Source organism: Eumetopias jubatus, unplaced genomic scaffold, assembly GCF_037043125.1.
Source record: "Eumetopias jubatus isolate StellerSeaLion01/CBP00866 unplaced genomic scaffold, mEumJub1_p1.0 scaffold_3, whole genome shotgun sequence".
In the NCBI taxonomy this organism is placed as follows: domain Eukaryota; kingdom Metazoa; phylum Chordata; class Mammalia; order Carnivora; family Otariidae; genus Eumetopias; species Eumetopias jubatus.
The window spans coordinates 35,357,264-35,468,401 of record NW_028274809.1 but is presented as its reverse complement, the minus strand read 5'-3'; the positions used below and the strand labels follow the sequence as shown (position 1 = coordinate 35,468,401).

General features: G+C 42.2%; 2 protein-coding genes across 2 annotated transcripts; one reads left to right on the top strand and one right to left on the bottom strand.

The window, feature by feature from the left end:
* The first annotated feature begins 37,194 nt into the window (after positions 1-37,194).
* AOX1 (aldehyde oxidase 1) lies at positions 37,195-94,635 on the top strand. The gene is made up of 27 exons (XM_028121698.2): positions 37,195-37,339; positions 38,213-38,305; positions 39,320-39,471; positions 39,665-39,758; positions 41,077-41,186; positions 42,183-42,367; positions 43,363-43,525; positions 44,981-45,073; positions 50,884-51,053; positions 51,706-51,832; positions 54,643-54,765; positions 58,124-58,220; positions 64,696-64,820; positions 66,477-66,610; positions 67,780-67,867; positions 71,898-71,984; positions 72,792-72,983; positions 74,683-74,910; positions 80,112-80,207; positions 82,542-82,670; positions 83,385-83,459; positions 84,889-84,941; positions 86,159-86,273; positions 89,405-89,470; positions 91,250-91,438; positions 92,142-92,309; positions 93,271-94,635. Exons 1-27 carry the CDS (start codon positions 37,198-37,200, stop codon positions 93,319-93,321), a joined length of 3,345 nt encoding a protein of 1,114 aa, XP_027977499.2. The 5' UTR covers positions 37,195-37,197; the 3' UTR covers positions 93,322-94,635.
* On the bottom strand, positions 48,050-49,728 carry LOC114223905 (nuclear speckle splicing regulatory protein 1-like). The gene is given in 2 exon segments (XM_088022075.1): positions 48,050-49,476; positions 49,479-49,728. Coding segments are annotated over 2 exon segments (1,674 nt in total). The 5' UTR covers positions 49,726-49,728.
* Positions 94,636-111,138: the final 16,503 nt, after the last annotated feature.

The window sequence follows — 111,138 nt, the reverse complement described above, 5'->3', positions numbered from 1 at the left end:
TAGTAGAAAGTAATAAATCCTATTGATGTTTGAGATCTATGAACATAGTTTACTGTATTCAAATGACAAGTCAAATTCTATTCTGCCTAGATGGAAAAGCTTACTTAGAGGATATCTGACATATAAAATGGTGAACTCAGTGTTTTTAACAAACACTTAAGATCATTCTGGGGCAGACTGTCCTAGGACCAAACTTTGAGGAATTGCTGTAGGAATACAGAGTCCCACGGAACTTACTCATAATATCAACAATGTGGGTTGAATGGAGGCCTTATTAAAGGAACAGTTTACACAAAGATTAAGAGCCTGGCACCCTGACAATCTTTGTTCTCTTTCCTATACACCTATTACTTGGAGACTGTGGACCTGCTAGAAGCAGTTTTCAGTATTATATTTTTGTCCCTATTGCTTATTTCTATTTTTCCTCCTTTCTATGAGATTTTTCTTTTTTTCCCTTGCCATGTAAATTATTTTTTAGTTTATGTAGTCAAATTTATCAACCTTTTATTGCTGGTGGAATTTGGTCACAGTAAGAAAGAGTTTTCCTACTTCCAGATTATAAAGACAGTTACCCATGGTTTCATTTTGTTTTACATTTAAATTTCTGATTCATGTGGAATTTTTTCTATTAATGAGATATGAATGCAACTTCAACCTTTTTCCAAATGACTCCCCCATTAATGAGAAGGTCCATGATTTGAAATGCTACCCTTTTTTATGTTGTGTTTCCATGTGCACTTAAATTTATTTCTCAATTTTCTCTTGTATTGGTCTGTGTGTCTGTTTATGCCCCACTACCGTACTCTATAGACTTTAGGGGGAGTATCGAAGTTTCTCTCTCCTAGAGCTTTTACACATTTCTTAATAAATTTATGCCTAGGAATTTAATTTTTTTCTTGGTAATATAAATAGGATCTTCCCTTTGAGTCTCTCCTAATTATTTGCATATATATGTTCATTATTGATTTCTGTATGTTAATTACTGAACATTTGTTGTTTGTAGTATTTTCCAGACATATGTCCTGAAAACTAAGTTAACTTTACCTCTTTTTTTTCCCCTTCCAAATCTTATGCATCTCATTGCTTTCTTTTGTCTAATTAATTGTATGTCTGCTACCTTAAGTAAAATGTAAAATTGTAGCGAGAATAGGTATCCTTGTATTGTTCCTGATTTTCATGGGAATGCCTCTGGTTTTACCCTAATAAGTAAGATGCTGGGTTTTAAGCTGGTTATGTATAATTTATAATCACATTAAAGTATTGTCTATCAATTATTTTATTGAGTGCTTCTTAAAAAAATCATGAATAAGTGTTGAATTTTTGTCAAGTGACTTTTGACATTGATAGAGACTGTATGAGTTAGGGTCCAGCCAAGAGACAGAAACCACAATTATTTTATGAATTGTTAGCCATATAGTACAGAACTAAACAAGAACTGAAAAGGCAAAAGGGACCCCTGGAGTGTCCTAGAGGAGGTAACTATGGGAAGTACTCTGGGGCTGGGGATGCAAAGAAAAAAGAATGGAATTATTGAAACCTAAAGGCTTGGAGGAAGAGTTCCAGGACTCTAGGGAAGGTGTGCAACGAGTTAGTGCTGTTTCCCTGATGGGCTGTGACAAGACTGGTCTGATAGTGTGGAAAAGCTGCAGACTGGAACCATCTGTTGCTTCTGAAGTCCGTTGTTCCCGCCAGGGTGAGCCATTTGACAGGAACAAGTAGCAAACAGGAAGGAGCAAATTTCTTTTTCCTCCTCCATACTTGCAGTTTGCTTCTATCTCCTGTTGCCAGAGACTGAAAGGGAGCCTGCAAAGGAAAAAATGGGGTTTTGCAAAGGCCTGGCCTTAACGAAGTGGAGTGAAACATGTGGATTTGAAGCTGAAACATAATAGCTTAATAGCACAAAGGGATATGATTATTCTCCTTAGGTATGTTCATAAAACTATATTCACTGATTTGTTGATACTGAAATATTCTTACTTTCATGGAATAAATTCCACTTTTTCGTATGTGCCAGCCATTTTCTCTCACCTCCAAGCCCACCTCTTTACAATTTGCTATCTGATTCTGGAACTCCACAAATCACTTTTTTTTTTCTTTGCTAGCTGACTTTTTAAGCTTCTGTCAACAAGGGGTGATAGAGACAAAATCAGAAAGGACAAAAGACTTGTTCCTTTTTTGCTTGTGTTTCCTGTCAACATCCCCTCAGCAATGGTGATTTCCTCGGGGGCAGCAGTTGGTTTGTCACCAGTTGGTTTAGCATTCCTAGAACCGGCCTCGTGATGTTCCCATGGAGGTATCAGCACTACTTGGGCTGTGCCCCTCACAGGCCTCAGGCCTAGCTCCTCAGGGAGCCTCCTGCAAGCTCCTGAGGTGTCCCAGCCATCTGTGCCACAAGCCCTCTTTGAGATCTGCGTTCTGACTCCTAGAAGCCCTTTCCTAGCTCCTGAGGTATTAAACAGTGGCTGAGCAGGACCCTCTCCTCAGTCACCAAGGTTCTAGGTTCTAATAATCCCAGCCTCTTCCTTTTTATTACCCAGCTGATTCCTATGGTACATTGATGGAGGGAATGCAAAATGATACAAACTTTATAGAAAAGATTTTGATAATATCCAGCAAAATTACATAGGCATATGCAATCATACAACCCAGTAGTCTCACTTTTAGGAAACTATAGTGAAAATTCTCTTGAAAAAATACAAAAATTTCAGGGGCACCTGGGTGGCTCAGTGGGTTGAGCATCTGACTCTTGATTTGGGGTCAGGTCATGATCTCAGGGTCATGAGATCAAGCCCCGTGTCAGGGTCCGTGCTCAGCGGGAAGTCTGCTTGGGATTCTCTCTCCCACTCCCTCTGCCCCTCCTCCCACTTTTTCTCTCTCTAAAATAAATAAATAAATATGTTTTTAAAAAATTTCACTATAGTATGGTTTGTAACAGCAAAAATGGAAAAAAGGAACAACCTAAGTAACATCACTAGAGGACAGCTAACTTGAAAACCAACTAAAATGAATGAAAATAACTATCAAGTTGGTGACAGAGATACTCAATCTTACAAAAGGTATTTTGAATTTGTATCTTTATTAGGATATACTCTAAGGGTAAAAAGAACTATAACAAAATTTTAAGCTTTCATTTACTAGTCTCATTGCTGCTATAATGTTGATGTGGCTATTATGAAATAGATCTAAGGACAAATTAAAGAAATTAGATTTCAGAAACTTCAGAATCTTTGGTTGCAGAATCAAACTCTGCAATCGTAAATTTTAATTAGAAATATTAGTGTGAACTCATGCTTTTTTGCACTTTTAAAAAAGTTATGTATTTTCTAGCTCTGTCCACTAAAAATGTTTAGAAACAATGATGACTGACTAGCAATGAGTACTTCTAGCATCTAGATTGTGGTTTCTAAATACTATTTCCCATCACAGAGACCAGGGCTCTTTGGAGAAATGGCTGATTCCAAGTTTGGGGCAGTATATAAACAAGGTGAGCCTGGGATGTCTTGTACCAGAAAACAAGGACATTATTAAAAATGAATGTGACCACATCAAAAGGACACAAGTTCCAATTTGAAGGTGCTTCCATTGGCCTAAGATGGGACAAACTCAACATTGGTATGAAAGATTATAACGTTAAAACATGTTATACAAAAAGTCACAAATTCATAATAATTAAAAAAAAGAGAAACAAAAACATCGGATGCTCTGAAAATTCGTAAGAGGAAATAATAAAGATGTATTTTGCCTTTCTGATATTAATTCTATCTGTGCATAGTCAATAGCTCTAAAAATAGTGATAGTTCTGTTCAAAAGAATCTCAGCTGAAGAATGCTGAAGGAATGTTAGAGTTAGGAAAATTACCATTTTGCAACCTCCTAATAAAATAACTGCTTCAGACAGTGGTCAGCAATGTATGGTGAAACCATGAGGTGAGATGTTGATGGAGAAATTCATTATGAAGAGATAACCCATTGAACCCACTGACCAATCTTAGCATCATTAAGAATGAGACAACCAAACATCATAAGCCTCCTGATGTGCTGCAATGTCAAGTGTACGGCACCACCTATGAAGTCTTCTCATTACCTCCCCCAACCCCAAAATTGAATTGGAATTTAATCAAGGCTTTGGAGCGATAGGCATGATGTGATTTGAAGTTTGGGTCAAGTAGCCAATGACCAGGAAAGAATTCTTGAGATGTTTTTAATACAAAGGTGATTTTATTATAGCACAGGAACAGGACTCGTGGGCAGAGAGAGCTGCACCTGTGAGTGTGAGGAGTGACTGACTATATACTTTTAAGTTTGTGGAGGGAGGGGAGGGAGAGATAACATTGTTTTTAAGGAATTTCTATATGCTGAAAGCAAGGTCTTACAGAACCTTGAAGATTTAGCTACTGTCAAGATAAAGTTGCTTTTAGTCTTTAATAAAACATAAACATTGAGGCATTAAGGCGGCCATGATTCCTTGAGGAATGTCAGGCTCTGAGTGTTTCAGGTATCAGTGTGCTGCAAGCTGTAAGGAGATTTCATTTAGGCTACATTTCTCTTTGTTTTCCTCACCATTTTTCCCCTGAACAGTTTTGACCCTTCAATCTTTAAGATTGTTGAGGGTAAAAGGTATTACCTTTTGTAACTCCTTCCTGCTGAATCGGGGCATAGAGATGTCCCTACCTATGAGTCAGCATCAGTTGAGGATGTAGGAGTTATGAAAGGTAGAGGCAGTCGAATCCAAGGTAGACAGCATATATGAATCTCCCTGAGTAAAAAGGATCATCTGTTGATGTGCAGTTACTGTAGTGATGGAGTCTTGGCACCAAGCGAAAAAACACTGAAGAAGACAATGTGTTAGAATTAAAATGGCTATAAGAATGAGAAGTCCAACAAAGAGACCCTTAATAGTTGACCATAATCCCCCTCCAAACCAGGAACTTAACCAAAATTGTTGAAAGAGGGAAGGAGTCTTGTAGAACCTCAATTTAAATACTCATATCTTCTAGTAGTCCTGTGACATTTTAATGACAATCTGGGATGTATACACAGCATTCTGTTTTAATAATGGCGCATGTACCTCCTTGTGCTGTTACTAGGATATCTAAAGCCATTCTATTTTGTAGAACTGCTTTGAGCATTTGTGTGACCTCATTAAGTAAGGAGATGCTGTTTTGTGAATCATTGAGTGCTTTTATGGTGTATTTATTAGGAGCTTCCATATGCCAAATTACGCTTTCCAGCCCTACAGATGGAATAAAAATGGATGCCAGATGGTCATACCAGTGAAAACCAGATCATGTCCACCTCTGTCTTAAATTGGGAAGAGAAGCTGGGGTAGTGATGGTTTTGTAACGCACCCATGAGTCCAGGCAAAATCTAAGGTGCAACGACCTATCCACCCTAGAGGAAGCCAGGGCCATAGGTTAGTTCCACATAACCAGTGGGTTCCGTTTGGGGCTAACCATCTGATTCCAGGTCACCTTATCTAATCAGCAAAACCAGTCGGTAGCGTGGAGTACAATGGTTTGAGAACATGTTTCTAATGATAGCCATCCTAAATGGCATGTGCTATTTGCCCAGGTTATCATCTGTATGATTTTTTTTGCTCCCAGCATAAAATTGCCTTTTGACTGAGCTGTCTAATGGTGGGTGTGAGCCATAAGTATGTATCCCAAATTTGATATATAACATCCTCAGTATAGCATAAGTAGGGTTTTGTAACAGGCGCTCACTGGTGGGGATCAGTTTGTGGGCTTGTAAAGTCAGTTAATATTTTAATAGTTTGAGGGTATGAAAAAGTCTGGTTATGTCCTGGTAAATTCCATGTCATATTGATCATGGGCCAAGAAGAAACATTCTGATTAGTGATAGATTTATCACAAAACAGGGTATCATTATATATTATTTCTGAAGTGTAAGTATATAGAGTGCCAACCCGTGCCTTGTAAAGGAAAAACCCACTAGGGAAACCCAGATGTATTTGACATGGACAAAACCCCACATATCCAACAAGCTGTTTGATTTTGTAGCTCAGCATAATGCTCTGCCCATTGTAGAAAGGAATTGTCCGTTAAGATAGGTGAACAGAGGGACACACCTGGGTGGCTCAGTCAGTTAAGCATCTCCCTTCAGCTCAGGTCATGATCCCAGGGTCCTGGATCAAGTCCCACATCGGGCTCCCTGCTCAGCGGGAAGCCTGCTTCTCCCTCTCCCTCTGTTGCTCCCTCTGCTTGTGCGCTCTCTCTCTCTCTCTCTCTGATTAATAATAAAATCTTTTTTTTTAAGATAATTGAACATAAAACCTTCATCGTCATTTGAATAGGAGTTTGAGATCTTCTACAGGTTTACAGGAGTAAGAAGGCACATTAATTTGCTCATGGGTTTCCTCTGAAGGAGGTATAGGTTTTATTCTAGATATGTGAGCCCATGAAGAGTGTCCTAATTTTACTGTAATGGGAGTACATAATAATGACCTGATATGGACCTTTCCGTTTTGGATTTAAGTCCCCCGCTGTATATGACTTCCAATCTTTTAAATGAACCATGTCTCCACAACTTATATGGGGTAGACTTTCAGTTATAGTTAAATCAGGTTTGAGGAGCATGTGATCAGTATATTCATTAAGTACCTTACAAATTAAACCAGCCTTGAGTGAATAATTTAATAGAGCATTATAATCTTCATCTAATAACAGGTCCACTGTAAGAAATGGCTTTCCATATAATAAAAGAGCTAAGTCGTAGAGGTTGTTTGGGAGCAGTTCTCTTTCTGAGAAGTCCTATTGGTCAGAGAGTAACCCAATGTTCCTGGCGCTCTAAACTAAGTTTAGTACAGTGCCACTTTGAAGTATGATTAGCTTTTTCCACCTTTCCAGAGGATTGTGGATGCCAGGCTGAATGCAGAAAATATTTAATTTTTTAAAGTTTGTGCTATTTGTTGGGTTATTTGTGCAGGGAAAGAAGGGCGATTATCACTCTGAAGGAATTGTGGAAGGCCAAATCTAGGAATAATTTCTCACAACAAAACTTTGGTTACTTCCGTGGCCCTTTCAGTTTTATAGAAAAAGGCCTCGACCCATCCAGTGAAAGTATCAACAAACACTAGTAGGAATTTATAGCCTTTGCAAGGAAGCATTTGTGTGCAATCAAGCTGCCAGTCCTCTCCTGGATATGTTCCATGCCTTTGGACTGGTTTTAAAAGTGGGGGGAGGGCGCACCTTCCAGATTTACTTGTGCACCAACAATACAGGATGGGCAAACCTGTTTCGTTGTAGCTGTTAAGTTCATTCCAGCAAATATATTTTAAATTAAATGTCCTAAAGCACTTTTGCCCAAATGAGTCTCCTGGTGAAAACCCTGTATTACCTTCCATTGGTTATTTTTGTGTATAAAGATTTTCCCCTCATCATTAACAAGCCAGTCCTGCATATTTTTTGAATGTCCTCATTCCGGGCTATGTGAATTTCTTGGTCTCAATAAACAGGAGTTATGGGCTTTATTGGAGTTAAGACTGGTATAAGACTTCATATTTGTTTATTTTGTGCTGCTTGCTTGGCTACATGGTCTGCCAAATAATCTCCTTTAGATTCTAAAGTCATATCTTTTTGGTGTCCTCTGTGAATTACGGCTACCTCCTTACGTAGGTGTACAGCCTCATTCCAGGCCCATATTTGGGGAGTTATGACTTGATAATAATCCCCTTTCCTTCCAAATTGGGCAGGTAGCACCAAGAAAGCATATTTGGAGTCAGTATAAATATTAATTTTTAGGCCTTTTGCCAGTTGAAGAGCACAGGTAAGTGCCATTTAATTCAGCCTTTTGAGCATTTGTTGGAAGGACTTTTGCCTCAGTGGTCTTAATTAAGCTAACTATAGCACGTCCAGCTTTTCTTTCTCCCTTATCCAGGAAAGTACTGCCATCAGCAAACCAACTGTCCTCTGCATTTTCAAAAGGGAAATCTTTTAAATCTGGTCCGCTAGAATGAACAAGATCAATAATCTCTGAGCAGTCATATTCTAACGTAGAAGTATGATGCTTAGGTCCAGGCATAGGGGTAGCTGGGGTTCAAGTTTGACAGGCTGGAGCTATTATCTCAGGTCTGTCTAAAAGTATAGCCTGGTATCTGGTAAGTGGGCCTCCCATCACCCGTTGGTGGCCCTTGGGCTCTTTGGACCTGATGTGGGGTCATCACTGTCAAGGCCTGTCCCAGAGTGAGTTGTGAGGCTTCTTTCACCACGAGGGCTGTTGCAGCCACCGCCTGAAGACAAGCCAGCCTTGTGTTACATTATCAAGTGACTTTGGTCTGGTTTCATTTCCTCATTTCTGGATAAGAACTCCCAAAGCTTGTCCCTATTTTTTTGCAACATATGAAGTGAAAGGTTTTTCCGAATTTGGTAAAGCCAAAGCTGGCGCTGACAAAAGCTTAGTTTTTAATGTTTGAAGGACTTGTCTGCTGGGCTTTAGTTCTGAGTAAAGTTCCTCATCAGGGCCTTTAATTGAATCATACAATGGTTTGGCTAAGAGCCCAAATCCAGGAATCCACAGGTGGCAAAAACCTGCCACACCTAGGAAAGTACAGAGTTGTTTTTTTTGTAGGTGGGTGTCCAAGCCTTTTTTTCTGTCAGTAGACAGGGTACGATGACCTGGTGTTAGCTCATATCCCAAATATTATACTTTCTGTTTAGATATTTGCACCTTTTTAGGGGAGACACAATACCCTCTGTCTGCCAAGAAGTTAAGTAAAGTTATAGAATTACTATCAGACGTTTGTTTTGTGGAACTACAGATTAAAATGTCACCCACATCTTGGATTATAGTCTCTTGAGGCATGGAGAGATCACAGAGGTCTTTACTAAGGGCAGCCCCGAGCAAGTGAGGACTGTCTCTAAACCCCGGTGGCAAGACTGTCCAAGTTCATTGAGCAGCCTGTGAGCTTGAAGTTGAAGCTCATTCAAAGGCAAATAGTGGCTGTGTTTCCTCACATAGAGGGATGCAAAAGAAGGTGTCTTTTTTTTAGACTGGAAAATTAAACTGCTGGAGCAGAGAGTGTGGATCCTCAGCCAGCTCCTTGGCACACCTCCTCAAGAAGGTGTCTTTTAAATCAAGTACTGAAAAACAGCTGGTATCACCAGGGACCTGTGTGAGAATAGTGTATGGATTTGGCACTATGGGATGAGTAATAGCTCTTAAATCTTTACCATCTGATATTCCCCGTTTGGCTTGTTTACTGGTAAAATTGGAGTGTTATAAGGAGATTGACAAGGCTTTAAAATACCATGTTTGAGAAACTTAGCAATAAGTGGTTGTAACCCAGCTTTTGCCACAGGTTTTAAGGGATATTGGTTTTTCTGAGGTCTAATGGCTGGGCCCTTCAAGGTCACTTTCACTGGCCGGGCTTTACGAGCCAGTCGTGGGATATCGCCATCCCAGACCTGTGCGTTTACTTTCTTCCAGATATTAGGAGGGATATCAGGGTAAGGTGTTAGTTCTCCAGGTGTTAAAGAAAACAAGCCATCTTCTTCTTTAGTAAGAGCAAACATGCTTCCCAGTTTATACATTACATCTTGTCCACGTAATGGAGTGGGACCAGACAGAAGGACCAGAAAAAACATGAGTAACCAACTGACTTTTGTATTCACAGGTTAAAGGCATTGCCTGGAGGCATGTTTTAGGTTTCCTTCTATGCTAACAATTTTATGGCTAGAAAGACAAGTTGGGCCAGAGTGCTGAATAAAAACAGAGTAAGTGGCTCCTGTAGGGATACGAAAATTGACAGACTTACCTTCCACATCCAGGATAACCCGGGGCTCGGTCATCTTGATGTCATAGGGAGCCGGACCAGCCTCAGGGGCCTGTCACACGAGATCCTCTGGTTCCTGCTCTCGGGCGGGGAAGCGAGTTCCTGTCTTCCTCTCTCTCTGGAGATGAGGACGGTCTCTCTTCCAATCTTACCCCCCACCCCTTTTTTTACAGACAGGACATGGCCCTGGGGGAGAGCCTTTGTTTGGACATTCTTTGCTCCAATGTCCAGTCTGGTCACATCCATAGCACGGGGTCCTACCTGGTCCTTTGTCTGATATCGGGTTTTCCTTTGGCCCCAGGTTCATCTGGTGTTGTGGGGGTTCTGCAATAGTGCCAGCCAATATTTGAGCCTGTATCTTACCCTGCAATTTAGCTCTCTGGTCCTTTTCTTGCTTTAAGGACACATCTCTATTAACAAAGACTCCAGTAGCTACCTCTAGTAGGTGCTGGGTGGGAGTTTGAGGGCCTAAAGCCATTCTAGTCAGTTTTCGGCAGGTGTCAGGTACTGACTGACTTATAAAATGCGTGTTTAATACAGTTGTTCCCTCAGGTGAGGTTGGGTCCAGGTTTGTGTATTTATGGATGGCTTCTATTAAATGACCCTGAAATAGAGCTGGGTTTTCAGCAGCTCCTTGAGTCACTTCCTGAATTTGATCAAAGTTTACAGATTTAGAGAATCCTTTTTTCATTCCTTCTATTAATCAAGTGATCATATGGTCACCTCTCTCCTTCCCAGTCTATTCTCTTGCTAATTCCAGTGTGGCTCGGTATTTGGGACAACATCCCCATCCCCCTACCCCCCCCCAATCAGATATCATTCCCTATCTCTTGTTGCCAGTTCATCAGCAAACTCTCCAGCCCACATACAGTTCTCTTCCTTAGGAGTGGAACGTGTTAATATGATGTATCCATCCTGCCAGGTCAAACATAATAATAGAGAATTGTTGCCCTCAATAAACTGAGAAGGGTTTTCAGAATATCATCCTAATTGTTTTATCTGAGCCAGGTCTGCCATGGGGAATGGGATGTGGACTCTAATTGTGCCCATTTCTCTATTAGCAACTTCCTTAAGAGGATGCATTCCAGATTTGGGTGGAACTCCTGGAAGATAGGGAATTCTGCTCCTGGTATGTCCGTCTGGGCTGGGAGGAGTGGGGTCTTGGGGTTTATAAGGAGGAGGGATAGTAACAGAGCCAATGTCCTTTTTGTTTGGACTAGCCCGTGATTTCTCCAGTAGCACAGGTTTATTAGGAAGAATGGGCCTACTGAGATCATCATCCGATATGTCCAGAGGGGGTTTATTAACCTGGTTGGTGGTTAAACACATTCTGAAAGAAGCCCTTGGGTCAGGATCCTGATTTAGGGCCATGAAGGCCTGAATATAGGGTACCTCAGTTCATTTGCCCTGTTTCTTGCAGAAGAGATCTAACTGATAGATCATATTGAAGCTTAATGTCCCATTAATGGGCCATTTTTCCTCATCTCTGAAGGAGTACTGAAGCCATATAATGTTGCAGAAGATGATCAGTTTTTTCTTTCTTAGATCTTGCAATCCAACTTGATTCCAATGGGTTAAAAGGCATCCCAAGGGAGAACACTTGGGGACTGAAGAAGATCCCATGTTCCTAGAAAAGTAAAGAAGGTCCATTACCAAAAATCCCCCTGACTCCCATGCAGGATATGTTAGAGGTTCCTGCTCTCAAAGCAACCAGAGGCCTCCCTTGAACAAAATCACTATTGATCACCACCCTGCCATAAAGGCCTCATAAGAGGGATTGCCGGCATCCCCCCGCCACCCCACACTTCCCCATTGCATTCTAGGCTATAAATGTGTGCCAGTGAATGGACCAAAATACCGTGCCATGCCTTGCCATGAAGACCCCCCCATTTTTAACCCATGGAAAACACTGGAAATGTTTTACAAGGGGAAATGACCCAATGTTGTAACTTAAGTAGTTAGTAGGGGACAGTGATGAAAAATAGTAAAGATAGAAATCCACATGATCTAAGCGACATTCCAACACATATAGTCCTTACAGCCAACTTCCCTAGGAAACGGTCCCTGGTTGGATTTTAATTCAATTGGGTACTGGTTTCGGCCGGCTCCACGCAGAGGTCTGGAAGCCAGAAGATATGAAGGGGATCACATTAGACTATTGAGGAGCCATCCTAGCGACTTAGGTGGCTGTCCTGTGCCCAAAAGACAATTCTTTGTAAGAATAAGAATAAGGGTGCCTGGGTGGCTCAGTTGGTTAAGTGGCTGACTCTTGGTTTTGGCTCAGGTCATGATTTCAGGGTCGTGAGATCGAGTCCTGCTTCTGGCTCCCCGCTCAGCAGGGAGTGTGCTTGAGGGTCTTTCTCTCCCTTTCCCTCTGCCCCACCCCCTCAAATAAATAATTTTTTTTAAAGAATAGGGATAAAGAGAGGGCATCAAGTTTCTGGGTCTTTTTTTTTAAAGATGTTATTTATGTGACAAGAGAGAGACACAGCAAGAGAGGGAACACAAGCAGGGGGAGTGGGAGAGGGAGAAGCAGGCTTCCCGCTGAGCAGGGAGCCCCACGCGGGGCTTGATCCCAGGACCCTGCGATCATGACCTGAGCCGAAGGCAGATGCCTAACAACTAAGCCACCTAGGCACCCCAAGTTTCTGGGTCTTATTACCATTCCAGCCATTTGCCTGGAAGCCAAAAGGCAGGCAGGCCTCTGTTCCTCCCTGTAGAGTAGCTATGGGCTAGACGAATATAGCCCAAGTAACTGACGTGGAAGTGTTCCAATAAGACCATACTTTGAAAAGTCCCTGAAATGAAAGTAAAGGGAGAGGAGAGGAAGTACTCACCAAGATTGCACCAAGGCTTGGAATCCCGATGAGAAGATTTGAGCCCCACATTGGGTGCCAAAATGATGTGATTTGAAATTTGGGTCAAGTAGCCAATGACCAGGAAAGAATTCTTGAGATGTTTTTAATACAAAGAGGTGATTTTATTATAGCACAGGAACAGGACCCGTGGGCAGAGAGAGCTGCACCTGTGAGTGTAAGGAGTGACTAACTATATACTTTTAAGTTTGTGGGGGGGGGGGAGATATAACGTTAAGTTTTTAAGGAATTTCTGTATGCTGAAAGCAAGGTCTTACAGAACCTTGAAGATTTAGCTACTGTCAAGATAAGGTTGCTTTTAGTCTTTAATAAAACATAAACATTGAAGCATTAAGGCGGCCATGATTCCTTGAGGAATGTCAGGCTCTGAATGTTTCAGGTATCAGTATGCTGCAAGCTGTAAGGAGATTTCATTTAGGTTACATTTCTCTTGCCTTTGTTTTCCTCATCAGGCACAGTATATAGGTAGTAAGTAGGGTGGAAGAACAAAGAACACAGAAGAAGCCATCAGTCATTATAAAATGTGGTGCATTCTATAGGACAACTGACTGGACATGTTAAGAGCATAAAAAGGGGGAGTGGGTGAAGGGACTGTTGTAGATTAAAACAGACTGAAGAGACAACAAAAAATACATTGAATAGACTTTCTTTGATTCAAAGAAATCGAATGTAAAAGGACTTTTTTGGATGCTGGGAAATTTTCAGGATATTAAGAAAATATTTTGTGAGGTGTGAACATGGCATTTTGAGTAAAGAAATGTCTTTTTAAAAAATGTATACTAAAGTACTTAGGGATAAATTAACATTCCTGAGATTGGCTTTAAAATACTCCAGAAGGGGCGTCTGGGTGGCTCAGATGGTTAAGCATCTGTCTTGGCTCAGGTCATGATCCCAGGTCTCGCTGCTCAGCAGGGAGACTGCTTCTCCCTCTCCTTCTACTGCTCTTCCTACTTGTGCTCTCTCACTCTTTGTAAAATAAATAAAATCTTAAAAAAAAAAATACTCCAGAAAAAGCTAAGTGAATATGGTAAAATGTTGACCATTGTCAGAGCTCAATGAGGTATATGGCGACGTTAGTTGTACTCCTCACTTTTATGTACTAACTGGAAATTTTCACAAAATTTTGTGTTCACATAAACAAAATGACAGAGGAAAGTGTTCTAGGTATATTTTTTAAAAGATGTTTTATAATTACTTGAGAGAGAGAGAGAGAGAGAGCGAGCGAGCAAGTGGGGGGAGGAGCAGAGAGAGAGAGACAAGTGGACTCTGTGCTGAGGGCCAGCCGGACCAGGGGCTCCATCTCATGACCTGAGATCATGAGGAGAGCTGAAATCAAGAAGTGGAAGCTTAACCAACTGAGCCACCCAGGTGCCCCAGTGTTCTAGGTATATTAAATGAAAACAAGTCTGGAAAATAACTAGTTTGGTTCTATTTGAGTTTTTAAAAGGAGTTACAGGCAGATTTCAAAAATGTAAAGATAGACCCCAAAATTAATACTGGCAAATTCTAAGTTGTAGGCTTACAAATAATTTTTGTATTTATGCTTTTCAGTATTTTCCAAGTTGCCTTTAAAAAAAAGTTTTCCAAGATTTTTATATCTCTGTTCATATTTACCAGATAAACTGTTGTTGTTTACTGGATAGACTGTGAATAGTGATAAAGCTTAAAAAAAAAAAAGGTTTATCTCTATATCAAGGTAGCTCTTGATTTTAAAAAATAAATTTGGATAGTTCTAAAACTGTAAGATAAAGTTGTAAAACCACCGGTTGTCCTTAAGCTCCTTTCCTGCAAAGTTGGAATGAATGGGATTGTTTTATGAGGACTGCACCAGGTGTGGTGGGAGCGTGGTGGGAGCAGTGGCACAAAAAACGGCTTATTCCCGTCGTGCACATCTGGCTGGAAAGCCACTTAAAACCTGCACCAATGAAAGACGCCCAAAGAGACGCCGCAGGACCTGCTGCACTTGCCGAGAGGCGGAGAGCGCGGCGCGGACGCGGGGAGTCGGCGCGAGGAGTGGAAGGTCCTGCCAATGATCTCGGAGTCCGGAGCGCTCGCGTGACGTCCTGGGAACCGGGCAGGATTTCCCCGCCAGGCGCACGGAATTTTGGGTCTTCAGCGGGACTCTCTCCCTGGGGCTTGGCTGCCGGGTAGGCTCTGCCGGCAGCGCAGTCGGCGACCCCGGGGCCCGGTGCGGGGCCGTGCCCCGCCAGTATGGACCGGGCGGCGGAGCTGCTCTTCTACGTGAACGGCCGCAAGGTGAGCGCGCTCGCGGCGGCTCCAGGCGTCGGAGCCGCTGTGCCCCCGCGCGCACCTCCGCCCCCACCCGGCAGGTGCAGGGTGTGCTTTCCCTTCGGGCCCCACTCGCCGGGCTTCCTTTTCCTTCTCCTTCCGAGACCCGCTGACCACCGACCCCACCCGCCCCACCCCGCAAACAGGAGGAGAAATGGCTACTCTTCCTCGTCGGGGTCAGCGCTGCCCAACCTTCCCCCTCAAACCCGGAACGTCCCCGTAGACGGGGAGCAGTCTATAGACGGCTGAGCCTGGGCTCTCGGCTCTCCCGTGTGTCTGGATGAGCAGAGAGCGGTTTAGACCAGAAGGACGAAGGAATTCAAACGACTCTTAGCGTTTCTCAGGTGAGGCAGTTGTGACTTGTTCAACTCACAGCAAGTTCCTGGCAGAGCTGAACCCAGAGCCGCGTTCTGGGGACTTGGAGGTCCTCCCTGCGTCCGCTGTGATGCGGCGTCTGTGCTCTCAGAAACCGGGCTGGCTCTGCAGAGCCTCCGCGAGAGTTCAGGCAAGTGCTCCACCTTGGAGGGCAGCAAAGCCCCTGGGCATCCTTGAAAACACCCCTCACCCCCGATGTGGCCATAAACTGCGTTCACTCAACGCTGTCGCAGCCTATTGGCACCACTTTGCTAGGGAGAAACTGAGGCAGGAAGGAAAAAGGGCTTCCTTAAGAGATGACAACCAAGCAGGGGCCGAGCTACCTGCCTTCCACAGTGCCAACACCTTCAGAGCCACCGGTGAGCCCCGCTTCTGGGTCTAGGGAGCCAAACACTTTGCCCGACTGACTGGCGCCAGGGACGCACCAAGAAGCTGAGGTCTCACTGGAGGCCTGTTCTAAGGCCCTGATGGTTTTTTTTGCACTTGTGGTTTTGTAGTATTTTTCTTAAAGAGGACCCCTCCCCCAAATTGTACAAGTTCTAGGCCCCACAAAACCTTCCTCTGACCCTGTTGCCTGGGTTCCACACTGGATAACATGAGCTTGTTATTCCTGATCTGTAATGGGGTCTCTTAGGATCCCCTCAGAGGACTACTGTGAGGGTAAAAATTGGCAGTGGGATGAAGTGTTAGCATTATGTCATTCTTTCTTTGCATGACTGAATGGCATAGCAAACAAAACTCTGGCCTTTTTATTTAGACAAACAAGGGTTCAATTCCAGCTCTCTTACTGTGATGCCCTAAACTTTTAGAACCCCAAGTCCTCTGTTAAAAGGGGATACTGCTACTTAGATCAAGTGATAATGCATTATTTAATTTGTTTGTTAAGGGTCTACTCTAGAAGGCAGTGTTCCAATGTTCTCAGGGGATGCAACAGAATACAGAAATGACAAAGTCCCTGCTTGCATGGAGCTTACATTGTGCTAGGGAGGCAGACAACAAGCACATAAGCAAGTGGAAATGTATAATGTCAGGCAGTGATAAGTGCTAGGACAGAGCATAGAGCAGAGTGAACAGGAGCTGATATTTTAAGTGGGATGATGTTTAGGGCTCTCTGGAAGAGTGACATTTGAGCAATGATAAATATGAAGTGAGGAGCAGACATCTGAGGGAAGAATCCCCAGTGGAGGGAATGGGGGTGCAAAGATCCTGAGACATGGGGATTTCTGCATGCTAAGGGATAGCAAAGAGGGTGGTGGGGCTGGAGATACGGCCAGGGGCCAGATTGCTAGGGCTTTGTAGGTGATGGTAAGGATTCTGGTTAAACGAGGAAACTGGTTTTTGAGTCTAGCTTCTTCCTCATCCTCCGTTCCCTGCCCTCAAACAAACTCTAGTTGGATTTTTAACATAGTGGCTAACAACAGTTTGTGCTCTATTGATTTTTAAAAATAGATAAACTGGTTCTTATCTATGGGCTCATTTTTATCTATGGGTCAATGTCCTGTGATCATTTGGAAAGTACACTCTAAAGATATCGATTCAAAAGATATCGATTCAATTTTTGCAGTTACCCTTTTAAAAGAAATCATGCCACTCTTCCCCTCTCCTCCTCCTCCCCCTCCTCCCTTCCAGATTGTTAGGTATGTGTGTCAGTCCTGGCAAGCAATCCTGATTGCCACATAGAATTAGAATAAAGTTTCTGGTTCAGACGATGAGGGGCTGTTGAGAAAAGTGAGAGAGAGAAACCACCAGGGCAGAGGGCTCTTAAGGTCAAACATGACCTCTGGGATTAAAAACTTGCCTCTGAGGCCCTCTGCCCATTGTTTAGTTGAATTATTTGGGTTCTTTTGGTGTTGAGTTGTATTAAGTTCTTTATATATTTTGGATAGCAACCCCTTATCAGATATACCATTTGCAGATACCTTCTCTCATTCACTCGGTCGCCTTTGTGTTTTGTTGATGGTTTCCTTTGCTGTGCAAAAGGTTTTTTTTGTTTTGTTTTGTTTTGTTTTGGTGTAGTCTCAGTAGTTTATTTTTGCTTTTATTTTCCTTACCTGAAGAGACATATCTAGAAAAATGCTGCTGAGGCAGATGTCCAAGAGATTACAGCCTGTGTCTTCTTCTAGGAGTTTTATGGTTTCAGGTTTTGCATTAAGATATTTTATCCATTTTGAATTTCTGTTTGTGTATGGTGTAACGAGTGGTCCAGTTTCATTCTTTTGCATGTAGCTGTCCAGTTTCCCCAATACCATTTATTGAAAAGACTGTCTTTTCCCCATTGTATACTCTTGCCCACTTTCTCCTAGCTTCATTGATCATGCAAGCATGAGTTTATTTCTGGGCTCTATTCTGTTCTATTTATCTATGTGTCTATTTAGTGCCAGTACCTTATATTTGATTGCTACACCTTTGTGGTATATCAGGAAATCTTGGATTGTGATATCTCTAGCTTTGTTTTTTTCTTCTCAAGATTGCTTTGGCTATTTTGAAATAAGTCATATAGAGAAAGACAAATACCATGTGGAATCTTTAAAAAAAAAAAGCAAGCAAACAAAAACAGAAACAGAATCATAAGGTAGAGAACAAACTGGTGGTTGCCTGAGGGGAAGGGGCTGGAGGGATGGGCAAAATAGGTGAGGAAAATTAAGTATAAACTTCCAGTTAAGAAATAAATAAGTTACAGAGATGAAAAGCACAGCATGGGCAATATAGTGAGTGATATTGTAATAACATTATATGATGACAGATGGTGACCACACTCATTTGGTGAGCACTGAGTAACGTATAGAATTGTATAGAAGCCAGTTAGGAGACTCTAGGTGGTGTGATTAGCCTCCAGTCTGTGCTTTTTTGCAAAATCCCCTCAGGTCACCAAAAGGTGTCATCAGGCAGGGTCTGAGGCCATCGGGAGGGAAGGCCAGTGCATATTGGTCAGACAGCTAGTTGCAGAGAGATTTTGGAAATTTTACTTGCTCCACCAGGGGCCCCCAGAACAGGTGACCAACTTAACATAGAGTATGAGGGAGGAAGAAGCCATAAATAAGTTATACCCGGGATGAACTCTGTAACACAGCTCAGGAACTAAAGCACGTTATTCTACAGGGCAGTGAGGTGTAGAAAACAAAGGTATGAACTTTTGGAACTAGTTTGTTTTGGGTTTGAGTCCTGTGCTCTCTGCTCTGCCACTTGGCAACTCTGTGGCCTCAGGCAACTTGCTTAATATCTCTGAGCCAGCTTTCCCCTTGGCAAAATGGGGCTAATAACAGTAACTTCTCTCATGGAATTGAGATAAAGATTAAATTCCACGGAGAGCGGTTAGCAAGGTGCTTGGCACGCAGCAAGTACTCAATGTGTAGAAATGATTATTAATATCTGCACCAGAAAATAATCTGCTTCATGTGCAGAGCCAGATCTGCCTGGAAGTGCCAAGGGGGCTGAAAAGTAGTCACTGAGCATTATTTGCTCAAAAAAATGTAGGGTCTTGATACTAGTATAGAAACTGCGATGAGCTGTCCATTAGCTAGTCTTTCTTTGGGTTCTTGGTCTGCAGAGCTGAAAAAGGAAATTTCTGGGGTGGTTATAATGATTCAGAGACAAGTGGAGGGGGTTGGAGGTGGCTTAGGCAGGGAGAACCCACAGTTAAGATGAATCTTAAAGCCACCGGAAGCTCAGTCAGAAGTGTCCGCCTCTGTTGTAAGGATGCTGGGGGTTATTGCTCTTCTCTACTGGGTCCCACAAATACATCTCTTTCTTTCCTCTCCTGGTCCTTTCACACATATCTCATTCCCTTTCTTAGTTTCCATTCTTTTACCACTTCCTTGCACCTCCTCATCTCCCTTCTCTTTCTTCTTTCTGCCTCTGTCTTGGATATGGTGAAGACCCCTCAGGTACAAGTCACTGGCCTGGCACAGAGGAAAGTGATTTCTCAATCTTGTGCAGTATGAACTTGAAATCTCACAGAGGGCTGGCAGAGATATAGAAGGACAGATCCTTACAGCACTCAAGGCTGTACTGAGCCAGGAACATGTCATGACCCTGATCCAAGAACTGGCATCATCTTCCCAAACCAGAGTCAGTGAGAGTAACTCTGTTCCTCATTCCCTTCCCAGCCCCCAGCCGCCAGCTTGGCCCTGATCTCACTGTTTCACTCCAAGACCTGCCAGCACAGGGCGCATGCCATATCTCTGCTCCTACCTCCCCCTCCAAATAGGTCATCCACCAACTAAGAAAAATAAACACATTGCAAGCCAGGGGCACTTTGAACCAGACTCTAATCTCTTGAGACATCTCTTAGAACAAGTACCCAAACAAGCAAGGCCTGCTTCCATTAATTCCTTCCAAAAATATACAAATATCCCTCAAGCCTAAATGCTCTTCTTTACTATCTAAGCTACTCAGATCCTGTTTCATCATTAAAATTGGGCTTCTGTAAAATTTACCATCGTATGTATTAACTAGGATTACTTTCAGCAGTGAATGGCACAAACTCAAAAAACAGTGATTCCAACAAGATACAAATCATTTTTACTTTACATAAAAGGATATCTTGGGGCTGGTCCGGAAGCTTCCTGATGTCATCTGAGACCCAGATTTCTTCTTTTTCCTCTACAGCTGTTAAAATATTGCCTTATGGTCTAGGATAGCTGCTGGAGTCCTAGCCATTTCATCCGTTTTTCAGGCAGCAGGAAGGAAGAAAGGGAAATGCATGCTGGGATCCACAACAAGCAGGTTCTGCCATCATTCTTGGCACTTCTCTGTTTTTCTTTCTTTTCTTCTGTTCAGATGCCCCAAGACTGTGAGAAATCCTTCCTCGCTCCTCAGTGTTCTCATGATTATTTATTAAAGTTAATTAACATTTATTATGTCCCTATGATATATCCCCAGCACCTAGCTCAGTGGTTGACATAAAGAAGAATAACAGAAGGTGGTGATCCTCTCCCAGGATCAAGAGAGGCTTATACACACACAAATAAAATTATGATGCAGGGTACAGTGCTGCCACTCACTCCCAATGTGTGGGTGGTTTTTCCCCACACCACCAAGCAATTCCCTGACTCCTGAGTGTTTTACAATTCAGCTCAATTCTTACCCTATCTACCCAGAGATAGCATCAGGCTCCATTAAAGGCTCAGTCCCACAAGAAGGCTCCTCCCTGCCCTCAAATGCCAATCATAAGTTCAGGTTGTTACCTAGACTTCTGACTGACTGACTATAAACCGATTTCCACAACTCCCTCCTTATGTTTGATTAATTTGATTAATTAATCACTCACTTGCTTCCTGGTTTATTACAAAGGGCATTAAAGGCTATGAATCAACAGCCAGATGGAGATATAGAATGAGGTCCAGAACAAGGCAGCTTCTGACCCCATGGAATTGGGATATGGCACAGGTAGCATATGGATGTGTTCTGGTTCACCAACTTGGAAGCTCTCTAAGCCCATCCTTTTGGGCTTTTATGGAGGCTTCATTATACAGGCATGACTTATTAAATCATTGGCCGTTGGCAACTGATTTAACTTGCAGTCCCTCTCCCCTTCTAGGGGACAGGACCGAAAGTTCCAGCCCTTTAATCACATGGTTGGTCTTCTGGCAACCTAACCATTAGGTTAATTCCAGAAGTTATCCATTAACATAACAAAGACACCTTGATCACACTCAGCACAAGAAATTCCAGGGATTTTAGGAGCTATGTACCAGGAACAATGGCTGAAGATAAAATATGTATTCCTAATTATAAGTCACCATGTCACATGGAGTCCAAAGTTCCCTGACAGATGTGTGGACATTGGCCATGGGAGCACAGAGGAAGCTGGTTACCTGGAGCAGAGGATGGAAAGGTATATTAGATGGCAGCACCCCACAGAAGAGAACACTTGAGCAGGACTTTGAATGATGTATGAAATTCTGCCAAGTAAAGAAGTTAGGAAGGACTTTCAGAAGGAATCCTATATCCAAAATGTAGTGAAGGGTAAAAGTCCTGCCAGCCCAGCCCGTTCTCCCATGTGACCAGTGTTCAAGATACATGGGCTGAGTGGCAGGAGAAGGTGGGCAGTCTGTCAAAAAGGCCTTGTAGGCTATGCCAAGGAGTTTGAATTTCTTCTTGTATTCCAGGAACTCTAGAATATAAATTTCCCTAAGACACATTCATTGTGCTCATTAATGATGCACCTTTTCTTGTTCTTTCTCCCAGAAATTCTGATTCCATAGGGATGTCATTTTAACAGGCACCCTGAATGATTCAGGAATTCCCAGCATGGTGGTTTGGCAGTCAGGAGGCAGTGTTGAATTAAAGCAGATGCAGATGATGATCAGGCTTGGATTTTAGAGAGGTCCTTCCAGTAGTGGTATAAAGAGTGGTATTGTGGGTGCCAAGAATGGAGGCAGAGGCACGTTAGGCAGCTCTGATAATTGTTCCGGCAAGAGGTAGTGAGTGTTGATCCTGAGGAGTGACAGTAGAAGTGCAGGGTGTTTAGAGAATCATTTTGAAAGTATGAGTGACAGGACTTGGTGACACTGATTGTGGTGGATTGAAAGAAATAAAAAGTTGAAAACAGCTCAGGTTTTTAAGCTGGGATGACTTAGCAGAGGGTGAGGCTATTAAACAAGTTAGTGAAAAGAAGGGAAAGAGTAAGTTTGGGAAATAAAATAGTTTCATTTGAGAGCCTATTAAGTTTGGGATGCCCGGAGGGGCACTTCATTTTTTTTTCTTTTTTGTATTACAGTATGGGTATGTGTACCCCCCTGAAACACACACAGACAATCACACCTCTCACTATATTGCAGACTCCTCTAGGGCACAGATCTGACCTTGGAAATTGGCATATGTTTCACTTTCCCTGGCATATGGCCACTTAGAATTGAGGGTGAGGAGGCATCCATAGAATAAGCATATGTCCCCTACTCACCTACTTCTTAAAAGGGTAGCAGAATAACACAGTGAAAGATGAACTCTACTTCTGAGATTGTGAAGCAAATCATAGTTCTCTTTGTTCTGTGACTAAAAGAAATACGGAGTTTTAATCAAAAAAGAGAAGACACGATCACTTTGGGAAACATAACCAATCATGACATTTCAGTCATGCCATCCATTGGGTGTTGCTGTCCCATTGCTGTGCTGCTAGGCTGCCCACACACACTCGCTTCTTAAGTGTATCCTTTCTTGCACACCTTTGGATTACTTGGCATATACATTTTATCTTCTCTTGTGTTTCTTTGATCTGGGGGTCATGGTTGGTTGTGTTCTCTTTCTGAAAACTGTAATTCGAGGTGCCTGGGTAGCTCAGTCGTTAAGTGTCTGTCTTTGGCTCAGGTCATGATCCTGGGGTCCTGGGATTGAGCCCCGCATCGGGCTCCCTGCTCCGCGGGAAGCCTGCTTCTCCCTCTCCCACTCCCCCTGCTTGTACGTGCTCTCTCTCTCTGTCAAAAAATAAAATCTTTAAAAAAACTGTAATTCTTCAGCCATGATAAACACGATTTTTAAAAAAAATTATATCAGTATCTCAATATTCTATTCCAGCAGCCACCCCCTACCTCTTTCTTCCCTATTCTGTTCTACTAATACCTTTTCACTGACCTGTTTCAGACTTTTCTGGGCGAAGCTGGGCAGGCATCACTAGTGTTCCTGTTAGAAACAACCCCTGCATTAGAAAACAGTGACAATTCAGGACCAAGGACAGTGGCAAACTGGTGTTGGGGCTCAAGATTTCAACTTTACTCTTAAGAGAGATGATTTGTATATCACAGGTGTTCCATAAGCATTTAATCAAATTGAAGATATGAGTAGAAGAGTTCATTAATGTGCATTGCCATCAAATTAGCATGAGCTTGCCCATGTGAATATCACAGCAGCTCTCTCAACTTTGTGTACATAACTCTTCTTTTCCTTTTGGTACAGGTAATAGAAAAAAATGTTGATCCTGAAACAATGCTGTTACCATATCTGAGGAAGAAGCGTATCCTTTTCTTTGCTTTGAGTGTGTGTGTGTGTGTGTGTAGTGCCGATATCCTCATCAGGTGATGTTTCAAATATCTTTTTAGAGCCGCACTGAGTCCTATTCCCTACCATTATGGTTTTATGTTCTTCTTTAAGAAAGTCCTACGTTTTAGTTTTGTAGGCAGTGCACAGTTGTGGCTGTCAGAAGAACCAAATTCTTTCTAATCTCTGTTTTGGCAGTAAATATGTTGTATAAAATGGAGAAACTAGCAGTGGGAATTAAAGCAAATCTTAAAAGGGCTTAATTAAGCATCCTTTAGAATTAAGAGTCACAATATTGAATTCTATCTTCAAGAACTAATCATCATGCCCATTAGGAAAAAAAAAAGCACAGAAATCTCCTGAAATGAAAGTAAAAGAACCATGGAGAAATTAAACCTGAAAATGTTACCTTAGAAAAACTTTCTAAATTTAAGTCATGTAAAGAATGGATTCTTAGCCTGCTATGCATGAACTCCAGTAGGCTTCCTGATGTCTATAGACCCCACGAACTTATATGCAGAATTATGTGACAATGGGAATTTGTACATTTTTATTCCCTCTAGAGAGAGTGAGACTCCCCAAAGAGTACACAACTCAAAAGGCATCAATAACAATGTTCTGGAAGTCATTCAAGATCTTTGGACATAAAAACAATGGGCGCTGATTTCCTGGTTATCCATGGTACTAATGTGTAATATTTAAGATTTGGTTCGCTTGTGAGTTACAGAAAATCCCAAATCACAGTAAATAAGATAGAAGTTAAAAGTTTATTCCTTTCTCATTGTGTTAGTTTCAGTTCTCTTGGAAGCAGACACCAGAAATGGGATTAAATGTGCAAGGGTTGTATTAGGAGAGATGCCTGAGTGAAAGGAAATAGTGAGGGACCTAGAGAAGGCTCAGGGAGACATTAAACCACAATGCGAGTGCCACCTGTGAAGAAGAGTGGATGAGGAGGCTGAGTGGGAGGGTCCGAGGATGCTGTGCAGTCTCAGGCATATTCATCAAAGCCATTGGGGGTGGCTGACAAGGACTCCATGTCTCTGCATAGAACTAAATCATTGGTGGGGAGCAACCCATGGGAGTCATGACCTCAGTGAAAACTGGGGTGATAGAAATCAAAATGCAGCAGCTGGGTCTCTTGGTCATTTACCCTCCCATGTTGAAGGAGGTCTATGAAACACATTCTCATGGCTGTCATACTCACATAAAGGAATCCCCAAAGTAGGTGGCTTAGGGCTAGTAAAGCAGTGTCACAACCTTATTTGGGAGCCAAGCTCCTGAGTCTTGCTGCCCCACCCTTCTCAGTATGCACCTTTCTCCTTATGGTCAGAGATGACTAACTGAAGTGTAGCCATCATATCTGAACTCCAGAAAATAGGAGGTAAGGGATGAAGGGGGCACCCCTCTCCTTTTGAGGACATTTCGTTCTGGAAGTCATACACAGCACTATGTTACCTCCCATTGGCCAGCATTGTCATTAACCCCACCCAGCTGCAGAAGAGGCTGGGAAAATGTATTTTTTATTCTAGGCAACCACGTGTGTGACTAAAAATTGAAGTTTCTTTTTTTTAAGATTTTTTTAAGATTTTATTTATTTGACAGAGACAGCGAGAGAGGGAACACAAGCAGCGGGAGTGGGAGAGGGAGAAGCAGGCCTCATCCCCCCCCTTTTACAAAAAAAGAATGGGAGAACAGATATGAGCATACAAGTAAGAGTTTCTGCCACCAGGAAGCAGAGAAATACAGTCAACATGGATAATAACACACAAATATTCCAAGAATGATTTACAATTCTACATTTTTCTTTGTATGTCATCAAAGATGCAGATAAGGATGAAGACAAATGTGCAATGTACTCATGCTTTCAAATACTCAGGCCTTTATATGTACAGACTCTTTTTTAAAGTTTGGCCCTGTTTTGGCAATATGATGTCCGATGGTTTTGAGAGGGAGGAGACCAAATATAATATACCAATGGAAATCAGGAATCCACAAGATTCTAAATAATAGCAGCTAAGGCATCATTTGAACTTAATTATATATTCAGGAGTCTTTTTGACGGTGTTGTCCTCTAAGGTCAGAGCTATTCTAGAAAGAATTTTAGAAAACACATTATCTTTAACTATGGTCTTTCCAGTTCGACTCACAGGAACTAAGTATGGCTGTGGAACAGGAGGCTGTGGCGCCTGCACAGTGATGATATCGCGATATACCCCCACTACCAAGAGGATAAGGTAGCTCACTGCAGAATCCAGACATGGTTGTATTTTTGAAGTCTTGAACTTTGTTTTATTCCTTCACTTGAGAAATATGGAGGAGCACCTGCTATGCCACAAGAACTGTGCAGGTGCTGGGGTTACAATGACAAACAAGATAGACATGGTCCCCGGAATGTGAATGGGTTAGAAAAAAAATGTACCATCAATGAGGATAACATATAGTCAGAGAATCCCCTTTTGAAAGGCTATCTGACTCCCTGTGCTGTCTGGGAAGGAAAGGAAGGGCTGAAATAGCTGTGAAGAATAATGGCATCATCACACTTTTATAGTACTGTGACAGCCTAATAACTGACGTCCTTGCTCCCACCCTTGCCCCCCGCCCATGTGATGAATTCCATACGTCAGTCAGAAAGATCCCTTTCAAGTATACAACACTCTCCTACTTAAAAATCACCAGTGATTTCCCATTACATTTAACATCTTCTCTTTATGTTTGATACTTATCCTTCTTCAGGTTCACCAGTTTCTTGGATCTGTGGGCTGATGACTTACATCAGCTTTGGAAACTTCTCAAGCCATCGTCTCTTCAGATATTTACTCTTTCTTTCTCTTCCTCCCCTCCTCCCTCCCTCCTTCTCCCTCCCTTTATTCTCCTTCCCTTCCTTTGTCTTTCCTCTTCTCTCTCCTCTCTCCCCACTCTTCTCTCTTGGACCCCAACCATGCATATCTTAAACCATTTACATCATTCTGCAGCTCTCAGATGAGGGCTAAGGATCTGAGCAGTGGTAAGATTTCAGAGATCTGCCTGTATTCCACAGCCAGGTCACCTGCTTCCTGAACTCTGGGTGATCCCTCCCTGCCATACAGCCTGGCTGCCCACTTTCTAGTTCACCGGGAATTTCTCTTTGCTCTCCCATCTCACTTCCATGCTTTGGGAGATCTCTTGCAGCCATGCCTCCCTGTCTTTAGCCTCTAAAGGATGGCAACTGCCCTACACTCTGTGAAGCCTGAGTGCTTACAGCTCTGTTCTCCAGCTTTCCCCCCAACCTTCCTGATGTGCCTGGAGAGGTTTTTTTTTGTAGCACTCCTTCCCTACCCTTAGTTTTAGGTTATTACCCTCAGCACTCAGTGAAGTTTGGTGGGGAAGAGTTTGGGGAGAGTGCAGTCCAGCTTTGTATTTTAATTTGTTACATCAGCCCACATCAAAAATTTGTTGAAAATTGGTGTGGTTTCTCCCTACTCCTGTCTAAGGCAGATTCTTTCTCCTCCATCCATGTCAGAGATGAGGGACAGCTATATCTCATCTGTCTTATAAAGGGCTTGTACTTAATAGGGTTTAGGTCATTTAAGTTTCTTTACATACTCAGCATCTGATGAGTTTTTTAAAAACTATAATTATATAGCTTATATGGCTTGTTTTGGTTTTTAGAATGAGAGTGAAGGTCTCTTACAAGTTTCTAAATGAAGCCTTACAATTACCTACCTTGTGTGTCTCTCAACCTGGAATTCTACCATTTCTCCTATATTCACTATGCTCTAACCTCACTGGCCTTCTTTCTGTCCCTAAACACCCCAAGCTCATTCCTGCCTCAGGGCCTTTGCATGTGTTGTCCCTCTACCTGGAATGTTTGCTCCCAAAACCTTCATGTCTGGCTCCTTCAAATTATTCATGTTCCAGCAAAAATGTTACATTATCAGCCCTCTTTCATCACCTTATAAATAGCAATGCCCACCTCACCTCTGCAACTCCTTATTCCCTTTGCCTGTGTCAATTTATTCATAGCACTTCTTACTATCTCAGTTTATATATGTATGTATGGTCTATGTGTATATGTATTGTCTATCTTCCCTCAACTAAAATATATACTCTACAAGGGTCGGAATTTTATCTGTCTTGTTGACCAGTGAATCTTAGTGCCTCAAACTTCGCCTGGCACATAGTAGACACTTAATAAATATTTATGTTTAATTATAAATGAATAATATTCTTCCAGTCTTTCTTTCGTGTGTGTATATGTATATATGGATGCAATACTGTTTAGAAACCTGTATATTTTGCTTCTAAAATATGTGCATGAGCTGAGGACAGGATGTATTTGCAAAGCCTGAGGCATCATACAAAACCTGCCATATTGGAAGTGCTGGGTGAATGCTCAGTCCTGTTTCCCACTGGGTACAGTGTACTTTGTGCTTCTCTTTTGCATTCTGAAGCCATCATGCCACCAATGCCTGTCTGACCCCCATCTGTTCTCTGCACGGGGCTGCCGTCACCACAGTAGAAGGCATAGGAAGCACCAAGACCAGGATTCATCCTGTTCAGGTGAGGCTGTGCTTCTTCCTCATAGGGTTTCTGAGCTTCAGAAAGCATGACAAGCCACAGAGGTTAATGCAGTAGAACAGTCTGAGCCCTGCTGCTTGGTCACTGCCCGTACATGAAACCGAGCTTGAGCCTGGGAGTGACACCTGGTGTGGGTGTATTTTATAACTGATTGCTTAGAAATATGCCTTTGGAAGACTAGAAGACTTTTTCTTTTGAAAGAAAACCCTGATGTTGCTGTGTTTGGGTTTTTTTGTTCTAATTGGATGGGACCTATCTGTCTTTCATCTTCCAAATTCAAAAAACAAGAGCTATATGCATTGAGGGTTATAATTTTTTTTTTTTACAAAGTGGAAAATAACCTGATTTTAAAGCTGGATGAAGATCTCAGCTCCCAAAAAGATGTGTTAAATAGAGGACTTGTTCAGAAGACAGATAATAGGAGTTTTCATAAATCTGGAGGCTTTTCTCCTTAAGGCAATACCTTGTTAGAACTTTACCTCAAATGAAAGGGCATCTCAGACTCCTGGCTCTTTAAATTATTTATATGTTGCCCATAAAAATGCTGTTGCTACTTGTTTTTATCTAGGTTAATGAAGGTCACTTATGAGGAGAGGATAGAAGAGAAAAAAGATAGAGGCAACATAGAGAATACCCAAACTTCACATTCCCTGGACTTGAAGGAATGTCGGGGACTGTTCATGTCCCGTGAAACCTCATTACCTAGAGGAAATGAATTCTGCCTGGACGCTCTTGTGGCATATGACTGTTCCCAGCTGTGACACATACTTTCATTTAGTGGCTGCTGCTGAGCTCCTGGTGTTGCAATGTGGCCAGCAGACAGCTTCCAAAATGGGGTTGCACCTTTGAGGTTAGACTCCAAAGAGAAAATGCTGGGAAGGAAAATGTTTGGTAGAGAAAGAGGCAATGTTTCCTTCTTGACTGTTTTCTGGATTAATGGTTGCACTTTGTAAACAAACTTCTATGTGCTGAAGTGATAGGGCCAACGTGGGCAGCTAGGCTTGGTTTGGTTTGGTTTTTTCAACATGCACACACTTGGCTTCACTTCTCAGAGGGACCTAAAGGGGGTAGCTTTATTTCAGTGATTCCCATTCTGGACTACATACTGAAACCACCGGGGAATCCAAAAAATATATGTGTGTGCTCTTGGTGTGGGCTGCTTCTTGGGCTTTGGAAATTTTAAGGTTCCCCTGATGATTCCAAAGGCTGAGAACCTTTAATGAAAGGTGAGGACCAGTAATCACAGCCACCCAGTCTGAGAAAAGGAGACACCTAGATGAGAAGGATTTTCCAGGGCCTCTTCTCCAATTTTATTGTACAAACAAGTTGCGTGGGGATCTTGTCAAAGTGCAGGTTCTGATTTGGTGGGTCTGGGATAGGACCCAAGATTCTGCATTTCTAAACTTGCTGTGCTTCCAGGAGAGGATCGCCAAGTGTCATGGCACGCAGTGTGGCTTCTGCACCCCTGGGATGGTGATGTCCATCTACACATTGCTGAGGAACCATCCAGAGCCCTCTCTGGAGCAGTTAACTGAGGCCCTTGGTGGTAGGTTATATGTATGTGTGCTTTTGTTTTTAAATAATGGTGACAGTAAGAGGTGATGTTAGACCCTCACTGTGTGCCACATGCTGTAGTAATGCTGTATAAAGGTTGTCTCATTTACTCTTTACTATACCTGTGTAACATAGGCATTGTTACTATACCCATGTTGTAGATGGAGGAACTGAGGTTTAGAGAGAATAACTTAAAAGTTGTACCAGCAATAAGTGGAAGAGTTACTTTGTTCAAATTAGGATTCAGACAAGATCCACACATTGCACTTGGCTGATATATTCCTTTGTGTCTCTTAATTTATAAAAGTCTCCTCCCTGCCTGGGTGGCTCAGTCCATCTTCCCTGTCCCCCAGCTCGTGCTCTCTCTGACGGTCTCGCTCTTTCTCGCAAATAAATAAATAAAATATTTTTTTAAAGAAAAATCTCCTTCCTTTTTTATTGTTTGCTTATTTTTTTAAGATTTTATTTATTTATTTGAGAGAGAGAGAGCACAAGCAGGGGGAGCAGCAGAGGGAGAAGGAGAAGCAGGCTCCCTGCTGAGCAGGGAGCCCAATGCAGGGCTCGATCCCAGGACCCTGGGATCATGACCTGAGCCTGAAGGCAGATGCTTAACTGACTGAGCCACCCAGGAGCCCCTACTTGCTTATTTTTACAAACATTACAAAGCCAGCTTATTCACTTACTCTTGGAAAAGGTCCAGTTTTCTCCACATGCCTCTCTCTCCCATCACTCTCTCCTATGGAGTGAGTGCTCTCAGAATCATATTAGCTATCAGAGGACTCATCATGAATTCAACATGAGATAAAAGAGATTGAGATCTTCTGGTGATACTCATTTCAAATAACCATCTTTCTCCAGTCTAGAGTGATTTTATCAAGTTCAGAAGCTCAGTGTGTGTGTGTGTGGATGGAGGAGGTCTTCATTAATAAGATTCTAAACAATTTTTTAAAATAATTTCACCAAATCCTGGTGAAACTCTCCATGGCTCTGTCTGTCTGTCTCCTGCCTCCCAAGGACCCTATTTCCCTGCCAGAGAACATGAGGTTAAAGCTCATGTGTCTAAGCTCTTCCACACACATGGAAGACCAGAGCAAATGGGAAAATAAAGGAGAGATGCAGCACATAAACTGTCTCTTGCCTGCTTTCCTTTAGATCCTGTTATGCATTTGATCTCATAGCTGTTTATAATGGGAACAAGGGGTTTTCAAATTTGCGGGGAATTTGTAAAGAGTGAGGATTCCTGGGATTAAACCCCAGATAGCTTGCTTCAGTGGCTTTGTTTTTTCAATAAGACCCCAGATTTGGAGGGAGGGGAGTGAATGTGGGCTATGGACCACTGGGAGAGAAACGCTGCCCTAATGATTTATTGTAAATAAATTGTGTGCCCAGTTGTTTCCAAAGTTAAATAATTGCCTTTGCTTCTATAAAATGTCTTTGGTCTATCAACTGAAACTTAGTTTTTGAATGTGCCTGTAGACCAAGTTTTTAGCTTGAAATCATTGTGTTCTTTGAGCACCTATCATAAGCAGAAGATGTAAAACTGCTTAGAGAGAGAAAACACAAATAACTGAGTTGTTCAGCTCTACTTCAGGACTCTCAACCTAATATCCCAAGTTGCTGATGAAAAAAATCAGACTTTTTAGATTATGTAGACTGAAATGTCAAACAGGGCTTTCTTCTTGGATGGAGTCCTTACTTCCATCATGCATTTGGCAGACTGTGCCTCTTTCTACGTTACTTGAGTAATACAGTTGAGTTTTTCTCCTTCAGGTAACCTATGCCGTTGCACTGGATATAGGCCCATAATTGATGCATGCAAGACTTTCTGTAAAGTAAGTAGAAAGGAATACATTTTTTAAAGATTTTATTTATTTATTTATTTGAGAGAGAGAGAGAGAGAGATTGAATGCGGCAGTGGGGAGGGACAGAGGGAGAGGCAGAGAGAATCTTAAGCAGACTCTGCACTGAGTGTGGAGCCCTGTGCGGGGCTTAGTCCCACAACCCTGAGATCACGACCTGAGCCGAAATCAAGAGGTGGATCCTTAACCAGCTGAGCCACCCAGGCGTCCGGAAAGGAACACGTTATTGAGTGTATTTTTTTCTAGTGAAACAAAACGGTAGGGAGTACCAGATGTGATTAAGGGAACAACCATTGTTACGAATACAAGGCCCCTTCTTATCTCAGGCTCTGTGATTGCTGTTTGTTATTTGGTCTTGGGCAGGTGCTTACTCTCATCTCAACATTGAGCTTGCCCTGATAGTCACATAATGAGCACATAAGCACTTTGATATTGGCTGTGGGACATTGTTTCGAGGGTTTTTTCCTGATCTGTTTGGGTCAGGTGCCCTGCCCCCTGCAGCCCTTTGTGCATGCCCCTGTCACAGCAGTGGTTACACCATGGTTTCACTCCCATTTGCTGTCCCATCTCTCCATCAGACAGTGGGCTGCTTGACAGTGGAGGCTGTGCTTCTCCAGGGCTGGTCACCATGCACCGATTGAGTAGCCACTCAGTCACTGTGTGTTGCATGAATAAATGAACAAACAACCTGGGAATGAGGGACAGAAGATTGCCCTTTGGACATTAAATTATGAAATCAATATGTCATAAATAAGAACTGAGTGGTAGTCATAGTAATTGTGAATATATATCATTAGTAATATATTAAATATTATTAATATTGTTAATATTTATAGCTGAGTGCCAGACTTTGTTATAAGATTTTTACATATTTTAACTTGTTGAATAATCACAACTATTCAAATTTTCTCATGAGCTTAGATTTTTTTATTAGAAGTTAGTATGGATATGTTTATATACACTTGGTTCTTTTTCATAACACTTAGCAATATTGATTATACATTATGTTTCAACTGGTAGTCACCTGTTTTATTTAATAGTTAGTAGAGGGGACTTTGCTTCCTGCCTGGAATTTGCATTTCATCTCCAACTTCAGCAACTCACCTCAGAAGACCAGTCCTTCCTGGGCTGGACCAGCTGCTTTTCCACCTAGGTGAGGACCAGTACCAGGCTAGACTCAATAGAGGAGTGACATCAGCAAGATGGTGAAATGGGAGTTTTCTACTCTCTTCTTCCCAAAGAACACCAATTTTGACAATCACTCCTGTGTAAGAGTGACTTATGGAAGTCGAGGAGTCCAGTGGAGAAATCTCATTATACCAGTGGAACAACAAGAACAATAAATCCAAGATTGTAAGCATTGAAGAGAGTGAAAGGAACAGTTTCACTTTATGTGCATCATCCTTCCCCCAAGGTGGCACAGTTCAGTGCCAAGTCAGACCTTCTTGGCTCATGATTTATCCCATGGGGGAATGTGAGAGTATGTGAGTGGGTATCTGGCTTCCCCAGCTGTGTGGACACTGCCAGAGAGGCCCACTTCTTTCTCACCCCATCCAGAATACTGAGGAGTGCTGGGGGCAGGAAAAGGTGGGAGAAGAGCAGCCAGGGCTCTGAGAGGGCATCAAGAGAACATGGATCCTACTAACCATGAGCAACAAGAAAACACGGGAAGATAATTCAGCAAGATCAGGAAAACAATATATGAGCTAAATGAGAAGTTTAACAGAGAGATAGAAATAATAAAAAAGAGGCAAACAGAAATTCTGGAACTGAAGAATACAATAAATGGAATTAGGAACAAGACAAGGATGCCCACTCTCACCACTTCTGTTCAACATAGTACCAGAAGTCCTAGCCAAACAATTAGGCAAAAAAAAGAAATAAAAGGCTCCAAATTGGGGAAAAAGAAGTAAAATTGTGCACATGACATGATTTTATGTATAGAAAACCCTGAAGACTCCACCAAAAAAATTGTTAAAACTAATCAATGAATTCAGTGAGGTTGCAAGATATAAAATCAACATACAAAACTCAGTTGTGTTGCTGTATACTAACAAGCTATCAGAAAGATTAAGAAAACAAATCCTATTTATAATAGCATTGAAAACAATAAAATACTTAGGAATAAACTTAACCAAGGAAGTGGAAGATCTATACACTGAAAACTATAAGACATTGTTGAAAGAAATTGAGGAAGACAGAAATAAATGGAAAGATATCCCATGATCATGGATTGGAAGAAATAATATTATTAAAATGTCCATACTACCAAAACAACCTACAGATTCAATGCAATCCCTAACAAAATTCCATTAGCATTTTTCACATAAATAGAAAAAAAATCCTAAAATTTGCATGTAACCAAAAAAGACCCTAAACAGGTAATACAATTTTGAGAAAAAACAAACTGGATATATCACACATCCTGATTTCAAACTGTTTCACAAAGCTATAACAATTGAAACAATATGGCACCGGCATAAAACAGACCCACAGACCAATGGAACAGAATTGAAAGCCCAGATATAAACTCATGCATATATGGTCAACTGATGTTGACAGGAGTCCAAGAACACAATCGGGAAAGGATAGTCTCTTCAATAAATGGCTTGGGGAAACCTGAATGAATTGTACCCCTACTTTACACCACTCACAAATGAACTCAAAATGTATTAAAGACTTAAATGTAAGACCTGAAACCATAAAACTCCTAGAATAAAACATAGGGGAAAAATTCCTTGACATTGGTCTTGGCAATGATTTTTTGGATATGAAACCAAAAGCACAGGCAACAAAAGGAAAAATAAACAAGTGGTATTATCTCAAACTAAAAATCTTCTGCACAATGAAGGAAACAATAAAATGAAAAGGTGACCTACAAAATGGGAGAAGATATTTGCAAACCATTAAACATAGGGAGTTAACATCCAATTATATAAGGAACTAATGTATCTCAATAGCAAAAAAAAAAGTAATTTGATTAAAAATGGGCAAAGGATCTGAATAGACTTTTTTTAAAAAAGGCATACAGATGGTCAACAGGTACTTGAAGAGTACCCGACAACACTAGTCATCAGGGAATTGCAAATCAAAACCACAGTGAGATACCTCACACCTGTTAGGATGGCTGTTATCAAAATGTCAAAAGTTAAATGTTGGCAAGGATATGAAGAAAAGGGTATCCTTGTATACTGTTCATGGGAATGTAAATTGGTGCAACCACTATGGAAAACAGTATGGAATTTCCTCAAAAAATTAAACATAGAACCACCATAGGATCCAGCAATCCCACTTCTGGGTATATATCTGAAGGAAATGAGATTAGTACCTCTAAGAGATATCTGAACTCCCGTATTCATTGCAACATTATTCACTATGTGGAAATAACCTAAGTTATTCAATAGGTTATAACTTATATATAACTTATAACCTAAGTTATACCATCAACAGATGAATGTACACACACACACACACACACACACACACACACACACACACACAGAGGAATATTATTCAGCCATGAAAAAGTAGGAAATCCTGCCATTTGCAACAGGATGGGTGAATCTGGAGGACATTATGCTAAGTGAAATTAGCCAGATAGAGGAAGACAAATACTGTATGATCTCACTTATACGCAGAAGGTAAAAAAGAAAAAAAGTTGGACTCATAGAAACAGAGTGTAATGGTGGTTGCCAGGGGCAGGGACTGGGAGAATGAGAGATGCTGGTTAAAGGGCACAGGACTTTGGTTATAAGATGAATAAGCTCTGGGTATCTAATTTACAGCACGGTGACTATAGTTAATAACATTGTGTTGTGTACTTGAAATTTGCTGAGAGAGTAGACCTTAATTGTTCTCACAACACACACACACAAGGATGGTAACTATGTGAGATGATGGATGTGTTCCTTAACCTGATTGTGGTAATCATTTAACAAAGTATGCATATATAAAACAATCACATTGTGGGGCGCCTGGGTGGCTCAGTCGTTAAGCGTCTGCCTTCGGCTCAGGTCATGATCCCAGGGTCCTGGGATCGAGTCCTACATCGGGCTCCCTGCTCGGCAGGAAGCCTGCTTCTCCCTCTCCCACTCCCCCTGCTTGTGTTCCTGCTCTCGCTATCTCTCTTTCTCGGTCAAATAAATAAATACAATGTTTAAAAAAAACCAATCATATTGTGCACTTTTTTTTTAAAGATTGTATTTATTTGTAAGAGAGAGAGAGAGCACGAGCAGGGGGAGCGGCAGGCAGAGGGAGAAGCAGGCTTCCCACTGAGCAGGGAGCCCGATGTGGGGCTCAATCCCAGGACTCTGGGATCATGACCTGAGCCGAAGGCAGATGCTTAACTGACTGAGCCACCCAGGAGTCCCCATATTGTGTGCTTTAAATATATAATTTTATTTGTCAGCTATACCTCAAGAAAGCTGAAAAAATACTTAGTAGAATCAGCAACAAATTCTCGATTATTTGTTTTTTCACCCACTAGACTTCTGGCTGCTGTCAAAGTAAAGAAAATGGGGTTTGCTGTCTGGATCAGGGAATAAATGAATTACCAGAACTTGAAGAAGTAGATAAGGTCAGTGAAATGTAAATTTTTTATAAGGCTTTCTCAGGACATGAACAGAACCAACTTACTTTCAGGAAGAATAAATGGCTGCCTAACTTGACTCATTTGATGGATTTCAACATGTACCCCCCCGTTCTCAATCTTCATCCCCCCCCAAAAAAAAATCTGTCTTAACAACTTTATTCTTCATTCCAGATATTATTCTGGTCAAGTACAACTATCCATAGGAGAGAAAACACATTGATCCCTTAATGTCTCTTAGTTTTGTTTTGTTTTGTTTTTTTAAAAAAAAGCTTTTCAAGTCTTTTTTCAAGAGCTAGAAGCAAAGTGAAGACGTTAGGGAAATGGAAGAACTGGCAGAGGGAGAAGTGATAGGTGGCAATTTGGGGAAACACTCTTGTTCTCAGCTGCTGGTGCCTCCTCTGTTTTCCCAGACTGCAAAGAAAATGTTTGCTCAGGAAGTTGAGCTTTGGAGGACCATTGGCATCTGCACTGAGTTGCTAGTAACCAGGTCTGTGTTAGAGCCCTTGACTTAGAACCCAGAGAGTGTGGCTGGCCAGTTGGCTTTTTTTCTGTCTGCTGTATGTCTTTCTTCTTCTGACCTCATTCCACAAAGATTTTAAAGTAGTTAGAGTTGTCTGATGATAATAACTCCTGTTACTTTCTTTTTTTTTTTTTTTAAAGACAAGTGCAAAACTCTTCTCAGAAGAGGAGTTTCTGCCATTGGATCCAACTCAAGAATTGATATTTCCTCCAGAGCTAATGGTAAGGCAAAGTTGAGCTCATTATAGAGGAATTCGTGGTGAGATGTTTAGGAAGGGTATTGTTTATGGATCCTTTCAGAAGGTGATTGATTGGCAAATGCCATCTGCCATTCTTAACCCAAGGTCTAAATAGTATGGGACTAAGGCAGAGATGAGTGAATGAGGGTAGAGCCATCATGAGGGGATAGTTGACTGTTAAAGCAAGAAATTGTATCTATAAGAAAATGTCATCACAACATTTATAAATGTAGATATGTTTTCTACTTCCAGCTTTCTTGAAGTTTATTCTTCCATAGAATGGTTTGACAAAAGTAAGCATATTAAGATATTTTTAAATATTGAAATAAATTCCTTTGAGATATAAAAGCAGCAAAGGTAGATATAGGAGAACAGTCTCCAGAAGGAATAAAATATTTTTATATGTTTAATCTGAACTCTGAGTCCTTAGTAAAGTTTTACTTTTAGGTCACTTTTATTTTATTTTTTAAAAAGATCTCCATTTCCTTTCTCTGTTTCCTATCAAAATGGGGCAGAAACAGGTGAAAATGCTGTCATGAGATGATCTTGAATCCCTCTTGCTGTTTTAACAGATAATGGCTGAGAAACAACCACAAAGGACCAGGATTTTTAGTGGTGATAGAATGACATGGATTTCTCCAACGACCCTGACGGCACTTCTAGAAGCTAAATTCAACTATCCTCAGGCCCCTCTTGTCATGGGGAACACCTCTGTAGGTACGTAGAACCCCAGGGACCTCTTATGAGGGAACTGAGGAAAGGGACTTTGGAGGAAAGAACCTCATATATACATGTTCTCAGGAAAAATAGTCTGAAAAAGCACTTTTAATTGTTTAGACTTGACTTCCTCGGGGTTGCTCAAGAGACTTTCACAACTTCCATGACATAAGTAAATTCCTCTTGCCCAGAATCAGAGCAGTGCATAGAGTTGCGCCCAGGAGATCTGCTTCATAACAACTCAGAAGTAGCAGTTCCAGTGACAGCTGTCTTTTCTTTCCATGTGGCGATTGATCTTGGGCTCATATTTGAAGTTACTCTTTGTTTCCTTTTTCGGTGGTATCTTGATAGATATGAAATGGTTTTCTTACACTGCAGTTACTGGGTCTCTCTATTATGTCTGTTGTGAACTCAGTTTGACTGCCTACTTCTTTGAGGAATCTCCCAGTGTCCTCCCAAAGAGAATTTTGAGTATGCCACAAGTCCTCTCATACTAGTCAGCCAAGACTTCAAGCTGACGAGTTCAAAGTATCCTCCGAGTTCAGTGGAAGTCCATCTGGCTTGTCTCTGGGTGATTTGGCAATGAGCAGACCAATGGAAAGATCTGTAATTTTTATGTATTTAAAGATAATCACTTTTTTTGAGAGAGAGAGAGAGACTGTGTGTGCAGGGGAGGAGGGGCAGAGGGAGAGAGAGAATCTTAAGCAGACTCCACGCCCAGCACGGAGTCCCACCCTGGGCTCAATCTCACAACCCTGAGATCGTGACCTGAACCAAAGCCAAGAGTCAGACACTTAACTGATTGAGCCACCCAGGCACCCAAAGATAATTGCTTTTAATCACAACTTCAAAAATTTTTTTTCTAATCCTTAGGGCCTGATATGAAATTTAAGGGTGTCTTTCACCCAGTTATAATTTCTCCTGATGGAATTGAAGAACTGAATTTTGCAAACTGTTCACATAATGGTGAGTTCTTATGGTCCCTGTTTTCTTAGTTCACATTCATTAATCAATTTATGCCCTTTGTCCAGCAGACAAGCAGAAAAAGAATTATTCCTAATTATAATATACAGAGATTCTCTCCTTATAAAAATGGTAACATTCTGGAGGAGACCCAGGGAAGAATTCTCTATAGTTACATGAAATACTAATTGTCTGAATAGTCTGCTGAAAAACGTTCTATGTCTGCCTTATCAGAGAAATGTAGCAACTGTTCAATGAAGGGTATTGTGCTAAGTCCTGGATAGATGATAAAGATAAATAGAACACAGTCTTTGCTCTCCAGAAGCACAATAGTTAAGAGAGCAGGTTTATGTATTGAGCAGTTTACAGACTGGCTCATCTCTTCCCACAAAGGAAATTGATTTAATGACAATGATGAGAAGTAATATAAATGTGGGTTTGGAGTCTTGCTCTGGAGTCTAATTCTTGACTATTTCGCATATTAGCTGTGAGAACTTAGTTGAGTTCTGAATCTCAGTTTCTTCATCAGTGAAATGGGGCTATTCTCTCAAAGATTTCTTAAGCTTCAAGGAGATTCTGTGAAGCATTCAGCATAGTAAAAACATTTAGCCTACATCACCTTCATCACTACCACCACCTCTGCCTTCATCGCCAGCATCACCAGCATCACCTCCATTAACACTACCACCAGCACCACCTCCATCATCACCTCCATCACCTCTACACCTTCATCACCAACTCCATCACAACCACCACCACCATCACTTCCACCTCCATCACCACCACCATCATCACCAGCCCCATCACCTCCATCACCATCTCCATCACCTCCATCACCACCACCACCATCACCTCCATAATCTCCACCACTGCCTCCATCACCACCACCACCACTACCATCAATAAGCAGAGCAGCAAGTATCCAGGAAAAAGATCCCATGTCTGTAACTTTGGTCTAATGACATTAACAGGTCAGCAGTGATCACACTGCATTAATTATAAATGATTTCACTTCAGAGCTGACCTTAGGTGCTGGCCTCAGCCTGACTCAGGTGAAGTACATCTTGGGTGAAGTAATCCAGAACCTCCCAGAGGAGAAGACACAGATGTACCGAGCTCTCTTGAAGCATTTGGGAACTCTGGCTGGATCTCAGATCAGGAACATGGCTGTATGTGTTTGATGATGGTAAACTCTGGCATACATGTCTTACGTGACTCTCTCTGACAAATCATGACATTCTTTGTTCTTTTAGAACAGACAAAAAATAATAATTCTCCAAAACCTTGCTTAATACTTACTTTATCAATTGTGTTTTTATAATTATATAAAAGGTATTGAAAATAACTCATTATTTTAAAAAGTCTTTAGGGGGCCATATCGTGAGCAGGCACCTAGATTCAGATCTGAATCCCCTCCTGGCCGTGGGCAACTGTACCCTCAACTTGCTATCAAAAAGTAAGTGACAATTCCTTCTTGGAGATTATTAAACCTGTTCCTCTTATCCGTTTTTCCCTCTGGGGAGGCAGGAGGTCCAGTTTTGAAAATGACTATTCTTTGTAATATTAATAATTTTCTCCACCTTTCTGGATGCTGGAAATTTGCCCAGTCTGTTCCTAATTCCATACACTTCCAATGTCTTCATCGCTTTCTTTTGAGGCCGTGTGCTAGGTATTTTCCTGTACTGGTCACCCAACATTGGCCATGCTTTGTTGGTTAGTGTCCTGCTGTGACCTGAGTAGTAGAGAGAACTAAAGTCTGTCGAGAACTACAGAGCCCCTTTGTTGAAGACTTTCTCCAGGTGGTACAGGAGGGTTGTGGCACCCCTGTCATGTTGTGCGCTCATACTTAATTGTTCACGGATGGAAGCCTACAGACCTTTTTTTGTTGAAAATGGTTGGGCTCCATTCTGTGTTTATATGAGTTTTGTTTTTGAACAAAGTCCAGGGCTTTTAATATATTTCTGTTATTCCAACTTGGTTAATAGTTACTGCTAATTGGTCCCTTATAAATCTGTTTTTATTTTCATTTAAAAATATGGACTAGCCTTCTATTACCTGCATTGTTAAATACCTACTCTTCATATCACCTGAACCACAAAATTATCTTAAGGAGGAAGGTTAGTATTTAGAGTTGTATGTTCAAGTAACATCCCTTTAAAACAATCATATGATGAGAAACATATCTTGTGTTGTGAATGTAAACATCAAAAGCTTATTAGCTTTCATCCTAAAGTCATACTACATTATAGCTTTAAGTGGTTCCTCCCCCAATGTATTGACTGGAGAACAGAAATTCTTTAGGTGCTGGAGAAAGATATAAAAAAAATAAGTCAGCACTTCACTAGTATACATTTATTAAAGGCAATTTATTTATTCATTACTGAACGTAGTAGGGTTCCTGGTTATAAACAATACATGTTTGTTGAGTGACTTGATCAGAATATCAAGAGGGATATTATTATCTACTGCCTGCTTACAAAGCTCAGAATGAATTTTGCTGTTTGGGAAGAGGACTGTTCATGTCCTGTTCTATGTGATCTCTGGACTACTCTGCTAGATAGTTTTACTTATAAGCAAGCAAAGAAGCAAACAATAACAACAACACAGTTGGGACCTAGCCACAAGATGCCATTGTAGGGGGAAAGATTTGCTAAGTATAGAAAGAACACTTCTTTTCCCAGACAACCAGTTTCATCAGATATTTGGTAGAATTGTTTCCAAAGTTTTATTGTTTAACAGAACAGATTCCAGGAAAGTGTCATTTCTTTCCACAGAAGGAAAACGACAGGTTCCTTTAAACGAGGAGTTTCTCAGAAGGTGCCCCAGCACAGATCTGAAGCCTGAAGAGGTCTTAATCTCAGTGAACGTACCCCACTCGAGGAAGGTGAGAATGTCCTTTCAGTCTCGTGCTTTTACTGTGAGTCTGAAGCTTGTTAATTCCAACACATGGTGAGTTAAGAAAAGGTGTTGACTATTTATAGGGGAGATTACAGTATTTGTGAGTACTTTTTACTTGTGTTATGCGTTCCCTGATCATTCCTAGAATCAAGAGACCTTTGTCTCAACCATTCTCTGTCTGCCTCTCTGTCTCTGTTTCTGTCTCTACCTAACCCAAACTCTGAAGTTACTTCCCTATAGATGTTTATAAATTCTTTGACCCATAAGGCTTTTCCCTAAAGAAGACTTGAAAATATTCTCTGCCTATATCTTGGGGTTTGAAAGAGGCTTAAAAAAAATGCACTTCCAATAGAACTTAGGGAAAGGAAGGACTTTGGACTCAAAGTGAATTCAGACTCAAGACTGAATCCTGGTTTCAGGATCTGTGACCTGAACTTACTACCAAAGCACTCTGAGGCTTAAATTCCTCATCTATAAAATGGGAATAATCAAGCCTGCCTTGAAGGGTGTAGTAGTTTGCTAGGGCTGCCATCGTAAGGAACCATAGGCTGAGTGGCTTAAACAACAGAACTTTATTTTCTCACAATTCGGAAGGCTAGAAGCCTGATATCAACATGTCAGCAAGATCAGTTTCTTTAAAGGCTTCTCTCCTTGGCTCATAGATGAGCATGTTCTCCCGTGTCTTCCCATGGTTTTCCCTGCTTATGTCCAAATTAACGCTTGTGAGGACACCATCCTGTTAGATGAGAGCCCACCGTAATTACCTCATTTTAATGTAAATACCTCTTTAAAGACAGAGTCTCCAATTACAGTCCCGTTCTGGAGTACTGGGGGTTAGGACTTTAACATAGCAATTTTAGGGGACACGGTGCAGCCCATAACAGAGTGTGACAAGGGCCTGAGAGGCAGTGTACATAAACTGTTTTGTGCGTCGTGGTCACTCACTGTATTTCTGCACATGCCACCTAACTTTCGCCTTTAGTGGGAATTTGTGTCAGGCTTCCGACAAGCCCAGCGGCAACAGAATGCTCTCGCCATCGTCAATTCGGGAATGAGAGTCTTTTTTGGAGAAGGGGGTGGCATCATCAGAGAGTTATCCATCTCCTATGGAGGCGTCGGTCCGACCACTGTCTGTGCCAAGAATTCCTGTCAGGAACTCGCCGGAAGGTACGGCATCCTGTCCTCAGACTCCAAGTACTGCAGCAGCTCTGTGTGTGGTAGCACACAGTTACAAGAAGAAAAAGCCTCACTACCTTCCTATTTAATGGCATGGGATTCCAGTACAATCTCATGATGATTTCCATGTGTCTTGATGAGAGTGAATTCTGAAGTGGGCATCACGTAGTCTGTGTGCGTGCGCGTGCGTGTGTGCGTGCGTGTGCGCGCGTGCGCGCCCGTGCGTGTGTGTGTGCGCGTGTGCGTGTGTGTGACAGAGAGGGCAGAGGGACGGAGAAGGAAAGAGGGAGAGACCCCATCTCCCAATTGTACAGTAGACACAGTAAGCAAAATAAGAAAATACGCATTTTCTACCATGAGAGAATAATTTACCACGATAAAAAATAGACTGTGGGAGTTTGTTTTATAATAAATGGCTAAAGTCATTGCTTACATGACTTTTGTTTCTATAGATAATACTAATAGCTGATATTTCTGGAGCATTTACTGGGTTATCAGTTACCATTTCAAAGGTAAACAAAGGGGAATGGTTAAAAGTATGAACTCAGTCAACCCCAATTAACTATGTGATTGCAGTCAGCTTACTTAACCTTACAGAGCCTTTCCTTCTCTGTCAAAGGGCGATAATCATCCCCACCTCATAGGATTAAATGAGTGAATATATACAAGGTGCTTACAACAGGACCAGGCATGCGGTAAATATTCTAGTGATATAGGGGTCAGTTACTGCTGGGGTAACGACTTAACACAAGTTGTCATTTCTTTCTCATGACATTCCAGGAGGTAAGTTCTACTCTCATTCTACTTTTACTGATGAGGAAGTGGTGGGCCTGGGCCAGACACCTTGAGAGTCAAGGACTGTGATTTGAACGTGGGTTGCCCAGCTGTGGAGCTTTTATTCTTATTCCCTGCATTCCACTGTCATTATTTGTCTCACACACGAGCTGAGCCTGTGAGGTAATGAGTCTTCTCTTTGATTCCCATAGGCCCTGGAATGAAGAGATGCTGGATGCAGCTTGCAGGCTGGTTCTGGACGAAGTTACCCTTCCAGGCTCAGCTCCGGGCGGGAGGGTGGAATTCAAGAGGACTCTCATCATCAGCTTCCTCTTCAAGTTCTACCTGGAAGTGTCACAGATTCTGAAGAGGATGGTAAATGGAACGACCACATTCATGATTTGAACATACTTTCAGTAGAACATCTCTCCCACTTGTTGGGTCACCTTCACGCATTTGACTCTCTTCTCTGGATTCAGCTTCATTTCTCTCACCTATAAGATGATGATGGCAGCCACTCCACAGGTTATTGTGAAATGGATCATCACAGGAAAAGGGCTCAGTAGGTCCCTAGTGCTTCAGAGGTACATGGGAAGACTGCCTTGTAGTCGTCGCCTTGTAGTCGTCTTGGTGATAGTAGTGATCACCCAGGCATTCTTTTACTGGTCTCCCTCGTGCCAAACAGTTACAAGATTGTTGGCTAGGGAGGACACAGCTAAAAGGGTTTCTCTGAATAAATTTTCTGGACCCAAAGGGAACTTGAAGCATACTGGCCTCATTAATCCCATGCTACAACCAGCTGACCAAACTAGACTAGAAGCCAAGAACGGTCTTCATGTGGTATAGAAATATAGAAATGTGGTATAGAAATTAAAGCGGTATGACCCCTTTAATAAAAGTCACAAAGTTTTCTCTTAATATTGCTTCTGAGGGTATTTTTTTATTATAGATGGAGTCAACTAAGAACCAAAAGGGTTATATCCAGTTTCTGAGAATGGAAGATTGACAGTGTATAAGTGACATACTCTCACCAGGCACTCAAAGGAGGAAAAATAAAGTCAACTGTAGACTCTTCAAATTAATAGCAAACTAATACAATTTCTTGGGTAAATCAAGTGATACCACTTAAAGCTTCTACCTTGTAGTCTTTTGCCTTCCATTCAACCTCCTCTAGTCAATATTGCTCTATTAAAAATAGTAGCCTTTGTTGGCTTTAATTTTTATACTAAAATTTTTTAATTGTAAAAAATAATCATTACGTATACTGTTGAAAGTCTTGTATAAAGACCCAGTGATCCATTTCTCTCAGTTCCCAAAAGTGTTCCTCCTAGGGCCCTGGGCAGCTTCCTTCTGTGGAGTTGTGGCAGGCATATAGCCCTCTGCATTTTCCTTCCTCCCCTGTTGACCAGGTGGTGCAACACAGTTTCACATTCCTTCGCAGTGATGTGTTTTGGCTCTCACTTTTTCCGGCTTGAAGATTCTCTTCCTTTCCATTTTATTTACTTAGCTCCTATCTTCCTGTTTTATTAGTTTGTAAGTCCTCAAATCATTTAGGAAAGCATATGAGAGGATCATAAGAAACATAAAGATGTTGCAAGTCAGTGATCTGTATTCAGTTGGTGCTTCATAATGTGTGGTATTAGGTATGGGCCTTCCAGAGCATGTGTCCTGATGGTCAGGGAGCTGTTGCTACCCCCAGGGTTCTGCGCAGAGCAAGTACCTGCTAAATGTTAGACTTCCAAGTAGAGTTCCTTGTTAAGAACCATGGTAGCCTCCCTACCAAGACCATTCGGGCCTATTTTAAATATCTACAACGGTTCTACCTTTCAGGACCCTGTTCACCATCCTAGCCTTGCAGACAAGTATGAGAGTGCTTTAGAAGATCTTCATTCCAGACATCATTGCAGTACATTCAAGTACCAGGTGAGTGGCATTTTTTTTTAATTCAAAGGGCCTGGCCTATAACTCCTTCACCTGGACACTCCACTAACCTCACAGTGATTCTCAAGCTTTCTAAGCTCTAGCTCCCCTTCTGGTGAACTCAGCCTTCCATAGTGTTAATTACAATTTCAAACTTAATGAAAAATTATGAAAAATAAAACTAGCAATGGCAGTTTTTAAAAAAATGTCTTCTTTGATCTTGAAGTTCGTCTGTTTGACTCTGTGGCCTTGTACCACTGACAGGCATGAGCTGGCTAGCCTGCCATACACTTTCTGCCCTTGGCATTGTGGAAGCCAGAGCACAACCAAAGTCACATTCTGTGTCAAGGCTGGGGGGCTGCTTTGATTTCATTTATAGAGGAGCAGGAAACACAGCCCTTGGAGGTTGGTGAAAATGCAGTAATGGTTTTTTAAAAGAGCTACTGATTTACTTTTTTTTTTGAATAAACAATTCTATATGCAGTGGATACATTGTTGAACACTACATCTGAGACTAATGATGTACTGTATGTTGGTTAATTGAATTTAAATTAAAAAACAAGTTTGCTTCCCCAGTCTCTATTCTCCAGGTATCTTTTCTGTGAGTTACATTTAGAGTTTGAATCACACTAAGGTCTAAGAGCTATTCAAGCGCTCCTAATGAAAGCTATTAGAACAGAATTCCTCATGACTTTCAAATGGAGTTTTCCACCACAACATCATAAAAATGCCTCCTGAAGTCATCCTGTTGGTAAACTGGATAAGATTTGATGTGTTTTTCCTTGAAATTATTATCAAGAAGCTTTACCTTGAGAGTTTTATTCAGTCAAGAACATGAGGAGGCTTTTGAAAGCATCAGTTCATTGAATCTATTGCTGGATTTAGTTGTAAAAGCTGGGGACGGTATGTCATAATGAACGTTGCAGTTGGTATATATCTCTTGAGGTTTTAGGTTCAGGATGTTCAAAAATTTAAGGACACCAAACTCCATTGAAAGTGATGATATTGAAAGTTTTAAAAAGCTGCAATCTTTCCTGGTATTCTGCAAAATATGGAAGCTGCAACCTTCAGCTTATGAATACCCTAACCTTACCTTCACGATGGAATAAACCTCTGAAAGGAACAACAACAACAAATTAATGGGCATTCAAATCATCCATAGAAAAGTGACAATCTTCACACAGTAGATAGTCAAAAAAGGGAGCTTGTTATTATAGAGTGCAAGGCCGAATTTTGGAAGCAGTTTATCTCCCACAGAGATGAGTTTTCTTTTTGTTTTCCTGTGGTTTTTTTACACACACACAAATATCTGCATTGCTAGAGCATCTTCAGCTCTCATGACAAACATTTCTCCCCAAATCAGTTCATTTCCTTTGAAAGTATTTTGACACCGTTTCAGGAGATCACCATTTTGAAGAGACAAATTCATTCCTCTGTGGTCCCTTCAGCCACATAACAAGCAGAAATAAGGAGTCGGGTACAGCCTCTTTCACTGGTAGATTCACCCCAACTAACTACCAAAAAAAAAAAAAAGTATATCTTCAGCTAAAATAATCAGCTGCATTTTTTATTATAGACTAGTAAAAAGATATATTTTGGGATTTTTCTTCAATCTTTTCTCAGGCCTCACCTAGCAGGATTTCAAAAGGCCTTTTTTTTCAATGCTATGTTGTGTTTCATTATTGACAATAAAAAGTATTATGTTGTAGAAAACTCCCAGAGCCTTCACAGGTACTTAAGGATGTGTTTCCTTAATGTTTAAGCTTATGAATTACCTGGAATTTTGCTCTTCAGGATGGAAAAAAAATCCCTTAGGATTAAAAAAAAAAAAATGTGGGTGATTTTTTACTCAAATGTTCAAGTTGCAAGCCCGCCACAGAACCCTAGCATGACACGTTGTGGGTATTTACAGAGGGAGTTGATCCTCACCATCTGGAACACAAAAAACCATACTTGATGGAGCACTCATAACATTTTTTTTTCTCTTGATCACCATCTCAGCTTCTCAAAGGAGAGAGACCAAAGGCCTGCTGAGAGCATTTGGTCCTGAGGACAGAGCAATGAGCTGTGTCACTGGGGCTGGTGTATGTGGGAGCTGCTTCAGATCCCCTTCCATCCCCATATGTAAAATTTCCTCTCAGTTTCCCTCTTTGCCTACATTCATGGCCTAATGTCTATCTTTATTTAACGGTGTCTGGGTCAAGTCCTAAATTATTTTTCTTCATAATCTTCTGCTTTCTAGTTGTGCATTATGTTCTAGTAACTAAAAAATTGAAGTTTACGTTTAAATGAAACAAATATGGACACTAAAAGTATGCCTATGGGTAAGTGTATATTTTACTGTAAAACAGTAAATTTTGTGTGAGAAAGGAGTAAGTTCATAGCATCCACACATGTGTCGTGTACCAAGTTAATTTTAGAAATCACTCTACTTTCTGCATATAGTTGTCAGTCAACATTTGGCTGATATTTTTATTTTATTTATTTTTTTTAATTAAAAGATTTTATTTATTTATTTGACAGAGAGAGACAGTGAGAGAGGGAACACAAGTAGGGGGAGTGGGAGAGGGAGAAGCAGGCTTCCCGCGGAGCAGAGAGCCCGATGAGGGGCTTGATCCGACCACCCTGGGATCATGACCCGAGCCGAAGGCAGACGCTTAAAGACTGAGCCACCCAGGAGCCCCTCAAATCCATATTTTTATCTAGAATACAGTATTTATAAGCCTAACACCTCCCTGCAACAAAACCAACATTATTAGGGGAGTTGTTTGAATTATTTTTTAATGGCTACAGTGGAGCCCATTTTCCTCATTAAAAGAAAAAAGGACTTATTTTTTACTTAAACCAAAAATGAATTCTGAAAATATATTAAAAAACACCCTCCCAACCACTGTTAACACACTCCTTTGTGCCTTCACACAGCATGGTCAAGGAGTTACAATTTTTGTGCTTCCACAGGTCTTTCTATTTGGGCAGTTATCAGTCGTCTTCTTTCTCAATATATGTCTTTGCATTAACCCGTGCCATTTGCCTGGCCAGGTACCTGTCTCTAGCCGACATTACAGTCTCTTCATTGCTTCGCTTTGCGAACTTGTTCCCCACCTCACGTGGTCTCTCTTGTTCTCTGCCCATCTCTTGGCCTCCCTCCGTGAGTATGTGTTTTGCTCCCAGGGATGTTTCAGAACTGGTGGGTTTTTCTGGGTTTCTTTCTTTGTCCTTTTCCATATTTCTCATTTTATTGGATCTTTCCCAGTCAAGAAACCTATCCTTTGCCCTAGAATTTGGGCTGCTTTCTTTTTTGTCTCGGCTTCTTTCCGAAGACTGAACACTTATTTCTCGTTCTCGATCTCTGTACTTACCACTGTTTTCATTTCTTTCTTTCCTTGCTTTCATACGCTCTTCCTTTTCTTTGCTTTTCTCTTCCTTCTCTCCTCCTTTCTCACTGTGTCGGTCATGATCATTCCGTGGTCTATCTCTTTCTTGTTCTCTTGGGGAGTATTTCTCCCTGTCTTTCTCCCTTTTCCAATCTCTGTCATTTCTTTCTCTTTGGTCTCTTCCCCTCAGTTTATCTTCGTGTTCATGCCTCTTCCAGTGAGAAGCTCTGTGACTGACCTCTCTGTGCCTCTGAGAATCCTTCTTTTCTTTTCGGAAACCACGGTCAGTGTAATAGTTCTCATGATCCCTGGATTGTCTCCCTTGGTGCTGATCTTCCCTTTTCTCCTGAACTCCTGACTTGGACCTTTTTGTGTGGCATTTGGTACCATGCTCTCTTTCTTCACTAGAAGACCGTGAGTGTGCTTGATTTCTCTGATGCTTGGAGTCACTCTCGGAGGTCTCTGTGACCTTTTTCATTCTGCAGTTCACTTTATTATTTTCTTCCATTTCATCATCCTCACTATGAGCATAAAAGTCACAGTCTGCATCTGGGTTTTCCTCTGCTTGCACGACAGTTTGGAGACTGCATTTCTCACGTGGTATTCTGTTCTCCGAACTTACTTCACCAGAATAACCCCTTGATTTCTCTTCCTTTATCCCAGACCTGGCTTCACGAAAGCTGCATGTAGGTACTTCCTCTTCACCAACTGCTTGATTTAATAGGTGTCTATAAAATCCACTGAGATCTTTCTGCTTGGTTATGTCCAAACGTGCTTCGAGTGCAGCAGCCCTTTTTTCTCTTTCTTCCTCTTCAGCTCTCTCTTGCAGTTTTTTCTTATAGGCAGATGTTACAAATGCCTCCTTATCATCAAATTCTCCCTTCTCCATTTCTCTTTCTCTCTGTATTTTTTTTTCCATTCTCTTTTCCTGTTCCTTTTTTCTGATCTCAACTGCTTTTAGTAGGTTTTGAATATACTTGGGCTTTTGGTCTTTTCCCAAAAGCAATTTGGGATTATTTTCCTCCTTTTTTTCTGCATTTCATCATAAATACTGTCATATTCATATACAGTGGAATCTTCTGCCAGGGCCTTCTGGATTTCTAGTTTGGTCTGTTTCATTGCTTGCTTCTTAGCAGCTTCCCTCTGAAGGCTTTCACTCACGGAGGTCTCATCATCATCATCAGAATCATTCCCAAACACTGATGGTTTTTGCAAAACAGGGTGCAACTGCTGTGCTTTCTTTGGCAAAATAAGCCCATACTGCCTGCCCGGAATCGCCATCTTGCTCCCATCTCCTGGCTGATATTTTACTGTCATTTATATTATGAAGACAGTAGGTTTTTATTTTTTCCCAATAACCAGTAAAAATGCTGAACATGTTTTCAAATACATGTGCCACTCTCCTTTGCCATCTTGATGCTCTAGGCCTGCCCCCTGCCTGGACAGCCTCTGGTCTCTCAAGCCAAAGATTTATTTTTTGAGTCCTTCAAGTAGGTTGGCAGTGAACCAGGACCACTCTTCTTGAGTCCCATGAGCAGCAGAGGGCATCGGAGAAGTATTTCAGTTATCTTCATCCTGGAATTTCCACCACCCACACTCTCATCACCAGCCCCCTTAGCAGCCATAGCCTTCATGCTGGGCTCCAAGCTTGGTCTCTGTCCTATCCCTTAACCCCTCTTTCTTCATACGTCCAGGTCTTCTCCCAATAACCAGCCAACTAGGAAAGCTAACAACTCTCATATTTGAAATACTGGGGAAGACATCATGTTTCTTAATGTCCGCTTTGGTTAATGAAACATATTTAAGGTATTTAAAGAACCAGTAGCAAGACATTTTATTCCATGGGTCTCTAAGAAAGAGTAACATTAGTAAATCATTCCTCAAAATGCAGGTCCGTTTGTCTTCATTCTTTATCAGATTGTCTAAGTTACGAGTTTTACCAATTATTTCTTAACTTCCTCACTTGGAATAGAGCATGACAGCATGCCCTCAATATTTTATAAAACATAGTCATGATATCATCATGCTCTTCTGAAAAACGTTATATATGCCATTGCTTAGATACAATGGTAAAATAATTTTGATAATAAAATTGAAAGAAATATGGGAGCATTAACAAGATATAATTTTACATTTTTAGGAAGAAATATTTATATTCATTTACTTACATAAATGGAATTTGCATTAGAGATATTTGTGTTCTATATTTAGAAAAAGGAGGAAAAAAGTAAGAACAATATCATGACTATACATCCCAGTTTGCCTACTCTATTACTGAAATAGGCTTATTGTCCTGGTGTTATTATTAAACAGTGACTATTTTCAGTTTCAAAAGTGTTCTGGCTTGGATGTAAATTGCATAGCTACCTTCTTATGGGAGATGTGCATAATATTACAAAAATGATTATAAAAATGATATGTTGGTTACTGATTAAACAGAGTCCAGACTCAAAGCAGCTTCCTCAAGACCCAATTGGCCATCCTATCATGCATCTGTCTGGTATTAAACATGCCACGGGTGAAGCCATCTACTGTGATGACATGCCTACAGTGGACCGGGAACTTTTCTTGTCTTTTGTAACAAGTTCAAGAGCTCATGCTAAGATTGTGTAAGTGATGAAGTTCCTAATTAGATATTAATTATTGCCTTTTCGTCCAACTCACATAAGTGATAAGTAATGGTACAAAGAGGATAGGCTATTTGTTGGCAATATCCATTGCAGATTAGAAGGGAAATTAGATCAAAATGTAGGATTTACTACAATTTGTCCCTCCAGATACAGTTGGCCCTTGAACAACACGGGTTTGAACTGTGCAGGTCTGCTTGTGTGTGGGTTTTTTTTTTTTTAATGGTAGTACTATGAAAACATTTTCTTTTTTCCAGATTATTGTAAAAAAAATACAGTATATAAGACATATAACATGTAAAATAGGTGTTCATTCACTGTTGATGTTATTAATAAGGCTTCTGGTCAATAGTAGGCTATTAGTAGTTACATTTTGGAGGAATAAAGGTTGTATGCAGATTTTCAACTGTGTAGGGGATCAGTATCCCTAACCCCTGCATTGCTCAAAGTCAGCTTCATTCAAGTTCAAGTAATAGCTTCATTGTCCCAGGAATTTGTTACCATGGTCTGGCAAGAACTATTAGAGCTGGGTGTATCTTACCACTCGAATATCTTATTCTCCAATTAAGCATGTTCTCCATGGTCTTCAGGCTGGGGGCTTCTCTGAGGACCTGCTCTGTGTGTTCTCATCTAGGTCTATTGATTTGTCAGAAGCTCTCAGCCTACCTGGCGTGGTGGACATTGTGACTGAGGAACATCTTCATGGCGTAAACTCCTTCTGCATTTTAACCAAACAGGAGGAACTTCTGAGGACAGAGGAGGTACGGCATTTTTGCTTTCTGTTTCAAAAATAATTTCCTCAGTTAATGGCATTGCCTGTTTTCTTAAAGATGGCTTCAAGTTTGGCACATCATAAAGGATTCCAATAATTCTTTGAAACACCATATTCTAATGGTGAATGAACTCAAATATATTCATTTTCCACATAAGAAAAGAAGTTGACTAGCTCTATAAAAGATGCTTGGTGTTTTCCTATTTTCTAGTAGTAATCTTACTACTAGAGAGGAAGGGGCAGAGGGAGAGAGAAAAGAGAGGAATCTTAAGCAGACTCCACACCCAGCACGGAGCTCAATGTGGGGCTCAATCTCATGACCCTGAGATCAGGACCTGAGCCGAAACCAAGAGTTGGAAGCTTAACTGACTGAGCCACCCAGGCGCCCCTTTTCTTATCCTTTAATACGAGAATTCTGTCTCCCTTTCTGAACTTGGTCTGACTCATTCGTGTATACTGCCTGGTATTCAAGAGGCATTTTTAAGTGAGCATCTAATGTGGCTGGCCACCATAGCTGAATAAGACCCAGGTGGTCCTTACCCTTACAGAGCTTAAAGTCCAGAGGAGGTGAAGCGGACCTTTAATGCACTTCAACTTTGTATTAAGCTTACTTATTTATTCCTTTGTCTTATGTATCTCCCCTACCTAATAAAAGTCCTTGAGTGAGACCCTATGTTTGATTCATTTGCATAGTCCTCACACTGCTTCCCCTGTAGCAGGGTAGAGGAACAGTGATAGCACTGTGGCCATTTAAAAGTTGCAGATGATTCAAAATGATTTGGCTATTGTGACTTAAGTTTTCAGAAAATGCAACAAGGGCAGTGTTCAGCAGGTTTTCTGCCTAACTCAGGCTTCTCAGTTCAGTGTTGACACCAAAGAGCTTCCTCCTGTAACAGAGTCCCTACTTCTGGCTCTTGCTGGCTGATATAGTTGATAAAAATGAAATCTTGATGACTGAGGCAGGGCTGTGTGGGGCTTGCGGAAGACAGTGAGAATTTGCCAAATGTTAATTAAACAAGCAAAACCTTTCTGAGCTGCACGATAGTACTTCCGCTGGGAGGTGTGCCGATGTTGATGATGAGCATCTCAGGGGCACATCTGTGTGCCAGGTCACTGGGGCAAACCCAGACATCTTGCAGAGTGGAGCGTGGAACCATCGTGAATGCCTTTGTTAGTTTAATTCCTTTTTAAAGTTAGGCCTTTAAAAAAATCTTTTCACTATAGGGTGGCTCAGTCATTAAGCGTCTGCCTTCAGCCCTGGTCATGATCCCAGGGTCCTGGGATTGAGCCCCGTGTGGGGCTCCCTGCTCAGCGGGAAGCCTGCTTCTCACTCTCCCACTCCCCCTGCTTGTGTTCCCTCTCTCGCTGTGTCTCTCTCTGTCAAATAAATAAATAAAATCTTTTTAAAAAATCTTTCACTGTAGAACTTTTAAACATACATAAAAATAGAGAATAGTACGATGAATCCCCATAGACCCATCCCCCAGCTTCAACAATTGTCAACATTTCAGCTTTCCTCTTCACTTATCTCCCCACTGTCCCCACCCATCCACACCCAGCAAACATACTTTTGTGTGTGGGTGTGGGTGTGCGTGCCCGCACGTATGCTAGATTTAACTTTTTTACTACCACAGTTTTTTCTGATGACAAAACTATGTGCTCATCGTAGAAAAGATTTAATAGTTTAAAGTCAGTTTTAAAATGAGTGATTAAATTTGAATTGTGATCATGGTTTAAGGTGAGAGAGAACGGAGCAGTCATGGTGAATTCTTCCAGTCCTATTTTCCCTTTCTGGAGCCTTATTTTTTGTTCCCATCAATTTTCTGCCTGTGTGAACTCCTTAGGCCCCTGCGCCCCCTGCAGGTGAAACGATGAAGCGGATGCTCTCTGCTTGCTTATGTCTTGGCTAGTTACAGGCTCAGTGTCTTCAGGACGAGCCTGTGCGCCACCAAGGTTTGGGACAGAGATTTGCTCACTAACAGTGTTGTGTTTTCCTTTTCTCCCTCCGTCGTGTCTGATGAGATGGGCTATGACCTTCAGGTCCTCCCTTTCCAGAAGCTTCCTCCCAGGATGGCCCTGATCCTGGTGGCAGCCACAGGTCAAGCCAAGTGACTGGCTCTCCTCGGGCCCCGCCCCCACCCTCGGGCCCCAGTGCGTTGGCCTGGAGCCTGAGTCTGCTGTGTAACAGTCACTCCTGCCCCTCGTCAGCCACTTCTGCCAGGGAAGGCAGCACAAAGACCTGAGCTCCCCTGGAGCCTGGGTGTTGGTGCCCACCCACACAGGGCGAAAAGAAACCGCTCAAAGAGGCGGACCCCTCCAGATTGGTAGGGAGTGGTTTGGATAAGAAAGGGAACTTCTGAGGCTTATCTTAGGCAGCCACAAGACTAGTAGATCTCTGCACCCATCTGCCAGTTTGTATGTGTGGGGGCCTTAACTGGGCCATCCAGATGGTCTGTACCACACCTTACTCTAAGGCTCCATCCTTGAAACAGTTCCTAGTGTGGAAACCGTACAGTCTTAAGGACAGGGAAGGAGTGAGGAGCCTCCATTTGCCTGCATCAAGCTCAAGGGTCAGCCAGGGATCACGTCTTGTCAGTGGCCTCCTCCAGCACTAGGGTCAGCAGGGCAGCTCTGACAAATGTGCTTTCTCACCAGGGCCTTTGTAACAGCTGCACTGCACATGTGAAGGGGCTCTGTACTGTATGTCTGGCTCTGTGCTAGCGGGGAGGAGGAAAAGGAATGAAAGGCGGGGGCCTGGCACCTGCGCTCCCTGAGCACAGAAGTCTGTCTGTGTTGTAGGTGTCCTGTGTGGGCCAGCTCATCTGCGCCGTGATCGCAGAGTCCGAGCTTCAGGCAAAGCGAGCGGCTCAGCGAGTGAAGGTTGTCTACCAAGATTTGCAGCCACTGATCCTGACAATCGAGGTAATGAGTGCAAGGGTGGGGTCAGAAGAGCACATTTCCCCAGGGGAGCCGTTAAAATGCTTTTCGCCTACAGTGACAGGAAAGAAAATCTGACTCCAAGTGATGTGCAATACTTAGGGGCTTTGTTGGCCCTGGACTGTATCAGTGTTGGCAAAGAACCTGGTTTTGTGCCTCTCCTCTCTGCTGCCCACAGTCCACGCCTTAGCCCCTGCAGTCACAAGATGGCAGCCAGGAGCTTCTTGTCCATGTCCAGGGAGGAGAGAGCAGCATTGTCCCAGCATTCCAGGCTCCAGTCCTGAGATCCAGCCTTATCAGGCCACTGAGGTCACACACCCATCTCTGAATGAATGATTAGCCAGAGGAATGGCGGACCTGTTGGTTATTGCCGGGGGGCGGGGGTTAGATTTCTTTTGAAGTGTATGGGCCACAGTGGGGTAGGAGGGGATGGAGACGTAAAAAGAAATCTGATCCCTGAAGGGGACTGGTGAGAGGAGTGCTGCATGGGCAGGCAGCAGTGTCCGGGACCCTGGGTTCACCGGCACCCGGACTTTGTTGGGGGCGTGCAGGAATCAGCAAGATGCTCTGTGCAGCAAATACTAGAGACACTCTTTAGATTCTTCAGTGCATATCTTAAGTGAGTATGAGGAATAGAATCCTGTGATGCCTGTCGGTATTTTGACCACTTACACCAATTGGAGAATTGCATTTTCTATCCTGTTTTTTTAGAAAGAAGTTAGAGATTTATAGAGATTATAAGACTCATCTCCATGAAATGATAGGTGTTCTTCTGCATCCATTTCATTGGTTCTTATAATTTACTAAATAATGAAAGCATGCACGTTGGGAAAGCAGCATGAATAGATTAGATTCAGCACAGACAGACTCCATGGACTCTGGGAATACATTACCTTCACAACAAAATGAATCAGCTGTTCTCTAGGTGACTAGCGTGCCCTCTGGCAGAGAATGAGAAACTGACTTGGCTCAGACTAGTGTCTCCAGAAGAACTTGGCTTTGGTGTGTTTCCTATCATGCTGCTTTATTCCTAGAAACATAGCATTTGTTTCTGGACAGTGTTCTCAGTGTTTTAAAAGTAAAATAAAATCATGTCAAGAAGACAAACATACAGAAATTAAGCTGGAGTCAAGGAGTGATAAAGCTTCCCCAATTTTCCTGGCCGGTTTCAGATTCCAATGTTCTCTTCCCTTTTTAGTCAGATGTTGCCTGCTGCATTTGCCTGCTTTATACACTCAGTCCCCAGCATTCTGTTTTAGAGGTGCTTCTAACTAAGAAATAATTCCTTAATTACTTTTCATAAGAAAGTATTTACATGATACTTCATCAAAATTTTGTTTACAGTCCTTTGCCCAGTACTGGTGGCTAAGTGTCTTCTCTTCCCTGCCCCCACCTGCCAGCCAAATGAATTTCCAAACAAGTAAACAGATGCCACCGTTCTCCTCACCTGCCCTCACTCCACCTGGCAGATCCTCAGTTGTTTGCCAGAAAATACCAGCCTCAAACACCGAACTTTGACACGTGGAGGAGAGCTACCTCACATTTTTCATCAGAGTTCAAGCTCTCCAAGGTCAGTCAACTGGATCAGAGTAGATTTAATCAAAATCTTTAGCAGGGAAATGTGCCCAGCTCTGTACACATTACAGTTTTTTTAATCACTTTTTTGACCAAGAAATATTTGGGAAATTGTCTCAAAGTTACTCAAAAAGTAAGCAGCAAGTGAAGTGGAAAACGATTAAACTTTAAAAAATAGGATTTATAAATCTTAACTTCTGTTTTCAACCTGGAATATCTGAATCTTAGATTAATAAGAAAGGCATATAAGTTCATTCTAGAAGGAACTGTGTTATCAATCTAAATAGGATAAAAATAAATGTATCTCTGTCACTAGCACTGAGGTTTAACCAAGCTAATGCTTTCTAGAATGTTTAACAGTTTGAATGGGGAAACTCCATCAAAACTCTTGGCTCAAGGGATCAGGCTGATGACCATGGTGAGACAAATATGCTCCTGACCATAATCTCCCATCAGTCATCATGATCAACAGCATGACCATAGCTAACACTTACACAGAGTTCACTACAGGTCAAAGCAGGTTTTAGACATTAACTCACTAAACACTCACAACAGTCCTGTGAGGAAAAACTGTTACTGTCTTTATTCTGATGAGGAAAGAAGAAGACGGGTCAGACAGTCACACAGCTAGTCAGAAATAGAAGCAAACAACAAACCCTCCATCAAGGAACCTGGGTCCGCTGGTGCTAAAAACAAATGAACCCACTCTTGGAGTGGGGGAAATGGCAGGATCACAATACAACAGTCCTGTAAGGTATGCTGGTAGGTCTGAACATCTCCTTGTGGCCAGAGGGAACCAGAGTTAGGATAATTCCTAACTGCCAGTAGGCTGGACTTTCATGGATGGCCAGTAATCCACAGTAGGTAATGGTGGCAGGAGCTGGGATGGCACATTTGCCAGGGGACACAGGGATTACAGCAAGATAAATTCCTTGAATAGCTAAGGAAACCAGCCTATATGATTGTAGCTACCTCCCTGATGACGTGTACCCACACGGTCTCCCTTCACTAGGCACCCAGAGGAAGCCAATAGGACCAGTGTGTAAGTGGATTTGACATACCCAGACTGGGCGTGTAATGGAATCTCACCTCCGGGGTGGAGTCCCAGCTGCCCTACTGCCCTGCTCAAACGCTGTGCATGTCCTCCCAAATGAGGGGCGTGGGCTGGCTGGCAGGTCCACCATGATCCTTATCATTGGAATGTCTTCGGCTAGCACTTAGTGAGCATTTATTATATGCCATGTAAGCCTTTTACATGTCTCATTTCATTTTATCCACACCACAATGCTCTTGGAGCTGTGTGCACAGCTGTATCTCCCGTTTACGGATGAGGCTCGGCGAGAAGAAATAATAGGCCCCCCGTCAAACAGGTAGTAAATGGAGAGAATGAACATAATTCTGACTGGGTCCAGAGTCCAAGCTCTAAACCCCTGTGCTGTGTGGCCTTAGCTTCATACAGTGGGTTGTGGAATGAACAGTACAGTCTTCCTGGAAAAATACTAGTTCCATTCCAGGACTACCTTACATGCTGGGGTTTTTCCTGGGCATACTCTCTTTTGACTCGACAGGCACATTTGTATTGGCTCTGTGAGGAGTCTCTCTGAAGGCTGGTTCTTAGCTCTTCCCTGGGATTGTGCTGAATGGAAGAGCATGGGATTCCAGAGCAGGAGCAATGTTGGCCCGACTCAGATGATGCCCCACTGAGGGTGGCTACGGCCAGAGGGCTGCATCTCTAGCCTACAGAGCCTCACTTTTCTGTTCTGTCCAGGAAGCCATACAGCACAGCTCCTTCTTTGAACCAGAGAGGAAACTGGAATATGGAAATGTGGATGAAGCATTTAAAGTGGTTGATCACATTCTAGAAGGTAAAGCTATCTGAAAAAAGTGAGGAGGGGGAAGCAGCCCGGAAGGCTTATGCGCTTGTCTAGTTTAATGCTACCTTTGCCTTTCAGAAATCACCTAGAAATCAGCTGAGAACAGGCACTTCATTCACACATGCATTTCCCTCTGTGTCTGTGTGTCTGTCTGTGTCTGGGGTGTGTGTGTGTGTCTGTGTGTGTGTGTGTGTCTGTGTGTGTCTGTCTGTGTCTGGGTGTGTGTGTGTGTGTGTGTGTGTCTGGGGTGTGTGTGTCTGTGTCTGGGGTGTGTGTGTCTGTGTGTGTCTGTGTGTGTCTGTGTCTGTGTCTGGGGTGTGTGTGTGTGTGTGTGTCTCTGTGTCTGTGTGTGTGTGTGTCTGTGTGTCTGTGTCTGTCGGGTGTGTGTGTGTGTGTCTGTGTCTGTGTCTGGGGTGTGTGTGTGTGTGTCTGTGTGTGTGTGTCTGTGTCTGGGGTGTGTGTGTGTCTGTGTCTGTATCTGGGGTGTGTGTGTGTGTGTCTGTGTGTGTGTGTCTGTGTCTGGGGTGTGTGTGTGTGTGTGTGTGTGTGTGTGTGTAGAGCACAGCAGGGAGGTGAAGTGGGAGGCCCAGCCCCCTATACTGTGCACTGACCACCTGCCCCATCATGGCCGCAGTTTTTATACGATGTTATCTCTTTTCCTGCTCATAACCACCCTGCAGATTGGGAAACTGAGGCTCAGAGTGCTTGCAGAGCTTGAACAGTCATACAACAGCTACTAAGTGATAAAGCTGGTCATCGAATTGATAGCTTTTCTTAGCATTTCCAAAGCCCATGTTTCTTTCTCTTCCATCCTTTCTCTGACTTCTCCCTCCCTTCCTTCCAGACTTCCTTCCATCATGTATATGTGTAATTAAAATGAAATTTCTCTCTTAGAAAATAGTTGATTTGAATTTTCCAATAAAATTTTTGTAACTTTTTATTTTGAGATAATTTAAATTTACAGAAAATTTGCAGAAACATTAAAGAAACTCCCAGGTACTCTTAATTCAGATTCCCCGATTATTAACACTTTACTACACTTGCTTAATCATTCTCTCTTTCTGTACACACACACACATTTCTTCTGAACCATTTGGGAGTAAGTTACATGTTGGTTTACCCCTGAATACTGGTGTGTATTTCCTTAGAGCAAGAACATTATCTTACTTAAAGAGTTATCAAAATCAGAACGTTCACATCGACACAATACAATTACTTAATCAACAGACCTTATTCAGGTTTTGCCACTTGTCTCAGTCATGTCCTTTATAGCAGAAAAAAAATGTACCATGGGTCTTAAATAACACATACTTTCCCCACTCTGCTCTGCTCTCATCCATGCTAGAGAGCCATCCTTAACGCCCGCCATGCAAGGTCTACTTTACCCAGATGTGTTGCTGGGTGGGCATGGGCTTTCTGTCCCACATCTCAGGGCAGAGACTATCTCGTTTGGCATTGTCTGTCTTTAAGTGAATTTCCAGGGTATTGGCGTCTAGTGCGTGTTTGAAGCTATCATCACTCTAAGTTTTCTCTCCAACCCTGATCCCAAGCTCAGAAGAGTCCTAAGGCATACCATCCCCGAGCGTACAGCCAGAGGTCTGTCAGGTATAACAGCCCAGCTACTTGAGGTCAAAGCCCATCATGTTTCTTAACTCCACAGCTGTGTTAAACCAGAACATGGTCACAGGCTGCCTGGATGACGTCACCTGGAAGCTGTAGAAAAGACACCTTGCGCCATCGCCCTTCCAGTATTCTCTTGGCATGCCGTCTTATCAGTGTGTGACTTGGCAGGGCCCGTCCCCCTGCTTTAAAATTATTATGAATAAAATAATCCTGATCTCAGAGATCCATTGTGAAGATTCTAAGAGATAACATAAGTGTGCTTGGCATAGAGCTTGGCCCGTAGTAGGGAGACCTATAAGTGTGAGCAGTAATTACTCCTAGGCTGAGATGTTTCTGTTGTTCTCTAGGCAGGATTTTACAGTCTACTACTGAGCTAACCCCTGGCAGGTGCTTGTTTAGCACACCCAGTGTTTCCCGGCGCCTCCCAGTGGGAGCCATTTATGAGACCTGCCTGGGGATTCCTGGAGCTGCCTCCTTTCTGGAATTCTGGAATTGGGGGACCCAGGGTAGCACAGGAATGTGCTTTTGATGAGTTTTCACAGGGCTCCAGGTGGTTCTTAGGACTAGTGAAATGGGGCAAACACTCGAAGGATGGGGCTGTTTTCCGGGAGACAAAGAGGGAGCATTTTTAGTATAAGAGATGATGGTGTGAGCATCTTGGAAATATCCATTTTTAAGGGGGTTCCTCCACTTGGACCATAGTATGTTCTTGCCTCTGTTCTTGCCATGTGTGTTTTTGTGTGAGTTCAATTGTTTTTCTTTCCCTTGACATCTTCTTTAATCATTTAATTCAGTTAAGGAATTTATTCAGTCTCTCTCTTACTTGAATTTTAATTTGTATCCTGCCCCTTACCCTACTGATAAATATGAAAGTGATACAGGATGCTTTAAAAGGGACATTTATACCACTTTTAAGTTTTCATCTTCTTGACTCACTAGTGTGAGGTATTTTTTTTTTCTTACAATGCAGTTGTCATTTGAGTTAAGAATTTTTGGCCACTTATTTCAGCGGGAGGTAACTGGAGGTGATAGTTATAACAGCACTTTGTCCCTCAGGAATATAGCTGCTTTAAGAAAAACAAATATTTAAAAGATAAACTATGTGGAGCACTAATGACATCAAGTCTAAGACTGTGTTCTTGAAGGGAGTGAGATTATTGTTTGTTTTTATTCTCTGTGAAAATATATTTGGTCCCTTCCTAGCCCTGATGTCAAAGCACTGGGAGGGCATTAAAAGCCCCCATTCACAAATAAGCCAGCCGAGGCTGGGAGGCGTGTGATTGAGCAGGAATCAGACTGATCTAATTTTCCAACACTGAGGTGAACGTCTCTCTCTACGTGATGCCACTTCTCATTTCTCTCCTTAAAAATTCCGTTAGCCAGAACGGGCTTCACGCTGGAGAGCACAGAAGGCAATCTGTGCAGCAGGATTTGCAAGAGATCTAGGAGCCCTGAAACCAAGATTATCTTCCCACATCCTGTCCCACTGGGCTTAATACAGATAGACTCCTGCATACCCTAATGGTTTTTCAGTCTTGAAGGGCTTCTTATTAAAATGGAAATGTGCCCGGAGGAATCGCTTCTAAACCCATAGTGGAATAACATTTTATCTCGGGGATTAACTGATCAAATTAGTTGAGAGCAATACCCTGAGAGGAAGAGAGGGAGGGCCCTGTTGGGGGGAGGGCTGCAGGATGGACGGCGCAACGTAACAGGGTTCTAAAACTTGGCCTGCTTTCCAGGTGTGAGCAGAGAGAGCTCTAATAGGTTGTAGCTTTTCATGTTTTAAGTGAAGTAGGTATTTAACAAAATAAATTCTGAGTGGATCGGTGGGAACACTGATATGGTAAACCATGAATTTGAGCCCACTGACAAGTGGATTTTCCAATGTGCGGTCTTTGATAAAACCCTACATTAAAATTGAGATTTGAGGGGCCCTGGGGTGGCTCAGTCAGTTAAGCATCTGCCTTCAGCTCCGGTCATGATCCCAGAGTCCTGGGATTGAGCCCCACATCAGGCTCCCTGCTCTGCAGGGAGTCTGCTTCTCTCTCTCTGTCTCTCTCTCTCTCTCTGCCCCTTACCCACTCGTGCTCTCTCTCTCTCTCTCACTCTCTCAAATAAATAAAATCTTTAAAAACATAAAATTGAGATTTGAGTTTTGACATTTTAATTTTTATATTTTATAAATGAAACATAATCTCATTTTTCTATATTTTTTTCTTTATTCAGATTTTGGGTAAGATAGGAAATCCAGACTCCAATACAAAAGATTTCTTTGGGAATCTCCCTTAAACCATCTGAAAATCACTGTTATTGGATACATTCTTAATTTGTTAAAGTTCTGCCTTTCACCTAACATAATGGCTGGTCATAATTGTATTCTGTTTTTTTTCTCTGTTTAATTTTTTCCTCCTATCTTCCAATGACTTAGTTGAACATTTTTCAGCACTCCATTTTGATCTATCTGTAGTATTTTCAAGTCTATCTCTTTGTCTAGTTTTTCTGCTGGTAGTTCTAGGTGTATTTTACATATATATAATATATAATGTATGTATTACAATATATCTGGTAGCAACATTTTATCAGTTTGCACATAGAAATCTTGCCTTTCTTCACATCCTTTTACTCTCTCATTTGTAATAGTCTTAAAAAATTTCCTCTTTATACTCTTGAGTACTACATGAAACAATGTTGTAATTTTGCTTTCAATGCAATTTGTAAAATTCAAGAGGAGAAGGAAAGTCTGTGGTGTTTACCTGTATTTGTAGTCTTTCCATTGTTCTCTCTCCTTCCTGAGGTTCCAAGATTCCTTTAAAAAAAATCATTTCTTGTCTGTTTCAAAAACTGTCTTTAGCCATTATTTTAGGATAGGTCTGTTTAAGACAAATTCTTAGTTTCTTTCATCTAAAAGTGTCTTGATTTCTTTTTCATTCTTGAAGAATATTTTTGCTGGATATAGATTTCTGAGTTTATAGGTCATTTAACAGTTGAAGAAAGATGTTTTACCTTTCCTCTAGTCTCCATGGTTTCTGATGAGAACTCTGCCTTGTGAAGAATCTTCCCCCCCTGTAGGTGAGGTAGTGTTTTCCTCTGTCTGCTTCCAAGATATTTTCTTATTTTTACTTTTCCGAAGTTTGACTCTGGGGCGCCTGGGTGGCTCAGTTGGTTAAGCAACTGCCTTCGGCTCAGGTCATGATCCTGGGGTCCCGGGATAGAGTCCGGCATCACGCTCCCTGCTCGGCAGGGAGTCTGCTTCTCCCTCTGGCCCTCCCCCCTCTCATGTGCTCTCTCTCTCTCTCTCATTCTTTCTCTCAAATAAATAAATAAAATCTTTAAAAAAAAAGTTTGACTCTGATGTGGCTTGGCATGGATTTCTATGGATTTATCATATTTTCAAATATTCACTCAGGTTCTCGAATCTGTCGGTTTATGTCTTTTGCCAAGTTTAAGAAATTTTCGGCTGTTATTCCTTCAAGTATTTGATGTCAGTGACTCAGATGTTCAGTCTTTTTATAGTCACACAGGTCCTAAAGTTCTCATTGTCTTTTCAGTCTCTTTTTTTCTGATGTTCAGGTTAGGCAATTTCTGTTGTTCTGTGTTCTAGATTACTATTTATTTCTTCTGTTGTCTCTATTCTGTTGTTGAGCTTTTTCCATTGAGCCTCTTAAATTTTGGTTGTTGTATTTCTTAGTTCTAAAATTTCCATTTGGCTCTTTTTTTATCTTCTGTTTCTTTGCTGAAATTTTCTATTCCATTTGTTTTAAGTGTTTATGTAAATGCTCACTGAAGTATTTTTATGATGGCCGCTTTAAAAACCCTTGCTAGAGAATTCCAGCATCTGTGTCATCTTGGTGTTGACATCTGTTGATTGTCTTTTCTCATTCAAGTTGAGTTCTTGGTATAATGAGTGATTTTCAATTGTATCCTGGTCATTTGACTATTCTGTTTTAAGACTCTGGATCTTATTTAAATCTTCTGTTTTACCAGAACTCGTCTGACCCCATGTTCGTGGGGAAAAGGGGTTTCTTCCTTCTTATTGCTAGGTGAAGGGTGGAAGTCCAAGTTGCTCGTGTGGTTTCCAGTGATACCACCACAACGCAAGGTTTAGGGCATCTCATTATAGCCTGACAAGGGTGGAAGTCTAGATTTTTCCATCCAACTTTTGCAGATAGGGATGGGGCCACAGTTTTTTCACTGGAGTAGAGTGGTTATTTTATAAAAGTTTTCTTGCTAAGCTTCCCATCTCTTGGTCCTTTGGCTGGAGAAAGTAGGCTTTTCTTGGGGCCTTTCTTTCTGTCTTTTCCTATTGATATTTTGGGATTGCTGGCTTCTCTGGTACCAAGTCTGGGATATATGAAGCAAACAGCAACAACAAAGAACATAACTCACTAAACTCACCATGTGTGTTTCCTTGGATCCCAAACTTCCTAGCTGGTCTGCCTTCTCTCTACCTTTCAGAGTCGTCTTATATTTCTTTTGCATGTAAATAAATAAAGTTGTGTGCTGTATTTAGTAGAAGGAAACAAGAGAAGTGCATTACTCCATCTCATCTTGGACCAGAAATCTCCTTGGCATAGTGTTTTGACTGACTGTAGAATGTCACACATCTTTTCCTAGAACTTTGTGACCTACCATATTGGGAGACCTGACAGATACCCATACAGAACTCTGCTTCAAATCTGCAGATATAATGAAAGCTAAGTGTTTGTGGCCCTTAACTGTATAGCTTGCTGACCTAGCAATAGCACTGTTGGTGGAATTTCTCCATAATGGGATAAGAGCTGGTGAATTCTACCTGTTCTATCTGAAAGCCTCCTTGACTCTGTGTACTTTCCTATAACAGGTGAAATACATATGGGAGGTCAAGAACATTTTTATATGGAAACCCAAAGCATGCTTGTTGTTCCCAAAGGAGAGGATCAAGAAATCGATGTCTATGTTTCTACACAGTTTCCCAAATATGTACAGGTAACATGGGGCCTTTGCAGAAGAGAGGTGGCTAAATGGTTTCTGCTGGCAAAATATACCAAGAGCAATTAGAGACAAAAATGTCACTGCAGGAACTGAAGGAATTTGGAGTACTAACAGCCCTATCCATTTGGGTATTAATAGCTATACAATTTCAAAGCTTTTAAGAGAATGTTATGAAAGTAGGCACCTTTTGTTTGTGGATACATAACTTCAGAACCAGTTATGGAGTCCGCAGATCTCTTTTGCTGTACTCTTGGCATTGTTAAGAATATGAAAGGAAAAAGAGGAAAGCCTGCCCTCCAAAGATTATAAGTACCTAACTCTCATGAAGCAGTTAGGAAATGGTATTGGACAGAATGGAACTCAATGCTTAATCAGCTAAGTCAGAATTTACACAGATGGAAGAATTAAGAGAAAGGAGGGTTTGCTGAGGGCTAGAATCACCCAGAAAGTCCATGAAGATGAAGTCTTCAGTTTGGATTTGTAGGGAGAATGAGGTTTGTCTAGATGGTGAGAAGAGAGGCCATTTCTAGGCAATTCCACACCAAGATCAAATGCCACTCATTCATCATTCATTCATTCACTCATTCCTTCTGTAAACATATAGGCCTCTGTGCTGTATGCCAGGCAGCATGCATGTGAGAAAGGAGGACGGGCACTGCCCAAGCTGGCATCAGGGATGCATTTAGGAATGGCTAGTTGAAACAGGGTGAAAGCAAGGGGAACAAAACAAAGGGGTTGATTCAGTAGGTCATACAAGCCGATGCTATTACCAGAGAAGGTAGAAATGTGGGAATGTGTGGACTGAGGCCTTTTAGAAGCTGGAACATTAAGAAGGGTCAGGTGAGTCCCATTCCAGTCCTGTCTGCTCCTCACTCCCTATGTGATTTGGGGCCCATTGCTTCATCCCCCTGCGGCTCCACATCCAGAAACATGACTTGTTAAGATTTAATGACCTCCAAACATTAGGATGGCAAGGAAGAGCAAGACCTGCATCCAGGGAGGACCCATAGGCCAACTCAGCAATAATCCAGATGGGAGGTGAGAAATGTCTCCAGTGGAGACAGCAGAATGTGGGAAAAAGATCCAGTCTGAGACACGTGTGCAAGGCCTCAAAATCTCACTGCTTCAGGAAATGTATCCCAAGGGATTAGTATGTAAAGGATACTTTGGTTATGGTTCATAGGGGAATTTTCCAAAAATTTATTAGCACAGGGACGCCTGGGTGGCTCAGTCGGTTAATGCATCCAACTCTTGATTTTGGGTCAGGTCGTGATCTCAGGGTTGTGGGATTGAGTCTTACATTGGGTTCCGTGCTGGCTGTGGAGCCTGCTTAAGATTCTCTCTCTCCCTCTGCTCCTCCCACCCCCACACCCCTCTCATGCGCTCTCTCAAAAAAAAATTATTAGCACAAAAATATCCCATTGATACTAAAAGGACCACTTAATGATAGTTCTTACAATGTCATAATAGCTAAATGCCACTGAGATCAGTTGTGAATGTATGCTTAGGTTATTGGCAACTGTCCTGTTATTTAGTATAACTACACAGTTTCTGTATTGTATACAACATTTTGGAATCCAAATGTGTAAAGGCTTCCCCACTCCCTTGCTGCAGATGGATCAGATTAATGGGAACTATTATCATTCGCAGGACATAGTTGCTTCGACCCTGAAGCTCCCAGCTAACAAGGTCATGTGTCATGTAAAGCGAATTGGTGGGGCTTTCGGGGGGAAGGCTTTCAAAACCGGCATCCTGGCAGCCATCACCGCATTTGCCGCCAACAAGTAAGTGGAGAAAATCTGCTAAGTAGACTAAAAATAAAATGAAGTCATGCTGTGCATTCTCAGTATTGGGGTTCAGGAGAAAGAATTTGGGTTAAGATTATTTAAAATCACCTATCGTATACAAATACACAAAGCTGCCATTTTATTACAACTTTTTAATCTTATATTGTCATACCAGATACTAAGAACCAAAGTGAGACTCAATTACTGAAAAGAATGAAAGCCACAGTAAAAATACCTAAAGAGTGGACAGAAACAAGTCCCAAATAGATGGTCGTTACTTGTCCTTAGCACCTATATGTGTATATAAGTCAGTTCAATGGTTTGAAAAAAGTTCAATCTTTTATAAATATATATAACACACACATATATAAAATCCTTTATGTGTATTTATATATAATATATATATTTATATATAATAACATATATGCTATATAATATAGATAGTAAATATATCTATATTTTAAATGTGTTCATACATAAAATCCTTTATGTGTATTTATATATAATATATATTTATATATAATAACATATGCTATATAATATAGATATTAAATATATCTATATTTATAAATGTGTTCATACATATATTTTCTTGATTTAAATGGAGATTTTTGCTTTTGTGATGCTTACCTTTATTTACATTGCCATTTCCCTTTAAGGATCTCAAAACATTACCATAGGAAATTGTCTTTGGAGCAGACACATTGTAGGCTTTAATTTCTTTGCTGAATAATATAAGTCAGTTCCGGTATTCCATGAAGCAAAATGACCTTCATTCAAGATCTGTCCTTTCAGGGAGCACTTGGTAATCAGAAACCACCTGAGTTCCTCCATTTGTAACCAGTCCATAATGTGGCCTTGGGACCACTTCCCTATAGCAGAGGTTGTTATCACAATGGGAAATACTCCCAAAGCAATACTCTAGAGCCCCTGACACCCAAGACCCTCCCTTGCATAAGTAGCGAATGCCAGGCATTGTACCCTGACCCAAGGGGAGGGGAGGCCACCGTGCTTGCCTGAGATCAGGACAGCCCCAGGGCAGTAGTTCTGTTGTCTTGTAATGTATGTGGATTGGATACTGTATACCAAAGAGCTACTATCTGGGAATCCCCAGATCTACTATCTTTGGTATACAGTTTACCACTCTTTCTTTTTTTCTGCTTTAGACATGGTCGTGCAGTCCGCTGCGTTCTGGAGCGAGGAGAAGACATGTTAATCACTGGAGGCCGCCACCCTTACCTTGGAAAGTACAAAGTGAGTAGAAGAAGAGTGGGGATGGAAAGGATTTATGTTATCAAGATAACATTGCATGGTTGCAGAGGGCAGCGTTGGGCTGCCTCTCCTGGGGACTAACAATGAGCAAATCACCAGACCCTGCTTCTGTTTAACTTTCTATTCCTTGTGTTCACTGATTATCGCCTGGTTCACATCTGCTTTACTCAAAGATGTCAGTTTGTGAAAAAGTCCTAAACTGGATTTGGCTGGTACAGAGTGAATGAGTGGAAAACATGTGAGTATATATACATCTATGAAAGTAGATCTGATAACCAGACTACTTCCACATTTTCTAAAAATAGAATAATTCCCAATAGTGTTCTGTGAAATTGCAATTATTTGCCAACGGTTTCCTCATTTTTCAATAAATGTTATTTCTATAAAACTCTGTCCCAGAAATTCCTAGAAAAATTTCCACAGCAGAAAATAATTATTCTTTTGCTTTATAAGAAATAAATTAACTTGTCAGAATGGATTAATTGCCAAAATAAACAACTAAAAACTCTCAGGGGCTTAAACCTGTATTGTGTTATTTCTTGCTCAAGTAACAGCTCAGTATAATCAGCAGGGGTTGTGGAGAAGGGGAGAGGAGAGGACTGTGCTCCAAAAAATTATTCAGAGACTTAAACTTTTTCCATCCAGTAGTGCCACCATCATCCCCTTAGACTCCATCATGTGGTATGGAAGTCACAAGGCTCATATGGCTATTCACGTGTAAATTTAAATTAACTAAATTAAATAAAACAAAATTCAGTTCCACAGTTGTGTTAGCTGTATTTCAAGTGCTCAGTAACTACATGTGGCCAGTGGCTGCCATATTGGACATGTAGATATAGAACATTGCTATCATCTCGGAAAGTTCTATTGCAGAGCACACCTTAGGGACTCTGAGTCCTTTACTGAGTCTTCTGCAGAGGACAGAACACAAGGGAAGAGCGAGAACATGGAGTGTTGTGTGTGGAATGTTTTAGGCACCAGGTGTGTTAAATGTGGGCCTTGCTTCTGTTCACATGTGTTGAGCCAGGACTTTGTCACCTAACTACGAGGGTGGCTGGGCAACGTAGTCTTCTGTGTGCCCAGGATGAAAGATAACAACATTTGTTGAACACAGCATCATCTTCCCCACAACTGGTGTACCTGCATACATATTTTTAGGAGATAATGGATGTATTTATTTCAACTCACGTTCACTCTGAGCTATGTTTTGAATTTGGTTTAGTTTAACAAAGATTTATCAGAGTGAACTTTGTTCTGACAGAGATTACATTTTAGGGAATGAGGGGAAATAAAACTTACACATATGAAGTCATCATGAAAACATAATGTCAGGTTAAAAGATGAGATGCACATAGTAAACCTATGAGGAGAGAGGAATATGAGTTGCAGTATGTTCATGAGACATCCTAGAGAAGGTGAAACATGGCCTTCAAGAACAGATGCGCAGAAAGAAGACATATGGGTGGTGGGAATAGGAAGAGCAAAAACACAGAGGAGGGATCAACATGGTATGTTTGATGGGGGTGGGGGCATAAGGAGAGAGGGCGAATTAGAATACACAGTAATTACTGAGGGGTGGTGGAAAATAAGGTTGGTTAGGTTAAGTGATGCCAGACTGAGAGATGCCTAGAGTTTCAGGATGGGTAGATCCTTGATCAGTCAAGTCATAACCAAACACAGGTGCATTGGGGAAGGTAATATGATGGCATTGGGCAGGATGGCCCAGGGAGGAGAGAGGGTGGAGGCAGGCGGACCATCAGGCAGCAGCTGAATCATTCAGACATGAAGTATTTTGGGTCTGAGCTGTGACAGTAAGATGTAGAAGAAATGAGTCCAAGAGCCATGGTAGTATAAAATAAAATAGGAGTTGGTGTCAAACTTGGCAAAGAACAGGGGAGAATAAAACCAGAAACATGACTTGGAGGTTTCTAGGAGAAAGCACCAAGTTGGAAGGAGGAACCGGTCTGGAAGAACAATGATGGATCTTGTTCCTTCACCAGTATGGTTCCTTGTACTTCACCAATATGGAACCTTATTAAAAGGACTTGTTACAATTACAGAAGCCTTAAGCATAGTGGTGATTATAATTATGAGAAAATGATGTTTTCTGATGTAGTGTAAAGACAGGAGATGATATTAATAACACTTATAATAGTAATATTAATAATTTATATTTAGAACGCTTGCTGTGTTTCAGTCACTCACCTGTAATTTTCTATGCATTATTTTATTTATTGCCATTTCGCAGATAGGTTATAGAGCTTGCCTAAGATCACAGAACTAGTTAAGTGGCAGAGCCAGAACTCAAACTTCTGGAATTCATAGGCCGTGTCCTTGACTACGACTTTGGTTTGAATTTGGTTCCATTCAACAAAAATCACAAAGTGAACTCTAATAAGTTCAGAGATACTGAAGCAGAGTGCAGATGGAAAGCACGGATATTGGATACATATGAATCACAAAGAAGATATTTATGTAAAAGACCTCGGGCAGCGCCAAATGCTGCTGAGAGTTTTCAGCAAATTGGGCCCTTTGAGAAAAATGTGCTGAGTCCGTTCGAAGCAGGCCACCAGATTCGGAGATTAGAAGATGAGGTGGCCTCGGGGGAGAAAGTTCAGGTAGAAACGTGGAGCCAGAATTCAAGGACTTGTGACAAGAAAGGGAGGTTACGAACTATGCAGTTGATTTGCTTTCGGAGGAAAGAAAAGGGCTGGTAGAACAGTAGTGATGAATTTTCCAGGAGGGATTTTCGTTTATTTTGCTTTTATATCTTTCTCTACACTTACTTTCTCCTTTTTTTTTTTTTTATTATTTTCAGTTGTGGCAGAATACATACAACATAACATTTACTGTCTTAGCCGCATTTAAGTGTAGTTTGGTGGCGTTAAGCATGTTCACATTGTTGTGCAACCATCATCACCATCCATCTCTGGGATTCTTCTCATCTTGTAAAACTGAAACTTGGCACCCACTAAGCAATATGTCCCCATTTCTTCCACCCCAGCAGCCCCTCAGAAGCCACCATTCTTCTTGCTAGGAATCAGACTACACTAGGTGCCTGATATAAATGGAATCAAACAGTATTTATCCTTTTGTGACTGGCTTATTCCACTTAACATAAGGTCCTCAGAGTTCATCCATGTTATAGCAGGTGTCAGAATTTCCTTCCTTTTTAAGGCTGAATACTATTCCATTGTAGGTAACACATTTTTTTGATCCTTCATCCATTGATGGACATATGGGTTGCTTCTACCCCTTGGCTATTGGGAATAATGCTGCTGGGAACATAGCTGTACCAGTAGCTCTTCGGGACCCTGCTTTTAGTGCTTTCAGATAAATACTCAAAAGTGGGATTGCTGGATTATATTATATTGCTATTTTTAATTTTTTGAGGAATGGCCATACTGTTTTCCACAGTAGCTCCACCATTTCACATTTCTACCAACAGTGCGCAGGCAGTCCAATTTTTCCACATGCTCACCTACACTTACTATTTTCTGTTACTGTCTGGTTGCTTTTTTATAGTAGCCATTCTAATGGATGTGAGGTGGTATCTTGTGATTTTGATTGGCATTTCCCTAATGACTGGTGATGTTGAGCATCTTTTCATGTGCTGATTGGACATTTGAACACTGTCTTTGGAGAAATGTCTATTCAAATCCTCAGGTTGGGTTTTTTGTTGTTGTCAAGTTGTAGGAGTTCATATACATACTGGATATTAACCCCTTATTAAATATATGATTTGAAAATTTTTCTCCCGTTCTCTGGTTTGCCTTTTCACTCTGTTGATTATGTCCTTTGATATATGGAAGTTTTAAATTTTGCTGTAGTCCAGTTTATCTATTTTTGCTGTTGTTGCCTTTGCTTTTGGTGTCATATCCAAGAAATCATCGCCAAATCCAATGTCATGAAGCTTTTTATCCATGTGAGGAGGATTTCCAAAGTGACAAAGTAAAATGTAGAGAGACATCATCCCCCGCACCAGCATTAAAGATCAGTTCTCTTTTCCTAGGCTGGGTTCATGAACGATGGCAGAATCTTGGCCCTGGATATGGAGCATTATGGCAATGGAGGCGCCTCCCTGGATGAGTCATTACTTGTAAGTGCTTTAAGAAGCAAGTTCACATTCTGGAAAGTATTACATAAAATGATATAATTCAGAAGCTGTTCAATAGTTAAATAATATTTTAATAAATAAATAAAGATCCACATTGCAGGGATAGCCATGTGTTACTTACACATACAGAGATACTGGCTAAGTCTGTGTCTGTATGTTATCTCCATGTTTCCCGTACTTAGAGCTTTTTTCCCAAATGCAAGCATTAGACCTCAACCACGGCTCTATTGATATTCTGGCCTGGATCATTCTTTGTTGTGGGGCTGTCTTGTGCATGGTAGGATGTCAGGCAGCATTCTTGGCCTGTATGACTAGATGTCAGTGGCACAGTACCTTCTGGTCTCTGACAACCAAAAGTGTCTCTGGACATTACCAGGGAAGACAGAGGACAAAATCACCCCTGGTTGAGAACCAGTGCGTTAGACCAAATACCAAAACATTTTTTTTCATGCTCTGTAGGATATTTTATTCATTACATTCTGTAGACCCAGTGTTTAGAGCCTATGAATGCCTCACAGTCTTTGGCAGATGTCTGAAACCTGGGAAAAAAATACATTAGCCCTAAAATATGAAAATAAAAAATGATGATTTCAAAAAAATTATTCAAATCCTTAAAAATGTTTTTATAACAAAAATTCTTTTAATTTAAGACATGGGTCTATTCTAGCATGTTTGATGTGATGTAGAGAGGGTTGGTCATTTCCTGCCTGGTTTTGGTCCTAGGTCTCAGGAGGGCAAAATAGGTATGGAAGGATGAGAATCTGATCACACCAACTCTGGCTTTCCCAGGTGTTGGAAATGGGACTTCTGAAAATGGAAAATGCTTACAAGTTTCCCAACCTACGCTGCCGGGCGTGGATGTGCAGAACCAACCTTCCATCCAACACAGCTTTGCGTGGCTTTGGCTTTCCTCAGGCGGGGCTCATCACTGAGTCTTGTATCACCGAAGTGGCAGCCCAGTGTGGTTTGGCCCCTGAGAAGGTACGGCTAAACTAGTTTCTCACACACAAAACATCAGGCTCCAGAGCAGGGAGGACCATTGGGGGTCATTCAGGTTGAGGAGTTTGGATCCAGAGGGGCTAAATGATGTGCCCGAGGTAACCCAGCTAACTAGTTAAGACAGAGCCTGGACTCCAAAGTTCAGTGACCCTACTCAGGCTCTTTCCCAAAAATCCTGGAGACAGAGGATATTGAAGAGGGAGCTTTGGATTCCAGCTCATTCAGTGAGAACTCTCCTTCGGCCAGGGATATAATTGCTGCCACCGAGTCTGTCAAGCCCTTCTTTTTTCTGCTTCCTGAACGTCTCAGGCAGCTGTCAGAATGTTTCAGTCATTTCAGTTACTAAAATAGTTTCCTTTCTGTTCCTTAAGTCTCGGTCCCAGTTTCATTCATTAACAAGCTCTGTGCCCCCCACCCCACCCCCATGCCTCTTGCACTCAGAATCCTGGAGCCGAGTTAGGGTGGGGAGACACGGCGTGCGTCCCCCACCCCCCCTCCCGGCTCTGTGCCTTCTGCTTTGCTGTTGGGGCAGAGAGGGAGAGGAGGACCAGAGGAAACAGCCTCTGCCCAGCAAGCTCTCGGCCCCTCCTTGCTGAGATGTGGCCACTTTTCAAGTATGTTCCTGTGGGCTCCATTTGTGCTAGCTCTCTCACAAATGGACAGCCTCTGTGAGGGTGGGTTGCATTGCCAGCCGCCCTGAGCTGGCACCTCTGGCAGGTTTCCTCATGCCTCTGCCCCATGCTGCAGTGAACCTTGGAAAGCCTCAGTCCCCACTTCATCTGCCTTCTTCTTTCCATTCGATGTTAGAATCGGTGGCCCTAGGCGGGAGCCATTTCCTTTATGTTTCTTGAACTCCTGGGGGTCCCTGCTCTTCCCTTCTGGTCGTCTCAGCACAGCCTCCTTCCCAGATATGCTGGTGCCTTTGGTAGCATAGGGAGAATTAGATAATGACCTCCTTCCACCCCTGGGGAAGTTGGAGCAGAAAACAGCCACCCTTAAAAAAACACCGCCTTCCCTGGGGCACCTGATGGCTCAGCGGGTTAAGCATCTGACTCTTGGTTTCAGTTCAGGTCATGATCTCAGGGTTGAGCGATCGAGCCCCAAGTCAGGCTTCGTACTCAGCACAGAGTCTGCTTGAGATGCTCTCTCTCCCTCCCTCTGCCCATCCTGCTCGTGCTCGCTTGCTCGCTCACTGTCTCTTTCTCTCTCTCATAAATCTTAAAAAAAGAATCTTCATTTGTTCTTCATCCTAGTTATCTGTTTAAACATAACCGATAACTAGGATGAGCAGTCTTGTCTTGCCACAGCTGAACAATCCAAATTGTGTAGATCATGTAGCCTGGAAGTTAAATTCAGGATTACCTTTCAACAGATGTTCACAAATGCAACTAGAATTAGAGGAGTCTACAGTGTACCAGGACTATACTGAGTTATATAAGAAATATAATGAAAGGATGCCTCCCTTTGAACTTATACCAGAGCAGCATAGAAAGCCTGTTAAGTGCTAACATATTAGATAGAGGCTTCAGGTAGAGAAGGCTTCAGGAAGGGCTTCAACAAGGAGTAAGTGGAACTCAGTTTGGGCCTGATGGGATGAGCAGAACTTGACTAGGAAGACAGTGGATGGACAACACTACATCTGTTGCCTTGCCTCCCGTTTTGATCTCCTTTTCTTTTATAGGTCCGAATGATAAACATGTACAAGGAAATTGATCAGACACCCTACAAACAAGAGATTAATGCCAAGAACCTGATTCAGTGTTGGAAAGAATGTATGGCCATGTCTTCCTACTCCCTGAGGAAAGAGGTTGTGGAAAAATTCAACTCAGAGAATTATTGGAAGAAAAAAGGGTTGGCCATGGTACCCCTGAAGTTTCCTGTTGGCCTTGGCTCAGTTGCTATGGGTCAGGTCAGTTCTCCAAACAGACCAATCAGAAGGTGTTGGGGAGACTTTCTGTGAAGGTGAATTAGCCATAGGCTTGCAATGCCTGTTTGTAAGCCTTCCCCAGAGCTGTCCTCCATCAAGCTAGCTTTCTCCAGAGGAGATAAGAGCTCCTTTGCAGGAATCCCCAGGGTTAGTGACAAGCATTCTTGCTGGGAAATCGGGAGACATGGTATCTGCTTTTGGTCCTGGCATTAAGCAACTGAGTCAACTTGCTGTGGGCCCAGACCACTCAAGTTTGAAGTAAGATGGTGGGATGGATGCCTGCCAGCGCTCCTCTTGCAGCCCCTCTGTGCTGCAGTGTCACTGGACCATGAAATAGAGATGAGAAGCTGCACGGCATTTGGCTTCTGGAGGGTGGGATAAACTAAACCCAGAAGAGTAACTTAAATAATTTTTTAAAACAGAATTTTAGAAATTTGCTCACTTCTTAGCTGTTAAAAATGTGAAGAAATTTGTTCTTGTAGTTTCTTCCGTTGATCATTCCCTGCTTGTTTTTGTTTGCCACATCCCACTTGCTGCATGCATCTGCCCCCTCGTTCTTGACTGAGACGTACCCGAACAGCTGGTGGTCTGTGGGACCCTTGTAATCTGCGTTCCTACACGTACGTCTGCGTATGCGCACATGTATGTACAGAAGGCGGCGGAGCCCTCAAAACTGTGGCCACTCCCCTCTGCAGAATTCACACCTTTCCCTGAGCTATGAAGAAGGAATGGCAGGTGCTTTGAGTGATGACAGATGAGGGGCAAATGGGGGCGGAGCTGTGGGGAGTGCTAGTAAGTGCGCTGTGTGCAGAGGGAGGGGAGGGGGAGGCCAAAACAAAAGGGCAGGAAGCGTCTTCCTCCATCCCTGTGCTGACCCGTCCACCTGACCATCCTGGCTCAGCTTTGGCATGATCCTGAGAATATTCCACGCTCGGTTAGACCAGTGGTGGCTCCAAGGAACATCGTAACAATACCAGTCGTGGTCTCTTGTGCAGCCCTCCCATTCCTCGCCTGTTTGTGACAGCAGAAACGACACAGAGATGTTTAGTCCTCTGCACACAATTTACCCCTACGAGGGAGACAGTCAGGAGGCTGTGCGCGAGGAATAAAGATTGTTCAGAAGGAGGGGAGAGGACAAAACCACCATTAGGAGAGTGTTAGTGAGCAGTGAATCTTGGTTTGGGGGTTAGACTGATTAGTGAGCAGCTGACGAAGACGTGAGTCTGGTCAATCTGTCCCTGAGCAGACCAGCCAGGACCCCTGGGTAAAAGAATCCCTGTTGTTTACAGACCTACTGGCAACCCCAGGGCGTAACTGTGGTAGATGTGGTAGGGTGTCTCTATTTAACTGTTGCCCTTACCCAACATCTGGTCTCCACAGTAGACCAGACCTGGCCCATTTCCCGTATCAGAAATTTCTCAAAAATTTTTTATCTAAGAAATAATGATAATTACTGAGCACCCCTTTTAGATTTTGTCTCATTCAACCCCCAGGACAACCTATAAGATTTGTAGCATCATTTAGTGGTGAGGAAACCGAGGCTTCAAGAGCTAAAATAACTTGCCTAAAGCCCCACATCTAGAGCGTGGGGGGGGGGGGCGGCTAGGGCTGGAGATTTGTGTCTGAGAGGATCCAGGAGCAGTGTTTTCTCAGCTCCATCAAGCTGCCTCTCCGTGGCACCATTTGGAGGGAACTGAGGTGGGATTCAGCTCAGCTGGGAGGAAACCAGACCACAGCCAGCAGTACGACTTCATTCTCAGACCACCAGCCCTACCCATCTTCCCCGGAGACCAGTGGCCATGCTGGAAACACTGGTGTGGGGCCGGATCGAGGAGTCCGATCAGTCAAGCTGCTCCCTGGAAGCCATGTGCCAAAAGGTGATCCCGAAGCAAACCAAACAGAGGAGGGAAAGAACTAGGAAGGATATTAGAAGGCCCAAGGCTGGGGGATTCGTAATGCCCCACTTCACCTTCGTTGGGTAGGTATGATTCTGTTTTATAGAAGGAGAACCTGAAGCCCATAGGTATTCATTCTCTGGCCCAAGGACATCCAGCTATTAAGCCACAGAACATGAGGAGTGGACTTTGAGATGGTCTGGTCACATGTCTTCATCATCCCGTGCCATCTCCCTGAGCAGGGGCAGCCCTTGTGCCTTCGACAGCTGTGGGGCTCACGCATACCTCCCCTCCGATGTATTTAAGGACTAGCGCCGGGACATGGAAGAGCAGACAAGACCTAATTAAACTCTGCATCCCCAGTACCTTAGCATGGTGCCCGACACAGGGTGGAAACTCAAATGCTCCAGTGCCTGAGACATTTTGGGAATCTGTGGAACACAAGCAAACTGCTCACCAACCCTGGCAGCCCCTGCTGGATGATTTAGATTTCACAGACTAGGTCCCCGATTTGTGTCGGAGAACCATCTGTTCTCATGCTCCAGTCGTGCCGATTTCACAGATGAAGCTTTGCAGAATTTTGCTTTGTGGCAGTAACAATGGACCCTCCGGTGGTGCCACTTAACTGAACCAAATTTGATATTTTCAGTGCCCCGAGGGGATGGCAGCAGCACAGGGAACAAATTCCTCAGCAGTCCCACGCGGGCCGAGCCCCGTGGCCAGCAGGGTCACGCCATGGAGGAACTGCACAAGCCACTGTGATTGTGGCTCTGGTGCATGTGGCAGCTACAAATTCCCACAAGCAACTTCTGAATTGCTTGCAGAGCCAAGGAGGCCAATACAGACTTTAAAAGTTCAGAAACAGATCAAATCTTTATGCTGTTGTAAACTCGTTTATCAGACTTTTATTGGGCACTTACTATGTGTGAGATACTATGTTGCATTCCAAGGATGCCTTAGGACATGGCCCTTCCTTTCAGGGGGCTTCCATTCTAGCAGAGAGCAATAAAGTGGTGGAGAATGGAGCCCGGAGCAGCCCTTGCAGCCATCCCTGGGCATCTGATGAGCAGCTGGGGCAGCCAGCACTAGGCTCTCTGTAGGGGATGCCACTCCCTAGCTTTACTGTTTTGAGAACAAATGGTCGGGATCACAAGATGATATCTCCAGGAGTGATGAGTGAACAAACAGTAAAACACTCTGCTCCATCCTCCCAAGGATCTTGGGCATGATTATCATGGCAACAATGCCTTCCTCAAGGTTCTAAGATTCTCCTTCAGGCTGAGAAAGGTTATCCCTATGTCCCTATTTGACCAATACATCCCTAGGGTACACCTGCTGGGGGTAACTTGAGCCCATTTTCACTGTCAGTGTCTTAGAAGCTTCTGTTTCACTGGAGTCATGTAAACCTTTGGGTACCAGTAAAGAGGCAGTCCTCCAAGTGTGGCTCATGGCCCACAAGTGGCAATAAAGGTCCTTCTGGTCATCAGAGAATCAATCAAGGAATGTAGTTCATTCCTTGGGTGTATCTGGTAATTGTCATGTGATTTCATTGACTTTCGCTTATAACCAGGGTTGTTTATTGGTAATCTGAGTAATGAAAGTTTACTAAAATTTTCGCTTCGTTGTATACCTATTAGCTTGTTACTAGAATTTTCTGAAGACCCTGCCTTTACAAATCCTAGATTTTTGTGCCATGCTGCCTACAAGCTTAGATATTAAGAAACTAGCTGACAGAGCTTTAAGTCACCCCTTGCTGGCCCAGACCACACCTATGAGGTTGGCATTTCCCAGTTGAACAACTACAGAAGTGTGCCTTGCAGGGCTTCCTGAACCACAGTGGAATCACTGGGGCATTTTCGCTAGGACCACATGCTGTTAATACTACTCTTACACTGGAGACGCAAAGTGAAAAGGCCGTCCTTGTTTTCTGCAGCCTCCTGGGATATCTTCATCCCCCTTAGTCTAGCATGGACAAAATTGCAAGAAGGCACATTGGTGTTGATTATAAAACATTTTTAGCTAGAGTCTGGATGTTTCTGATTACAGCAGCCTTTAATTCTGTGTTAGCAGTTTAGTTCTTTCTGGGTCCCTGTGGGGAGCTATACAGTTAGATAAGATTACTTCCAGGTTCCCTTCCAACTAAAGCCCTATAATTCTGTGCCAGGATAATTTGGGGTAGGCTTGGCTCATTTTGCAGCAAACAATGTCTGTCTGTCCCATATTACTTGGGTTTTTGTTTTTGCCTCTCTCTGTCATACCTACAACTATGGGATTATGTGTTCATGTAAACAATTCTCCCCTGCCCCAACCTATCTGCACTTAACTTGGCATTTTACAACTGACCCCCCCCCCCACAAAAAACCAAACCCCAAACCTAGATTGTTGTTCCACTCTGGATTAGGAGATCCTCAAATGTCCTTATGAGGAAATAGCATTTAAGGAGGGTCGTCCTGCCCCAGCCTCAAAGCCCCAGCACTGACCTGGCTCTGCTCAGTGTTCTCAGGGCACTGGGAAAAGTATGCGTATTTCAGCAGGAGATGAAAAGGAAGGGGTCATTCCCAGGGAAAATATTTTGTTTTATTTATTTATTTATTTATTTATTTATTTATTTATTTATTTTCATCTGGTACTTTTTAATACCTTCTAGAATAGACTGACAGTGCAGCACATATTTGGTTTTTGAGGACAGTTTTTATGCTGACATCTGGTTAACATTAAACTACTAAAGTAAGGGTTGGCAAATGACAGAGTGGGTCAGGTTCTGTCCATGGCCTGTTCTGTATGTCTTTGAGCTTAGAAGAGTTTATTACATGTTTTTCATTTTAATTCCAGTATAATTAACATACAGTGTTATATTAGCTTCAGGTGTACCATATAGTGATTTGACAATTCTTTGTTTGTTTGTTTGTTTGTTTTTTAAAGATTTTATTTATTTGAGAGAGAGCGAGAGAGAACACGAGCAGGAAGGGAGGGGAGAACACGGGGAGAGGGAGAAGCAGCCTCCCCGCTAAGCAGGGAGCTAGACTAGGGCTGAATCCAAGGATCCTGGGATCATAACCTGAGCCGAAGGCAGACACTCAACTGACTGATCCACCCAGGCACCCCCACTCACTCACTTTTTTACTTCTTTGCTTATTTCTTCACCTACTTATTTAATTTTTTTTATTGTTATGTTAGTGATTTGACAATTCTATACATTACTCTCCAGAGAAAATGTTTTAATTGATGAGACATGTGATAATATCAGTCCAAATGATCATGGAAACACTTGTCATCTCTTCTGGATAGGCTGCTGCCTTGGTTCACATTTACCTGGATGGGTCTGTGCTGGTGACTCACGGTGGGATCGAAATGGGCCAGGGCGTCCACACTAAAATGATTCAGGTAAGTATGCAACTAGTTGGATTAAGTTGGATGTGTGCTTGTAGCTGTGTGTATGAGAGAGAAACCAAGCATGTGTATTTTCTGTTCCAAAATGAAAAAGATATGAGATTTTAGCTTTGACAGCTTAAACCGTTAAGCTGTTAACAGAAACTGGGTAAACCAGCCGGTTTTGTAACTGAATGTCCTAAAAGAACGTGGCAGAAGAGTCTCAGGTTGTCTTATTGCTATAGAAGATTGTGTCTTTATTTGTTGCTTTCCTTTGGGTAAGCAGGTCTCTCCCACCATCTGCAAACAGAGCATTGCTTTGAAACCTTTTGTAAACCAAAATGGCATAAAGCAAAGATGTAATTATCATTAATTTATATGAAAATAGGGGTGCCTGGGTGGCTCAGTCAGTTAAGCGTCTGCCTTCAGCTCAGGTCATGATCCCAGGGTCCTGGGATGGAGCCCTGAATCAGGCACCTTGCTCGGTGGGGAGCCTGCTTCTCCCTCTCCCTCTGCCTGCTGCTCTGCCTATCTGTGCTCTCTATCGAAAAAAAAATTTATATGAAAATATTTTTGAGTCTTTCCAGACCCCCCAAAATTACCTCTCAATATTTTCTGATTTGCTGATGGACGCACAACATAAATGGAGATAAAGCACAGATGGTGACAGATGCAGTTCACAGCTCTGGCAGCTTGATGCTGAGATGCTGAGTGTGGCCCCGGGCAGGAGCTTGGGGTTCTGCTCTCCCTGCTGGGGGTGAGCGCTGCTTCTGCAGCCCTCTGCTGCCAAGCAAACACTGAACGCTATCTTGGCTCTTCACCTTTTTATTAAAAGTGAAAATCCTCTTCAGATTTATTTCAGTGAGCAAAAACAAGTACCAATGTAGGTGTTTTGTAAAAACCAAGAGACTCTCAAACTTTCACAAAGAGGGGGACACCAGTATTAACAAGTGAGTTGTCTTTTTTAAACCTTTGCTGGCTAATAAGATGTGTAGATGCTGATGTATTGCATTTCTCGCCCTTTTTAGGACTCGGAGCAATTGATAATATTAATCACATTGGATATTTCTAATCAAAGTCTACCTGTTTTTTGACTCATTCCCTTTAGATTAATTTTTAGGTACTGTTTCTGTTTTGTGAAGAATAGTAATATTAAAGATTTTAAAACATTTGGAAGGGGCAAAAAAAATTGTTAAAAAGACTCTGAACAGTTTCACCAGTTAGCAATAAGCACTGTTTTGAGGTCTGTCTTTCTTTTTTCATAAATTGCTAACATGCTGTTTATATAATTTTTTGTATCCTGTTTTTTTGTGTGTGTTTTATTTAAATTTCAGTTAGTTAACATACAGTTATATCAGTTTGACATACAGGGTAATATTAGTTTCAAGTATACAATATAGTGATTCAACAATTCCATATAACACCCAGTGCTCATCAGGACAAGTGCATCCTTAATCCCTGTCATCTATTTAACCCATCCGCCCCCTCCCCTCTGATAACCATCAGTTCTCTATAGTTAAAAGTGTGTTTCTTGGTTTGTCTCTCTCTCTCTTTTTTTCCCCTGTGCTTGTTTCTGTTTTTTTTTTGTTTTTTGTTTTTTTTTTCCCACCTATCTATCTGATATAGAGTGAGCACTTCCTCCTGTGGTTAAGAATTCTTTGCAATCATGCTTTTTAATGGCTGCTTGTGGATGTATGTATAATTTATTTAACCATCCCCAGTTGTTGAATACTTCAGTTAATATGTTTGTATGTAAACCTGTCATCAAATTAATGACTATTTTCTTAAAATAGATTTCCCGAAATGGGATTCCTGGGTCATAGAGTGTATCTTAAATCACGGACACTTATTACCAAATTGTTTTCCAGAAAGTATGCATTTCATTACACCACTAACCAACTTTATCCGTTATGGCTTTTTTAAAAACCTTAGATAATTTAATAGCTGTGAAGGATAATATCTCATTATTGCCTTGATTTGCATTTTTCTGATTATAGAGCCTTTGCTAGAATTTTGCAGAGTGAGGTGGTAGGAAAGGCCTCAAGGTGTTGATTTCATGAAGATGTGAAGCATCTCCTTCTGTGTTGACTTGGGGCCTTGCCTCCTTTTCCTGATGCTATTGCACATAAGAAAGTCAAAGAAACAAGAATGTGTGCTTAAGGTTTAGGGTCCAGACTAGCTATACAGGGTCTTTAGAAAAGAACTTTTTGTGGCTGGAGGAATTCATGGTTCTACCCGCCTGTCCCTGTTGCATGTATGGGGGCTCACACATGGGCTACTGTGTGGGTATATGCACAGGTCTGTGACTAAACAAAGTAATGTGAAAAGAATCTCTCCTCTAAAATTCAGGTGGTTAGTCGTGAATTAAGGATGCCAATGTCTAATATCCACCTGCGTGGGACAAGCACAGAAACTGTCCCTAACACAAACATCTCTGGAGGTTCCGTGGTGGCCGATCTCAACGGGCTGGCAGTAAAGGTAAAAATCATTGCCATGGCATCCAAATCATTAGCCCCACCAGGCCAGGAACATGGGTGGAGCTCAGAAGATGTTGAGATTTAATCCAGTTCTTACCTCCTTCTCACACCCTCCTGGTGAAAACCGTGCTTTCCCCCAGCGTCAGGCTCAGTACATGGTACAATAACCAGCTGCTCTCCTGAGCTGGAAATCCATCTCCTTTCCTCCCTCACTCCTGACATCTCATGGATCCTTCCATTCCACTCAGAAATATCTCTGTGTCTTTCGACATCCACTTTCTGGGAGTATCGCTGCTTGGATTCAGACTCCCACCTCTTGCCAGGACCATTACAAGGCTCCGTCTCTCCACTGGAGTTTTATTGCCTTTCACTCTGGCTTCATGTTGACAGAGTGAGCTTTCCCACAAAATAAAACTGACCACGCTGTGTTTAAAAACAGCGGTCGGGGGTTTGCCATCAGTTTTTCTGTTAAGTCCTGACTTCTTAGCATGGATTATAGGCCCCCCAATTTAGACGGTTCATCGTCAAGACCAACTCACACTTCAACCCCACCCCTGGGAAACCTTTCACATCGCCTCTTAAAGGGTCGGTCTCTACCTTCTCTGTGTCCTGTGGGCCTCCTAAACAAACTCTGTAATGACACATATCTTACGGTTTTGAAATTAGTGTTTGCCTGAAATTATGATAATAATTTTAATTAAAAAATAATCCCTAGGATGCTTGTCAGACTCTTCTAAAACGCCTTGAACCCATCATCAGCAAGAATCCTCAAGGCACCTGGAAGGATTGGGTGAGAATCACTGTTACTTTTGTGTTTTATGTTGGGGAAAAAAGGAGGGAGGAAAAATGTGTGAATTAAATATCAGTTGAAATGGCACTTTAAAAGGTACTACAGGTACATAACGATAAGTAGAGGCCTTTTGGCTCTCTGCACGTGGAAACGTTTTCATAATATGGTAGAGGAACTCTTGCATCTGGGAAAATTCTCCATTAGAGAGAAAGATTGTTTTTCTACCCAAAGCCCTTGTTTTTAAGCCAGAATGAATTAATGTTTCTTCCGATGGATCCCAGGTATTTTCTAGATAATAGCTGTAAGTCTCTTTGTTCTCCTTTGGGTCCCACCGTTCCTAAACGGAAAGCCAACACTACAATCCTTCTATAAAAGTAAAAAAATCACATAAGCACTCATTTAGAAATAGGAAACCAAGCCACTGGATATGTATTCAACCAGTAGTAGGCACTAAATGCAGTGGAAATTTCAGCTGCTTCCTTCGATGTACTTACAACCCCGTTGGCAGAGAAAACGCACATTCTGCAGTCAACTAGCACACTTTTAAAGTAATAGGTTATAAAGTACCAGATGGTGTGGAATGGATGTCAGTAAAAGCTGAGAGTGTGTGTCAGGCTGACTGAGGATGTCACATTAAAAGCATCGGTCAGGGGAAATAGCATTTGGGGAATCCTCCTTAGAAATGGGTCCTGCTCTTCCACAGAGTTAGGACTCATTCTGTAATTCATATTTGTGGGAGCTCTCAGTCCTTTTGGGGCATCTTTATTTCTGCTCTCTGCCCTGTGCTCTCCGAGCCAATGAAAGGCAGAGAGAGCTTGACTGAAGAGAGAGAACGTGCAAGACAGCCAGGCGTCTGCCCGCAGAGATGCTACCATTCAGCGTGCTTTCTTCTGCTGCACTCCTCACCTTTTCCTTTCTCGGACTTGGGGACGTGGACCTAACCCCCATTTTTCTGTCTATTAGTCAACTACGTGCACTGCAGAGTCAGGAGAACTTACCATGTCAGTGGTACAATGTACCAAAATTATGCCATTTTCCCAAGACCAATGAATACCTGGTACTAAAACTAAACACCCAGCCACCTCATTGTCTCCTGAAACATTCCCGGTGGATAAGCTGTCTTTCCAGAAGACTGAGTGAGGTTCTTCATCAGGAGAACACCTGTGGGCCGCTCTAGTCCTGACTACGCAAGGCAGTACGTACCTGGGCAGTCACGGGACGTCACAGGCCCCGAACATGTGCTGTTACTCACGGCAGTGATGGCAAGTGCTCGTGAGGGCAGAGAATGCAGAAAGGAATACCTTAATCTTGGTTCTTCCTGGTTATTAGTATTTAGATGAATTTCACCTAGAGCGAAACGAAGATTGAAGCCACAAACGATTCTTTCTTGAAACATCATCATCGCATCATCTTTGCTCTTATTTCCCAGGCACAAGCTGCTTTTGATGAAAGCGTTAGTCTTTCAGCTACTGGATACTTCAGGTAAAGAGTCCTTTCAATCACATGCTATGAAAAATAGCAGCTGTTGCTTGAGGAAGAGTTTCACTTCCATTTGCAATTTTGGAAAGAAATTGATTTGGGTGACCTTCTATTAACACACTGTTATATACAACATTTAGCTTCTAGTTAATCCAAATGCCCAGAGAGGCTTCTGTTGGGAAAAATAGGCACATAAAATAAAATACGGCTTGAGCTGATGATTTGAATCCTACTGAGCGGTACTGGAGGGTTCTCTGAGATTAGTGCTTAGAACCCACAGCAGTGGCTGATGTTTTGTTGAAAACTTAGCGTATCCTTAAGTTAAGAGACGAAGGTAAGAGGATGCAAATTAAACCCATAATAAGATAAACACCATTTCACACCTTCTAGATTGGCAAAAAAGAAGAAACATGACAATAAGCACGTTGTCAAGACGCTGAACAGTTGTCACTCACCTACTTTGGAAAATGATTATCAGATTATTTTAATGGAAAATGAAAGCCATCAGAGAACAGGGTGAATCAGAAAGTCTCAACTGATTTGTCATGCTGCTAGTTCTCCAGGGAGTCTCAGGGCACTGGTCGGCTATCAGGAGTAAGTGTGAGAAGCGTTTTGAACGGCCACCTCCAGGCCTAGGGAAGCAGAGGAGAGAAGGGGAGAAAGTGCGGGCAAGCTGCTGGCCTGCGCGTCTCTTACACCCTGACATCCATTTGGTGTCCTTGAGGAAGAGTGAGGAACAGAGCAGGCGTGGAGACCAGAGAAGTAGCAAAGAATGAGAGCCAGGGGCCTGATCTTGCAAACAGAAGGCTGAATCCTGGAGCCGGAAGGAAGACAAACAGGCGAATGTGCACCCTTGAAATAGTGTTTGGTCTAAAATGCAGGTGAAATTCCCCAAACCTGATGACAGTAGGATGACATGATTCAATATTAACGAAAAGTAATAGATCGGGTAATCACAGAGTGAGCACCTAACTTCCAGGCATAAGGAGTCATTCATTGGTGAGGAGCAATTGAATGTTTTTATCAGACAAAGCAAATTTAATAAGAAAGAAGTATATATTCATTCAACAGATTTATCGCACACACTACATGCTGGCACATCATTGTACAAGTACATGCAAACTGAACACAGCCTCTCATGGATCTGTTTAATCATCAGCGTCTGCAGTTAGGGGACTGAGTCACTTAACAACGCTCCTCAAGAATTCTGTTTCTTCCAGGGGCTATGAGTCAAACATGAACTGGGAGACAGGCGAAGGCCATCCTTTTGAATATTTTGTTTATGGAGCTGCCTGTTCCGAGGTTGAAATAGACTGCCTGACAGGCGCTCATAAGGTCAGTACCAATTGGGAAGGTCTTCAAGTTGTACCTCAGATACACCTAAATTCCACACATGACATCTGTCTGAGCACCGTAGGAGCACCATGTATTTGGCTAAGGATAGTTTCTCTGTGTTACCAGAAAAAAATTAGAAGCTCAGCAATTGCCTTGGTATTGTGGTTGCTTCCATGGAAAATGTCCGGCGGCCTCTTGTCTTTATTTTCCTGGCCTTTTTAAATGGAATCGGGAAAGAAACCACTTCAAGGAAGAAACACAGCTTAAAGAGAGCTTTCATGTAGACTGTTGGTCTAACCAGCAGTCCTGAACTCTTACATAAAATGCCATCATATGACATTTTTGAAGGATTTTGTAAGCATCCATAACCTGCTAACAAGCACCAAGGACCAATCCAGGGAAGTTAGTGGCCAGCTTTTGATATCTTTTATCTAGCTAGATCCTGCTTTTTAGATAGTTTAAGGGCATCCCTATGCTTTTAAGGGATGCAGTGAGGAGATACGCACAGTTTCTCTTTCTCTCTCTCTCTCTCACACACACACAGACACATGCACTTCTGTTTCAAGGAGAGTTTCTCCTCTTTTATCTGGGTCCTTGTGGGGACCCAGCTACAGTGAAGCTACTTACTGGCCACTGTTTATAATAATAAATGATCATTAATACATTCAATGGGACTGTGATACCCTCACAACTGTCATGTGAGAATCTGTCCCAAAACCTACCCAGAAGCAAGCTCAAGGTCTTTGTATTTCCCAACATACTTTGTGACTATATCTTGGATTATGATAAGATGTAAGTTTTCATTTAATAGGTCTCTGGCATGTATGTTTTTTAAAACTATAGTCAGCCTAATCTTTGAAACCGTATATGCCTTTATTGGACCTGCCTGGTAAAGTATCTGGTTTGTTCAGATTCTAAGCCAGACCAGACCACTTTTGAGGAATCTTGGACTGGGACAAAACAGTGATCGTTCTAAGCGTGGTTTTTGTGCTAGAGTAGCTGTCCTCTTTTAGTTCAGTAGAAAGTTCTCTCAGGCTGACTAATTTCTACATCACCTTCTCCCTCAAAGAAAAATTTGGTGAAAACCTAATCACTTGGGTTTTCTTTATCTGTATATGCCTTGGCCTTGTTAAGATCTTAGAACAAGGTAATAATTAGTATGAATAATTGGTATGAAATTCTAAGGTGTGTTCTTATAACTTAGTTGAACAATCTTAAGAGATGTGCTAAAAGGTCTTTTTATCAGATACATTCAAAAAAGCTAGGTCTGTAGCTCAGGTTAGGTATACCCCTAAGTAAAGGGCTATAATGTAACAAACATGCCACCAGGGGCCCTCCCTGGAGGCCTCTTGAGGCCTCTTTCTCAGTCATTCTCCTTATGTTATTAGAATTGTTCTTTTTTTTTTAAGATTTTATTTGAGGGAGAGAGAGAGAGAGAAACAGCATGAGAGGGGAGAGGGTCAGAAGGAGAAGCAGACTCCCCGCTGAGCCAGGAGCCCAACGTGGGACTCGATCCCAGGACTCCGGGATCATGACCTGAGCCGAAGGCAGTCGCTTAACCAACTGAGCCACCCAGGCGCCCCTAGAATTGTTCTTACTCCTACAAAATTTCCCTCACTTTGAACCTACATCTATTTATTACTTATCTATTGCTGGGTAACAAATTACTCTCAAGTTTGGCAGCTGAAAATAACAAATATTTATTAACCGACAGCATTTCACAAGGTTGCCGTCAAGCTGTCAAGGGGGACCGCAGTCCTCCCAAAGCTCCACAGTGGCTGGAAAATCTGATCCAAGCTCCATCACCTGCTTGTTGGCAGGAGGCCTCAGTTTCTCACTGGCTTTTGGTCAGAAGTTTCCATTCTTTAGCACAAGGACCTCTCTATGGGATGTCTCGGTGTCCTCAGGACACGCAAGCTGCCCCCAAACCCAGAGGGACTGATGCAAAGGAACAAGAGAGTGTGAGCAAGTGAGAGAGCACCCAGACAGTAGGCACAGTCCTTCATACCCTAACACCGGGGTGATGTGCTAGCACTTCCATATATCCTGTCTGTCGCACAAACTAACCCTGGGAGAGTGTGGGAGGGGACTCCATCAGGATGTGAACCCGGCATGCAGGGATCGTCATAGGCCACTTGGAGGCTGCCTACCGCAACCTAGAAATGCTCTCTTCAGCCCTAACAAAACACAGTGACAAACGAAAACTTTTACTAACACTGCAGACTTGAGAGCACCTCCCCTCACCAGTAATGGAGGCCATTGGTCTGCCAGAAGGCCAGCCTTGCTAAATGGTGTCACAGAGAACTTTACATTTCATAATGTCCTTAAAGAGGAAAGGTGTTTTATTATTTTATTGTAATAAAACATTCTGGATCACTCTCTAATTTTCTTAAGAAAAATGTTAGATGAAAGTCCCAAATCAAATAAGAAAACTCTTGGGTTTCCTTTGTTCCATTAATAGTTGTAAGTAGAATCTGTTTGTCATGGCAGAAGTCATTATGTCAAGTAAAAGAAGGTACAGACTTGCTGGAGAGCAAAGGTATTACCAGTAACCTGGCTGGGCCTGCCATAGTCCTCATTTGTAGCTTATCAGGAACTTTTGGTCACCAAGTTGTGCTTTAGATTTATCTTTCCTCTGCTCTCAAAATGAAGAATCTACAACAGCAGATAACAGTTGGAGACTTTTTGGCTGATGCACCCTGAGTTCTGGCCTTCAGTCAACGTCACCCAGCCAGCTGGACTCTGGATGTTGGGTTGTATGGTAGCCACAGAGCTTTTCAACAAGGATCATGAGGGCTGTAAACATTTTCTGTGTCATAGATTATGTCTGCTGCGCTGGGTTGAACTCAGTAAGTTACATCACTCAGCCGGAACAAAGTCAAATATTTTTCTCTCGTTTCTGAAGAAAAAAAAAAATCAGTGCTTAAGCTGGTTGAGTATGTGTATAATTTTGAAAGTTATACAAGATAGACTGGTGACCCAATAAAATTTTTGTTGATTCTTTCTCCTGAAATGTATTGTGGCCCCAAAAATGTTCTATACCAATGGCACCCTGGCAGGAACTGTTTCTCAGCCTTCTCTCCTAAGTTGTACTCATTAAAATAAACATTTTTGCTCTTTTTTATTACCAGAACATCAGAACAGACATTGTTATGGATGTAGGCTGCAGCATAAATCCAGCCCTTGACATAGGCCAGGTACGTGTACCTGCTTTGCCTCAACCCCATTTGTAAAAGCCAGAACCGCTGTGGGGGTCTGTAGGGAAAACATTCTGTCCGGCTTATTCGTCATGGTAGTTTTCTACCCCTGTAAGTCAGAATCCATCTATTCAGGCCAGCCACAGAGCTCAGATCTCTTACTGTTTAAAAAAAGGGAAGGAAACAAAGATGTTTTAAGTAGTTTCTGAAGAGACATGCAGTCTGTGACTGAGGAGCTTGAGGGAGGCAGAAGAAGCAAGCCTCGAGGTGTCAGAATGCGCCCCACACCTCTGGGATTAGAAGTAGACTGGAGGCTAAGTGTGAAGTCTTGGGCATACAATGGGCTCTAGCTTCGAGGAGTTTAAAGTCGGGTTGGGATAACATCAAACAGTTACAGCAGTAGCCATTAATAATAGGTAGCCTGTTTTGCCCACAGTTCTCTTTTATTTAAATTTGAAACATAACATAATAAAATAAAATAAAAATAAATAAATTTGAAATAATTGACAAGATTAAAAAATCACTGGCTGTGTTACCTAAGTATTCAAATGGCTAGTGTTTCTTGGAAACACAGAAAATTTGCCAACACTGGCGCTGCATTTCCACAAGGAAAAGTCAGTTGGCTCCCTTTTTTAAGAGAAGCATGTACTCTGTGATTCTATGAGTCAGGACTCACCTGGAAGCTTCACTCACTTTCCTTTCCTGTCTCCTACCTGTGGGCAATTCAGCTAACTACCCGCAGTTTAGAACATAATTGGAGGTACTCTCCAATCATGACACGTGTTCATGGAGAATGGGAAGAGTGGGTGGGTTGAAGAAGTCAAAACAGGCTTCAGGGAGGCCCCAGGTTTAGGGAATGAACAGGAAAAGGCATTCTGGGTGGGAGGAGAGTGGAGGACCTAAAGAAAGACAGGAAATCCAGCCTGCTCTGTGTTCAGGGGCAATGGGGGGCGGGAGAGGGGCATGACAACGGTGGTGAGTGCCTGCGTGCCCGTCAGTGGAATGGAAGGTGTGGCTGCAGGCAGAGACCAGTAGGGGGCTGGGTTGGTGGAGGCGCTCCAGAGACAGGCGCCTGCCTTAGTAGGTGGAGGTGATGGTGGCCTGGCGCGTCATCTAGGCTTTTTAAAAGGAGGATTCATCTAACATTGTGTTAGAGAAGAATCTCCCCGCAAATAGACGCAAGGTAGGCCGGAGGGTGGGGTGGAGAAAATGGCACACAGAGGAGACCCAGAAGTCAGGAAGATGTGTGGAAAGCCAATTTTGTCCACATGCTGACATCTAAGAATCGGAGCGTTTTAAAGCTGTGTAGGAAGCTCGGAGAGCACACGGTTCATATAACTAACAAGTGAGGAAACAGGGGCCAGGAATGAGAGGCCACGCCCACTTGCGAGCCAGGATTGTGGTGAGGTGAGGGGACTCTCCAAGCCCTGTCAGTGTGCTGGGGGCTATGGACAGATCGGTCAGAGGGTTCCTTCTGGCTCATGGCCCGAAAAAGGAGGGCCTTTGGGCCACAGGCTATTTGAGGCCTCTTCTAGGGCTACACTTTCACTGCCAAATTGAGATTCAAAGTCAAGTTCTTTGCCTTTGAACTGCGCACCGAATAAGATGTTCAGAAATGAGGTAAACTTCTAAGTAAACTTTCAGAGGCATCTTCCAGGACATGCTGCAAACCCTCTTGCGCTGTATTTTAAAAATTCAAATAAACAGCATGAAGTTGAAATGCTCCTGTTGGTTGTATTTTCTCATATATGGAAATTCTTTTCTTCCCCCCTCCCCCAGATTGAAGGTGCATTTATTCAAGGCATGGGACTTTATACAATCGAGGAGCTGCATTATTCTCCTCAGGGTGTCCTGTATACTCGTGGTCCAAACCAATATAAAATCCCTGCCATCTGTGACATCCCCACAGAGTTGCACATTTCTTTATTGCCTCCGTCTCAAAGCTCAAATACCCTGTATTCATCGAAGGTGAGCTGTGCTTGATAAATAAATGCATGTTTATGTGATTCGTGATATCTGTGCAGGGGGCTGGGGGAGGTGCCTTCATTTCTTGGTTGTTTGAGGTTTTTACCAGCCTTATAGAAGAAAAGGCCCTATTAAATATTTTAATTTTAAATTAATTTAACATTGTTACAACTTTTTTTAAATACTTCAAATTTTGGAGCCTAACATGAACTACTGTTACCATCAGGTTGTATCTGATCTTTTGTTTTGCAATAATCATCTCATACCTATGTCTGCTTTCTCCATTTGGCATCATTTCCTTAGGCAGGAATCCTAAGAATGAGAATACTAGGTTAAAATATCAAATTACTTTTTTAAAAGAAAAAAGTTACATGTATAATAATATTTTATAGGGGCACTTGGGTGGCTCAGTTGGTTGGGCATCTGACTCTTGGTTCTGACTTGGTTTGTGATCTCATGGGGTGTGGGATTGAGCCCCCCATTCTCCACTCTCAGTGGAGAGTCTGCTTGAGGATTCTCTCCCTCTCCCCCTCCCCCCCCACACATGTGCACACTCTCTCTCTCTGTGAAATAAATAAATCTTTAAAAATAAGAACATTTTATATAGGCATCTATACACATGTTTACCTATAGATGCACATATACATATATATACATAGAGGTACAAAGAGAGAGTCATAATCTGGTTGACTTGTTTCTCTTCAAGGGTCTAGGAGAGTCTGGGATATTCCTGGGATGTTCAGTGTTTTTTGCCATTCATGATGCGGTGAATGCAGCCCGACAGGAGAGAGGCCTCTTTGGACCATTAAAGCTCAATAGTCCCCTGACACCCGAGAAGATTAGAATGGCCTGTGAAGATAAGTTCACAAAAATGGTATGATCTGCTCATAAAATTCTGAATTTTTGTTCCCTGTCCTTGCAGTCGGGTTTTATTAACTCACCACGGTGTTTTCCCGTGGAAAAAAAGGTGACAGGGATCCTGAGGGCATTTGAACATGGGAAGAGCAGACTGACCCTTAGAGTGCAGTTTTTCATCAGCCTGGTCCTGCCTGCCCTACAGCGGGGCTCAGTTCTACACCACTTGAAAATGAAGGTTCATTGCTCTTTCATCAGTTACGTGTTCCTCCTTGGTTTTGTTCCCTTCCCAGGATATATTGGTCAGGAATGGGAGTTCAGGAACTGTTTCCTGAACCTAAGACCCCCAGGCCAAGAATATGGGCCACGCCAACAGTCTGTCCCGCTCTATCCAGTCAGATACTTGAGAAAGTGTGTGTAATTCCTGATTTGAACTGGAGAGTGGGAGGGGCCCTTTCTGGCCCAAGCCCAAGAGCAGAATCCCTCATGCATCAACACCCCTGCGGAGCAAACCTCTCAGCTCTCCTTGGTCACATTCAGTGATGAGACTTGAACTGTGGGAGAAAGTCATGCTGTTGACAGTGACCCCTCCGACTGTATACAAGGTATTCCCTATATTGAGGGGAGAGCCCCTCCTACTGTTTCTGTCAGTGCTGGCTCTGTGTGCTACCCCTTACAGCTTGTCCTCAGCCCCGTGGATCATCTCTTCACTATGGAGGAACACAGAGACTAGTTCCACTTTTCATTTGTCCCCTTCGAGTGTGAAATGATGACTGTTGTAGCTGTTCTGCCTCGCAGTCCCGTCCGGCCCTCGCACCCTCCTCATGCTGTCATTCTGAGGCCTCACTTTGTCCTGGTTGTCCTCTGCGTGGTTTTTATCCTGTTTCGTTTCGTTTCGTTTTGTTTTGTTTTATGCTATTTTTCACCTGTCACAAATGTTTTCCAAATTGCAAACGTCCACATTTGTTCTTTTATTCCAGATCCCAAAAGACAAACCTGGATCCTATGTTCCTTGGAATGTACCCATATGAATCAAATACAAACTTCTGGGGAAGTGGGACGACTCTTCCGCCATAGCAGTCTCTCCAGTCTTTGTGCTTTAAGACGCTAGGTCTGAAAGATAAACACTCAGAGTTTAGAAACCATTTCACAGAGTATTGCTTTTATATGATGCTGATTTTAAATGTTCCGTTTGGATTTTGATAGATAGGCTTAAGCAATTTAGAAATCATATTTTAAATAGCACAAATACTAACTGGTTTCCTCTAGAATGATATTCTCCATTACTCTGTTTCTTAAATCCACCCAGATGAATGGAATAGAAGATGATGATTTGTATGTGATTCATATTTGGCTTGTATCCACCAACAGAAATTACACTGTCTAGTGAAAGACAATTTTCTAAATAATTTTATTAGTAGTGTGAACTGAAAAGTTGTCATTTTCTCATATGTCCCCATTTGCTATCAGCCTCCTTTTATTGTCAAAATGGATCCAGGCACTGTATCCAAGCATCTGTGGGACTAAAGAAAAAAAAACTGGATAAATTAGACTTCATCAAAACTGAAAACTTTTGTGCTTCAAAAGATACTACAAGAAATTGAAAGACAAACCGCAGAATAGTAGAAAATATTTGCAAATCATGTATCTCATAAAGATGTATTATGCAAGATGTATTTTAAAAAGTCTTACAACTCAGCAATAAAAAGATAAATAATGCAATTTAAAAATGGGCAAAGGAATTGAACAGACATTTCCACAAAGAAGATACATAAATGGCCAGTAAGCACATAAAATGCTTGAAGGCAATAGTCAGTAAAGAAATGCAAACGAAAACCACAATGGAAACCATTTCATTCCCACTAGGATGGCTATCATCAAAATGATGGATAATAGTAAGTGTTGGTAAGGATGTGGAGCAGTTGGAACCCTTATCCATTGCTGGGAAGAATGAAAATGGTGCAGACACTGGAAAAAAACTGGCAGTTCCTCAAAAAGTTAAACATGGACTTACCAAATGACCACTCCTAAGTATATAAACCCAAGAGAATTGAAAACGTGTACACACACAGACTTGTACACAAACGTTCATAGCGTTATTCATAATAACCGAAAGTAGAAACAACCCAGCTGTATCAACAGATAACAAAATACGTTACACAATATGTGGTATATCCATACCAGGGAATATTATTCAGCTATACAAAAAAATGATAATACTGATATATTCTACAACATGGATGAACCTTGAAAACATTGTTTAAATGTAAATAGCCAGACACAAAAAGCTACATATTGTATTATTCCATCTATATGAAACATTGAGAATAAGCAAATTCATGGTAACAGAGAGTCAATTAGTGGTTGCCAGGGGTTGAGGGGTGAGGGGGAGAGGGAAGTGGGGAGGTGATTGCTAACGGGTACAGGGTTTCTTTTTGGGGTGATGAAAATGTTCTGAAATTAGATAGTAGTGGTTGAACAACCTGTGAATATACTAAAAACCACTGAATAGCATGCTCTAAAAGAATTTTATGGTATGTGTATTACATCTCAATTTAAAAATAAAAGCATGTGGAGAGAAACAAAACGTGGGAAAGATTGAGAAGTTGTGACAATCATAAGAAATTTATCCCAATGGACTTCCCAATGGACTTCAGTGACAAGACCTCAATGGGGGCTAAGCAGCAGGACAAAAATCACTGGAAGGTTCCATTTGCATTAAAAAAATATCTACACTGAAGTATAAAATACTAGAGCCTAATGGATGGCACCTTCTCCCTGTCACACTCTCAACTCAAGAACTCTTGTCCCAAGGCCAAGTTAAGATGGCAACAGTTCTTCGTGTTTGCCTTTCATTGCCACATGGATGTGTCTCAAAGACACCTCAGACTTAATGGGTCCCAAACAGACCTCCTTGTCAGTACAGCCATCCCCGAGATGCTAAGCCAGAAGTGAGGGAGTGATCCCAGATGCCCCCTTCTCTTGGTGCATGCCCTTGTTCAGGCATGAAGTCCTGTCAGTCCTACCTCGGAGAAATTTCCTGCATCTGTGCCTCCCTCTCTTTATTCCCATGGCTGATATGTTAGTTCCAAGCCACCATTATTTCTTTTTTTTTTTTAAAGATTTTATTTATTTATTTGACAGAGAGAGCACAAGCAGAGGGAGAGAGAGGGAGAAGCAGGCTCCCTGCTGAGCAAGGAGCCTGACGTGGGACTCGATCCCAGGACCCTGGGATCATGACCCGGGCCGAAGGCAGCCGCTTAACCGACTGAGCCACCCGGGCGTCCCCAAGCCACCGTGGTTTCTAACCTATGTGGTAGTCTCCTTATTATTGTCCTGCATTCATTCTGCTTCCCTTCCAAACCATTCTTCAGATTAAAGTGAAAGTTATGTATAAGTTTATGGACACACACACACACACACGATATGATTATGTTACACCCTTGCTTAAAACCCTTCAGTGGCTTCCTATTCATTGCACCGGAATAGTATCCCAAGTCTCTAAGGTGGCATATGTTCCCTCTGTGATCTGGCCCCAGACTATCTCTCCAGTGTTGTCTCACAACCCCCATTTTTGTCATCAGAATTCCCCATTCTGTTTCTCATTCTGGGGCCTTGGTCCTCTGCCTGAGAGATGCTGTCACTCCCATCCCTCCTTTTGTCTGCCACTATGTAGTGCTTCTTAAATTTTAAAATGCACACAAATAACCTGAAGGTGTTGTTAAAATGCAATCAAGCAATCCCAGAAGCAAGAAGGTGTGATGGAAGTGGTCCATCTAGAATCAAGCACAAGTAGGACCAGAAGGAACCCAGTTACCCTCTGCTGTTACATCGGCATTCCTCCTGCAGGTCATACAAATGGCTACGTGGTGGGGCGAGAGGCCCCTCATGACAAGCTGAAGGAGAAGGAGAAAGTGAGCTTGGTTCACAGATGGGTTGGTTGGAAAAAAGTCCAAGCTTGGTTCACAAATCAGTATGTGCATACAAGCCAGATATGGGCAGTGACTGCACTACAGACCCACTCAGAGGCGGTGAGGGGAAATTCTCCCAATGGGCAGAGTTTTGGGTAGTGCACCTGGTTATCCACTCTGTGTAGAAAACAGAGTGGCCCGAGGTTAGGGTATATATGTGTAGTAGCAAATGGTTTGGCCAGCTGGGCAGGACCTGGAAGGGGAAAGATTGGAAGACGGGGGGCAAGAGGCTCATGAATGGGTATATGGGAATGGGCACAACGTGTCAAAATGTTCATATTGCACATTAGAAATATAAACTGTTCACTACATAAATTTAGAAAAAACAATGTGGAAAACTTACCTTTCTTCCATTCACAAAATAAGTTCATCTGACTCTTCAGAATGAGATATTGTGCCAAAATAATTGGCTGGATATTATGAAGTTGCATCAAAAACACTTGCTGCTATGTCTGCCTGAGACCATGTTGGTGAAGGCTGTGGGGAACAGACTTCCTTTTGCAGGCTTCGTTGGACTTGTACACACATTTTGGAAAGTGAGTTAGTTGGGCCTCTCAGCAGTCCCACCCAGAAATCCCAGTTCCAGTTGAAATCTCCCACCATGAAAGAGGCACTAAACAACAAAGTATGTACACAAAATGGCATTTGACATTAGCCATCTCTGCCATTGGTCACCCCACTGCTTGACACGGTGGGCGTGGGAAGAGTCATGACAGCAGGGTTGGGTGCTATGCTTCCACGTAGCTGCTGCCACAGCTGAATGTGCAACCTGCCCCAACACAAGCCAGGACTAGCCCCCAAGTTAGCACCATTGTCCCAGGAGACCAGTTAGCCCCTGGGGGGCACACTTGACAACTCCACGCTGGAAGGAGCAGTGATTTATTTTAACAGAAATAGATACGCATTCTGGGTAAAGGTTTGCCTTGCCTGCCTGTACGGCCTTAGCCATTACCACCTAAGGGCCTGTGCAATGTTACGTGCACCCTCGTAAGATCCCCATGTAACACTGCCTCAGACCAGTTTACAGCCAAGTAAGGGCAGCTATTCTACAGCAACGGGGTGAGAGTGTGACCTGTGATCCACTGGTCTTTTCACATCTGTACCACTCAGAAGTGCAATGGATATTGCTCCGATAGAGCAATGGAATGGCCTAGAGAAATGCCAGCTAGGAGGCTTGGGAGGATGGAGCCCCATCCTCCAGGATGCAGGATACTTGAAATCCAATGGACAGTTAACAAGCTGGCAGAAAATATCTGGACACTTATAGCAGAATATGGTTAATATCCACTGTATATAATTAAATTCTTTAAATTGATAAGTCAAAAACCTAATAGAAAACAAACGACAGAAGAATAAATACAAATATTCACCAAATGTATACCAAGATGGAAAAAAACCTAAAAATAAGAAATGCCAATTTTGGACTGTCCCTTTTCCCCCACATATTTGAAAAACTGTAGCATGGATAATACGCAGTGTTGGTGAAGGCTGTGGGGGAAAAGACAACCTCTCATACATGATTCACCATATTAGCACACACATTTTGGAAGATGAGTGAGTTGGACCTAGCAGCATGCTTACCCTTCAACCCAGAAATTCCAGTTCTTAGAATTTATGCAGCAGAAATACTTGCTCAGATGTGCCACGTTAAAGCCTAAGAGTTTTCATTGCAGCATTGTTTGTGATAGTGAAAAATGGAAAACAAATTAATGTGAACTAATAGAGGAGAGTTTACGGCAATAATGAAAAGGCTAACAGACACATGAAAAAGTGCTCCACATCATTCAGCATCAGGGAAATACAAATCAAAACCTCAGTGAGATACCACCCCACATCAGTCAGAATGGCTAAAATTAACAAGTCAGGAAATGACAGATGCTGGCGAAGATGCGGAGAAAGGGTAACCCTCTTACACTGTTGGTGGGAATGCAAGCTGGTGCAGCCACTCTGGAAAACAGTATGGAGGTTCCTCAAAAAGTTAAAAATAGAACTACCCTATGATCCAGTGATCACACTACTAGGTATTTATCCAAAGAATACAAAAATAGTGATTCAAAGGGGCACCTGTGTTGAGAGCAACAATGTCCACAAGAGCCAAACTACGGAAAGAACCCAGATGTCCATCCACAGATAGATGGCTAAAGAAGATGTGGTGTATACATACAATGGAATATTACTCAGCCATCAAAAAATGAAAATTTTGCCATTTGTAGCAACATGGATGGAACTAGAGGGTATTATGCTAAGCAAAATAAGTCAGACAAAGACAAATACCATACGATTTCACTCATATGTGGAATTTAAGAAACAAAACAGATGAACATAGGGGAAGGGAAGGAAAAACAAGGTAAAGACAGGGAGGCAAGCCATGAAAGACTCTTAACTCCAGGGAACAAGCTGAGGGCTGCTGGAGGGGAGGTGGGGGTGGGGGACTGGGTGATGGGCATTAAGGAGGGCACATCATGTGATGGGCACTGGGTGTTATAGGCAACTGACGAATCACTAAATTCTACCCTTGGAACTGATAATATACTATATGTTAACTGACTTGAATTTAAATTAAAAATTTTTTTCAAAAAAGAAAAAAAGGTAACATTTATTAAGAACTTACTAGGTGCCAGGCACTCTTCCAAGTACTCTACATGTATGAGCTGATTTCATCCTCACAACAACCCCGAGAGAGGTACAGCCTCTTTGTCCATTTCACAGGCGAGGCAATTGAGGCACAGAGAGCCTAAGTAACCTGAAAAAAAGCAAAATTTGAAATAGTATGAATAGTTGATTTCACTTTTTAGAAACCAACAAAAAAGAATTCATGTATGTAAATGCGTGGGGGGGGGACATTCTGTATGTATATGGAGGAGTCTGGTAATCATTAACTCTGAAAAGTGAATATTGGGAAGGAGTTTTTTCATTTTATGCTTTATACACTTTTGTATTTTTGATTGTTTTTAAAAAAATAAGCATTTGTTTTAGAATTTAAAAACAAATACATTAACACCTAAAAATGCACCTGAATGCATTGTGTCTGCATGATTTAGTTCCATTTCACTGACCCAAGAAGGTTTTGTTGCTGATTATAAGAAGAAATTTTATTCCAGGGCGGAAAAATTATGCATTGTTTAAGAACTACATTGAGATCGAAGTTCAACTTGGCTTAAGGCAGGAAGAAAATGGGGGTAGCAGAGGAAGATGCGGAAATGAGAGGATTGGGAGCATAGCAGACAGGATTTGATTAGAGGAAAAACAGCAGACTCCTCAGTGCAGAAACAGACCCCAGGAGAAGTCTAAATGTCTGCCCTCCACCCTCCTCAGAGCCCTCCTGAAGGCAGATGACCACATTCAGGGGCACATTCAAGTTCTCTGATTCTCCCCTTGAGAGGTACAGTGAATTTCACGTGCATTCAGCAGCCTGACCATTTGGGGGAAAGCTTAATTATCCTCATTCTTCCTCCCACCAGTATTTTTAAGCTTCCCCTGTCCTAGGCACTGGGAACCAGTTACCTGCCTTCATGGAGCTTACACTCCGGTGAAGTTATTGAATGACTTGCCTTCGAGGTGGTCTGCTTTGACTTTTCCTTATATCCTCTGGATCTTTATAAAATCACACATAACCTCGCGATTGGAAGGTAACGAGTTAATGATTTGACCAACCATAATAGCTGGTAAACTGAAAAGGACATAGGAATAAATAGAGGTCATTTCAACTCCTGAAATACATTTTTAACAAGATTGTTTGGAGGAGGAAATGGCTTTCTTCATTCCAAGTAATAAAAGATTTTATTTTTAGGTAACCACACTCAAATTCAAAATCATTTATGTGACGGCTCGGCTTTAATATGTACTCAACTAGTTAGACTCATGTCAAAGTAATTGCTATTATAATCACCTAAATGCATTTTTCTTTTTTCGGGAAACCACTGCTGTAGTGAAAGCAATGCTCAGCTTCATTGTCCAAACTCTGAAACCACATCTCTGTCCCCGCCCGCCTGGGGCCCATCTTCTGCTCTCTCTTTGGAGCTACCGTCACCACCGCAGAAGGTGCAGGAAGCAGCAAATCCAGGATTCGCCTAGTTCAAGTAAGAGTATATGTTAACAAGTTCAGAATAACTATGGATTTAGGGGGCTTCTTTAGTGGCCTGAGCCATGGGTTAGGGTTTTAGAGGACCAAGATCACATGTGAAGGTTTTCGTCCCTTTTATAGGAAGAAAAGTTTCCCTTTTCTCAAGTTCTTTTATCCTCCGGATTTCTATATTACCATTTGAAGTTATACTTCCGTAAAAATGTGAGGGGAGGTGGTCCAGAGGGAGTGACACCCCATCTGTGTGACCTTGGACTGTCTCATTGCCTCAGGGAGGAATCCTCCCTTCAGGAAGGCTGTGGGTCCTATGCACACAGAAAGGGGACAATTCACCTTTATCTTGGTTCCTGTAATAAAATGAGAAAAACAAGGAGGCATAATCTATGTTTGGTCCGTGTAAATAGTCACACTACAAATTCTACCAGAAAAAAAAAAAAAACTTCTGTGATTTGGATATTTAAATTTCGCATGTTATGTAATAGTCTTTAATCAAGACTATATTTGTTGAATATTCCCTAAACTGAGTTCTAAAGCCCTTGGGAGTGAGGATTATGTCTGTTCTAAAAATACCTTCCCAGACCATAAGGAATTGGTTGCCCTAAAAGTTGCTGGCAGACCACTGAGCCAGAGGCCAGAAGGAAGAAATATCACAGGGCTTTTTGTCCTTTTGCCTTCGAGAAACTCCTCAGGTCATCAGAGGTACAGGTGTATTGATCTCAAGGCTGATTTTGTATAGGATTTTTTAACTCATGTACTGAAGATGCATTAGTAAAAATGTCCCAAAGTGAATGGAACACCAGATGACCCTCCAACATCAGAACAGGTAGTGAAAAGTCAAAAAGCTGGAGCTCTCTTTATGAACAGAAGACTTTACAATAAATTCCTCCAAGTCCAATTCTTTTTTTTCCCCCCAAGCAGTAGCAGAATGAGAGAGGCAACAAAGTAGACGCAGATGATCTCAATGTCTGTGGTCTTGGTTGAATCCGAACTGAGCTCTAGAAGCCATGCCCTGAATTGACTTTGAGGGCTTCCTCTCCCACCTGCCTCCATGGAGTCTCTACCCAGAAAGCTTCTGTCAGCATCTTAAATGTGAACAATTACAGCATTTCTAGTGGATTCCTGACAGGCCTGTGCCTACCTCTGCCTTTACCAATCAGAATCCTCTGTCTCATTTCTGAGAGCTTTCTGCCCATCACTTTTAGCCTGGATCCTCTGTGTTCTTTGTTTTTAGGAAGTTTGCTAATGGCCATGGCACCCAGTATGGATTTTGCACCCCAGGCATAGTAAGGAGCGTCTGCACTCTGAAGGAACCATCTGGAGCCCTCCACAGAGCGGTCCATGGGAAGCTTGGGGGTGAGTCACAAACCCCTACACTGTAGAATGAATATTATCTTTAACAAGAGGACCAGAGACGCTTGAACATTTTCCTCCAGGGAAGTGGGCCAAAGGACTTGACATTTATTTGTTGATCTTTATGATCCATGCCTCTCAAGCGGTGTTAGCAAGGATTATCCATCCCTGTCTAGCAGAAGGGGAAACTGAGGCAGCCAGCCAGAAAGTAAAGTGAATTTTCCATATGACTAGTACATTCTTGGCACCAAATCAATTGTTCCTGATCATTTTAGTGTAACATATGTTTGGATAGCATATGCTTATCGAATCCATGTGCATGGGTGACTTTGATGAAATTGCAGTGTTAATGGAAGGGTGTCTGGAAATATTTTTAATTATGTACTTAGAGCTAACTAAAAGAAGCAAGGACCTCTGGGTTGTTTTCATTTTGTTGTAGCTGTTGCTGCTATACTTGTTATTTAAGTATTATTAATGCTTAGGAAATCGTAGACTGTTAGGGATTCGGAAAAAATCACTTATGACTCGTAAACTTACATTCGGTTGAAATGCCTTAGGACTTTTAAAGTGGTATTTCCCCCTTCTCTGCCTTTTGGAAACTTTTAAATTCTTATTAAGTTTCATATATTCACTCTGTTCTATTAAGATACTTTTTAACTTTTATTCTATTATTTGAAAATCTGATGAACGTTGCCTTCGATCTGCACATAAGTTGTTGATTAAAGTATCAGACACAGTAAGCCAAGCAAAGAACTCTGAGAAAATTAAGCAGCACTGTTAACATAGAGCTGTTGTTCAGTCAAGTGCAGACCCTCCTGTGGTATCATGCATTTCGATTTCTCTGTCCCCTCCACAGAGGGGGCACAGACACCATCAGGTGGCTTGTGAGATCCCCACACACTGTGTCTGCCAGTTTCTCAGTCTAGAAATCTCTTCTCAAAAGGCACTGAGGCTAGTTTTCCCGAGTACCCAGTCTCCTCTTTGGGCCCGCTGCCCTAGGCCCTCTCATCAATACTCCATTCCAAAAGAGATCCAGAAAGCTATCCAAGAGCAAAGTCAACCTCACCTAAATCCATCTTTTTGGAAGCCAGGATCCATGGTCACCTGTCTCCAGTGCTCTGGCCTTGCTCTGGTTTTCTGTGATGTTTCTAAAAGATTACTGACCATGGCTTCACAATCTCATTCACAAATTATTTTAAGGTCATGGGACATAATTCGCCTTGACTGATCTGACCATTTGAATAAATTTAAAGGCTAAGCCCTTTCTTATAATCTCCACATGTCCTGGGCTTCAAGTCTTTCTCTAACTATGCTTGTTTGATGCTTTTAATTTACAAAGCATTCCTTTGGTGAGAAATATGGAAGCAAAAATAGGAATAACTTCTGCCTTCTCTCTGACTTCTGTTAATATTCTATCTTCATTGAGCAGTATATTGAGTCTCTGATACATTTTAGGCTGATAGCATTTTCTGCAAAATACATCCCTTAGACAACTGGACATTGCTCTGTGCCACACTTTTGCCTTTGTTGTCAGTTTGCCCCAGTACTTCCATCATTTGCTCACATCGTTTCTTTGTTTTTGCTGGTCAGAGAGCAGTCTGGTTACAGTGCCTTCCCAAGTCCTTAGTTCTTCCTCATTTATAATTATATCCTCCAAATTACATTTCTGAGCGCTTCCTGTGCATTTTATGCTGTATTTTCTTGTTACAGTTTCTGGTAAATGGGAGAAAGTCCATCATTGTTCTGTACTTTCTGAATTTGGCTTTTTATAAGCCTGTGGCCCTGAGTAACAACACTGGCATTCTTCTCCTTCTCTTGTTATAAATCCAAACATGTTCTCCCCCAAACATTCTGTCACAGGTTCTGTGGTTAGCTTGACAGCCATTCCCCTCATTTATTCCTCTCATTTTTGAGCCAGGCAAAAACTTTTTAATCCCCTCTTCCTTAGAAATGGTAGAATTTTTTAAACCTGGGTAATTGAAGGGTCCCTTCCCAGCTGTATCCTTCCTCTGTTTCAGTTTTCTAATTTGCTTTAGGGAAGCCCCATCCATACCTTTGGTTGGATCAAGTGACCTGTGTTGTCCACCCTGCTGAGAGCTAGATGTTGGTTCAACAGATAGGATGGGATTGGAGGTATGAAGAGATCCCATATTGCGGCTGCTGAGGATACTTCAGACCAAGGAAGCTGGGTTCAATAAGCCAGAAGTAGGAGTCTCAACATTTAGCCAAAAACTGGGGGCCTAGCGATTGATATGAAAAGCAAGGAAGACCAAAGATCAGAGGGTCCAGTTAAAAAACAGGAAGGAAAGAAGTAGTGAATCTAGATAGTTACCTTCAGCAAGCACTGCAGAGAGTTGTAGGCACATTTCTGTTTGTTTCTCTTCAAGCTCTCGCCCTCAAAGTCTCTACCCTCTTCTTTCCTTTCAGGTTCCTGGATTTCCTTTCATGTTTTTATATTTTATGATCATATGGCCTCTGCCTTCTTTGTTAGTTTTTTTTTTTTTTTTTTAATATGGCCAGATACCATTAGTGGGTCTCATCCCTCTGGGTTCGGGTGATGTCTAGTAGACAACAGTTGCTTCACTGCACCAAAATTTCAAGTCCTCTCTCTTAATACCCCAGTCTGTGCTTTCGTATCTGGACACCCCCAAGTAGCTACCTTGTACCAAGTGCTTCCTATAGTCCTGGCTCTGTGCCAGTTGTGCAGAAGACAAAACTGAAGTCCGGAGTGCTCAAGCTATTGCCCAAGATCCCATCACTAGCAAGTGAAAGGGTCAGGACTTGAACCCAGGCAATCTGGTTGTAGAATCTGTGTTCTTTTTTTTTTTTTTAAAGCTTTTATGTATTTATTTGACAGAGAGACACAGCAAGAGAGGGAACACAAGCAGGGGGAGTGGGAGAGGGAGAAGCAGGCTTCCCGCTGAGCAGGGAGCCCGACGCGGGGCTTGATCCCAGGACCCCGATGCAGGACTCGATCTCAGGACCATGGGATCATGACCCGAGGCAAAGGCAGACGCTTAATGACTAAGCCACCCAGGCTCCCCTAGAATCTGTGTTCTTTAACCCCCTCATCTGAATCTGCTTATTTTCCCGATACCGTTTTCTTTGCTATTTTTCCTGGAGAATTACCAGCACCCCTTTACTATAATTATTACTTCCCCGCCCCCCCCACACACAATATAACTAGTGTCCTCTTTGGTTTCATATTTTGGAGTATCATCCAGGTAAGGTTTTAGTCTTCTAAGGTACTTATTTCTTTCTCACACTTATTCACGAACCCTTCTGTAAGCATTAGTTGAGTGCCTTCTGTGCTATAAGTAGTGTGACCACAGTTCATACCCTTAGGGAGAATCAGTCCCAATCAGCATTTCTGAGTCAGGGACAATTCATGTCATCAAGGGACCCATGAATATGCAGAATTTTGTGCAAAGTGTGTGTGGATTCACATGTGACTTTCGTACCTGGGTATATTCACAGAATAGAACTATCATCAGATTCTCAAGAGTCTGTGACTGCCTCCCAGAAAGGTGAGAATCACTGGTCTAAAGGAACACAGAGATAACTATAAAGGACAGTGACATCCTGATTAGCTTGAGGCACCATGCTTCTAAACATGCTTTCCCAACCATGTGAGAGTACTTCCTCTTTGATCGGGTCAGTCCTTCCAATGTTCTATGATTTTTTAATACCATCTAGTGACTGTCAGGAACTTTAAAGGGTCTGAGATTTTACTTACAAGCTAACAAGATGGGCTGATACAGTTCAATGGACGCTAGCAGAACACACAGGACTCCTGTGACTCCTGAGTCAGAGACAAAGACTTTATTCTTCACAGCAAGGGTATAGCTAGGGTCTTAGCATTTCCTATTAGCTCCCCAAGCCCCAATTCCCACAGGGCAACATGGGCCAGGTGACACCAGATGTGCCGTGGGTTGCATTTCAGCAGAGGAACCCTGAGATTAGGGAGCTCAAATTTTTACAATGGGTGGTAAGCCACCCACAAGGTGATGTCCTCTTTAGGGTACTGGACCGTAAGCGTTCCTGCTAATTCCCTCACAGAGAGACACGGCTGCTTGCTATAACAACTCCTTAGAAAGATAGTCTGGAACAGAAGCGGTCAGCGCCTCTGCTCATGCAGCCTGTTCATCTCTGGCATGTGACTTGTATCCCGCGAGGGGTTTCCTCAGTCCTTTTCCTTCCTCGTCACTGACTTCCTGCTCTGCACAGTTCCATGGAGTGCACTCCAGAACTGTGTCCTAAATGTCTTCTGAGGACACTAGTTCAATCTAGAAAAACTACCAGGATTTTATATATGATTTTGGAGGTAGGGGAGGAGAGTCCCAGTTAGAACAAGGGAGACATGCCAAGGGCAGAGACGTGGCCTTTGGGTTGAAATATCACGCATTTCCTTCTCCCTGGGTAACGTCTGCTGCGGTCCTGGGCAGAGACCCATTGGGAAGAGTTGTGAAGCGTCTCTCAATGTTTTAGTCCTGGGAGTGGGAAACCACTGGTAGCTGCTGAGCCCGCTCTTCTGCATTGAGTAGCAAAGCATCACACCCATTACGTGGAATTGGCTTTCAAGGAAAGCACAGTATTGTGCATTAGAGACTCAGGTTTACCATTTTGCCCATCTCAGTGAGGGTAACCACTGATATCTTTCTCAGAAATGCAGGCAGGTAGCACCTTAGTGGCTTATTCAAAAGGAAAGTTTATAAAAATACCATATTCTGACTGAAAACGGATTAGGCCATCTTCCTAATGTCTAGCTTTGTGACAAGGAGAAGCAGAGAAGAGTCTGTTCCTCACACTGCCATTTCAGCTGCACATTTTATGGAATCACAGCCAAAGTAAAACATTTTTGCGAAATAAATGCCTGTCCTCTCTGAATCCGATTCCATCTCTGATTAGTACTAATGGTCTATGAGGAAGAGAGGAGAAACCATTTCCGTCTTTCATGTTGTGCAGAATCAATAGCCACTGAGCATATGTAACATTCATAGAGTAGAGCATTAGCGTCAGACCCTCCTCTGCCCACTTCCTCCACACACAGCCCCCCAAAAACCTATGATAAGTAACTAAGAGAGACAATACAGAATTATTAATTTTAAAAATACAGTTTTCTCCTGCAAAAATATACCTTATAAACTGCAGAAATTGTATAGCCAGAGATGTTTGGATTCCTAAATTGTTAAAAAGGAAAAAATAAAAGGATGTGGAAAAGTGAGAAATGAGTTAAGATGATGCCAAAGGGGACATGCAAGGAAATATGTCCACAGAAAAGACTGAGGAATGGAGATTAAAGAACTATGTAAACAAAATAGACATGAATAATCCATGTAAAACTTCTGTTATGGTGCATTGCAGCTGTAAATATTAGTATTACTATTTACCTGAGCTGGGGAAGCAAGACAAATTGCAGTAAGATGTATTTATATATTTGCTCATTTATTTTTCAAGTCATTTATTCATTCATTATTTATTTGAAATTATGTGTTCTAGAATCTAGGTACCTTCCATTGTCACCTATATTTCATTTTGTTTCCTCATGAATTTAAAGATTACTTGAGTCAATTTAATTAGCCAGGACACTGTCATCAGATAAACACAGAGGAAAGACCTGTGCCAGATTCCCAGGCTGAAATAGATAGAAGGGTTATAGATTTGGCAGAAGGAAGACTCCTTCAGGGAAGCCAGCCCCTGAGTCTCGTGGCAGCTGGGGATCAGTCTTCTCTTGGGCAGTCTGCTCCCCACACCTGTCTCTCAGTTGTTTTGAGCATTAGAGGCCTTAATGAATGGGAAGTCCTGGACTGTGGTAGACAACCAGGAAATTATAGTTGTTATTAACAATTACAGGCAATATGGTTATGTTTTACAAGCATGAACTTCGTTATCAAAATGCATAGCTTCAAATTCTGCTCTTCTTTAGCTATATAACCTGATAAATTATTTAACGTTCCTAAGCCTCTGTTTCCTTATCTGTAAAAGAAGATTATGATCATGAGGATTTAAATTATATCATGTCTGTAAAGTACAAATCAGGCTGAGCACATACCGAGTGCTAAATAAAATGTCTACTACAATTAATACCCCTACAACTACCACCACCACCACCACCACCACCACCACCACCACCACCACCACCACCACCACCACCACCACCACCATCGTTAATACCCCTTTTGGTATCACAACGGTAAGAATCCTGCTTTGCCATCCTTGTTTTCCTTTTATAGAGTTCATCTTGCTGTCAAACGAATGGGGAAGGGAAGTGTTGCTTGGGTCAAGAAGAAAAGAAGCCTGAGAACAAAGCTAGTGTGTCTTTCTTTCTCCTCTTTTATCTGCAACTTTCCATATTTGGTCTGTAAGGATGAACCTGACCAACAGGGCTTGGGGTGCTGGTGGGGACCTCGTGAACATTCTGAAAGCGCTTGCCCTTCTCCCAGTGCTTCTACCCCTTCCCTTCCATTGGCCCTCAACCACCACAAACCCAAGTCTTCCTGGGAGGAAGGAATCCCTGTGCTGGGCCTGTAGGAAATGGCAACTCGACAAAGATGGTTCCAGCATGGTGACACCAACTTTGGGAAGACAGGACCCTGCTCAAGTCCCAGCCTTGAAACTTTCCAGCTTGGGTTTAACTTCCTCCTCAGTATACTTGGGATAATCCTTCAAGTGAAGTATCAGATGGGAAGACTAGATGACGCACATGAGTGATGTACATAAAGTCCCAAACACTGTGACAAGCACATTGCTGTTACATAGTCAATGCCAGTTTTTCCTAATGACTGATGTTTGGAATTGTTCTTAGAACCAGTCTTGGCAAGAGATGGCTTTCTAGAAATTAGAAATTAAATAATTTAATTATTTATTAAATGGTATGATTTAATACATTATATAATAATTATAAATTAAATAATTTGATAAAATTAAAACCTAAAAATTTCTATGTATACCCTTTTTGAACCAGTATTTCCACTTCCAGGAATGTACCCCAGAGAAATAGTTAGAGGTAGGTCAAAGATTTACTATATATGCTTGTCACAATGTTATTTATAATAACAAAAATTAGAAATAAATGTTCAACAATAGGGGATCATTTAAATAAATCATGGCGTACCCATATGATTGGAACTTCAACCCTTGAAAATCCTTTTTTGTGTAATAATTCAATTTGAAAATAAAAATGATTTAAGTAAAAAAAAATTTTAATTGAGCACTCTGACACCAAATTTGTAAGGAAAAACTTGTCTATATATACAGTATGTGTACATATACACAGCAAGAATAGAAAATGGAAGGAAATACATTAATAGTAGTTCTCTTTGTATGGTTGCATTATGAAATTCTAGATTTTATAGCAACTCTACTTGACTTTTTTTACATGAACATGCATTGTAAATTTTATAACAGAAAAAGTTTAAACAAAATAAAATTCCTATGGATGATACAGTAGTTACAAATGCATTCCGTCTGGGGGCACCTGGGTGGCTCAGTCAGTTAAACATCTGACTCTTGGTTTCGACTCAGGTCATGATCCCAGGGTCGTGAGATCGAGCCCCCCGCCCCCCGCCCCGTTGGGTTCTGCCCTGAGTGCAGACTCTGCTTGAGATTCTCTCCTCTCCTTCTCCCTCTGTCCCTACCCCCACTCACTCTCATACTCTCTCCCTCTCTGTCTCTCAAAAAAATAAATAAATCTTTAAAAAAAGAAACACATTCCCTCTGAAAACCAATTTCACTTGGTTTCCAGCGTAGATTGGGAAGGAGAGAGGAAAAATTTAAAAATTGGCATGGCTGCTTATTGGTGACCACCAAATATCATTACCTGGGCTGGCAGGAAAGGGCCGACCTGCCCCTCGCATTTGCAAGAGCTGAAGCAAGAGTTCAAACCGAAGACATCCGCTTCTCTTCTCTTCCTGCCCAGCTCTGCCCTGCACAGATGCTCACATGTCCAAGCTCCATCCATCCCCCAGACGGGCATCTCTTGGCCACCACACAGGCTTAGGGGTGAGTTCCTAGTTGTACTTCTGCCCTCTCTGGGAGGAAGGACTGGAGCAGAGTCAACATGGGCCCTGGAAGTGGGTTTGGGGCTTTGGGGGCAGGGAATTCTGAGGTAGCGTGTCCCCACAGCTTGTGGCTAGAAGACAGAGTGCTGGCTCAGCGTGGACTGTCCCTTTGATCCCGAGGACTCCTTGCCCCTGGGGGAGGGGTGTGGCAAAAGAGGGACAGAGTGGGAACCCAGAGCAGAGTTCCAGTGACCTGAGGCCCAAGGATGATGCTGGGAATAGATTCCTGGGAGCCACATTTGATGCTTCTGACATCAATAGAAATATAAATAAGAATGAACTCCAGGATGTCAGTTTATATGACTAAAAAAATAACGTTATAGAAAATCTAATAAAGTGCTTAATCTAACCATTACTCATTCTTCAGCTGTAATTTCCCCTACATCACCTTCCTGCCGTGTGTCAACTAATCATGTTTCATTGCTGTTAGAACATCCACTTCTCAGTGGTGAGCTTCCCTGGAGCTCCCCCAGCCAGCACACAGAGCGGCACTTGGCAGTCCCCCAGGAACAGCTCTGTTGTGGAAAGCCATTTCCTATTCTGACTCACTCTTTTGCCACTCAGCTTCTGCTACCCCTAATTGCAGTTCATCTTTCTCCAGCTGGGCCCAGAGCTGGGCAGGAGCAGCCTTCAGGTTCCTCTCCCCTCCCCCCCCCCCCCGCCTCCCACCCCCACCTTCTCCTCCCGCCAGAGTGAAACCAGCAGCTGGTCTTGTCTTGCACCACCTCGTGCCCTTGCCCCCAGTCCCCCGCCTTTCAAACAGGACGAATTCAACACCTGCCTGCTAATGCCCACGATGCTTATCAACCTCTGACTTTGTTTTTACCAAAAGACTAAAACATTAACTGTTTTTTCTTAAGGAAGGCCTATGTCAAATTGTATGAAAAAGAAGGATTTCAGACCTAGGACTCAACCCAGGAACACGTTTCCACCTGAACTAGTGGTATGTTCTTTTTCTCCTGATTTATTTCTCTTTTCATGCCAACGATGAGGGAATAAACAGTCCCGTCAGCTCATCCCCAGTTGATACTTTCCAGCATCTTTTACTCAGATATCTTAACCTGAATGTCAAAAGGAAAATGTGAAACATCTTCAAGGCAAAACACACTCATCCTTATAACTTGTTTCTTTAGTTTTCATCCATTAAAAATAAAGCCAGGGTGAAAAAAGACTTAATATCTGTCATAGCAAATTTTACTTAGAATGTTCATTGGCTTGACATCAATTTGTCCCCATGGACAACTTTGTGTTACTGTCAGTCTCAGTAAGTTGTGAAAGGCATTTTTTCTCCCAGGACCTGCCCCTGGGTGGACCCACCTTGTCACTGAACTCTCATCTAGTACAACTCTCCCTCCGTGACCAAAGCAGGAAAGTCACAGTTGATTC

Bases quoted from the DNA above. Each gene is read 5' to 3' on its own strand.
- AOX1 (XM_028121698.2), top strand. From the start codon at position 37,198: ATGGCTGAGAAACAACCACAAAGGACCAGGATTTTTAGTGGTGATAGA. The intron at 39,759-41,076 runs GTAAGTGACAAT...TTCTTTCCACAG, and splicing joins CCTCAACTTGCTATCAAAAA to AAGGAAAACGACAGGTTCCT. The intron at 64,821-66,476 runs GTAACATGGGGC...TATCATTCGCAG, and splicing joins AGTTTCCCAAATATGTACAG to GACATAGTTGCTTCGACCCT.